Source organism: Talpa europaea (assembly GCF_964194135.1).
Source record: "Talpa europaea genome assembly, chromosome: 13".
Classification (NCBI taxonomy): Eukaryota; Metazoa; Chordata; class Mammalia; order Eulipotyphla; family Talpidae; genus Talpa; species Talpa europaea.
The window spans coordinates 34,351,805-34,473,966 of NC_140080.1; the positions used below are offsets into that span (position 1 = coordinate 34,351,805).

The 122,162-nt window shown below is 41.5% G+C and overlaps 4 protein-coding genes across 8 annotated transcripts; all 4 read left to right on the forward strand.

Moving 5' to 3' along the window:
- Positions 1-13,415: 13,415 nt before the first annotated feature.
- Positions 13,416-49,646, forward strand: LOC311182693 (protocadherin beta-5-like; the record flags this gene model as incomplete). Of its 5 annotated transcripts, none has more annotated exons than XM_084251712.1 (2): positions 13,416-13,542; positions 47,365-49,646. In XM_084251712.1, 2 exons carry the CDS (start codon positions 13,416-13,418, stop codon positions 49,644-49,646), a joined length of 2,409 nt encoding a protein of 802 aa, XP_084107838.1. The 5 variants fall into 5 exon arrangements, with proteins under 5 accessions (XP_084107838.1, XP_084107841.1, XP_084107842.1 ...); XM_084251715.1 differs by lacking the exon at positions 47,365-49,646 and adding an exon at positions 32,834-34,819 and having other exon boundaries at positions 13,416-13,814; XM_084251716.1 differs by lacking the exons at positions 13,416-13,542; positions 47,365-49,646 and adding exons at positions 21,811-21,855; positions 32,786-34,819.
- A 16,605-nt stretch (positions 49,647-66,251) lies between these two features.
- On the forward strand, positions 66,252-68,639 carry PCDHB7 (protocadherin beta 7; the record flags this gene model as incomplete). Its single annotated transcript, XM_084251717.1, has 1 exon — positions 66,252-68,639. The coding sequence occupies one exon, from the start codon at positions 66,252-66,254 to the stop codon at positions 68,637-68,639; it is 2,388 nt and encodes a 795-aa protein (XP_084107843.1).
- Positions 68,640-72,018: 3,379 nt separating this feature from the next.
- On the forward strand, positions 72,019-74,590 carry LOC311182692 (protocadherin beta-8-like; the record flags this gene model as incomplete). The annotated part of the gene is made up of 1 exon (XM_084251711.1): positions 72,019-74,590. One exon carries the CDS (start codon positions 72,019-72,021, stop codon positions 74,413-74,415), a length of 2,397 nt encoding a protein of 798 aa, XP_084107837.1. The 3' UTR covers positions 74,416-74,590.
- Positions 74,591-80,414: 5,824 nt separating this feature from the next.
- Positions 80,415-96,059, forward strand: LOC311183278 (protocadherin beta-13-like; the record flags this gene model as incomplete). Its single annotated transcript, XM_084252632.1, has 4 exons — positions 80,415-82,807; positions 85,047-85,056; positions 87,911-88,556; positions 94,354-96,059. 4 exons carry the CDS (start codon positions 80,415-80,417, stop codon positions 96,057-96,059), a joined length of 4,755 nt encoding a protein of 1,584 aa, XP_084108758.1.
- Positions 96,060-122,162: the final 26,103 nt, after the last annotated feature.

The following is a 122,162-nucleotide window of genomic DNA, read 5'->3' on the forward strand; positions in this document are numbered from 1 at the left end:
ATCTTTAGTTTATCTTTGGTGTTTGGAACTGGGCAGTGGCGGGTTTTAGTCATGTTGGTCAAAGGGTATAATCTGAGGATCTAATGAACAGTGTGGTGACCTGTACTGAATAATATTGTATCTTATACTTGAAAGTTACTAAGGAAGTAGATCTTACCTGTTCTCAACACATGTACACACCAGTAATTGCGTGAAATGTAAAAAGTCCTCTCAGTTATATTTATTTATTTATTTATTTTTGGTGGGACCCTCGCTGGCGGCCGGGGAACGAACCAGTGCTGCAGAGGCTACAGGCAGGCTGGCAGTCCAGTGCTCAACCGCTGTGCCATCAGGGGAGACCTTCCTCTCAGTTATTTCAATCAGACTTTAGGGGCATGGATGGGACATTGTTTGCTTCGGTTAAAATATCTTTTAAGTTCTTTTCAACTAAAAGTTCATTAGGAAACATTCATTTTATTTTATTTTTTTCATTAGATAATAAATTTTATTGTTATATTCCCCATACAATTGCAGCCCCCCCATTCTGACCTCAATCCCTCCCCTCCCGCCCCCCTAAAAGTGTCTCTGGTTCATAGTTTTTTGTTGATTTTGATTTTCACTTTCTTATAGTTATTCATTTTCCTGGTCCCTTATTTAAGTTTTCTAGATTCCTGCTATGAGTGGTCTCACTCATAGCAGGAAACATTAATTTTAAAGAATGATATAAATATATAACCCTAGGTAATGATTAAATAATAGATTACAGGGCCTCCCCGGTGGCGCAGCGGTTGAGCGCTGGGTTGCGAAGCTGCCCGCAGCCTCTGCAGTGCCGGTTCAATCCCCGGCTGCTCCCCGGCCACCAGAGGAGGGTCCCACATGGTGCGCAGACCTCTCCTGCCGCCCACTGCTCCCCTCAGCAGTGTACTTCGGTCCTTCTGCCTGCTCTGCTTCCTGCTCTGGCTCTGGTGAATTCTCTCACCCTCCTGCGCTTCTGACTGTACCCAGTGCTTGTATAAATAAATAAAAATAAATCTTTAAAAAAATAAATAATAGATTACAGAATAATGGCATTATTGGGTTAATAAATTATCTAGTTCTACATGATCCATTATACAAAGGAGAGATTCTAGACTTAGCAAAAGGGACTGGCTTGCCTTAGTTCACACAGTATGTTATTTTAGAGCTGAGGTGAAAACTGACTAGTGATTCTTTTTCTGAAAAAAATACACAAGAGGGCCTCCCCTGGTGGCACAGGGGTTGAGCGCTGGGCTATGAAGTTGCCCGCAGCCTCTGCAGCGCCGGTTCGATCCCCGGCCACCGGTGAGGGTCCCACATGGCGCGCAGACCTTTCCTGTTGCGCCCGCTGCTCCCCTCAGCAGCGTATTATTGTCACTCTGCCTGTTCTGTTTCCTGCTCTGGCTCTGGTGAATCCTCTCACCCTCCCACGCTTCTGACTGTACCCAGTGCTTGTATAAATAAATAAATAAATAAATAAATAAATAAATAAATAAATAAATAAATCTTTAAAAAAATACACAAGAAACAAGCAGGAGGAAAATTTTCTGGCAGATTTAACTCAAGGTTGACATCAATTCTGAACTTTAAATTTGGGGGGGCAGTTTCTTCTACATTTACACTGATCAGTAAATCGAGGTGTTAAAAGTCACAGAGGAGTTAGCTCTGTTCTTATAAGGAAAGACAAAACACACACACACACACACACACACACACACACACACACACACTTAGAAAAGAAAGGCGGCCAAGATTATCAGATAGAAGCAGGCTTTATTTGACAAATGCCTATGAGGGGTGATTCTCCACAGCTGCAGAATGAGAATCACCACTTGAATTTTGGAAAGCATGTCTTTATAGCGTCAGGCTACTTTTGGAATTTTTTGGTGCCCATTGAGTGGTGGGGTCTCTTCTGCTGGAAGGGGAGTGCTGGGATTTCCTGCCAAGGGCAGAGGTCTCTCTACTGCTGGAGGGGTCTGCTGGAGTTATTTACTGCTGTCAGCTTAGTCTTTAGTTTATCTCTGGTGCCTGGGAACTGGGCAGTGGTGGGTTTTAGGAGGGCATGGGTTGGTGAGTGGGAATGGGCTGGTGAGTGCTCTCATCATACATATACACACACACCTATATATACATACATATATGTATATCACATTTTCTTTATTAAGTCATCTATTTATGAATGATTTTTCCCATGTCATGGTTATTATGGATAATGGTGCAATGTACATGGAGTACAGTTATTTCTTCAAGATAATGGTTCCAGTCCTGCAGATATATGCCTAGAAGTGGGACTGCAGGGTCATATGGTAGTTCTATTTTAATTTTCTGAGGAATCTCCCTTTTGTTTTCCATAATGGCTTCACCATCTTTATTTATTTATTACATTCACACCCCAAAGCTTATAAAATTTCACTCTTAGGAGTCATTTAGACTTAACTTGTTTTGTAGGAGTAAATAAGACTGTACAGATAAATTCCCATTTTCATCATAGTACTAGCAACAGATCACAGCATTTATGAAACATTATGATATTCCAGGCACTGGCTGAACATTTCATAAGCATTGCTTCACTCAGTTTCCACAATTTCTTTTCTTTTTTTTTTTTTTAAGATTTATTTATTTATTTATTTATACAAGCACTGGGTACAGTCAGAAGTGCAGGAAGGTGAGAGAATTCATCAGGGCCAGAGTGGGGAGCAGAACAGGCAGAAGGACCGAAGTACACTGCTGAGGGGAGCAGTGGGCGCGGCAGGAGAGGTCTGCGCGCCATGTGGGACCCTTGCCGGTGGGCTGGGGATCGAACCGGCAGCTTCGCAGGCCAGCACTCAACTGCTGCGCCACCTGGGGAAGCCCCCACAATTTCTTTTTTAAAAAGATTTATATTTACTTTTATGTATTTATGTATTTATGCATACAAGAACTGGGGTGTAGGGCCTCCCTGGTGGCTGAGGCAGTAAGCGCAGCACTATGAAGGTGTCTGTAGCCTCTGCAGTGCTGGTTCGATCCCTGCTGGCCACGGAGCAACCCAGGGCACGGAGCAACCCACATGGCGCAGCAGACCTCTGCTGTCTCACCCGCTGCTCCCCTCAGCAGTGTGTTTCAGTCAGTCTGCCTGTTCTATTCCCTGCTCTGTCTCTGGTGAATCCTCTCACTATCCCACACATCTGGCCTATACCCCAGTTCTTGTATGCATGAATACATAAATCTTAAAATAAAAGAACTGGGGTGTAGGCCAGAGATGCGGAGGGCAGGGTGTGTGTGTGAGAGAGGATTCACAAGAGATAGAGTGGGGAGCAGAACAGACAGAGCTGCTGAAATACACTGTTGAGGGGAGCAGCAGGTGAGTCAGGAGAGGTCTGCTGCAACATGTGGGTTAGCTCCCTGCCAGGGATCAAACTCATGCTTCAGTGGCTGTGGATGAGAGCTTGATAGCACTCAGACTTTAACCCCTGTGCCACCAGGGAGGTCTCGATTCTCATAATTTCATGAAGTAGATGACATCATCTTATCCATTTGTTCAGATGAGGAAACTGAAGCTTGGAGAGATTGATTTCCCTTATCACTTGCATACAAATGAAATAGTGAGCCAAGACTTGAATGAGTCTTCCTGATTCAAGCACCTATACTTTCAATCACCACTTAAAAACATCTCTTAGTGGTACATTAACAGAACATACCGGTCACATGCACATATTCAAATAGCAGGACTCCCCTTTAAGTTAGGTATTAGATATATGAGCCAAATCCAAATTAAAAAAAGGACCCATCCGTACCCTTTTACTTGTCATCCTCACAATACTTCATACAGGGCTGTGCCTGACTGACTGCAAGACTGCATCCCACATAAGCCATGATATTTCCACTTTTTAAAGAAAATCTTACTTCTTGAAAAATCAGAAATACTATTTCTGTAATAGGAAATCATTTCAGTGTGTTTGTGTTTAAGTTGGTACCACAAAATTCAACTTAGCTTAAACCTCTCCTCTTCTGAGAGTCTCTCCTAGGAGCCCTCTTATGTTCTTACTTAAATATTCCCTTTGAGTATCTCAGAGCACTTGTGCACAACTCTGTCTTACCACTTACCTCTCACTACAGTAATTGTTGCCTCCTTTCACCCTTCTAGCTTGTAACCTCCTGGGGTGGCAGGTCCCAGGCCTTATCCAATTTTATATTCCTAATTCTGTATACAGTGCATGAGCATAATCCATGTGTGATAGACAACTAATAAACTGATAAAATCAATAAATGCATGGCCACATGACTGGACTGTCTGAAAGGAAGAAAAACCAGATCAAGTTACTCTCAATGGAAATTGTACAACTGATGATAATAAAACTGTATGCTTATTAACACTTACTTTTGTTCACATCTGCTAAATCGAAGAAATAACTCAAACAGGAGATAAGAACTGTTGCACTTGACGTTTACTCTGAAAAGATTTTCAGTTTCTGAGGAAAAGCGCTGTGCAGACGCCAGATTCTCAGTTCTGACGCCCGGTGGCGTTACAGGCTAAAAATCACGAAGAGGAGGAGGAGGAGGAGCCCGCACTGGCCGCAGACTCCATCTTGAAGACGACAAAATCTGAAAGGTGCTGGAAATAGATACGGTTTGGGAAACGTCAGCCCGGGGCTCAGATTTTAGATCTTTCTTCCAATGAACGGGGGCTAGACATAGTTGCTGCTACCCTTCTTATAAGACCCCCGAAGGCTTCTCTTGTTAAAGACGACGCGCTCAGGACATGAGAAAATTGGGTGAGAGAAAATCTGGCAGAAAAGGCAAGTGGCGAATTTCCCATTTCTTCCTGGGCGCAGCGCAGGCGGTCCAGGAAAAGGAAGGCTACTCTATGGCTAGAGTTTCTGGACATTTAGTGCTGGTGCCCGACACGGGGGCGCCCGCGTGGAAGGGAGGACAAACGCAACAGGGTGGTTTCCACAGAGATCAGAGAATATTTTCGATCCACACAGTGAAGAGCCTTCGCGCCCCAATAGGAAACCAGACCTATAGGAACTCTGCATTTGCAAGTATATCTTACCTGTGAGCTTTTTTGTTTTCTGAGGGGGAGGAAATGAGTCTGAGATGTTCTTCCTCTGAAAATTCCTTCTGAACGTTTTAGAATATTCAGGGGGAAATGCATGAGATTTAGGTGGCTTTCCATCGTTGGAACCACACAACCAGATCAATTTACATTTTCACAATAATATGCGATGCAATAGTGGGGTGAGTAATTTGCCTGTCTGTGGGGTCGCGAGGAGGCGGGTAATGTGGGATGAAGACACCCAAGGTAAGCTTCACTCTCTCAGGGAAAGGAATGGTATAGGTATCCACACTAGTCTGGGACCTCCTCACTTCAAATCTTGACAATCAATGACAAGGGTAGAGACGCTTACCCCTCAGTACCATGGGTGTGGAATTCTCTGCTGACGATTTAATAAACATTTAATCTCAATAAATAATTAAGAAACATCTCAGTAAACTGTGCAGACTCACTGAGTTCTCCAACCTCTGGAGAGTACTTACTAAATACTTAAAATATTGCTGATATCTGCATTATAAACATCTGCTGCAAGAAAACTACCAGGCAATTTCAGGGTTCCCTGACAAATATGCAGGCAAATTTACATTGGTGACAGTTTCAGAAATACTTTAATTCGTGTGAAGGATGTTGGATGACAATTCCATAAAACTGGTCATGTTCACACTTATCTACTCATCTGGAGAACTTCCAGAAAGACTTCACCTTTTTAAGGATCATACTACTCTAGGAGTAGTATCAGCAGTCGGGAATAAAAAGAGAAAGGCTTGATTCTTCTTTCCAGAATTATTTTTCCACTATTAGAAATATTTCACATTCTGCCAAACGAATGCAGGACAGAAAAGATACTTGCAATATCACTTTATCGCCAATGAAATGGAGTCCTAGAAAATCACAAGACAGTAGGTAGTGACAACTATTATCCTCTCTAGTCTTGCTTTTGGGCACTGCGAGAAACAGAGGAAAACATCCTCTTTCTGAATAACAATATTGCTGTCCTTTTGTGGCTCTACCTTCAGTAGTGTTTTCTTCTGAAGCAATGCTAATTGTTGATTTACAATCAAAAGAACTGATTTACAATAAAAAGAACTCCTCTTTACTTACCTCACCTCAGGTCTTTGTTTAGAAGTGTAGCCTCTGTTAAGTACAGAAAAGAAATGCATTTTTTTCTGCCTATGCTTAATTTCCTTTGACCTTCCTCAAAAGTAAGTTACTGCTAAAACTTTTAGACTATCTTCCCATATATCTTGATGCTCAGCAAGCAAAATCAGTGTCTGTATGTAACTTCCCAGAGGAAGTCAGGCTGTTTGTTTTATTTTATTATTTTATTTTGTTGAGGTAATCATTTACAACACTGTAAATGATTCAGAAGGTCGTCTTTTGCTTTTCCTGATATTTCACAGATGATGGCGGATAAATTGCGATAGTCTACTTTTCAGTAAGACTGGTCTCCATCTACTAAATTCAAGTAACTATTTATTTGAGTAATATTATGTAGTCTGTGTTTGAAATTAAATTATTTCAGTGAAATTAATGGCAAAAATTCAAATACAGATATAAAAATACAGGGGAGAAAAGGGAATTGTAGAAAAAAATAAATGTTTCTTTCATTACTTAAAGTCTAATTCACTGAGTTATTGTGTAGCTTATTTACTACAATGTTAAATTTGTGGTAGCTTTTACCAAGTTACCTTATTTATTAAACACTAAAAATAATTTGTTATTTTGCAATAATATTCCAGCATCTCCAGTACAAGTCCTATAATGGAAATGCCACGTAATGTGAACTGGCAAAAAAAACTCATCTCTTCTCTTTGTGTCAATGTTTAAAACCCTCCAATATGGTTCAGAATGATCAAAGGTAGAGGATACAAAAGCATGACAATTCTCAAATGAGACCTACTTGTTGCTTTTAATGTATAGTAGTTGCAGAAAAAAAAATAAAATCACATTATTTAACCCACTGGATAATAATAGATATATATCAAATATTTGATATTTTCATTTTTCATTCTGAAATATTTCTTTTTCTGGAGAATTTAAAAAACTAAGAGAGTCTACAGCATGGCACTGCAGGCTCAAATATTGATTAAACCACATTACAAATACAATACTCTGTGTGCCACATTACCTATCCCAACAATGAGAGTTGTACTGGAAACCTGAAACTTGATGTATAAGCAACAGAAAAAAGACTAGTGTGCTCAGACTTTGATTGTGCCTGCCATATTTGCTGGAAGGTATTAAAAGCGGGAATAATAGGATACTTAATAGTCTAATGTAAGGCAAAATCTGATATTTTCTCTATTACTTGGCATATGCCATTGAAGGTACTGAACTCCAGCAGAGTTCTGTTTCAGAGGCCCTGGAGAGTAGTTTCTTCCTTCCTAATTTAGCAGCGATTTGGACACTTAGGTTGGGGAAGATATGGGCAGTAGTGAGGGGAGTAAGAGGATAATTCATATTTCTGAAGATAAAGATAGCATTTTCAAATCAACAGACTTGGATCAAAGTTGGTATGCAGATCCACTGAGACATACATGTCGAGTTTTCCATTGCTAAATGAAAATCCTTTGTATTTTCCAAGTTGAGTTGGCTCTCGCAGATATATGATATACTTAAAGATATACTTTAAATCCTGCACAGCTTAAAGACAGAGGATACATTCTGAGAAGTGAATTGTTAGGTGATTTCATCCCTCTGCAAACGTCATAGATTGTACTTAGACAAATCTAGGTGGTATAGCCAATGATACACACATAAGCTATATCAGTAGCCTATAAGGACCACTGTCCTTTATGCTGCCTGTTGTTGACCAAATTGTCATTACACTGAGCACGACTGTAAATAACCATTCACTACTGTGTTCTTGGACTTGGTAATAGTAGGATACTTTTGACCACTACTAAAAAAAAATCCAATAGCGCATACCTGTAGGAACCAAGTCCATGAAGATGGCAGGCCTTGGATGTAGGCAGACTATTCATAAGTACACCTAGAATCCCAATTCCCATTTCTGTTCTTTACAACTACCAGTATAATGGTGGCAGGAAATATCCTGGACCAGAATGGGCAGATTTCTCAATGGAAAGAAACAGGTTGAGGTTAATGTGACCATGACATTAGATTACCATATAGATCCAGATGGCCTTTGCCAAAGTTATGGGTTACCAGTGACTTTTGCATAGCTGTATTAAAAAGAGCTAGTCCTACCAAAAAAAAAAAAAAAGTCTTCCCTCCCTGGATATTATCTTTTCTGTCAAATATTTGGATGTAAGATAAGATAGATAAATATCTTTAAGGTTTTTCTAGGCTACTAAAGGCTTAAAGAAAACTTTTATTATAACATATGCATTGGTTTAAAAAGAAACCCATTACTAAAACCCATTGATTCCAAGGCAATAGTTATGTATAGTATGGGTTCTCAGATCATCAATTATAATAGACTTTCTGAAAAACATACTATCCTGATGTAAAAGGCAGTCCAGCTATATTAACCATCTTACCATTTATGAACTACATCTCAGCAAACCAGTTTGAGACCATAAGTGCTGTTTTCTGTGTTTTTAACCCATTGTGGAGAAAAACAAAAAAAGATGTCTTGGTTCATAGTACCAGTATCCTTTCACCCTAAATTCTTCCATAGAGGCAGACAGAGAAAAGATAAGTAGAAAAGATAAGTACAATACTATAATCAGTACCAGAGATCTGGGGTTTCCCCAGAACTGAAAAAGAATGTAATCCTGGCTTCACTTTCACCAAACTGCTCCTACACTTACCTAACATAGAACACAACCTCAGACTCCATGCTCTTTAGCAGCACATTGCTGTAGACAAAGGATTTTAAAAATGCCTAGATAACCAATTGTTGCCCAGAATGTGCACCACTTCCTCAGAACACAAAGAACCTGTTAGCTCCAACACTCCTGAATTGAAGGCTTTAAATGTCCAGTCCTGCATAAGGAAAATAGATAGTAATGTGGATCTAGAGGTTGATGACAATGGCAATTCGCTGTTCACGTTATTTTCCTGATGCAGAAAGAGATGTGATGGTCAAGGTGGTGGCAGCAGACAGATGACCTCTGGAAGGCCTTCAAGTGAAGTCTGGAAGGGAGCCTGTGGTTGTCCAATTTTTTTACACAAAATTACAGAAAACAAATGAGAGCTTTAAAAAATGTTAGGTCACTATTATATTTAATGTATCATTCATTGAAAGGCTTTTGGAAATACAGGGCATAGACAAAATGATTAAATAACAACATGAGGGGGAACATAGGACAACCCACACGACAACTAGTCTGGATACCTGAAAATATGGTGTCATGAAAGATGGGAAACTGTTGTAGAATAGATGAATATAGCACCAAATACAATCATGAAACTTGGTTAAAAAGAGTTTCTAATATATTTCTTTTTTTTTTTATAGAGGCATGTTTTTATTTATTTATTTATTTATTTAATTTGTTTGTTTGTTTTTGTTTATACATGCACTGGGTACAGTCAGAAGCGTGGGAGGGTGAGAGAATTCACCAGAGCCAGAGCGGAGAGCAGAGCAGGTCTAATATATTTCTTATAGCAAGTAGTTAAGTGCATTTATAAAAGTAACTCAAGTGTGAATGCGTGTTTTACACAAAGTTGAAGAAAACTAGAGAAGGATAATCAATGTGATTTAATAAGGAATGGGTTTTACCAAATATTGTGGATATCTTTTTTTTTTTAAGATTTATTTATTTATGCATACAAGAACTGGGATACAGGCCAGAAATGTGGTGGATTCACCAGAGACAGATGGGGAACAGAACAGGCAGATCTATTGAAATACACTGCTGAGGGGAGCAGCAGGCTAGGTAGGGAGGTCTGCTGCACCATGTGGTCACCTTCCTGGCTGGGGATCGAACTCCTGCTGCAGTGGCTGTGGATTGCTTCATAGTGCTGTGGCTTAACCCCTTGCTCCACCAGGGAGGCCCCAGGAATTCTTAATTTTGTCAAGATGATAGTAGCATTGTGATTGTTTAGGAAAATGTCCTTATATTTAGGAGACATCTGCTGAAATATTTAGAGGTGAAGTGTGAAGAATCAACAAAAAAAGGAGTATGTATGCATAGAATAAAATAGGAAAAATGTGGCAAAACAAACAATTCTAAACTTTGGCTGGAGGACAGAGTTATGTTTATACAGTTATTTTAAACTTTTCTGTTTATCTGAAGCATTATAAATATTTTTAATTAATAGACTTAGAGCAATTTTTGGTTTTACAGAATATCGAGCAGATAGTACAGAGTTCCCATATACACACTTTCTCCTATTCACAGTCTCCCTTCATATTAACATCTTGCATTAGTCAGGTACATTTGTTATATGTGATGACCCATTGTTATGAAAATGTGCAGACTGATGAAAAAGTCTGTGGTTTATATTAGGGTTCACTCTTTGTGCTGTGTAGTTCTATGGGTTTTGACAAATACATAAATGGCATGTGTCCAGTATTACTGTCCCATAAATAAAATTTTCTGTGCCCCCCAAATTTTTTACCTCTCCTTCCCTCGCCAAAAAAAACCCCATTAATCTTTTTTTCTTTATAAAAAAAATTATTTATGCATACAAGAACTGGGGTACAGGCCAGAGGTGCAGGGCAGGGGGCATAAGAGTGTTCACTGGAGACAGAGCGGGGAACAGAACAGGCAGACTGACTGAAATGCACTGCTGAGGGGAGCAGCAGGCAAGACAGGAGAGGTCTCATGGGCCATGGGGTCAGCTCCCAGCCAGGATAAAACTCATGCCTCAGTGGCTGGCGATAGCTTGATATCATGCTGAGACTTTAACCCCTTCACACAAGGGAGGCCCCCACTGATCTTTTTTTTTTTTTAATTTATTTTAATTTATTTATTTATTTTTGGTGGGACCCTCGCCGGTGGCTGGGGATCAAACTGGTGCTGCAGAGGCTGCGGGCAGCCTCGCAACACAGCACTCAACCACTGCGCCACCAGGGGAGGCCCCCCCATTGATCTTTTAAATGTATTTTACCTTTTTTTTTTTTAAAGATTTATTTTTATTTATTTATACAAGCACTGGGTACAGTCAGAAGCGCAGGAGGGTGAGAGAATTCACCAGAGCCAGAGTAGGGAGCAGAACAGGCAGAAGGACCGAAGCACACTGCTGAGGGGAGCAGCGGGCGGCAGGAGAGGTCTGCGCGCCATGTGGGACCCTCCTCCAGTGGCCAGGGAGCAGCAGGGGATCGAACTGGCGCTGCAGAGGCTGCAGGCAGCTTCGCAACTCAGCGTTCAACCGCTGCGCCACCGGGGAGGCCAATGTATTTTACCTTTTCCAGAATATCAGGTAGTTGCAATTACAGAATGAATGTGTAGCTTTTCAGACTGCTGCTTTTGTTAAGTAACAAAAATTTACTTTTCCTGCATTTCTTTTGTAGCTTTACAGCACATTTCTTTTTTTTTTAAATTTATTTATGCACACAAGAGCTGGGGTATAGGCCAGAGGTACAGGGGGATGGGGGGGTGAAGGGTGGGGTAGGGTGAGGGTGTGTGAGAGGATTCACCAGAGACAGAGTGGGGGGCAGAACATATGGATGGACTGGAATACACTGCTGAGGGGAGCAGTGGGCTAGACAGGAGAGGTCTGCTGTGCCATGTGAGTCACCTCCCTGGCGTGGGATCAAACTCATGCAGCAGTAACTGCAGATTTCTATGCAGTGCTGAAGCTTAACCTCCTGCGCAAGCAGGGAAGCCTTACAACTCATTTCTTTTCAGCAAAAAATATTTTTAAAACACAAAAGGACAGAAAAATTTAAAACTTAACAACAAATTGTAATACAGATACTTTGACATCTGATTTAACAAATATTCTCTAAAATGACATTTTAAAAGATATTTTGAGAAATCTCATCACTTACTTGGTATTTAATATAAAAATTGCTAACGTTGCTAGGTGTGATCATTGAATTGAAGTTGTTTTTTTTTTTAAAAAGATATATTTATTTTTATACAAGAACTGGCGTACAGGCCAGATGCATGGGAGGGTGAGAGGATACACTGGAGACAGAGCAGGAACAGAACAGGCAGACTGACACAAATACACTACTGAGGGGAGCAGCGGACATGACAGGAGAGGTCTGCTGCCCCATGTGGGATTCTCTCCGGCCGTCCAGGATCAAACCCGTGCTGCAGAAGCTGTGGACAGCTTCACAGTGCGGCGCTCAACCGCCTGCGCCACCAAGGAGGCCCAGTTTTGTTTTTTAAAAGCTTACTTATTAGAAAGGAAAATAAAAGCCTCTCTGGTAGCACAAGGGGGTTAAGACACAACCTTTGAAGCTGTCTGCAGCCTCTGCAGCACAAATTCGATCTCCGGTCTGCAAGGGAGCTACCCACATGGCACAGCAGACCTCTCCTGTATCACCTGCTGCTCCCCTCAGCAGTACATTTCAGACAGTCTGCCTGTTCCCTACTCTGTCTCTTGTGAATCCCCTCACCCCCTACACCTCTGGCCTGTACCCCAGTTCTTGTATGCATAAATAAATACATCTTAAAAATTAAATTAAAGAGGATAGAAATAAAACTTAAAAAAGAAATTTAAATAAAAATAGCACTACATTCAAAAGAATGTACTACTTTTGGAGGTTTTCATGTTGCTCAAATGCATCAGATTTCAGGAAAATGTGAGGTGGGAGCAATGCAAGAGAGAAATATGAGTAAAGAGACCATTTCAGCGTCCATGGGAGTGTTCTCATTTGAATGCAGTGTTTTTCCTGGATCTCTATACTTTTCCATTGGACTTGAGTTTAAAGATGGTAACCTAACCACCACCAAACTGCCTACATGCCCAACATCTGAATAAAACTGAGAACCTTCTAGCCAAAGCCTTCTTTCTGCTCATCCTAGGACTGAAGATGCTCCCCACAGTTTCTGTGCTGATTTTTTCCAGTTTAAAAAAAGACATTTGATTTTGTGAGGAAACTGGAATGGAAATTTGTCTATGATTTCTATGTCATCATGGATGCAATGAAAAGGTCTTTCGAAACGCAGATGAGACTTCCATACATTGACAGGCACTACTTGAAAATATTCCATTTAGATTGCCAGCTGCCTAAAAGGATTGGGATTTTCTTAATGTTTGGGAGAAAATGTTCGCTGAGAAAGGACGCGGGGTGGCGCTGCAGCCTTAGAATTCGAAGGAAGAAAATACCATCAGCCCGCGCTCCTCCAGCCAGAAGCTTTCTTAACGCAGGGAGCTGGAAGGGAGGCTTCCTAAGATGGTCGCTCCGGGTGTCAGGGCCCTAGGCAGCTCCACTTCACCCACAATCTTTGAGATACCGGGGGGACGCAGTCAGCGAAAAGCGAGCCCGAGCTGAGCCAGGTTTGCTGGGAGACCAGGCGCGATGGAGACCGGAGAAGGAAAGGAACTCTTTCTGAAACAAAGGCAAGTCTTGATATTCTTTGTTTTGCTGGGCGTAGCTCCGGCTGGTTCGGAGCCTAGACACTACTCAGTGGCCGAGGAAATGGAGAGTGGCTCCTTTGTGGCCAATTTGTCAAAAGACCTAGGGTTAGAGGTAGAGGAGCTAGCTGCGCGGGGGGCCCGGGTCATTAACAAAGGGAAAAAAATGCATTTACAGCTTGATAGGCACACCGGAGATTTGTTATTAAATGAGAAACTGGACCGAGAGGAGCTGTGCGGCCCTACGGAGCCCTGCATACTACCTTTCCAGGTGTTACTGGAAAATCCCTTGCAGTTTTTTCAGGCTGAGCTACAGATTAGGGACATAAATGACCATTCCCCGGTTTTCCTAGATCAAGAAATAATTTTGAAAATTTCAGAAAGTATCACTCCCGGAACTACTTTCTTAATAGAACGTGCCCAGGACTTGGATGTAGGAAGTAACACTCTCCAAAGTTACATAATCAGCCCCAATTCCCACTTTCATCTTAAATTACAAGACAGTCCTGACGGCATAATACCACAGTTGGTGCTGGACAAACCACTAGATCGGGAGGAACAGTCAGAGATCAGGTTAACCCTCACGGCGCTGGATGGCGGGACTCCACCTAGGTCTGGTGCCGCCCTGGTCCGCATTGAAGTCTTGGACAGCAATGATAATGCCCCACAGTTTGCAAAACTACTCTACGAAGTGCAGGTCCTAGAAAACAGTCCCATTGGATCCCAGGTTGCCATTGTCTCTGCCAGGGATTTAGACATCGGTGTCAATGGGGAAATATCTTATGCCTTTTCCCAAGCCTCTGAAGACATTCGCAAAACTTTTCGAATAAATGCAAAATCGGGAGAACTCCTTCTAACAAAGAACCTGGATTTTGAATCCATCCAGACTTACACATTCAATATTCAGGCAACAGATGGCGGGGGCCTTTCTGGAAGTTGTGCAGTCTTTGTGCAAGTGTTGGATTTGAATGACAACCCCCCGGAATTGACCGTGTCAACACTTAACAATGAGATCTCAGAAAACTTGCAAGAGACCATAATTGCTGTATTCAGTGTTTCAGATCCTGACTCCGGGGACAATGGAAGGATGGTCTGTTCCATCCAAGATGATCTTCCTTTCGTCCTTAAACCCTCTGTAGAGAATTTTTACACCCTAGTGACAAATACAGCGCTGGACAGAGAGCTAACATCGGAGTACAACATCACGATCACCGTCACGGACTTGGGGACCCCCAGGCTGAGCACCCAGCACCACATCACCGTGCTGGTGTCCGACGTGAACGACAACGCCCCCGCCTTCAGCCAGAGCGCCTACACGCTGCTGGTGCGCGAGAACAACAGCCCCGCGCTGCACATCGGCAGCGTGCGCGCCACCGACGCCGACGCGGGCTCCAACGCGCAGCTCACCTACTCGCTGCTGCCCGCCGGCCGCGCGCACCCGCCGCCCGCCGCGCTCGTGGCCGTCAACGCCGACACCGGCCAGCTGTTCGCGCTGCGCTCGCTCGACTACGAGGCGCTGCGCGCCTTCGACTTCCTGGTGGGCGCCACGGACCGCGGCTCGCCCGCGCTCAGCGGCCAGGCGCGGGTGCGCGTCGTGGTGCAGGACGCCAACGACAACGCGCCCTCCGTGCTCTACCCGCCGCCCAACGCCTCGGCGCCCTGCCCCGAGCTGGTGCCGCGCGCGGCCGACGCGGGCTACCTGGTCACCAAGGTGGTGGCGGTGGACGGCGACGCGGGCCAGAACGCCTGGCTGTCGTTCCAGCTGCTCAGGGCCACGGAGCCCGGGCTGTTCGGCGTGTGGGCGCACAACGGCGAGGTGCGCACCGCCAGGCCGCTGGGCGAGCGCGACGCGCCCAAGCACCGGCTGGTCGTGCTGGTCAAGGACAACGGCGAGCCGCCGCTGTCGGCCAGCGTCACGCTGCACGTGCTGCTGGTCGACGGCTTCTCGCAGCCCTACCTGCCGCCGCCCGACGCGCCGCCGCCCGCCGCGCAGGCCGACCGCCTCACCGCGTCCCTGGTGGTGGCGCTGGCCGCCGTGTCGTCGCTCTTCCTCCTGTGCGCGCTCGCCTTCGCGGCCGCGCGCCTGTGCGGGAGGCGCGGGGCCGGCGCGCGCGCGGGCTCGCTGGGGCCCGACGGCCCCTTCCCGGGCCGCCTGGTGGACGTGGGCGGCGCCGGGACGCTGTCCCACAGCTACCAGTATGAGGTGTGCCTGACGGGGGGCTCAGGGACCAACGAGTTCAAGTTCCTCAAGCCCATTCTCCCCAACTTCCTTGCTCAGGGTGAGGAGAATGTTAATGAAGCAAACCCGTTTCAGGGGTAGGTTTGAAGTCAATCAATGATAAATATTAAAGGATCGATTGAATTTACACTAGATAAATTTATCTTTTAATGATGGTTTCAATTAAGTATATTTAAGGGAATGCTTATTAAAATCTATATCCAATTCAATATAGAGTATCAATCCACCAGTCTTAAAACTTTGTTGAAAGTAGTCAGGTACTTTTTAAAATAACACTCCTAATGTAGCTTTGTGTGGGGTTAGTAAAGTTGGTGGATAGATAAGAATGTGTATGATTTAAGATGTACCATGTTTTTAAGGGTATACTGCTCAAATGAAAGTAATACACCTAATTCAGAATGACATTCAAAATTATTTCAATATTGGGTCTCCCTGGTGGTACAGGGGTTAAAGTCTCAGAATTTTCAACCTCTGGCCAGCCACTATGGCAAAAGTTTGATCCCCATCCCTGGAGCTGACCCACTTGGCTCAGCAGTCCTCTCCTGTTTCACCAGCTGCTCCCCTCAGCAGTGTATTTCAGTAGATTCACCTGTTTTGCTCCCCACTCTGTGTCTGGTGAATCTGCTCCACCCCTTTCCTCCCCACCTCTGACCCCAGTTCTTGTGCACATAAAGAAATAAGAATAAGTCTAAAAAAACAACAACAACATTTCAGGGCCTCTGTGGTGGCGCAGGCGGTTGAACGCAGCTTTGTGAAGCTGTCTGCAGCCTCCGCAGCACTAGTTCCATCCCGGCCTGCCGTGGAGCAACCCACATGGCGCCGTGGAGCAACCCACATGGCCCAGCAGACCTCTCCTGTCTCACCCGCTGCTCCCCTCAGCAGTGTATTTCCGTCCTTCTGCCTGTTCTGTTCCCCGCTCTGTCTCTGGTGAATCCTCTCACCCTCCCACACATCTGGCCTGTACCTCAGCTCTTGTATAAATTAAAAAAAAAATAAACATTTCAGTTATTGTCTATTCTTACATTGCCCAAAAATGGACAAAAATACAAGATAGCTGGGCTATCTTGCCTCTACCTTACCAGGGAGGAATTATAAAACTGTCACTTACTTTCCAGAGTACTCCTTGGCCTAAAATGTATTGTGAGGATTGAGGGGGGAAAAAATCAAATCTAAGCATTTTAAACAACCCATTATGGTTTTCCATTTGGCAAAAAACAGTTTTGCAAGGCTTCTGGAAAAAGGCAATTTGGTTTGTAAATTGTGAGATGTAAATTTTCTCAAGCTGATGGGCATTTTTTGAAATGCATGTATATTTGATCTCATGAATATGCATGTATATATGATCTCTAAATGCTGTATGGTAAAAATAATGTCCCATTAAATCCCACTTTTTTTGCAAAATATTCTTGACATTTATATAGTGATGTCAGGGAAATGTTTTCTCTATTTCCTGTTTTGGTTCCTTCTTTAGATTTCAACCTGACATGAATCAGGATGATACATAGTCCTTCTGGGATAAGTACTGTCCATCCACATCAGCATTCGGCCTCCTGTAGGAGAGACCAATGTCATTTGTGAAAGAATAAACTAGCCAAAAGTAAAAAAGAAAAGTGGAATACAACCAAAACATCAACATTTATGACAAACGTAATAGTTCCCAATTAGCAAAGCTGATTAGGAAAAAATAAAATTTCTCCTTAAAGAAATTATCTCATACAGATATAACTTTCCAGAAAATGACTCCTTGTAAATTTGCATTTCAATGAGTGTGAAATATAGGTTTCATTTGGAAGGTTAGCTGATACTAAATTTTAGTGTGCTTTCACCATTGCTTGCTTTACAATTTTTTTCATTCAAACGGCCATTTGATGTACTAAAACTTATCTCTCTCTATGGAAAAAATACAAAAGTAACTCTTTTATAAGAATTTAAATAAAATCTACAAACCACCGATATTATTTAGCTATTGCTAATAGGTTAATATTTTGAAATAATATATCATTTGAACATTTAAGGAACTAAAAATGTTCATTAAAATCTAATACCTACTTTACCAATTTATCTCTTGCTCTCAACAATTAATGTTAATTCACCCTCTACTTACCACCTTCAATTTATGCCCAAACAGCTCTCTGGCCATCATAAGTTTTCAAAACATTTTCTCACTTAAAAAAAAATGAGACAGAGTTCAAAACTTTAAAGTATGTACTTAGATTTCGAACTTTAAGATTACTTCTATTCAAATTTCTTTAAAATAATGTTTATCTTTCTTTCAATGATATTTAAAGTTCTTGCCCATATTTTATCTGGGAGGAAACTGCTATTTAATTTCCAGAATACTCCTCTTAGCTATTCTAGCTCTCTTTGAATATTCAAATATCATGCTTTAGGTCTAGCAACCAATTTTTCAAATTATTGTATGACTCCTGAAGAATAAGGCATATTTTCTCCCTTACAAGTACTCACCAACCCCGACCCTGTTTAGCTTGCAATATCACAGGAGATCAGGCACATTCACAGTGGGATGGGAGGAGACATAGAATGCATCTTTTCTTACTGCCATGGAATGGTTTATCAGGTGATCATTCTATATATCAATAACTCCACTTCCATGCAGATATAACAGGCTTTTTTTCCAATAAACTTGGCATTGGGGGAGTATTTTATGATATAATGTTAAACTACCCTTTTAGTTCACCTATTTGATTTTAACTTTATACCCTAATAACATCTCTAAAGATCTAGACATGGGCCTCCCCTGGTGGTGCAGTGGTTGAGCACTGAGCTGCGAAGCTGCCCGCAGCCTCTGCAGCACCGGTTAGATCCCTGGCTGCTGGCGAGGGTCCCCATGGGGCGCAGACCTCTCCTGCTGCCCGCTGCTCCCCTCAGCAGTGTACTTTGGTCCTTCTGTCTGTTCTACTCCCCACTCTTGCTCTGGTGAATTCTCTTACCCTCTCATGCTTCTGACTGTACCCAGTGCTTGTATAAATAAATAAATAAATCTTTAAAAAAAATAAAGATCTAGACATAGATTTCTTTCTCCAATATTTAAAGCTTTAGAAACTTAATTATGTATGTCATTCTTACATTTTTATCTAATTACCTAATTAATTTTACTGAACCAACAAAACACAGTTTCCTTTCAATTGCTAAGTTTTGTAGCACCTCTCTTTGCTGGTAGCTATTTCTAATAGGAAACAAACCACTTTTAAGTTTCTTGTATTAATTGAAAACTTCAATACATTTTACCTATAATACTTATGTACCCAAGTCAAGGCTGAAAGTTGGATCTAAATTATTATAAAAAATCTGGGCCTCTCTGGTGACACAAGGGATTAAGCACCACACTATGAAACAATCCAAAGCCTCTGCAGCACCAGTTTGAGCCCCAGCTGGCCAGGGAGAAACCCACATGGCACAGCAGACCTCTCCTGACTCGCCCGCTGCTCCCCTCAGCAGCGTACTTCGGTCAATCTGCTTGAGCTGTTCCCCACTCTGTCTCTGGTGAATCCTCTCACCCCCCCCACACCTCTGGCCTGTACCCCAGCTCTTGTATGCATAAATAAATAAATCTCAAAAAAATTATTTAAAAAATCATTTACTTTCCCAATTCCAGTTATATAGATAAGAGAATGGATTCTGGCATAATACTTTAACAGTTTGAATAGTAAGCTCTGCTGTGATGTGTGACAATGGGCAGTTTTGCCTCATAAAATGCACTACTAAGAGTGCCTACCTCATTAGAATTGTTTGGGGGATGAGTTAATATATGTAAAATGGCATGTAGAAGCATGTATATGTTAATATTATATCTCATTAGCTTTAGGTTGACAAAAGAAACTGAAAATGAGTGGTTCACAATATTATTTCTATGTCAAAATACAGGATAAGTAGACAAAATATAGTTTTCATTCTATTTTGATCTCTACCTTGAAACAAAATAGAAGTTGGTAGCTATAGTATGACCAATTTGCTCTTCATTTTGTCCAAGATATTTGCTTTCTACTTGCATCCAAAATAATATGCTTTCATTTTAGTATGTTTTTATTATTTTTATTTCATTTAACATTGATGATATATATTGTACCTCATCTGATTTGCCTTAAATATGAAACAAGTTATAAAGTACATTAGTATTATTGCCATTGCTACAACTTTTATAGGAATTCATAGAACTGGAATAAAACTATCTTAATTGAACAGTGCTTAACATGCGTTATACCCTCACTTTTCTGAATTCTATATTCAGCTTCAGCTATTTGTACAACTAAATGTATGATCTGATAATTATCTTATGTAGGTAGAAATAATCATCAGGGAGGATTACTTATCCAATTGTTATTTGTTGTATGACTAGTATAACCAGGCTTGTTTCAAACACAATTTTTCCTAATACTTCCTATCACTATCTGAATCTAAGATTATCGATATGTTCTTAAAATAATTCATTCAATATGAATTATGGATCATAGTTTATTAAGTTAATTAAGTAATTAGGTTAAATTATGAGATATTTAAGGACAGGAATGCCCATATGTGCCAGGATTAGTAGTATTCCACTTAATATACTAATTGTAACTAATAATAAACTGGTTAGTTAACTGTCTCAATTGACTTATTGTAGCATGGCAATCACAATAACTGCTTATTACGCAGGAATCCATTTTATAAACAAGCCTCTCTTTTTTACCAATATGAGTAGACAAGGCCGGAGATACCCTCTGTACACAGACTTAAATGCTTTAAGTCAGGTTTTCTTGTTTTCCCCTTAACAGTTGGTCAAAGAATATAATGTCTGGGATACAAAGATAAATATAAGAAGCAAGCTCATCACAAAATATAAATATGTATCTAGCTAAACAAGCTTAAGCTTAAAACCTTTATCTTAGCAAATCTGTATGATTTTACTCACTTGATTTTGTCTTGATATTATCCTGTTAATTAGTCAAGTAGAATAATCAAGTCCTATCACCCTCTGACAGTCCCTTTCCTTATCTGCAAAACCTATTTCATTTTTTCTCCAGGTCTATTAATCTGATTCGATAATACTATGTGACTTCCTTCTAAATGTAATATAAGCTAGTATTTGTAAAGGACCCATAGCACAGCAATATGCCTCTTCATTCAACTATATTATTATTTTCACCCCCAACATAGGAAAATAGAACCTTTTTATTTGAAAAATAGTCTTCCTGAGACAGTGGTACAGAACACCTTAAAAAACCTTTGCATCATCATAAATTCCTCACACATTTGGAAATAAATATATATGATTATTAGGAATTGAAATTGTATGTGTTTCTCTCTCCTGGTTAGATTATGCAAGGGAGAAATAAAGTCCTTTAAAGTTCCATTGACTAGGATATAGGGAGACCAAGATATTTTCTTTGTGCTCATAATTATTCTAGCTTTTACAATGTAATGGAATAACCTTATGAATAACAGTTTTATTGCATAACAAAGTTTGTGAAAGTTCCATACACTTTCAAGTGGCTCATATTTTGACAATTTGCGAGGTACGATTTGACTTGAGAATATTAGCTTCTCAAGCAGGACGCAGGGTGGCGCTGCGGGTTAAGATTGGGAATAAAAGCCCTAAAAAGCTCACGTATTCCTTCGTCACAATACGGAATTAAAAATACACGGAAGAAGCCGTTGCCAGCTGTACTGGGTTACCAACGACTTTGTGCAGCGATATACTAAGCGAATTTACGATTAAAAGCAACTTTGAACGGATAGAAAACCAGAAATATCTCTAGCCTTTGTTGTGGTTGCTGAAGGGACTGGATGTAAGCACCTCGGCTCCAACATGGAGGCACCAGAGAAAATTCAACCAAACAGGCAAGTGATCTTCCTTTTTATGGTGGTGTTCTTGTCTCAAGCTGACCCAGAGCCTATTTGCTATTCTGTGCTGGAAGAAACAGAGACCGGCTCCTTTGTAGCTCATTTAACCAAGGAGCTGGGCTTGGGAGTTGGGGAGCTGGCTGCCAGGTCAGCCAGGCTGGTGTCTGACAATGACAAGCTTGGCTTGCAGCTGGATCGTCAGACTGGAGATTTACTTCTGAGGGAGAAACTAGACCGGGAAGAGCTATGTGGTCCCACTGAACCTTGTATAATGCATTTCCAAGTGTTCCTGGAAACACCCGTGCAATTTTTTGAAGGAGAATTATCAATCCAGGACATAAATGACCACTCCCCAGTATTCCCGACAAAGGAAATGCTCTTGAAAATACCAGAAAACAGCCCTCCTGGGAATCTGTTTCCACTGACATTAGCTCAGGATCTGGATGTGGGCAGCAATGGTCTTCAAAAATATACTATCAGTCCCAATTCTCATTTTCATGTTCTCACTCAAAATCAGAGCAAGGGCAAGAAATACCCAGCCTTGGTGCAGGACAAAGAGCTGGATAGAGAGGAGCAGGCTGAGTTTAGTTTAACTCTCATGGCTGTGGATGGCGGGTCTCCACCCAGGTCTGGCACCATCACTGTGCAAATTCAGGTCATGGATGTCAATGACAATTCCCCTGAATTTTTGCACACCCCATATGAGGTGCAGGTCTTGGAAAACAGCCCCCTAGGCTCTCCAATACTTACTGTTTTAGCTAGGGATATAGATACCGGAAACTTCGGAAGTGTTTCTTATGGTTTGTTTCAAGCATCAGATGAAATTAAACAAACTTTCTCCATAAATGAAGTTACAGGAGAAATCACACTGACAAAGAAATTGGATTTTGAACAAATTAAAACTTACCATGTGCAAATTGAGGCTACAGATGGAGGAGGCCTTTCTGGAAAAGGCACTGTAGTCATAGAGGTGGTGGATGTAAATGACAACACCCCTGAACTGATCATATCTTCACTCACTGACTCCATCCCAGAAAATGCTCCTGAGATGGTAGTCGCCATCTTCCGAATTAGAGACAGGGACTCTGGAGACAATGGAAAGATGACCTGCTCCATTCCAGATAACCTGCCATTCATTCTAAAACCAACTTTCAAGAATTTCTACACCCTGGAAACAGAGAGACCGCTGGACAGAGAAAGGCAGGCCGAGTACAACATCACGATCACCGTCACGGACTTGGGGACCCCCAGGCTGAGCACCCAGCACCACATCACCGTGCTGGTGTCCGACGTGAACGACAACGCCCCCGCCTTCAGCCAGAGCGCCTACACGCTGCTGGTGCGCGAGAACAACAGCCCCGCGCTGCACATCGGCAGCGTGCGCGCCACCGACGCCGACGCGGGCTCCAACGCGCAGCTCACCTACTCGCTGCTGCCCGCCGGCCGCGCGCACCCGCCGCCCGCCGCGCTCGTGGCCGTCAACGCCGACACCGGCCAGCTGTTCGCGCTGCGCTCGCTCGACTACGAGGCGCTGCGCGCCTTCGACTTCCTGGTGGGCGCCACGGACCGCGGCTCGCCCGCGCTCAGCGGCCAGGCGCGGGTGCGCGTCGTGGTGCAGGACGCCAACGACAACGCGCCCTCCGTGCTCTACCCGCCGCCCAACGCCTCGGCGCCCTGCCCCGAGCTGGTGCCGCGCGCGGCCGACGCGGGCTACCTGGTCACCAAGGTGGTGGCGGTGGACGGCGACGCGGGCCAGAACGCCTGGCTGTCGTTCCAGCTGCTCAGGGCCACGGAGCCCGGGCTGTTCGGCGTGTGGGCGCACAACGGCGAGGTGCGCACCGCCAGGCCGCTGGGCGAGCGCGACGCGCCCAAGCACCGGCTGGTCGTGCTGGTCAAGGACAACGGCGAGCCGCCGCTGTCGGCCAGCGTCACGCTGCACGTGCTGCTGGTCGACGGCTTCTCGCAGCCCTACCTGCCGCCGCCCGACGCGCCGCCGCCCGCCGCGCAGGCCGACCGCCTCACCGCGTCCCTGGTGGTGGCGCTGGCCGCCGTGTCGTCGCTCTTCCTCCTGTGCGCGCTCGCCTTCGCGGCCGCGCGCCTGTGCGGGAGGCGCGGGGCCGGCGCGCGCGCGGGCTCGCTGGGGCCCGACGGCCCCTTCCCGGGCCGCCTGGTGGACGTGGGCGGCGCCGGGACGCTGTCCCACAGCTACCAGTATGAGGTGTGCCTGACGGGGGAACCCAGGACTGGTGAGTTCAAATTCCTGAAGCCAATATTCCCCAACCTTTTGGATACTGAGAGTGAAAATAAGGAAAACCCCAACTGCAGGAATAGTTTTGTATTCACTTAAATTCTGTATTTTTGCCAAGTGACCTTCTTAATTTTGGTAAACTCCTTTGCATTGTCTTTCTTTTAAGAAATTGTACTGTTGTGAATGTATGTCTACTGTAAACCCATACATGTCTCTAATCACACTAACTTTCTTCCTTTTTAATATGTATTACACTTAGCATTTTTTTAGTTGTACAGGATATTGAGTATTTTCTTCTTATTTGACTTTTTCTTGGTTAGTAACCATTCCATAACTACAATTTACCCAAGTAGTATAAGAAGGAATTTTAAAACCAACTTCTTGATTAGTTATTGTATCTTTAGAAGTATTTTAAAGCTTTTATGTAATCTGCATTGCTGTATATTGTGGTGCTTGTCTTTACCAGATAGCTTCATCTCTGCAAGGCCAGAGTGATTCTTATAGCCATCTAGGATTTCTTGTTGACTTCCCGTCCAGGCTTTGCCCCTGAACATATTTGTTTCTCCCAAATTATACATAAACATGCTTATGTACATATTGATACAATATTGTGATCTCCCACGGTGAGTGTCATTTATGCTAGAGATTGTATTATTTACTTGGCTATTATATACCCAGAATAGAGTAAGTGCTTCATTAATAATAAAATTAAAATTTTACATTATTCTCATTTATAAATAATGATGAAAAAAGTCTTTATTTAATTTCATATTTAATAAAACCAGGTCATTGTTTGGTAATAATCCTTTTAAAAATCTCAGAACTTTAAACCTTTATGAAGGTTTAAAGACTCTGGAGAGTATCATATACTCCCTTGTCCTTCCTTCTTCCCTAGAAATATAAGTTCAAGTGTAGTTTAATGTACATATTTCTCTTGCTCTTCCTGTAGCCTCCCTCATCTTTCAAAGGCAATCAGAGAAAATCTTATGAATTTTGGTTATCCTATCAAGTTTGATTTTCATATCAAGTTTTCACTCAAAATTATTTTGTAAACATGGACAGCCATTATCAATAAATAACTTAGTTTTGATGTCAAAGTTATCTTTTGTTTTGTTCTTTGATGTAGCTTTCAGGTATTCTGTGTAAACTTAATTTTTCAACTATACTGGTTTCATTTATAAGAAATAAGCATTATTTTATCTTTTAGAACAGTAAGAATAGAAACTAAATAAGATAAGAAATGAACTTATCTAAACTATTATTGTTTTATGCTGTATTCAATAAGTCAATTACATTGATTTTGAGAGTTCAAACTAAATTTATATGGATATGTTATCAGTCCACTTAGTTGAACTTTTAGCACAAATGAGCAATTGAAAATATTGCTTTATAATCTAAATATTTTTATATTTTAAGTGTCATTCTACTGAAATTTAAATATTGGCCTCCCTGAAGTACTTTCTCCCCTATGAATACAATGAAATTTTAAAAAGCAACATTAGTGACTGTTTAAGTTATTTTGGAAACAAAGTTTTGGCCTTCATCCAATCCAAAAATTTAAATGAGAAAGTGATAACATTAGAACAATGAAGACTCATTCTTCAGCCAAAATAAAGGGAGCAGAATTAAAAACAAATATACAATGGGCCTCCCTGGTGGTGCAGCGGTTGAGCGCTGGGTTGCGAAGCTGCATGCAGCTTCTACAGCATCGGTTCGATCCCTGGCTGCCGGGCGAGGGTCCCACATGGCGCGCAGACCTCTCCTGCCGCCCGCTGCTCCCCTCAGCAGTGTATTTCGTCAGTCTGCCTGCTCTGGTCTCCCCTCTGGCTCTGGTGAATTCTCTCACCCTCCTGCACTTCTGACTCTACCCAGTGCTTGTATAAATAAATAAAAATAAATCTTTAAAAAAAAAACCAAATATACAAGACATAAATATGGTAGTTAACTTTAATGACTTCTCCATTTATTATTCATTACTTTGCTTTTCTGTGTAGGGGCAAGATATTTGACTAAATTTTTCACAAATTTATTTGAGCATTATGAAAATTCAACTATATTTTTTTGTTTATGCAAGGAAAGTCTAATTTGTATAACTACCCAAATGAGACCAGTTGAATAATTACCCACAACCCATTTTTGTTAATACGTGTGTATAAACTGAGGAATCCCTTTGTGCATTACTTTATGAATTGCTATATGTAGACATAAAGCATGCAGTGTTCCTTACCAGTTAGTCAGCACCAGACTTTTGTGTAAAATAGACCAACATCTTGAAATGCAATGAAATTAGAAATTATTAGTAAACATGATTCAAACAACTTTCACAAAATGTATCCTTCATGAAAAATAGTTCAATTCTATTGTTACAAACCAAAAATAGAGAACAGAGACCAAAATCTTAAAAATAAAGATGCAGTTCTATCATATATTTCCCAAATGCTTGTATTATATATGCATATTTTATAGTTTCTTTTTGGGCATTTTTAGGAACAGAATATAATGTGTTTAACACATGCTTTCTGGGGGACAGAAATTCTACTGAAGGCAGTGTAACCCACATGTGCACTTTAAGAACCCCTCCTTTTACTACCAAAAGTTACAAAATGGAGATTTTATAAAGTCTGAGGTTAAAAGTTACACACATATTTGATGAATTTTGCTTCTAGGTTACATAGATTATCTAACTATAAAAAATGATTAATATTTATCTATTTGAACCAACAGATAGCAGATGGTATAATAAGAACTGAAGGAACTAAGATGCCTAAAAAGGACTGACTGACTGACTCCTACAGTCAGTTTTCTCTGAGGAAATTTGCTAAGATGGAGAACAGACAAAATACTCCTGCCAGGAACAGTAACTTCAGAAGACATTGACAGATCAGAGTATTCAGGCTTAGGGTCAGTTCTCAGGATACTCATCAGTGCCTCCCTGGGGCATTCAGGGAAGGAGACTAAAAACATAAGTGGAAAATTTCTGGAAAACACAGTGAAGTTTTAATAGTCTGGCTGTACATAGATTAGTGTTTGGGACCCACTGCGGGAAGGGACTATGAAACATACAGTAAGTTGTTTTTTTTTTTTTTTAATAGATTTATTTATTTATTTATACAAGCACTGGGTACAGTCAGAGAAGTGAGGAAGGGTGAGAGAATTCACCCGAGCCAGAGGGGAGAGCAGAACAGGCAGACTGATGAAGTACACTGCTGAGGGAAGCAGCAGGTGGCAGGAGAGGTCTGCGCACCATGTGGGACCCTCACCCTGGTGGCCAGGGATCAAACCGGTGCTGCAGAGGCTGCGGGCAGCTTTGCAACCCAGCGCTCAACCGCTGCACCACCGGGGAGGCCCTATACAGTAAGTTTTTAATTGAAAATTCTGGAGGAAAAAGTGCCTATCAGGGCTGCAAAGAACCTTGACTAAGAACAGAACCTGTTTGAATTAAGGCAATTTGATTAGGCCTGACTCTCAGGCTACAAAAGAGGAAGGATAGTATCAGTTGAATCATGGACCGAGTTTTACATATTCAGCATTCAGTAAAAATTATTAGGCACACACACACACACACACACACACACAACTAGCTATGAATAAGACCTATAGAACAAACAGACAATACAAATGACCAATAGATGAAACAGATAATTAGAATCAACTGACAATGATGTTAAAATAAGTATGACTAATAAGCTTAAAATAAGGAGTAGAGAAACTAAACTTTAAAAATAGGGAATTTCATCAGATAATTGAACTTTACAAATGGATATCCTCAAACTGAAAAAGATAATTTCTGAAATTAAAAAGCATGTATATGATAATGACATAGTGGGCATGAAGGGATGTAGGAAAAGTGAATGCAAGATAAGTCCATATAAAATATCCATTAGACTCACAGAGAAACGAATAATGAAGAATATAGAAAGAATATTCATGCTCACTTCGGAAGCACAGAACAATACAGAGAATATTAACATGAAACTGAGAGAACCTAAATGAGAAACAGACAAATCCACAGTCATAACAGAGAACTTAAATCAATCCTGTAGAAACCTAATAAAAAAAAAGGACACGTACACTAAGAATATCAAAGATCTGAACAACACAGTAATTCTATTTTAATACATTTATATAACAAACAGGAGAATATACATCTCTTTATGTGCATATTATCAAATTATGGGTCCAAGGCAAGCCACAATTTTTTTTTAAAGAATTGAAATGACTTAGAGAGTATGGTCTTTATTCACAGCAGAATTAAGACAGAAATAAAATTGTAACAAGAAATCCCCAAAAGTTCTCAAACTAAATAATATAATCCTTGGCTCAAAGAGGAAATCAAAGCAGAAATATCCATATATATATATTTTAAAGATTTATTTTTATTTATTTATTTATTTATACAAGCACTGGGTGCAGTCAGAAGCATGGGTGGGTGAGAGATTTCTCCAGAGCCAGAGCAGGGAGCAGAGCAGGCAGAAGGACAGAAGTGTGCTGGGGAGCAGTGGGTAGCAGGAGAGGTCTGCTTGCCATGTGGGACCCTCCTCCGGTGGCCAGGGAGCAGCTGGGGATCGAACCGGCGCTGCAGAAGCTGGCAGCTTCGCAACCCAGCACTCAACCGCTGCGCCACCGGGGAGGCCCATGTGTATATATTTTTAAACTAGGTAAAATTAAGATTTTATATCTCAAAACAGGGCTTAGAGATTTTCAAGCTTAAAATGCACATGTTAGAAAAGAAAGACTGAAAATCAGTAATCTAAGTTTTCATCTAAAGAAACTAAAAAAGAACAAGTCAAATGAAAATAAGGAAGAAAGTAACAAACAGTATATATATACATATATAAAATAGAAGATGAAAGTATAACAGAGAAAATCCATAAAGCTGAAAATTAGCTCTTTGTAATGATTAATAAAACAAATCTCTGAGTCAGACCAATCAAGACTAAAAGACACTTCAATATTAGGAATGAAAAAGGGACATCGCTACCAACCTTACAGACATTAAAAATATAAAAGGGATATTATGAACAGCTTTATGACAAATTTCACAATTTATGTAAAATGAAGAACATTTAGAACATTTATTAAAACCATAATTTATCAAAAGGGAAATGAGAATAGAAAACCTGATTAGTCATTTCTAGTAAGTAAATTAGTTATTAAAAATCTAGCTACTCCAATTCACACTGGTTAACACTTTGAAATAATTTTGAAAAATTAGCACCAGTTTTTATGCACTCTTTGAGAGAACAGAACAAATAGGAACTATTTCTCAGTTTGTGTGCTCGCTATTTCTCATTTGTGTGCTAGCCTAATTTGAATGGGTTATGACATCCACCCTTGAATAAGACATTATGAGAAAGAAAAATGACAGGCCAATCTCTTTTATAAAAAGTTGGAAAATTTTCAAACAAAATAGCAACAAGTTCAGAAATATATAAGTATCTAGAGCTACACCACCCTGAACATGCCTGATCTTGGAAGCTAAGCAGGGTGGGGTCTGGTTTTCTTTGATAGGAGAAACATATAAAATAGGAATAATAAAATGGGGTTGTTTCAGGAACACAATTGCAACTTAATATTTAAAAACCAACCAAGGCCTCCCTGGTGGCGCAAGGGGCTAAGACGCAACCTATGACGCTATCCATAACCACTGCAGCATGAGTTTGATCACCGCTCAGGGAGCTACCCACATGGCACAGCATACCTTCTCCTGACTCGCCCACTGCTCCCCTCAGCAGTGCATTCAGTCAGTCTGCTTTTTATGTTCCTCCACTCTGTCTCTGGTGAAGCCTCTCACCCCCCACACCTCTGGCCTGTACCCCAGTTCTTGCATGCATAAATAAATAAATCTTCAAAAAATTAAAAAAAATAGGGCCTTCCCAGTGGCACAGTGGTTGAGCACTGGGTTGTGAAGCTGCTCGCAGTCTCTGCAGCACCAGTTCGATCCCCGACTGCTCCCCGGCCACCGGATGAGGGTCCCACATGGCGCGCAGACCTCTCCTGCCGTGCCCGCTACTCCCCTCAGCAGTGTACTTCAGTCCTTCTGCCTGCTCTGCTCCCCACTCTGGCTCTGGTGAATTCTCTCACCCTCCCGCGCTTCTGACTATACCCAGTGCCTGTATAAATAATAAATAAATAAATCTTTAAAAAAAACTTAAAAAATAAAAATCATGTAATTCATCACAATAACAACTAAAGGAGAAAAATGTAATTATCTCAAAAGATACAGATAAAGGTCAGTTGATAAAATTCAGCATGCATTATGGTAAAACAGCAAACTGAAAATAGAAGGGCAGTTCACATTGCATTTTAAAATCTATGGTAAACATCACCTTGATGTTAGATTACTGAAAACTCTCATGGATCAGGAATGAAATAAGAATGCCTGCTTGTACTATTTTACTATAGATGCTAAAGAGTGAAAGAAGGCAAAAAATAATAATAATAAAAGGCACAATGACTGGCTATGAAGAAATAAGAATGTCTTTTTTAAAGGATGAGATGATTTGTAAACAAACACATAATTAAGAATCTGTTAGAATGAGTAAATGAAGTTAGCAATGCCACTGAATATAATAAGGTCAACATACAATATAAATTGTATTTTTGTATAGCAAAAATGAACGTTAAAATGTTGAATCTCATTTGTAATAGTTTCAAAAATAACAGGTATCTAGAAACACCAGAATATGCTTAAGACTTCTACATTGAAAAGTATAAAGTATTATTGGGAAAAGTTGTATATATCTAAATAAATAGAGATTATATAATGTTCAATATTTTAGAGACTCAATGTTGGGGAAATGTCAGTTCTCACCAGTCAATAGATACAGTGAAATCATAAACAAAATTTCATCAGATTTCTTCGTGAAAATTGTCAAACTGAACCTAAAATTTATATGGAGATAAAAAAGGACAACAATCAACACAATCTTGAAGAAAAAGAACAAAACTGAAGGACTTACCTATCAGATAATAAAACCTATTATAAAGCTTTAGTAATAAAGTCAATATGGTTTTGCAGGATAAATAAAGAGAAAATGGAAAAATGTCTTGAACAGAACTTTGGTCAGTAGACTTATGCCAAAATGACACTTCAGAAGCAATGCAGAATGGGTCACCTTTTCATAGATGGTGTAGTCGTTTAGAGAGATTTATGTGAAAAAAATGTCATTTTTTGACCTGAACTTAATTCATATGAAAAAATTAATTCAGAAAGATTATATCACTAAGTGTGAAAAGTAAAATAAATTTTCAAAATATACCAACACAAGAATATTTTCATGACCATGGGGGTATGCAAAGATTTAAACAGGGCACAAATAGTCCTATCCATGAGTGAAAATATTGAAAAATTAGGCTAAATTAAGGTCAAGTTTTGTTCACCAAAGACACTACATGACATTTCAGGTGCAAGCCATAGAGTGGGAGAAGATATTTGCAATTGAAAAAGGAGACATATTTAGAACGTATAAGGAACTTCAAAAGGCCAATAAGAAAAGAGATAATGTCCTAAGTAGAGAAACAGACAAAAATACTTGATAGGCACTTCAAAAGAATGTATCCCAGTGACCAATAAACATGTGAAAATGTGCTCAATTTAATTAATCATGGAAATACCAATTAAAGTTATCTAATACAATATCACCATACACTCACCAAAGTAGTTTAAATTAAAAGATAGTATCAAATGTTGACAAAGCTATGGAGCAACTGGAACTCTCATTCTTGCTGGTTTTGATAAATCACACTTGAAAACTGTTTTAGCAATATCTACTAAAGCTAAAATTATGTGTACATCTTAATACACAACAATGTAACTCCTAGGAATATATTCAACATGAATGAATAGACAACATAAGACAAGTACAAGAATGTGGGTAGCAGCATCACTCAAAATATCCCCAGATGGAAAACCCCAATCAATGTCCATCAATTGGAGAATGGATAAACAAATTGTGGTATCATGTAACAGAATAATAAAAAGCAGTGAGAATAAGTTAGTAGGTTTTACAACTGCATGTAACAAATGTAATGTTAAGTGAAAGAAACATTACATTTTCTGATTGATATTTCAAAATGAAGTGATTTTTTTTATAGCTTGTAAACCACATACTTCTTGATATAATTAAGTAAATCCACAACAGAAAGTTTCTTCCTGTACTCAAAACATACTTTCATGAGGAAAACTAACACAGCATTTTAGTTTGTTCTAAAAGTATTTTTCAACTGAAAGTTAACTCAGCAAATATTTATTTAGAACTTCCAATAAATAAGAATTGGAATTATAGTTGGGATAATTTCTGTGACTTAAAAGGTTAACAGAATTCATGTTTGGAATTAAATGGTAAATATTATATGCAATAGTAAATGTGGACGCCTGGTGGCGCTGCAGGCTAAGCGTATGAATGAAGGCACAGTGGATACCCCGGTCGCCATTAAGCTGGGAATCAAAACTCTGAATGCTTCCCAAAAGAAGGAAGTGTTTTTAGGTAAGATCTAGGGGAAAAAAATCTTCAGAGGGCATCGTTCTAGGTGCAAATCAGTCAGAAAGATTTAATTCGAGGTTATTTAACGAGCAATCTGGATCAACTGTACACGGAATTGAAGAAACTGCACCTTTTTGGACCGGACCTGAACAATGGAGACTGCGCTAGCAAAAAAGCCACGGAAAAGGCAAGTTATCTTTCTTGCTATATTGTTGCTTTTGAGGGAGGCTGCCTCTGAAACAATTAGATATTCCATGCCAGAAGAAACAGAAAGTGGCTCCATTGTGGCCAACCTGGCAAAAGACCTGGGGCTCAGGGTGAGGGAACTAGCCACAAGGGGTGCGCGAATCCATTACAAAGGAAACAAACAGCTCTTTCAGCTCGATACAAAGACCGGTAATTTGCTTCTATTTGAAAAATTAGACCGGGAGATGCTGTGTGGGGCGACAGATCCCTGCATATTGCATTTCCAACTGTTACTGGAAAGCCCGGTGCAGTTTTTTCAAGGTGATCTGCAGCTCACAGACATAAATGACCATTCCCCAGAGTTCCGAGAGAGTGAAATGCTCCTAAAAATCCCAGAAAACGTCCTCCCAGGGACTGTGTTTCCTTTGAAATTAGCTCAGGACTTTGACATAGGTAACAACACTGTTCAGAACTATACAATCAGCCCCAACTCCCATTTTCATGTTGTCACTCATAACCGCGGAGATGGCAGAAGATACCCAGAGTTGGTGCTGGACAAAGTGCTGGATCGGGAGGAGCAGCCGCAGTTCAGTTTTATCCTCACGGCGCTGGATGGAGGAGCTCCACCCAGGTCCGGGACCACTGCAGTCCTCATTGAGGTCCTGGACAACAATGACAATGCCCCTGAGTTTTTACAGTCGCTCTATGAGGTACAGGTTCCCGAGAACAGCCCCCTAAACTCCCTGGTTGTCACTGTCTCTGCCCAAGATTTAGATGTAGGAGCCTATGGGAATGTAATCTATGCACTATTGCAAGGCGCTGAAGTTACACAGCCATTTGTAATTGACGAGATAACAGGAGAAATTCGTCTGAAAAGGACATTGGATTTCGAGACAACTCGCTATTACAATATGGAAATTGCAGCCACAGATGGCGGGGGTCTTGCAGGAAAATGCACTGTAGCAATAGAGGTGGTGGATGTAAATGACAATGCCCCTGAACTGACCATGTCCACGCTCTCCAGTTTCATCCCAGAAAACTCGCCAGAGACTGTAGTTGCTGTTTTCAGTGTTTCTGATCCAGATTCCGAGGACAACGGTAGGATGGTTTGTTCCATTCAGAACGATCTCCCCTTTCTCCTAAAACCCACATTCAAGAACTTCTACACACTGGTGACAGAGAGACCGCTGGACAGAGAAAGGCAGGCCGAGTACAACATCACGATCACCGTCACGGACTTGGGGACCCCCAGGCTGAGCACCCAGCACCACATCACCGTGCTGGTGTCCGACGTGAACGACAACGCCCCCGCCTTCAGCCAGAGCGCCTACACGCTGCTGGTGCGCGAGAACAACAGCCCCGCGCTGCACATCGGCAGCGTGCGCGCCACCGACGCCGACGCGGGCTCCAACGCGCAGCTCACCTACTCGCTGCTGCCCGCCGGCCGCGCGCACCCGCCGCCCGCCGCGCTCGTGGCCGTCAACGCCGACACCGGCCAGCTGTTCGCGCTGCGCTCGCTCGACTACGAGGCGCTGCGCGCCTTCGACTTCCTGGTGGGCGCCACGGACCGCGGCTCGCCCGCGCTCAGCGGCCAGGCGCGGGTGCGCGTCGTGGTGCAGGACGCCAACGACAACGCGCCCTCCGTGCTCTACCCGCCGCCCAACGCCTCGGCGCCCTGCCCCGAGCTGGTGCCGCGCGCGGCCGACGCGGGCTACCTGGTCACCAAGGTGGTGGCGGTGGACGGCGACGCGGGCCAGAACGCCTGGCTGTCGTTCCAGCTGCTCAGGGCCACGGAGCCCGGGCTGTTCGGCGTGTGGGCGCACAACGGCGAGGTGCGCACCGCCAGGCCGCTGGGCGAGCGCGACGCGCCCAAGCACCGGCTGGTCGTGCTGGTCAAGGACAACGGCGAGCCGCCGCTGTCGGCCAGCGTCACGCTGCACGTGCTGCTGGTCGACGGCTTCTCGCAGCCCTACCTGCCGCCGCCCGACGCGCCGCCGCCCGCCGCGCAGGCCGACCGCCTCACCGCGTCCCTGGTGGTGGCGCTGGCCGCCGTGTCGTCGCTCTTCCTCCTGTGCGCGCTCGCCTTCGCGGCCGCGCGCCTGTGCGGGAGGCGCGGGGCCGGCGCGCGCGCGGGCTCGTCGGGCCCCTTCCCGGGCCGCCTGGTGGACGTGGGCGGCGCCGGGACGCTGTCCCACAGCTACCAGTATGAGGTGTGCCTGACGGGGGGCTCAGGGACCAACGAGTTCAAGTTCTTGAAGCCCGTTTTACCTAACCTTCCGCCTTCGGGCGCTGGGGAGGAAATAGAGGGAAAAGCCACCTTTCGGAATAGCTTTGGGTTCAATTAGGAATCCAATCACGATGCTATGATTTAGTCATTTATTTCTAACTTCCCCAGATCCCAGGATTGGGAACATCATGGAGAAAAATCCCACCTTCAAGCATAGCATTGATTGCCCTTTTGTAATTAATTCTTTTGAACTTTATCTTGGCTACTTTTGGAAAACTCAATTCTACAACATTGCATTTATTCATACAATACCATTATCAATTCATGCATGCTGTTGAATTTCCCAAAATGTTTACTCCTCTTGTTATTTGTTGAGATTGATTCTTAATAAAAATCAACTGATTTTCTCGATATTCTGTTTATCTGTTTCATCACATTTGAAGTTTATTCAATGCTAACTATCTAAAGTAAATTGTTTTACATAATTTTCTTCATTTTTCTCCCTCCTTTTTTCATTTTGCTTTCAAAGGAATACATGCCTATGATAAAGAATGCTGTAGGAGAGAAAGCATGACGACAAGATTATCTTTTATCTACTCTTCTGTGGTTGTTCTCATCAGCACTGACAAACATCTTTTAAACAAACATTTTATTGAGTTATACATACAAACAGAAAAGTGAAGAATCCTTGATGTTCATTTCAATGTGTTTCAGAAACTGTACATACTTGGAATCAACATCTTGAGGAAAAATGAAACACAATTAGCATCCCAGGTGCCATTCACATTACCTCTTAAAATCACTACTATTCCAAGTATAACAAATGGCCTAGGTGCCAATACTATAGTTTAGCTTTGCCTTTTTAAAATTTATACAAATGGAATAGTAGAGTATAAAATATTTTGTGTCTGTCACTTAATGTTATGTTACAGGTGACATTTATGCATGATACTACTTTTAATTCTTCATTTTTGTTGCTCTACAGTATCCTACTATATGAGTATTTCACAATTTATTTACCATCCATTTGAATGAGTCAAAATTTGGTTGTTGGAATAATACTCTGAACATTTTTTAAAAATTTTTTTTAAAAGAGGCATGTATTATTTATTTGTTTGTTTGTTTGTTTATACATGCACTGGGTACAGTCAGAAGTGCGGGAGGGTGAGAGAATTCACCAGAGCCAGAGTGGGGAGCAGAGCAGGCAGAAGGACCGAAGTACACTGCTGAGGGTAGCAGCGGGCGGCAGGAGAGGTCTGCGCGCCATGTGGGACCCTCCTCTGGTGGCGGGGGAGCAGCCAGGGATTGAACCAGTGCAGCAGAGGCAGGGGGCAGCTTCACAACCCAGCGCTCAACCGCTGCGCCACCGGGGAGGCCCTGAACATTCTTGTACATGTCTTTTGGTGTGTATGCTTTTCTTTCTGTTGGGTATATAGTTAAGGGTGAAATGCTGCTCCATAAGTACACTTTTACTCTTAGTAGATAATTCCAAATAGTTTTACAAAGTGCTGTATTAATTTACACTGTTATCAGCAGTATCTAGATGTACTAGTTCCTCACCATGCTTGCCAACATCTAGTTGTCTGTTTTTCATTATATCTCTTTGAAAGCAGTTTTAAACCTTATATTTTCTAGTTCTTACTTAATATATACGATCCATTACTTAGGGATATGTTTGTAATTTTCTTCAAACTTTAAACAATTAATTTTCTGCTATTATCGTTTAGGACCTAGCACACTTGAAACCTTTCTCACCCATCCTGCACAAATAGCTACTGTACTATTTTCTGGTATGTCTCTGCTCAAAGTGAAACTTCCATTGATTGTTCCACTAATAGTATATTTCTTGATCTTTTGTGTGTAGTGGAAAAGAATTCTTATTTTTTCTGTTGTTTCTTTTGCATCTATAGACATCTCTAAAATGAACTCTGGTTTTTATATAGTCATAATTGATGGCACTTTTTACTCTAGAATTAATAGGGAATAATTAATTTCTTGTTTTGTCTAGAAATATATTTTAAGCCTGGAATTCAATATTAAAAGTGAACCTTAATAACCACATAGATTATGAATGTTCCACAGTCAATAGGTCACCAGGAACACACTATCTCGGAATGAAGTTGGATTAATTGTAACGAAACTGCTCTTATTGGTCACTGTTGGTCTTAGATTGTTATGTGATTTTGGGGGTGAGGTTCAAGGAATTAGGGGCTACTACGGAATGGATGCTTTTAGAGAGTGGGGGTAACTATCTATAATTGAGTATCTTAAAGGGTTTTACTACAGAGGTGGAAAGTACAAAGTGAGGTTAAGGCTGCTTGTTTTTGTTGTTGTGTGTGTGTGTTTTTAAAGCATTCACTGGTAATAGTCAGGACAGGAGACTTTGATTTGATTATTTTTTTGTACAATGTTCTTGGTTATATATTTGCTCAATCATGATCATGAAATCCTCTTATTCTGGTCTCTTTCCATCAGGGTCACAATGGTCTTTGGTGATGTTGTTGTTCTGTGGCATTGTTTATGTTCAACAGACATTCATGGCCTACTTGTGAGCACTATATCGGTTTCTAGTTGAAGGAAGCAATTTTTCTCTTTCTCAAAATATTGTCGGTTGTACTATAAAATCCCTGGAAGAAATTATCAGGGAAAAGCTTCATGATATTAATTTGGCAATGACTTCTTAGATGTGACAGCAAAAGCACAGGCAACAAAAGCAAAAACAGATAAATGAGACTACCTCAAACTTTACAAAATTTGGGGGCAACAAAGTATTAAAAAGCAACCTGTGCAACAGAAGAAAATATTTGCAAATGCTATATATCCAATTATCAGTTAATGTGCAGAAAATATAAAAACTCCAACAACTCCAAAAATGAAGAACTTGATTAAAAATGGACAAAGGAACTGAAGATACATTTCCCCAAAGATGGCATACAAATGACCAACAAACAGATGCAAACATACTCAACACTACTAATCATATGAGAAATGCAAATCAAAACTTCAATATCACCTCACATTGTGATGACTACTCTCAAAAAGCAGAAAATAACAACTGTTGGTGAGGGTATGAAGAAATGGGCACCTTTGTGGAATGTTGGTGAGACCGTAAAATAGTATAACTGCTATGGAAAACAGTATGGATTTTCTTTGAAAATTTTAAATTAGAACTTTTGCATAATCCAGTAATTCTGCTTCTGGGCACATATCCTATACAATTAAAAGCAAGGTCTCCAAGAAATATTTGCATACTTGTGTTTGCAGCAGCACTCTTCACAATAGCAAGTGGTGGAAGAAACCCAAATGCACATTTGTGGATGAATGGAGAAACTAACTGTGGTATATACATTTAATGGAGTATTATTCAACCCTAAGAAGGGAAGCTTATCACATGCTACAACATAAGTGAACCTTAAGGACATTGTTTTAAGTGACATAAGCCAGTCACAAAAAGGCAAATAAATATTGCCTGACTCCATTTATATGATGCTTCTAAAGTGGTCAGATGCACAGAAGCAGAAAGTAAGATGGTTGTTACAAGGCACTAGGGGAATGAGGACAGTGACAACTTTTGTTTAAAAAGGTATAGAGTTTCAGATATGCAAGATGAAAACGTGTGAATGTGAACAGACAACTCTACTGAACCGTATACCTGAAAATAATTAAGATGATAAATTTTATGTTTTTTTACCACAATAAAATATTGTTCATTGCAGACTCATATTAGTGATTAGGGCCATATTTTCTGCTCTTTTAATCTCCTGTTGTGTCTTCTATGCCACTGAATGTAGAATGTCTCCAGAATCAAGAGCAATAGATTTACTATTTTAGCCATCATTTAGACTTCACCGTATCTTTCAGTATGTTCAAATCAGTAATTCACCTTTGCATATTTCCTACCTGAATCCCTCTCTTTCTGCTTCTATCTGGACTAAATGACTTCTTAGTGCAAATAAAACTGTCATCTTCTTCATACCTCTCCTAGTTGAGTCTACTGTTTGATAGATCCTTACCTATTTCTTTTTAAAATTCCTTCTCCTTGGGACTTCCGGGTGGCACAGTGAGTTGAATGCAGCACTGTGAAGTTGTCCACAGTCTCTGCAATGCCGGTTCGATTCCCTGCCTGCCAGGGAGACTCCCACGTGGTGGGGCAGACCTCTCCTATCTCCCACTGCTCTCTCTCTGGTGAATTCTCTCACCCTCCCACACCTCTGGCTTGTACCCCAGTGTTTGTATAAATAAATAAATCTTTAAAAAAATAAATAAAAAAGCCATTATAAAAATTCCCTCTCTTTGTTACAGCATATCCTCAGGTGACTTTCTAAGAGAAGGTGCACAAAAAAAAAGCTGTCTATGTCTCTTCATATCTGACAATGGATTTAGTTTTCTTTTAAACTTCATCAATATCTTATACATTATATGCATCATTCAATATCTTGTATATCACAATTAATTCATTTTTATATCTGGGATTATTTCATATTCACTATTATTTCCATAAAATTACATTCCCAATTTTTCTTTTTCTGAGACTTGTGTTTGTTGGATATCAAATATACCCAATTGTTTCTACCTGTTTCTTTTTTTTTTTAAATAATTCCATGATCAGAATTGAAGGATTTTTTTTTAAAGTTTTATTTATTTATTTATTTATTTATTTATTTATTTATTTATTTATACAAGCACTAGGTACAGTCAGAAGCACGGGAGGGTGAGAGAATTCACCAGAGCCAGAGCGGGGAGCAGAGCAGGCAGAAGGACCGAAGTACACTCCTGAGGGGAGTAGCAGGCGGCAGTAGAGCGATCGAACCAGCGCTGCAGAGGCTTCGGGCAGCTTCGCAACCCAGCGCTCAATCGCTGCGCCACCGGGGAGGCCCTGTTTCTGTTTCTTATATTTCTCTTCTATTGCACAAAAATTCATCACCAGCTATTTGAGATTTCAAATGTATTTAGTGACAAATCATTTATATTTTGAAGATATTCTGCAGTAACTTTCATCAATTAGAAGATTTAAGTAGCCGCTTATACATCATCTCTATCTTTACCCTGAATTGTTGTTTTTATTTGCATATAGCTAAATTAAAGAAGACTTGTGAGAGATGCTACTCATCCTTGAAGATTAGTTTTATCTTTAATTTTTAATATATTTGAAAATGTTTAAATAGTATAATTGAAAGGAAAATAAAACATATAGAATAAAAATGGAAATAAGCTTGATCAGTTATGTAATTATTATAAGCTAACTAAATAAAATCAAGTTTACCATACTGCCCAATGTTTCATTAGCTAAAGTACTATTGCAACTCACAGGTAATAATTTGGCTAAATTAATCTTAAAACTATCTCTCCACATTAGCATATAATAGCATAAATAGCAGGGGAAAGCTATTAATAATTCCCAGTGAATGATGAAATGTTCTGTATCTTGAAAGAGGTGTGGGTTACGTGGGCAGATTCATGTGTTCAAATGGTATAGTTAAGATTTGTGCATTTCAGTTTTTGTAAACATTACTAGAAGAAATGTTTACAGACACCTGAGAATTGAAAGGAGAAACAGATCCACAATTAAAGTTGGAGACTTCAACACCCTCACTTAACAACTGATAGAACAACTAGAGAGAAAATCAGCAAGGATGCAAAAGAAAGTATGGACTAGCTTAAGCAGAATGTTGTGAACCTGAGTGATGTGTACATGGGAGTTTATGCTTTTTACTTTGGACTTTTCCCTTAACAAAATCATATGAGATGGATTATTCCCTGGAAACGTGTTTAGAAGAGTTCAACTCTACTCTAGCAAGTCTCAGTAAAGCAAAAGAGAATAAAACAGAAGCATTATCCTGAAGGAATCCATAATAGTCCATTTTCTATAAATAGGGAGCATCTCTACATACCCAGCTGATATCTTTTAGGATTAAATTAAGATGTTAACCTCTTTCTCTATATAACAACCAATGTTTTTGGAAACATCCCAGTGGTCTAAAATGAGTTTTAAACTTACTGTGCCACTAATAAAATTTGCTTTAAAATGAAAAACAATGCAGTAAACTTATATATATGAGGATAGCTGGTGGTGGTACGTGCAAAGAGAATGAATAAAGGACTCTGCAGATGTGAGAGATTAACACTAAACTGGTATCTGAATACCACTAAAAGGAAAAGGCATCTAGGATTGAACTGGAAATAGTTTTGTTTCAGAAAAAGAACAAAACCCATCCAAGAAATCTATGAGTGTTCATTTTACTTCATCAGTTTGTTTACTTGTTATTCTTATCCTCAAGGAAATCTGTCAATTTAAGCAGAAACTGGTGATATAGGGATGGATATAACCATAAATGTTCCATCACAGAATTCCACTCAAAAGTATTTCACCTGTTAAACTACCTTATACTCAGCCTATATTTATGACCTTGTGTCATCATCCTTGTTAGAGAATAGTAGAGGTGTTTCTTGAACATTTGCTTTCTGTATTGCATTATGTTCTTACAACAGGATAATATATTTGTATCTTGATGAATATGAAAGGGGAATTTGACCAAAAAAATACAATAAAAGGAATACTTCTATTAAAATAGTGACCCATTCTACACACACAAAAATGAACTGGAATCCTAAAATGCTCATTTATGAAAGATACTTAGTTGCTCCCAGCTTCTCTTCTAAATATTTTAATTTGGTTAGATAATTCTACCATAAGTATCTAGTGGTCTCAATTCTCCTTCGAACAACTTGCTGCGAGTTACTTGCGGATGTGATCAAATAGCAGGGGTTGCTTTTCATGCTATCTTATGAATCACATAATTCATAGAAATGATTGATTATTTTACTATTGGTGTTGCTAACCAACTTCCTGATTTTGTATTGTTGATTGGAAAAATTAAATGGTGGACTTCTCGGACTAAAATTTACAATGATCAGCAGAATATAAGTTGATTACAGAGAGTTTACATCACATGAAGGAATGACCCTTAAATGTTTGTATGCATGAGAAGCAAAGAGAAAGATTGAGATTTAAATTTTGATTCAAGATCTGGAAGGGGCAGAAGCCCAGGAATTGAATTTGAGAAAAGAAAACAAATTCTGAGGTGATTGTTTATGAATGTGGTTCACACACTATAGTTTGAGAAACACTGACTTGATCTATAAATGAAAGTCTACAATGCTTAGATTTGGGGATGTTTCTGAGTAAGCACTTCACGATTTGAACGCGTGGTGGCAGTGCAGGCTAAGAGAGTGAATAAAAAGATCTGCAGAATCAGTGGACTCCATTTCACCAGAAGCCCCAAGGAGGAAAAAAATACAGAACACATTTACAGTTAAAGCTAAGTTAGGAGTGTTCAGGAAGGCAGTCGTTGACAGACAAGTTGTCAGAAGGATTTGAAATTCTATAACAAGGACATTTTGGAGGGTTGACGGTGGAGTTGGTGACTGAGAGTGGAAAAGGATTTTTTCTTCTGGCACCAGACATGACAACAGAGATGGCACAAACAAAAGTACATCGCAAGAAAAGGCAAGTGGCTATTTTCATTATATTGATGTTTTGGTGGGAGGTGGGTTCGGAATCCATTCAGTATTCTGTCTGGGAAGAGGAAGAAAGTGGTACGTTTGTGGCCAGCTTGACAAAGGACCTGGGACTCAGGGTAGGAGAGCTGGCTGCACGCAGCGCCCAGGTTGTTTTCAAGGGGAACAGGCAGCATTTGCAGATTGACCCACAGACCTATGATTTGCGTCTAAATGAGAAACTGGATCGGGAGGAGCTGTGCGGCTCCACTGAACCATGTGTGCTACCCTTCCAAGTATTACTGGAAAATCCCTTGCAGTTTTTTCAGGCTACCTTACGAATCAAAGATATAAATGACCACGCCCCAGAGTTCCCAGCCAGAGAAATGCTACTAAAAATATCAGAAATTACTACACCAGGAAAGATATTTCCCTTGAAAATGGCACAGGATTTAGACACTGGTAGCAACAGTCTTCAGAGCTACACAATCAGCTCCGACCCTCACTTTCACGTACTCACTCGCGATCGCAGCGATGGCAGGAAGTTCCCAGAGCTGGTGCTGGATAAAGCGTTGGACCGGGAGGAGCAGGCTGAGCTCAGGCTAACCCTCACAGCGCTGGATGGCGGGTCTCCGCCACGGTCTGGAACTATCAAGATTCAGATCCTGGTCTTGGATATCAACGATAACGCCCCCGAGTTTGCTCAGGAGCTCTATGAGGTGCAGATCCCTGAAAACAAACCCCTTGGCTCTCTGGTTATCACCATCTCTGCAAGAGATTTAGATGCAGGATCCTTTGGGGAGGTATCTTATGCCCTATTTCAAGTTGATGACGTTAATCAGCCCTTCGAAATAAACTCAATTACAGGAGAAATTCGACTGAGAAGGATGTTGGATTTTGAGGAATTACAATTTTATCACGTGGATGTGGAGGCCATAGATGGTGGGGGACTATCTGGAAAATGCTCAATAGTCATCAAGGTCCTGGACATGAATGACAATGCTCCCCAATTGACCATGTCCTCATTCATCAGCCCCATCCCTGAAAACGTGCCAGAGATCATGGTGGCAGTCTTCAGTGTATCAGATGCAGACTCTGGACAAAACCAACAGGTCGTCTGTTCTATTGATGACAATCTCCCCTTTGTTCTAAAACCATCAGTCGAGAATTTCTACACTTTGGTAACAGAGGGAGCGCTGGACAGGGAAAGGCAGGCCGAGTACAACATCACGATCACCGTCACGGACTTGGGGACCCCCAGGCTGAGCACCCAGCACCACATCACCGTGCTGGTGTCCGACGTGAACGACAACGCCCCCGCCTTCAGCCAGAGCGCCTACACGCTGCTGGTGCGCGAGAACAACAGCCCCGCGCTGCACATCGGCAGCGTGCGCGCCACCGACGCCGACGCGGGCTCCAACGCGCAGCTCACCTACTCGCTGCTGCCCGCCGGCCGCGCGCACCCGCCGCCCGCCGCGCTCGTGGCCGTCAACGCCGACACCGGCCAGCTGTTCGCGCTGCGCTCGCTCGACTACGAGGCGCTGCGCGCCTTCGACTTCCTGGTGGGCGCCACGGACCGCGGCTCGCCCGCGCTCAGCGGCCAGGCGCGGGTGCGCGTCGTGGTGCAGGACGCCAACGACAACGCGCCCTCCGTGCTCTACCCGCCGCCCAACGCCTCGGCGCCCTGCCCCGAGCTGGTGCCGCGCGCGGCCGACGCGGGCTACCTGGTCACCAAGGTGGTGGCGGTGGACGGCGACGCGGGCCAGAACGCCTGGCTGTCGTTCCAGCTGCTCAGGGCCACGGAGCCCGGGCTGTTCGGCGTGTGGGCGCACAACGGCGAGGTGCGCACCGCCAGGCCGCTGGGCGAGCGCGACGCGCCCAAGCACCGGCTGGTCGTGCTGGTCAAGGACAACGGCGAGCCGCCGCTGTCGGCCAGCGTCACGCTGCACGTGCTGCTGGTCGACGGCTTCTCGCAGCCCTACCTGCCGCCGCCCGACGCGCCGCCGCCCGCCGCGCAGGCCGACCGCCTCACCGCGTCCCTGGTGGTGGCGCTGGCCGCCGTGTCGTCGCTCTTCCTCCTGTGCGCGCTCGCCTTCGCGGCCGCGCGCCTGTGCGGGAGGCGCGGGGCCGGCGCGCGCGCGGGCTCGCTGGGGCCCGACGGCCCCTTCCCGGGCCGCCTGGTGGACGTGGGCGGCGCCGGGACGCTGTCCCACAGCTACCAGTATGAGGTGTGCCTGACGGGGGGCTCAGGAACCAACGAGTTCAAGTTTCTCAAACCCATTCTCCCCAACTTCCCTCCCCAGGACCCTGGGAGGGAAATGGAGGAAATCCCAGACCTTGGGAATAGCTTCCCATTCAGCTAAGTATGTATTATTCTACCAAGACCTTCTTAGTAAGGTTAGAAATCTCCTTTAACTCAACATTACATATTATTGGTGCATGTTATTAATGGTCTGTTCATTGATTATTACTCCTCTTTAGGGTCAAACACTAGGCATACACATTATTTCCCGTTTAATAAGTCTAATTCTTTTTAAGTTGCTCTCAAGTTCATTCAACAATCTGAATAAAAATTAAATTTTATCTTTACTATTTCGATATTTTGAAATTCAACTATTTATCCTTTCAAAGTTCTTAAATAAATTTGTGTTTCAAACTTTCAATGACACCTGTCATCCCTATTGCTATATTGAGAGAGGAATTTTTCAAAGTGAGTCATGTTTAATCTACCAACATAAGTCTTATTTGGTGTTACTTCTACAGTGTGAAAAACTAATGATAAATTATTAGTAATGAAAAATTAATGATAAATGCAAGATGACTAAATGCTGAGATAAGCATTCACACATATGTGTATTTCAGCTACCACAATGGCCTGCAACATGTTTTTTTTTATGAATATACACATAAGAATGCAATGGTCTTTTTAAAAAACAACAAGCCCATTAGAAATGTTTGCTAGATTTTTTTTTAACATTCCAATAATGAATTTAGAATACATTTTTTTTAAAGAAATCCACTTCTTTTTTTTTAATTTTTTTAATAGAGGCATGCTTTATTTATTTGTTTGCTGGTTTGTTTGTTTGTTTTGTTTATACATGCACTGGGTACAGTCAGAAGTGCGGGAGGGAGGGTGAGAGAATTCACCAGAGCCAGAGCAGGGAGCAGAGCAGGCAGAAGGACAGAAGCACACTGCTGAGGGGAGCAGCGGGCGGCAGGAGAGGTCTGCGCGCCATGTGGGACCCTCCTCCGGTGGCCGGGGAGCAGCCGGGGATCGAACCGGCGCCGCAGAGGCCGCGCGCAGTTTCGCAACCCAGCACTCAACCGCTGCGCCACCGGGGAGGCCCTAGAATACATTTTTTAACATTCCAATAATTTATTCTAAATTCATTATTGGAATGTTAACAAAATGTAGCAAACATTTATCAACATTTCTAATGGTACAGAAATGGCGATAATATCTACAATATAATACCCTTGCAAACAAATATAAACTTTATTACTTTCTAAACAGAAAATACTCTCAATCACCCTAAACCCTACTACAGAATATATAATGGTGGATAATGTTTTATCACCTTGTCTTTAATAATTTAGAGTCCAAATGTATTTGGTAAATTCCAAGTTGAATTTTTCAAATTCCTCCTCCTACTTTCTCAAGCTTCGATACATACATTACCTGCCAAGACCTAAGTTATTTGAACAGGCCATTAGGTATTATCAGACCTAGACTTAGACCTTCCTTTCTAGTCTTGTGTGTATGAATCATTTAAATGTTTATTAACCATAAAATCATTTATTTTCATAATATAACCCACATTTGGTCTTACTTATGCTGGTTATATTTGCATTTTTTTAATGAAAAATCCCCCTTTTCAACATCTCACCAGAATCAGGCAATTAATAGTGATAATTTAGTGAATATTTTTATCCTTTTTTAAAATGGAACTGGACTTCACTACATTATATTTGGCTTAGTTTGTGTCCAGTAAGTGACCTGTCATGATCCTTGTCATAGATGATTCCCAACTGGTTCAATGAGTGCAAGGAACCCCAATGTTTACCCTCTGCTCCTTGGGCTAGTGTTTATCACTGTGGGAAATGCTTCTTGTGCTACTCTCACCCCAACCACATGACTTTAGTTGATGAACTAGTGTTTTTTAATAACCCACATCTCCATAATTCCAGAGGATGTACAAAAAGTATATCTTCAACTTCATTGACTTTATCGCCTTCTTCATGCTTATAGAAGAACATTGTCTGAATTGCGAACTTATATTGCTTTCTAGTAAAACAGGTGGTCATTTCCTCTAAATTTTCTGGGCTTTGCACAAAAATTTATGAAGGAAAAAAGTTGCAGTGCCTATGTAGCCCAGAGACTGACCCCCAAAATTCACAATTTTCATTGTAATTTGTTTGGTAGTAGAAACTGGATTTAAAAATTTGTAACTTCTAACACAATCGAATAAGTTAGTATTTAAAAATAGAATGTAAGGGCCCTAGGAGTAAAAAAATTTGTTTACCGTTTTATCTCCAGAGAGTAGGAAAAAATTCTACACAGAGAACTACTTGTTAAATGAGTAAATGAGTGAGTTTGTCTTAAAATGAATTTTGTGTACTGAACTAGTACCTTTATAAGGAAGATGAATATAGATAAATTGTGGTTTTTTCTTTCCCAACTTGTTAACTACCCTAACAAGACTGCATAATGGGTGGGGAGAGGGGCAGGAAGAATTTATAATGCTCTATTACCCAAAAGTGTTTTTCATTATTATGGATACATTGTCCTTTGAAATGAAAACTACCTGAAGTTGCACAACAGAACGCTTGGTGGCGCTGTAGACTAAGAGAATGAAAACCTGCAGACTCCAGGCGAGCAATTTTTTAGCAGCTCACAAAGCAAACATTTTACACCACTGGGGACAGATTTCAAAGAGGTGGCTACCGTTATGTCAGTGTTAAGGTGAATTCACTCAAGATTATTGAACCAAAATAGCAGCGTTAGCAGCAAAGCAATTACTTTCATTAATACTACATCTTTTGGAGCTGGTGGAAATATGGAGACTCTGCTACATAAAGCACGGCAGAAAAGGCAAGTGATCGCCATTATTATTCTATTACTACTGTGGGAGGTGGGCAGTGCGACCATTAAGTATTCGGTTCTAGAAGAGAGGGACGTTGGTTCTTTTGTGGCCAACCTAGCAGAAGATCTGGGGCTTGGTGTAGGGGAGCTGGCTGCGCGGGGCTCCAGGATCATTTCCAAAGGAAATAAACAGCATTTGCAGCTGGAGCAGAACAGTGGGCATTTGCTTCTAAAAGAAAAATTGGATCGGGAAGAGTTGTGCGGTGACACGGACCCCTGTATACTGCATTTCCAGGTGTTACTGAAAAACCCCGTACAGTTTATTCAAGGTGAATTACTACTCCAAGACATAAATGACCATGCCCCAGAATTCTTGGACAATGAAATCCTCCTGAAAATCTCAGAAAGCAGCCATATTGGGACTGCATTTCCTTTGAAAATAGCTCAAGATTTAGACATGGGCAGCAATACAGTTCAGAACTACACAATTAGCACCAACTCTCATTTCCATCTTTTCACTCGTAATCACAAAGATGGCAGGAAATACCCAGAGCTGGTGCTGGACAAAGCGCTGGACAGGGAGGAGCAGCCAGAGCTCAGGTTAACCCTCACTGCACTGGACGGTGGGTCTCCACCCAGGACTGGGACTTCCCAGGTTCTCATCTTAGTGCTAGACATAAATGACAACACCCCGGAATTTGCTCAGCTGCTCTATGAAGTGCAGGTTTCAGAAAACAGCCCTATTGGCTCCCTTGTCACTACAGTCTCTGCTAAAGACTTAGATACTGGGTCCTATGGACAGCTGTCATACTCATTTTTCCAATCTTCAAATCAAATCATCCAGGCTTTTGAAATAAACCCAGACACGGGAGAAATTCGATTTAAAAAAGTATTGGATTATGAGGACATTCAATCTTACCTTCTGGAAATTGAGGCCTCAGATGGTGGGGGCCTTTCAGGAAAATGCACGGTAGCCATAGAAGTAATGGATGTAAACGACAATGCCCCTGAACTAACCGTGTCATTACTCATCAGTGATATTCCAGAAAACTCCCCAGACACCGTGGTCGCTATTTTCGGAATTTCAGATCCTGATTCTGGGGACAATGGCAAAATGATGTGTTCCATCCAGGATCATCTCCCCTTCCGTCTGAAACTTACAGCAGAAAATTTCTACACCTTAGTAACAGAAGGAGCGCTGGACAGAGAAAGGCAGGCCGAGTACAACATCACGATCACCGTCACGGACTTGGGGACCCCCAGGCTGAGCACCCAGCACCACATCACCGTGCTGGTGTCCGACGTGAACGACAACGCCCCCGCCTTCAGCCAGAGCGCCTACACGCTGCTGGTGCGCGAGAACAACAGCCCCGCGCTGCACATCGGCAGCGTGCGCGCCACCGACGCCGACGCGGGCTCCAACGCGCAGCTCACCTACTCGCTGCTGCCCGCCGGCCGCGCGCACCCGCCGCCCGCCGCGCTCGTGGCCGTCAACGCCGACACCGGCCAGCTGTTCGCGCTGCGCTCGCTCGACTACGAGGCGCTGCGCGCCTTCGACTTCCTGGTGGGCGCCACGGACCGCGGCTCGCCCGCGCTCAGCGGCCAGGCGCGGGTGCGCGTCGTGGTGCAGGACGCCAACGACAACGCGCCCTCCGTGCTCTACCCGCCGCCCAACGCCTCGGCGCCCTGCCCCGAGCTGGTGCCGCGCGCGGCCGACGCGGGCTACCTGGTCACCAAGGTGGTGGCGGTGGACGGCGACGCGGGCCAGAACGCCTGGCTGTCGTTCCAGCTGCTCAGGGCCACGGAGCCCGGGCTGTTCGGCGTGTGGGCGCACAACGGCGAGGTGCGCACCGCCAGGCCGCTGGGCGAGCGCGACGCGCCCAAGCACCGGCTGGTCGTGCTGGTCAAGGACAACGGCGAGCCGCCGCTGTCGGCCAGCGTCACGCTGCACGTGCTGCTGGTCGACGGCTTCTCGCAGCCCTACCTGCCGCCGCCCGACGCGCCGCCGCCCGCCGCGCAGGCCGACCGCCTCACCGCGTCCCTGGTGGTGGCGCTGGCCGCCGTGTCGTCGCTCTTCCTCCTGTGCGCGCTCGCCTTCGCGGCCGCGCGCCTGTGCGGGAGGCGCGGGGCCGGCGCGCGCGCGGGCTCGCTGGGGCCCGACGGCCCCTTCCCGGGCCGCCTGGTGGACGTGGGCGGCGCCGGGACGCTGTCCCACAGCTACCAGTATGAGGTGTGCCTGACGGGGGGCTCAGGGACCAACGAGTTCAAGTTTCTCAAACCCATTCTCCCCAACTTCCTGGGTGAACCAGCTGTACAGGACATCGAGGTAAATGCTAACTTCAGAAATCATTTTGGGTCCAATTAGGAATCTCACTTTGACAAGATTTGGTAAATGATAATATTCACTAATGTATAATTCCTAACCTTTTCATTTACATAATGAGCTTACTGTTTCCCGTATTCATAATTATAGCCATATTTATAATTAGTTAAATCTGCTGATATATTTTGCATTCCGTAAATCTGGGCTGTTTGCTTGTTTTTAACATCATACATTTTGCATGTTCATACAATAGCAAAGAAATGGTGTTTCTCAGGTGCACGGGGAGTCAAATTCTCAAAATTTACATGTTTTCAGGGTTCTGATAGTTGACCTTGTTCAGTGATATCTTGTTATGATTAAGAGAATTATGTTTTATTATCAGGTGCATGAATCTAATTATTGTAAATGATTGCTTTCAGCTTATACATCATTTCCAGTTAATGTAATTCCATTAACTGTCAGATTTTTGTAGCGTTCCTTCCAAAACACTTGTTACCATCACAGAAAGCAGTATTTTATTGGCCATTTTCTGAGTATTTTTTCTCAAAATTGATATTATTTAAATGATCAACCCCAGTTAAACAGTAAAAATGGTAAAGATAATATTGGTAGACTTATGATTACTGTTTCATAATAAATGGTTTTGGTATGGAAGTATTGATTCTCATTTTTTAATAACATAGTCACAGTACTCAATAAGAAAATGAAAGTAAATTAACATTATTATTCCATCATAATAAATAATTATTAATATTATGAACATCATTCCAAAATATTTCTATGGTTGTTTATAAGTTAATAGATGGAAATAACTTTTAAAAATTAATTTATAGGGCCCTCTTGGTAGCACAGGGGTTAAGTATCAGCGCTATCAAGTTCTCGCCAGTCACTGTGGCATGAGTTCGAGCCTCAGAGCAGCAGACCTCTCCTGTCTCATCTGCTCCTCCGCTCCTCAGAGCAGCAGACCTCTCCTGTCTCATCTGCTCCTCCGCTCCTCCATAGATCCGTGTGTTCTGCTCCCCACTCTGTCCCTGATGAATCCTCTCACCCTTCCCCACCCTCTGGCCTACACCCCAGTTCTTGTATGCATAAATAAAAAATAAATCTTTAAAAATTAATCTATAATAAATTGCTAACTTTATAATTAATACAATCAGGTTTTACTTAAATATAATAAAACAAAATTGCAAACTATACAACTTGCTTAAGCTTATATAAATGATCCCTACATTATTAAAGAACAAGATTGTGATGCATCTTTAAGATACTAGTACCACTAAATGGCCTGCTTAAAAACATTCTTACACTTTCTCCCTCCTCACTTTACTTTATACATTTTTATGTAAGTACCTCATCCATGTTTATAGCATTTACAGTGCATTTAAGAAGATAATTCCCATGATTGCTTAGGCATTTTGTTTTTCATATTTAAAATTATAGAATGCTATAATTTTTCCACTTTAATTCAAAGGTAGCATTTTTTAAAACTCAACTTTTTCCATACCTACTTCCATATTTCTAAATAATATACTTGTAAAATGCTTTCTCTCAAATTTAGTTTTAGATATTATTCACTTCTTTCCTAAGTGGCATACACACACTTGCACAGTTCCTCTATCTCATGCTCTCTCATAGCAATATTACCATCCTGTTTAAATAGTGTTTACCTAATCATGACAATGTAAATATCACTTACTACACCTGAGCCTCCTGATGCACAGATCTTGTTTCTTTCCTTCCCCCAAATTACTGCCTCATTTTCTCTTTTTCTATGTACATATTTTTAAGTTATCACCATATTTTCTAAGTTCTTAATCTCTTTAATATATTGTTAAACTCATAAAGAAATCACTCGTTTACACAATTTTTAAAGCCATGTGGGAACTATGTAGGCTTCTGTCTCATTGAATAATTTGCTCTCTTGGTACCAAAGGCAGTTTAGGACTTGCCCCCATCACCCTGAGAATTTCTTTTATCTCTTTCCTGTGTTTGATTTCATTTTGTGGATTTTATGCCTTCCTCTTGGGTGTACTCAGCTATATTTTGAAGAATATTTGATGATTAATTTATAGAGAACTTGAACATCTGAAAATTTCAGGTGACATAAAATCAAATGTTCACTTGATGGTTTTGTTGAGTGTGGAATAATAGGTAAGGAGTTATCTACTGCTAGTATGTCTTCATTTACTTTGAGTCTCTAATATTGAGATGTTCAACACTTTGATTACCCATTCTTTCCTGACACCTGTGTTCCCCCCACCCATCCCTGATTATCAATCTAGAGCAATGAAAACATCTTTGTCGCATACAGAGAACATGGTGCTACTGGCATTTATGGATACAGACAAGGGATGCTGCTAAACTATGATGCACAGGACAGCACCCCATGAATGGGGGCCTGAACCCCAAATGCTCTAGAACCCCAAATGCCAATAATGTGGAGGATGACCCTACTTTAGTGAAATTGGGTTATTATATATTATCACCAGTGTTTCTAGAGTTTCTTGATTATGTGTCATAGTGTAAGAATTTTGTCATTCATTGTGCTGGATATTCAGTGAGATTTGTCTATCTTGAGACATATGTTTTTCATACGCAGCATGATTTGGGATATTTTTGTGTGTGTAAGTTAAGAAATTATTTCCTCCATTCAGTGTTCTTTGTTTTCTTATTCTGTAACTCCTATTAATTGTACAGTGAACTCCTAGGTTGACATTCAATTTTTCTTAAACTTTCTCTATTTACTATCTTTTGTATTATTTTCCTGGGTTCTGATAGGTTTTCTCAATCCTTCATATTTTCATTTTCCAAAACTCTTGCTCTCTGAATGTTTCTTTCTATAGTAATTCACACACCATAATACTCATCTTTTAAAGTATACAGTTCAGGACTTTGTAATATATTCAAAGATTGTATAATCATTACCACTATCTAATTCTGCAATATTTTCATATTTCTATCACCCTGTATGGAAACCTGTTATTCACTGGCAATCATTTCCTCTCCCTTCCTCCCTCCAGTCCTTGGCAACCACTAGTCAACTTTCTATCTTTATAGATCTGCCTGTTCTGGATATTTAATATAAACAGAATTAATTAATATATATCCTTTTGTGTCTATCTTCTTTCATTCAGTATAATTTTCAAGGTTCATCCATGTTGTGGATGAACACATTCCTTTTTATTGCTGAATACTACAAAACATAAATTTGTTTTGATTAACACACTGTATGGGTGAATAGACATTTGGGTCTGTTTCTACTTTTTGGTTATAATGAATAATGAATTAATGCTATAAACATTAATTTAAAAGTTATTATGTGGACATTTGCTTTCAGTTCTCTTTGATTTTTACCTAGAATTGATTTGCTGTGTCATACAGCGACTCTGGGCAACTTTTTGAGGAATTATCAAACTGTTCTCCAAAGTAACTGCACTATTTTACATTCCTAGCATGTATGAGAGTTCCATTCTCCATATTCTTGCCAACATTTTTTCCTTTTGATTACAGTCATCCTAAAATGCATAAAGTAGTATCTTATTGTGATTTGCATTTCCCAGTGACTAGTGATTCTGAGCTGAATCTATTTACTGACCATGTGAATATCTTTTCATTTACTGACCATGTGAATATCTTCTTTGGAGAAATAGCAACTCAAATTCTTTGCCATTTTAAAATTGAATTTTTTGTCTTTTTATTATTGAGTTGGAGTAGTTATTTATTCAGGATATTAGGACCTGATCACATAAAAGGTATACAAATATTTTCTCCCATTCTGTGGGTTGTCTTTTCACTTTATTGTTGGTGTCCTTTGAAGTACAAAAGGGTTTTTTCTTCATGAAGCCCAATTTACATATTTTGTTCCTTTGGTTGTTTGTGCTTATGTATCATATCTAAGAAATCATTGCCTAATCCAAAGTCACCTCTGTTTTCTCCTAAGAGTTTTACTCCTTATATTTAGGTCTTTATTCACCCAATGGCAGTTTTTTATTATATCACAAAAACTAGATTTTTTTCTTTTATCTCCAAGGATATTCATTGTAGGTTTTTAACTTTTCCCTTCTGAGTCTAGCATTTTGTTTTTCTTCTGAACTACTTTTATCCTTTGTTTGTCTTTAGTCTCTGCTTCGAGATTTTCCCTATAAATATCATGCTGCCTGGTTGTCTGTTTTTATTTTTTCATGGAACATTATAAGCTGGTTAGACATTGTATGTTTGTGTGGGGCTATTAGTTGTGGACAGCACTTGTGGGTAATGAACATTTTGTTTGGGGATGAATTATTAATATTTGTAAGTCTTTTTTCTTAGATCTGTGTTATTTTTCAGAGAGGAATTCAATAAGAATGGGGGAGTGATAGTGGAAAGTGTTATAAAAGCACAGTAATAGCTCCTTGGTTGGAGAGTAGATCCTAATCAGCGTGTAAAATTTCCTTATTCCTCTTCCCACTAATGTCTCAGTCCAGTCCTTAGTTGTGATTGTATCCGTCAGTCCAGAGTCCTTTTATATAACGCCTATAGATAGTACATCTCCCATTTTCTGCAACTATGAGTAAAGGGAAGGTACTTTGCTCCCCTGGCTGGGCCAGGAATTCTCATATACAAGTATTCTTTATATAGATTTTTCAGCCATGTGGTTTTCAGCCTCTCTCTCTGGACCTTCAATATGTATCATTACTTTGAATAGATTTGATTTTCCTCTTTTCTAACTCTTCCCCACTCTCTGTTCTCACTTGACAAAATAAAAAAGTGAAATCTGTCCATCACTAATTGTAGTGGCTTTACATTTTACAAAAATTTAGTGAATTGTCCCCCTGCTATTTATTCTTCTCCTTTTTTGGCCTTTATAAGGCTATTTGTTTTAAATTTTTGCTCTCTATTGTTTAAATGAAATAAATGGTTGTGCTCAAACTGGAATGAAATGCATTACTTACTGTCATTCATTTTACTCCTGCTTCTCCACAACTTAATTTATATTTTTCATTCTGTAAAGGAGAGTTTATATGTGCTGTATTTCTTGAACTATCACATCTGAGAAGTATAATATAGCTGGTATTAAATTCTTCAGTCAACTTCCTTGTCATCAGAGACTTGTTGACATCAAATATAACAGTAATCCTTTCATCATCATTTCTCAGTTAATCTATAAATTGGCTGAATTTCATCATTTAGCAATGTTTTATGAATTCTTTCCTGCTTGCTGCATTGTTGTCTTTGTAACTGAATAAGATCTTGGCTAAGTATAAAGTTATTGAGCCATAATTTCCTTCTCTCAGAACCTTGTAGATATCTATCTAGTATTAAACGTTCATGAGGAGAAGTCTCAAGTTTGTTTTCTTTACTGGCAGGTGACTTGTTTTCTATCCTTGAATTTCATTACCATTATCAGGTTATGTCTTTATTTTTTATAATTTTTATCACCTTTTTCCTGGAACTCAGTGTATGTACCTTTCAATGTGTTCCATACAGATAATTTCAGACAGGTCATTTGCTTGTTTATTTGTGGTAAGTGTAATTGGTTTTTATTTTTTTAAGATTTATTTACTTACGCATACAAGAACTGGGGTGCAGGTCAAAAGTGCGGGGAGTGAGAGGATTCACCAGAGTCAGACATGGGAGCAGAACAGGCAGATCTACTGAAATACCCTGCTGAGGGGAGCAGTGGGTGGAGGGGAGCAGTGGGCGGGCAAGACAGAAGAGGTCTGCTGAGCCATGTGGGTCACCTCCCTGGAGGGGGATCGAACTCATCTGCAGTAGTTGGCAATAGCTTGATAGTGTTGAGAGTTTAACCCCTGAACCACCAGGGAGGCCCTAATTGGTTTTTATTTTTTATTTATTTTTTATTTTTTAAGATTTATTTATTTATACAAGCACTGGGTACAGTCAGAAGCACGGGAGGGTGAGAGAGTTCACCAGAGCCAGAGGGGGTAGCAGAGCAGGTAGAAGGACCTAAGCACACTGCTGAGGGGAGCAGCGGGTGGCCGGGGAGGTCTGCACGCCTTGTGGGACCCTCCTCCCGTGGCAGGGGAGCAGCCGGGGATCGAACTGGCGCCGCAGAGGCTGCGGCCGGCCAGCTTTGCAACCCAGCGCTCAACCGCTGCGCCACCAGGGAGTCCCCCTAATTGGTTTTTAAATGTCTAATTTCTTAAGGTTGTATATAGGTCTATTTCTGCTGTATTATGTTTTTTGATTCTTCTCATTCATATTGTCTTTGTTTCTCCTCATGTGATTGATTGCTCTTCAAATTATTTGGAGGGTGTCCTCAAAGTCTCAGCCACATGTTCCATTCTTCAAAGTAGATTTTCATTTGTTTCAGTCAGGATCCTGGAAATACTATTAATAGAGAACCACCACAAATTAAGCTTATGACTTGAGTTTTTTTGCAACTCAACCTACGCATATTTAAAATACAAACACACAATAGGGTCAATCTGTAGCCTCAATTTCCCAGGCATGTTTTCTTTTCTTTTTCTTCTCCTCTACTTTATACTGAGGAAGCCTTCTATATAATTCCCTGTCATTGTGGGGAGGGAGCAGGTTTACATTAGTTGATGTCCACACTATATTTATATTATGGTTATAGCCCTATGGGGTTCCAGAAAATGGAGAGGCTCTCCATCTAATATTCCACACCTTCAGTTGGCCCTGAGCCTTAATTTATATTTCAGAGCCCAAATAGTTTTAACTCAAACCCCAAGGACAAATACTTTCAATGCCCTGAGGAAATAATAAATTTTGTTTTACTGATATACTACTTACCCCTCTATTACAGGCTTGCACTGAAAATTAGGCTTTTTCACTATTTTTCTATTATGTCTTCTATATTTATGTTCTACATTTATCTTTACTGTATATGTTTTTGTTTTTCACAATTGTTCTTCAACATTTTAAAAGTGATTTCTTAGGAAGTCTAGTCCATTTTTAAAATTATTTCCCATAGAAGAGTCATCTGAATTCTTCATACCATCAGTTTTAGAAATGAGCAGCTCTGCCTGATGCCTTTTTAATGAGATGATCCAATTTTGCCATCACCTCAGTGATATGTTAGCCTCCTTTTCTCCCTCTGATGCACTGAATCCAGTGTTTCATTCACTGGGTACTCTGCCCAGACCACTCAATGACCTAGCTCTATTTCCTGCTAAGCTAAAATCACATGGAGAAGTCTCTTTTTCTGCAGCACTTAGAAAAATATATATTGATGTAAATAAGGATGAATAAATGTTTAATAATAATAATAATTAATTTTAGTCTATTTTTATCATCTGGTTTTATAAACTTTACAAGTTATTGAAATTTTTATAAAATACTCATGTATTCTTTACCCTATTTTTGGTACTTGCTTTGTTCACATAACAACATATTACATAGAACAGGTGAGCCAGCTATTTCCTTATTTATTCACAACTAATGAAGTTGTCATTTATTGTGTTACATATCAGGAGAGAAAGTGTCTGTGATGCAGTTGTAGGCCATTTCTGTTTTTTTTTTTAAGAATATACATTAAATTTATCAAACATTTTCATCTTTAGCCTGTTAAGACACATTCCTAATTGTTTTATTTTTCCCTATTCTCAAGCAAGCCAAGTTGTGCTGGCTTAAGGAGAATGAATCTTAACTATTTGATGATTTCATATTTTACATTTTATCCTTTGAAAACTTTAATTGAAAGCTCAAATTCCTTATAATTCGGTGAAAGAATAAATTTTTGAGTTTGGGTGAATGACTTCTAGTCCAGGACAAAAGCCAGAAATCACTGTATGTGTAGTTAACAATAAAAGATTGATAGAGGGAATTAGAAGCTTACAAAACTGGGAGAACAATGAAATGGCTTTCAAGAAGTATTACCATACCTGCAGTACAAAAATCAGGAAGCTGCTGCTACTGCTACAACCAAACTGTTGCCTCCTCCCAGTGTTCTCTCCCACTTTCCAAACTGGGGACTGCACACGGGAATAGTGTCTGCCTGCCAAGGTAGCCTGAAGGTCCCCTTGAAACCGATGACTAGACACAGATGTGCTGGCTTGACTGTCAGCACCCTCACCTTTCTCACCATGTTGGTCAACAGCAACAACCTCTGGGTGACCTTTGCTGGTCTTACAAGGCTAAAGTCCAGGTATCTCACTGTTGAAACTTATTTACCTCTGGAATAATAACTCAGAGTTACTATTATATAAAACGGAGTTTTAAGCTTCCCAGACCCGGAATTTTGAAAAAGTTCATAAAGGGAAATAGAATGTATGACAGGTGTATGCCAATAGCACACATCATTGGTTCTAAAGGTCTAATCCTAGCAACTGAACTTTAATGCTTTGAGGGATAAGTTTTCAGAGGAACAAACATTTCTTCTGGATACAAAGACACCACTGAAAAGGACAAAAACAATTATGTGTTCCTCTAATGGCCAATCTGAATCAGGCAATTAATTTGATGCTATCTGCTCTTAAGGGGGGGTGGTGCAGGTGTGGTTACAGTAGATATAACAGATTCTTAATTTCACCCAAATATTTTTCTCCCTTTATTACTAATAGATTTCCCAATTTTTAACTGCCAATGTGGTTATGTGATTTAGAGATTACATTTATCAACTCTGTTGTGACTGGGAAAGGTCCTGTAAGTTATGGCGCATGAAATATAAGCACATAAAAAGCACTACTTCATTGTAGTCTTTCAAAAGGAAGGAATAGTTTTCCCTTCTTCTGTTCGCTAGTCTAAAGGTAGATGTAATGACTGGATATTTGGCAAGTCCAGTCTTGACTCTGAGGTAAAGACCATGCACTGAAGATGATATAGAAAGAATATGCACCAACACCAGAACTCGGCCCTAGATACCACAGTCACCCAGTCAGTGGCTAGGCTTCCTTTAAGAAAGAAAAGTAAAATTCTACTTTGCGGAAGCTATTGTTGCTATGGGTATTTCTATAATTTCAGGTCAAAATTATATAAGGTATACACATATATAATATAGAACAATAGTCTAGCTAACATAGTAAGCTTCTTTAATAATGTGATATTTAAGGGAAGAACCAAAGAATGGAGATAATTATGAGGCTTATTTGAAATCAAGGTTTACATGAAACCTTAGAAATCAAAGTTTATTGAGAATGAGCAAAGCAAATCAACTTAAGATTCAAGAAAAACAATTCTTTAAAATGAAGAAAATAAAAGGAATGGATTATAAATGTAAAAGCATAAATTAACTAGATAGACTAAAACTGCAGCTTTGACTGATTAAACACATTTATATCTTTGAAATTTTCAAGGGCATTTTTTTAAAAAGATTTATTTATTTATTTATACAAGCACTGGGTACAGTCAGAAGTGCGGGAGGGTGAGAGAATTCACCAGAGCCAGAGCGGGGAGCAGAACAGGCAGACTGATGAAGTACACTGCTGAGGGGAGCAGCAGGTGAGACAGGAGAGGTCTGTCGCACCATGTGGCACCCTCGCTGGTGGCTGGGGATCGAGCCGGCACTGCAGAGGCTGCGGGCAGCTTTGCAGCCCAGCACTCAACCGCTGCGCCACCAGGGGAGGCCCTCAAGGGTATTTTAAATTAAATTGGTGGGTAGAACAAGCACATTTAATTTGGCTCCCTCTAGAAATGTACTTACACAAAAGTGAGTGAGAGAGGGACAGAATAAAATAGAATACTACAGATAAAAAATTTAATAGCTGGCAAGCAGATAGATAACTTAATATACCTTACAAAACAACTGCCAGTCCTGAAGGGGAAAAGCTGAGAACCCAATTCAGTCTAGACATAGGATTTTCAGAAGCATCAGAATAGTCGGTTCTAGACACTCTGGAAATGATGGCAGGATGTCAAATAAGGATGGTATTAAAATTGCCTAAAAATCAGTAAATCTTTGGTAGTCAGATAAATTTTCCCTACTTCATTATTGAGTAACCTACTTCCCTGAACCTTGAATAAGTGTGGAGTTTTGTTTTCTGATGGCTACAGAGGTTCCCATGGCAAAATTGGGAGCAGGGGTAATATGGATAATGGAATGATGTGGCCATCTAAATATTGAAGCTGATTATTAAAATGCTATGATAGTCACTGGGACAAATTACAAATATTTCAGTTCTTGTGTCAGACACATGGAAGAATTTTAGTTCTATTTCCTCTTTAAATTAAACATGGCCATGGAATTCCTTTTGGCTGATAAAGTGTGAAAAAAAGTTACATATTACTTCTGGGTGGAAGTTTTTTTCAGACAGTGCATGATTTTTTGTCACATTTACTTTCCTTGCTGTAGTGATCCTGAAAGCATATGTGGAGATGCAACCTCTAGAAAACTGGATCCCTGAATGACTATGTGAGGAGGCCCCATGTTGAGTGGTAGCGAATATGTAGTATGATAAAGATCAACCTCCACTGTGTTAAACCATTGAAATTTGGGGGAGCAGTTTGGTACTGAAGCATAATCTAGCCTATTCTGAGTGATACAGACTCTTCTTCAACCCAATCCTTTATCTTTTCAATCCTTACCTTTTCCTTGTAGTTAGGAGATTTTAGAGAGTTGCAGAATCTGAGCAGTCCAAGTGGTAAGGCCTAACTACACTGATGCTGGGTTTTCCTCAACTGCAAGTGCTCCCACGTCAGCACAGAATAAAGATCAAAATATACAAACCTGGCCAACACACTCAGAGCTATTGTGCAGCTGAAGGGACAGCATTTTGGAGGAGATCATCAGCAAGTCACCTGCCATCTTTTCAATCACATGAAACCACTGAAGTGTGTGAGCTATTAAAGCCATAAAGTAAACAAGAAAAAAGATGAAGAAATAAAACAATCCTAGAAATAGAAATCAAATCAGAATAAGATGCAAAGGGAACTCCAAGAATAATAGCAAAGGTTAGTTCTGAGATGACTGATGTGCAGCAGATGGAGAGAGCAATCACCCAATTTGAGGGAAATTTGATATTAGAAGATACTGCAATACAGAGTAAACTCTAAAACACTGTTAAAAGAAATAGAAGAAGGGTTGGAAGAATTAACATTATCAAAATGGCCATCCTACCAAAAGCAATTTACAGATTCAATGCTATTCCAATAAAAAATTTGAATGACATTCTTCAAAGAAATAGAACATATTTGATGAAATTCTTATGGAGCCACCAAAACCCCCAAATAGCCAAAGCTTTCCTGAAAAAAAAAAAAAGAGAGAGGACCTCCCTGCTGGTACAAGGGGTTAAGCACCGCACTATGAAGCAATCTGCAGCCTCTGCAGTACAAGTTTGATCCCTGGCTGGCCAGAGAGAAACCCAGATGGTGAAGCAGACCTCTCCTGTCTTGCCCACTGCTCCCCTCACCAGTGTATTTCAGTCATTTTTCCTGTTCTGTTACCCAGTCTGTCTCTGGTGAATCCTCTCACCCTCTGCATCTCTGGCCTGTACCCCAGCTCTTGTATGCATACATAAATAAATCTTTTAAAAAAAGAAGGGGCCTCCCCGGTGGCGCAGTGGTTGAGCGCTGGGTTGCGAAGCTGCCCGTGGCCTTTGCCGCACCGGTTCGATCCCCGGCTGCTCCCCGGCCACCGGAGGAGGGTCCCACATGGCGCGCAGACCTCTCCTGCCGCCCGCTGCTCCCCTGAGCAGTGTACTTCGGTCCTTCTGCCTGCTCTGCTCCCTGCTCTGGCTCTGGTGAATTCTCTCACCCTCCCGTGCTTCTGACTGTACCCAGTGCATGTATAAACAAACAAATAAATAAACAAAACATGCCTCTATTAAAAAAAAACATTTTAAAAAAAATAAAAAAAGAAGGGAATGGAAGTATCACACTCCCAGACTTCAAACTATACTACAAAGCCATAATTATCAAAACTGCATGGTACTGTAACAAGAACAGACATACGGACCAATGGAACCAAATAGAAAATCCAGAAATAAACCCACAGATTTACGGTCAACTAATCTTTGACAAAGGAGCAAAGAATATGCAATGGAGCAAAGAAAGTCTGTTCAATAAATGGTGCTGGGAAAACTGGGTCACTACATGCTAAAGAATGAAGTTTGACTACTACCTCACACCATGCACAAAACCAACTCAAAATGGATTAAGGAACTAGACATAAGACTTGAAACCATAAAATATATAGAAGGAAATATAGGCGAAACACTACATGACATACACCTCAGTGACATCTTTAAAGACGCATAACCCAAAGCAGTGATAGTGAAGGCAAAGATAAACAGCTGGGACTACATCAAATTAAAGAGCTTCTGTACAGCAAAAGAGACAGTAACCAAAACAAAGAGACACCCCACCAACTGGGAGAAAATTTTTGCACACAACACTAATGATAAAGGACTGATCACAAAAAACTACAGAGCTGATGAGACTCAACAAAAACAAAGTAAATAATCCAGCCAAAAAGTGGGCAGAAGAGCTAAAAAGAAACTTCTCCAAAGAGGAAATGCAAATGGCCAACAGGCATATGAAAAAATGTTCAACTGTAATCAGGGAAATGCAAATCAAAACTACAATGAGGTACCATCTTACACCAGTGAGTGGCACATATTAAAAAAAAAAAACTAGCAACAACAAATGTTGGTGAGGATGTGGAGAAAAAGGAACTCTCCTGCACTGCTGGTGGGAATGCAAACTGGTCCAACCACTATGGAAAGATGTGTGGAGATTCCTCAACCTGCTAAAGATGGAGTGTCCATATGATCCAGCAATTCCACTCCTAGGTATTTACCCAAAAGACACAGAAACATTAATTCAAAAGGGCACCTGTACCCCTATGTTTATAGCAGCACTATTTACAATAGCTAAGCTATGGAAACAACCCAAATGCCCAAAAATAGATGACTGGATCAAGAAGATGTGGTACATATACGACAACAGAGGAAAGCACTTACAATGGAGGAAGGAAAGTCACAACAATAATTGCTAATGGTCAAACTAGACATTCACATGCAAAAGAATGAAACTAGACTATTATTTAATAATAAACCAAAGGGCCTCCCTGGGCACAAGGGGTTGGGATGCCACCTGTGAAGCTGTCTGCAGCCACTGTAGCACGAGTTCGATCCCCAGCCAGGGAACTTCCCACGTGGCGCAGCAGACCTCTTCTGGCTCACCCGCTGCTCCCCTCGGCAGTGTGTTTCAGTCGGTCTGCCTTTTTTTTAATATTTATTTATTTATTTATACAAGTACTGGGTACAGTCAGAAGCACGGGAGGGTGAGAGAATTCACCAAAGCCAGAGCAGACTGACGAAATACACTGAGGGGAGCAGCGAGCGGCAGGAGAGGTCTGCCCACGCCATGTGGGACCCTGGCCAGCCCGCAGCCAGGGATCTGGGATCGAGCAAGCGCTGCAGAGGCTGGGGCCAACCCAGCGCTTAACCTCTGCACCACCAGGGAGGCCCCGGTCTGCCTGTTCTGTTCCTGGCTCTGTCTCTGGTGAATCCTCTCACCTCCCCCACCCCACCTCAACACACACACCCCTCTGGCCTGTACCCTAGTTCTTGTATGCATAAATGGATAAATCTTTAAAAAAAATAACAAACCCAAGAATTAATTCAAACTATGGGCCTCCCTGGTGGCGCAGGCGGTTGAGCTCCGCACTGTAAAGGTATCTGCAGCCTCTGTAGCGCGGGTTTGATCCCGGCCGACTGGCTGGTGAGAAGCCCACATGGCACAGCAGACCTCTCCTGTCTCGCCCGCTGCTCCCCTCAGCAGTGTTTCTTCAGTTTGCCTGTTCTGTTCCCGGCTCTGTCTCTGGTGAATCCTCTCACCCTCCCGTACATCTGGCCTGTATCCCAGTTCTTGTATAAAAATAAATAAATCTTTTTTTAAAAATTTAATTCAAACTGGATTTAACACTTGGATGCAAGAACTGAAATCACAAAATAAATAGAAGAACACATAGGAGATATGCTCCTTGACATTAGCATTAGAGAAACGTTTGGTGACTTTTTCAATAGCAAGGGAACCAAAAACAAACCAATGGGACTACTTCACTAAAAAGCCTCTGCACAGTGAGAGAAACTTGCCTCATCAAAATGAAAAGGCACCCTACTGAATGGGACAAGTATTTGTACATCATACATTCAACAAGTTGTTAATATAGTATGTGTATATACACATAATTTATAAATTTCAATAAGAAAACAATGCAATTTAAAAGTGGCAGAGGATCTGAACAGATACTTCAAAAAAGGCATGCAAAAGGCCAATAGGCACATGAAAAAAAATGTTCATCATCTCATTATTAGGGAAACATGAATCAAAGAACAATTGAGACATTACCTCACACTTATAAGAATGGTTATTATCCAAAAGACAAGAAACAACAAGTGTTGGAGAGGATGTGGAGAGAAGAGAACCTTTATACACTATTGGTTTGAAGGAAAATTGATACAGTCATTATGGAGAGGCCTCAAAAAACTAAAAATGTAAATTCCATATAATCCAGTTATCCCGCTTCTTGGTATTTACTCAAAAATATAAAATATCCTAAATCAAAGTGATACATGCACACCTGTGGTTACTGCAGCAATATTTACAATAGCCAAGGACAGCAAACAACCTAAATGTCTATTGACTGAAAACCAGGACAAAGAAAGATGTGGTCTATATACACAATGGAATACTATTCAGCTATAAAAAAGATGCAATCCTGCCATTTGAAACAACATGGAAGGACCTAGAAGGTATATGCTTAGTGAAATAAGCAGATGGAGAAAGACAAACACTGTGTTATTTCACTCATATGTTGTACATAAAGAAAACAAGCAGATGAACTAATTAAAACAAAAATTGAAACAAAAAACAACCACTAATAGACCAATTAGTGGTTGCCGAGAAGGGATGGAAGATGGAGTGGGTAAATCAGGACAAATGAGATCATTACATGGTGAAGGATAGACTTGGAATTTTAGTGGTGAATTTAATGCAGAATATATACACATTGATTTTCAGTGATGCACACTTGACACTTAAATAATCTTATAATGCACTGTTACTTCCATTTTAAAAATTTAAAATAAGATAAAAAGGAAATTCAGATATGCAAGTAAGAACATTAAAGGAAAGCAAAAATCAGTTCTTAGAGCTGTATAGTCCTATAGAAACCAAATATTTAACATTTTCCATCTTACCAATGGCATTTTTCTAAACTAAGGCTTACTAAGAAAAGCAAAGATGATTTAAATTTCTGGAAAAATTACTGAGCACTACTGACAGGAATAAAGATATAACTAAAGATAAATTCAGTGAAAACATAACACAAAGAAATTCACAAATACAGACAAACTGGATGGTTTTAAAATAAAATACTGGTTACTTTAAAATGAAACAAAACCTGGATAGATTAATAACCAAAAGTAAAATGGGAACAACAGTCATGGATTTACCACCACCAAAGCCAACAAACCAACTCATGTAAGGAAAAAGGTGTAATTAGTCATTAGAAATAGATGATTATATCATTATAAAAACTCTTCTGCTACATGAAAATACATGGAAAACCTGCTAATCAATTCTATGAAGGCAGGATAATTTCATACAAAAACCATAGAAATTAACATATACAACACACACAGACAGAGCAATGTGGACTGGGAGAATCCTAAAAGCTTATTGCACATCAAATCCATATGTGCAATAAAATAATAATTCTGTGTCACAATTAAATGACATTCATATCAAGAGTTTGAGATAAAAAGTTAAAGGAAAAAGTACAGCTTTAACAGATGTCAAAATGACTTTTAAAATATGAAATAAAACCTTGATCCAAAAAGGAACATTTACCCCAAATCAAGTTCAACCATCATAGTTAAAGATGAAATACTAGGAGTACTTCCACAAAGGCAAGAATGACCTGCTTACTACTGTTAATTTTAAGAGTGTTTACTGCATGTTCTTGGAGATATTAGTCATAGAAATCATATATAAACATTTTATACATAATACCTAATGAGAATGAAGGGTGGACAATGAGGTATAAAAAGTGCTTCAAAAATATGGATAAAGACCTTGAAACTGGAGGGATTACTTAATTCATAAGTTAAAGAAAAATGGAAAAAGGCTACTCAGCAGTATGAAAGCATTTTTGTTAAAGCAGTTTACAAATAAATAAAAGCTCTTTCTCTAATATTTGTTGGCTTTTTGATGGACGCTTCATTTTCTTATATTCTCTTTACTATCGATTTTTAAAACAGGAGGTTTCCTTAAGATTTGCTCTTGAATTTCATGCTCTAAATTAAGATAAATAACAGATTTGATTCTCTATGAATTCAAAATATCAGAGTAAAGCGATAAAACACTTACTGGCATCACTGATGATATGAAGGGAAACATGAAATGAAATAGCAAAACACTGGGCGAAAAAAATCACTCCTGTTGCAGTACCATCAACCCGCCATGTTTTTCTGTTCTATCCTTAAAAACGGGAATAACATTCACATAACGCAAGGTGGCGCTGCTGTCTAAAAAGAGGGGGGAAATTCGCACAAAGGATGTTGCAGATTCCAGCATTAAAAGGAAAGCTGACCAGACAAGGAGAGTAAAGGAAACCGTGCTGACAGGAGTTGGGGGAAATTGGAGGATCCCTCCCCACAAGCACTGGTATTATAAGCTCATTTCTAAGGACTCAGTTGCCATTTCTGAGAGCTGCCTGAGGACCAGTGTTTTTAAAGGAGAATGGAGTCTAGAGCGGAGCGTGCTGGGCAGAAAAGGCAAGTCCTATTTCTTTGTGTATTTCTGGGAGTGTCTTGGGCTGTTGCGGAGCCGCTTCGGTATTTTGTGGCTGAGGAAACGGAGAGAGGCACCTTTCTGGCCAACCTAGCAAAAGATCTGGGGTTAGGGGCAGGGGAACTGTCAGCCCGGGGAGCTAGAATCGTTTCAGATCAGAACATACTATTTTTACTACTCAATCCACTTACTGGTGATTTACTGCTGAATGAGAAATTAGACCGAGAGGAGCTGTGCGGCTCCACAGAGCCCTGTGTGCTGCCTTTCCAGTTGTTACTGGAAAAGCCTTTTCAGATTTTCCGTGCTGAATTGTGGGTCAGCGACATCAATGATCATTCTCCAGTATTTCTGGACAGAGAGATTCCCTTGAAAATATTAGAAAGTACCATTCCAGGAGCAGCATTTCTCCTAGAGAGTGCACAAGATGCGGATGTTGGAATCAACAACCTGAGAAACTACACAATCAGCCCCAACACCTATTTCCATATCAATGTCCATGACGGTGGTGAGGGGAGTATCTACCCTGAGTTGGTACTGGATAGAGCTCTGGACCGAGAAGAGGTGCCTGAGCTCAGTTTAACCCTCACGGCTTTGGATGGCGGCTCTCCGCCTAGATCCGGGACCGCTCTCGTACGGATCGAGGTTGTGGACACAAATGACAACGTCCCTGAATTTGTTCAGTTGCTCTACAAAGTGCAGGTGGCTGAGAATAGCCTGGTTGGCTCACTAGTTGTCACCGTGTCAGCTAGAGATTTAGATGCCGGAAGTAATGGGGAAATAGTTTATGCATTTTTTTATGCAACTGACAAAATTCTCAAAACGTTTCAAATAGATCCAACATCTGGCACAATTCATCTTAAAGCTGAACTGAACTATGAGGCAATACAAAACTATACATTAACTGTTCAGGCCAAAGATGGTGGAGGACTTTCTGGAAAATGTACTGTGGTGGTTCAAGTAACAGATGTTAATGATAATCCACCGGAACTGCTCATGTCATCACTTACTAGCCCAATTTCAGAAAATTCTCCAAAGACTGTAGTAGCTGTTTTTAGGATTAGAGACAGAGATTCAGGGAATAATGCAAAGTTGGTGTGCTCCATCCAAGATGATCTCCCCTTTGTCCTGAAGCAATCTGTAGAGAATTTCTACACCCTGGAAACAGAGAGGCCGCTGGACAGAGAAAGGCAGGCCGAGTACAACATCACGATCACCGTCACGGACTTGGGGACCCCCAGGCTGAGCACCCAGCACCACATCACCGTGCTGGTGTCCGACGTGAACGACAACGCCCCCGCCTTCAGCCAGAGCGCCTACACGCTGCTGGTGCGCGAGAACAACAGCCCCGCGCTGCACATCGGCAGCGTGCGCGCCACCGACGCCGACGCGGGCTCCAACGCGCAGCTCACCTACTCGCTGCTGCCCGCCGGCCGCGCGCACCCGCCGCCCGCCGCGCTCGTGGCCGTCAACGCCGACACCGGCCAGCTGTTCGCGCTGCGCTCGCTCGACTACGAGGCGCTGCGCGCCTTCGACTTCCTGGTGGGCGCCACGGACCGCGGCTCGCCCGCGCTCAGCGGCCAGGCGCGGGTGCGCGTCGTGGTGCAGGACGCCAACGACAACGCGCCCTCCGTGCTCTACCCGCCGCCCAACGCCTCGGCGCCCTGCCCCGAGCTGGTGCCGCGCGCGGCCGACGCGGGCTACCTGGTCACCAAGGTGGTGGCGGTGGACGGCGACGCGGGCCAGAACGCCTGGCTGTCGTTCCAGCTGCTCAGGGCCACGGAGCCCGGGCTGTTCGGCGTGTGGGCGCACAACGGCGAGGTGCGCACCGCCAGGCCGCTGGGCGAGCGCGACGCGCCCAAGCACCGGCTGGTCGTGCTGGTCAAGGACAACGGCGAGCCGCCGCTGTCGGCCAGCGTCACGCTGCACGTGCTGCTGGTCGACGGCTTCTCGCAGCCCTACCTGCCGCCGCCCGACGCGCCGCCGCCCGCCGCGCAGGCCGACCGCCTCACCGCGTCCCTGGTGGTGGCGCTGGCCGCCGTGTCGTCGCTCTTCCTCCTGTGCGCGCTCGCCTTCGCGGCCGCGCGCCTGTGCGGGAGGCGCGGGGCCGGCGCGCGCGCGGGCTCGCTGGGGCCCGACGGCCCCTTCCCGGGCCGCCTGGTGGACGTGGGCGGCGCCGGGACGCTGTCCCACAGCTACCAGTATGAGGTGTGCCTGACGGGAGGCACTGGAACCAGCGACTTCAAATTCTTAAAACAAGTTATTCCTAACCTGCAGTACCAGTGCACAGGAAGAGGTACAGAAGAAAATCCCTCAATCCGAAATGACTTGAGTTTCTGATAAAGAATGAAATATATAAATGCTGTCATCTATCTGTGAGTATATTCCTATTAAGAAATTTATCCTGAATTACCGCTAGAGGAGTGCTTTCACTTTTTTTTCCCCAAATATTCTTAAAGTCATAGAACAAATACCTTTGCTTTAGAAAAGGATCCAACTTTAGCCCTAAGGACCCTCTACACAGGAAGCCATGCATGTGTCATGTCTTTTTTCATGCATGATGTGTAGGCTGTTACATGATAGATCCTGATCAAGATGTTTACATTGTTTTTCATTGCCATCAAACTTTTTTTTTCTACTTTCCCCCTGATTTATTAGAGTGCTGTATAAGTGATTCCACTCTACATTTTAGGAGCACAGATTGTAGAGTCTCTTTTATTAAAGTTTAAAAAAATGTGCTTACTATTCTCCATTCACTATTTTAACACTGAATCTTAAAAGTGGAGAAATTTCAGAAATGAGCAAGTAGATGTTGGGCAGGTTCACAAAGTCACCACTAATAAATGGCAGAGCTGCATCTCTCCACCTTCTGTCCGACTCTGGAATCTTGCTATGACACTATGCACCATCATGTATCACCTGACAAGTTCCACCCTAATTAGGTAGGAACTTTTTTCTCATATTCATCTTCCTGCTCAGTCTTTTCTATGTTTGAATTAACAGTGTATGTATAGTGTATCTATGTAATACACTACACAGCTTTATTTCCTTGTAAACCAATAATCCAGCTTTTCTGAATCAACTGTTCAACTATTATTATTAAATTTCTGATCTAAAGCTCAAGTAAAAATGTTGAAAGATGAATCCATGCCTTTTCCTTGTTATCTGAACACATGACCTTCATTTCACAGGCAAGATAATGGCTCTGCATAGAAATATTACATAATTTTGTTTGGTTCAGTTTAGTATTCTCTTCACATTAGTTTTGTGCAGTTGTCCCTATATGCCTTTACAATGCCTTTTCCTCTTTAATTTGAAAGTTTACTTTTTTTAAGATTTATTTTTATTTATTTATACAAGCACTGGGTACAGTCAGAAGTGCAGGAGGGTGAGAGAATTCACCAGATCCAGAGCAGGGAGCAGAATAGGCAGAAGGATCGAAGTACACTACTGAGGGGGAGAAGCGGGAGGCATGAAAGGTCTGCGCGCCATGTGGGACCCTCACCCAGCGGCCAGGGATTGAACTGGAGCTGCCATGTGGGACCCTCGCCAGGCGCCCGGGGATCCAACCGGCTCAGCAGAGGCTGCTGGCAGCTTTGCAACCCAGCGCTCAACTGCTTGTCCATCGGGGAGGCCCTGAAAGTTTATTTTTTAAAAGCTTCTTGTTCAATATAATGCAGTAATGAACGGGGAAGATATAAGAATAGTTTTACATGTAAAATTAATGAGAAACAAATTATCATTAAATTAATTAGAGATTCTGGGGAAATTAAGGTTCGTTACATTAATTCATAGCTGCTCTTTCTTTTTATTTATTTATTTATTTGTTTGTTTTTATACAAGCACTGGGTACAGTCAGAAGCGCGGGAAGGTGGGAGAATTCACCATAGCCAGAGTGGGGAGCAGAGCAGGCAGAAGGACTGAAGTACACTGCTGAGGGGAGCAGCGGGCGGCAGGAGGGGTCTGCCCGCGCCATGTGGGACCCTCCTCAGGTGACTGGGGAGCAGCCAGGGATCGAACCGGCGCCAGAGAGGCCGCGGGCAGCATCGCAACCCAGCGCTCAACCACTGTGCCACCGGGGAGGCCCCATAGCTGCTCTTTCTTTAGTTAGCAAATATCCAGATAATTTTTTGCACAGCTCTATTCTTAATATGTGAGATTGGTAAGTCTTAAAGTAGTGCTAGTATTATGCATTACTAATGGCATATAGTCCAAGGACAAAAAAAAACAATAAACACCTCACAACCCAAAATACATAAGGTGAAGACAATATTATAGTTTTTCCAACACAGCAATGGCACAGAAAAAAAGGAGGAAGGAACTTTACACAATCAAAGAAATTAAAAACATACCAACCAAATGCAAGCATGGTGGATCTTGTTTGAAACAACCGCAATGACTTTGAAAGAATGGAGAATCTGATAATAGATTGATATTAAATAATATTAACTAAAATTTCTAGGTGTGGAATTGGCATGGTATTTTTAAGTCATTTAAAGTTCAAAATGTATAATGAAGTATTCGTGGGTAAAAATTTATTTTGTCTGGGATATAAAAATACTGGGGAAATAAGGTGATTATGCAAAATATTGGTAATTATGAAACTAGTTGTGAGTACTCAGAGGCTTATTTCCTGCTTTGGATTTGAATTTTTTCAAATAATGTAACTTAAAATTCACTCATAAAAAGTGGAGTTAACTAAAATAGCATATCAGAATTACCACTGTTATCAGACATTATATTAGAAAAAATTCTCTAAGCCTTCTCATTCACAATTTTGACTTGATAACTTCTGAGATAATCTGGCTCTTGAATTCATATGCATTCTACTGCTGACTGAATCTTGGGTGTTTTCTAATCATGGCAATGGACTTATGTAAACGGAGCTACCTGGTGCCATCAAATGATATGACTCTCTCCTCTCCTCTCTCTCTCTCTCTCTCTTTCTCTCTGTCTCTCTGTGTGTATGTATAAGATTAATTTCTCTCTGCCTCAATTTCCTTATATCTAAGGTGGGCAGTTCACAGCAACCCTATCTGATAGGTACACCTATCTAGTAGGTATTACTATCTCCATTTTACAGAGCAGGAAACTAAGGGAGAGGTTAAATAATTTGTCCAAGGTATATAGTTACTGATTATTCCCATATATCGAGGCAATAAAAGTATATAATTCTAAACATTGTCAGTGATAACTAATTGTATGTTTTTAATTTCTTGTATATATCCTTCCCAGCAAGCTGGTCCATATTTTCTTTTTGCCACAAATTCAATTTGCATTATTGAAAGCAAAAAAGGCCCTACTCATGTTATTTCTCTTGTATGGTTCTCATACGTTCCTCTTGTTTTGCCTTGGCCCAAAGGTCCTGTGATAGTGAAAGCAGTATTGTAACTTTACTTATCTATAGAAAGAATTAGGAATAGTGCATCCATCTTAATCCCAGAAAACGTAAAACCCTATGAAGACACATGGTGGCGCTGCAGGATAAGAAGGTAAAAAACCAGAACTGAGGCTGCTGCTCCAACAACAGGCAAAATTTACCAACAAAGCCAGGGAGCCCACAGGAACCTTGGATGTCACAGAGCGAGTGGATCCTCTAAAAAGGACTACTCACCGGAATATACCCAAGATCTTTTGTATATTAAGCATCGTCTCAGATTTGGAGGTCTTTACGGTTCAGGGGAACCACCCTTGCTGGAGTCTATAGAAAGGAAGAACAATGGAGGCCAGCGGGAAGCTCATTTGCAGCCAAAGGCAAGTTGTTTTCTTCTTTCTCCTATTGGGCTTAGCTCTGGCGGGCACGGAATTTAGGCGCTATTCTGTAGTGGAGGAAACCGAGGGGAGTTCCTTTATAACCAATTTAGCAAAGGACCTGGGTCTCGGGCAGAGAGAACTCTCCAGGAGAGGGGCTAGGGTGATTTCCAAAGGCAACAAATTGCATTTGCAGCTCAATCTGGAGACAGGGGCTCTGAGGCTAAATGAGAAACTGGACCGTGAGGAATTGTGTGGTCACACAGAGCCCTGTGTGCTGCGTTTCCAGGTATTGCTAGAAAATCCCTTGGCATTTTTTCAAGCTGAGTTACAAGTAATAGACATAAATGACCATGCTCCCGTGTTCCTAGACAAAGATATGCTGCTAAAAATATCAGAGAGCAGCCCTCCCGGGACTACATTCCCTCTGAAGAACGCTCAGGATGTGGATGTAGGCCAAAATAATATAGAGAACTATATAATAAGTCCCAACTCCTATTTTCGGGTCCTCACCCGCAAACGCAGCGATGGCAAGAAGTATCCTGAGCTGGTGCTGGACAAAGCACTGGATCGTGAGGAGGAACCTGAAGTCAGGTTAACCCTCATAGCTCAGGATGGCGGCTCTCCACCCCAATCTGGTACTGCTCAGGTCTACATCGAAGTCATGGATATCAATGATAATGCCCCTGAATTTGACCAACCTTTCTATAGGGTGCAGATCCCTGAGGACAGTCCCCTAGGATTCTTGATCACCACGGTCTCTGCTACAGATAAAGATATAGGAATCAATGGAGAGATTTCCTATTCCCTTTTCCAGGCTTCAAAGGAGATTAGCAAAACCTTTGAGATCGATGCTATGACAGGAGAAATTCAACTGAAAAAACAACTTGACTTCGAAACAACTCAATCCTATGAGATCAATGTTGAGGCCAGAGATGCTGGAAGCTTGTCAGGAAAATGCACTGTTCTGACTCAAGTCGTCGATGTGAATGACAATGCCCCAGAAATCATCATGTCCTCATTTACCAGACAGATCCCTGAGAACTCTCCTGAGACTGTGGTTGCAGTGTTCAGTGTTTCAGATCTTGATTCGGAAGAAAATGGGAAAATAAGTTGCTTCATTCAGGAAGATCTACCGTTTATCCTAAAATCTTCCTTGGAAAACTTTTACACCCTGGTAACAGAGAGGCCGCTGGACAGAGAGCTAACATCGGAGTACAACATCACGATCACCGTCACGGACTTGGGGACCCCCAGGCTGAGCACCCAGCACCACATCACCGTGCTGGTGTCCGACGTGAACGACAACGCCCCCGCCTTCAGCCAGAGCGCCTACACGCTGCTGGTGCGCGAGAACAACAGCCCCGCGCTGCACATCGGCAGCGTGCGCGCCACCGACGCCGACGCGGGCTCCAACGCGCAGCTCACCTACTCGCTGCTGCCCGCCGGCCGCGCGCACCCGCCGCCCGCCGCGCTCGTGGCCGTCAACGCCGACACCGGCCAGCTGTTCGCGCTGCGCTCGCTCGACTACGAGGCGCTGCGCGCCTTCGACTTCCTGGTGGGCGCCACGGACCGCGGCTCGCCCGCGCTCAGCGGCCAGGCGCGGGTGCGCGTCGTGGTGCAGGACGCCAACGACAACGCGCCCTCCGTGCTCTACCCGCCGCCCAACGCCTCGGCGCCCTGCCCCGAGCTGGTGCCGCGCGCGGCCGACGCGGGCTACCTGGTCACCAAGGTGGTGGCGGTGGACGGCGACGCGGGCCAGAACGCCTGGCTGTCGTTCCAGCTGCTCAGGGCCACGGAGCCCGGGCTGTTCGGCGTGTGGGCGCACAACGGCGAGGTGCGCACCGCCAGGCCGCTGGGCGAGCGCGACGCGCCCAAGCACCGGCTGGTCGTGCTGGTCAAGGACAACGGCGAGCCGCCGCTGTCGGCCAGCGTCACGCTGCACGTGCTGCTGGTCGACGGCTTCTCGCAGCCCTACCTGCCGCCGCCCGACGCGCCGCCGCCCGCCGCGCAGGCCGACCGCCTCACCGCGTCCCTGGTGGTGGCGCTGGCCGCCGTGTCGTCGCTCTTCCTCCTGTGCGCGCTCGCCTTCGCGGCCGCGCGCCTGTGCGGGAGGCGCGGGGCCGGCGCGCGCGCGGGCTCGCTGGGGCCCGACGGCCCCTTCCCGGGCCGCCTGGTGGACGTGGGCGGCGCCGGGACGCTGTCCCACAGCTACCAGTATGAGGTGTGCCTGACGGGGGGCTCAGGGACCAACGAGTTCAAGTTTCTCAAACCTATTTTGCCCAATTTTCAAGGCCATTCTCCTGGGCTAGAAATAGAAGAAAACCCTAACTATAGGAGCGACTTTAGTTTCAGCGTTCAGTGACAACATAGGTATGCCTAGTTTCTGTTAATTCCTCATTATGCTAATTAACTTTTAGGAAAGATTTTTAATACCTCTTTTCAGTGAGGGAAGAAATCAAGAGTATTTTTGCTTTTACTACAAAGTAGAAAGGGGGAAACATCATTTGGTGTTGGTTTCTGCAGCAGTGGGCAGTGAGACAGCGTAAACCTGCAGTATCCAGAGTGGTCCCGCCAAACTCCTGCTTCTGTAAACTACTTTATAGGGGCTCTGTCTCACATTATTCCTGCATTTACTATATGTTAGTGTTATTTTCAATGTTGTGTGTTGTTTTGGGGGTCTGAGGACATTAAGAACATTTCCATATAAGTTATTAGTAATTGCTTCTTTCATGCTATTTTTGACTTAAAAATACTCTACTTTCAGAAGGGGTGGGAAGCATATATAATTGGTGTTAATATTCCAAATATTTAAAATCAATGAAATTCAAGCTGATGTTTTTGGCAACTATTCTGATTGTTCAAGTTATACTATACAAAGTTGCTTGTAAAACTTACTGTCCCCCCTTTGTTTTAAAAGAATTTTATCTTTCCTTCCTTACTATAACAAGATGAACAGCCCAAAATCTTGACTCCTAAATGCTAACAAAGACAACAGTACAAATCTTTATTTTGAATGCCTTATGTATGTATGGGAGGGGGGAACTAAGGAAAATAATTATATAAAATTGGTGCATTGCCTTAAAGTTTTTCCTACTAGCTTTTAAACCATTACTTACATAACAGCAGCAACGTATTAACATTTACAATGATGGTCACCTACACAGAAAGGAAAGAGCACAGTGTGATGTCTGGCTATTGCTTTATTGTCTTTCATAGCACCTAACTTTTTTTTTTTTTTTAAGATTTATTTAGGGCCTCCCCTGGTGGCGCAGCGGTTGAGCGCTGGGCTGTGAGGCTGCCCGTGGCCTCTGCAGCGCCGGTTTGTTCCCTGGCCGCTGGCGAGGGTAAAAAAGATTTTTTTATTTATACAAGAACTAGGGTACAGGCCAGATGTGCGGGAGGGTGAGAGGATTCACCAGAGACAGAGTGGGGAACAGAACAGGCAGACTGAAATACACTGCTGAGGAGAGCAGCAGGTGAGACAGGAGAGATCTGCTCACCATGTGGGTATCTCCATGTCTAGCAGGGATTGAACAGGGATTGAACGCACACTGCAGAGGCTGTGGACAGCTTCACAGTGCTGTGTTCAACCGCCTGAGCCACCTATCTTTTATATTGTTTTTTTAGTATATGGCCGTACCACCCTGAACATGCCCCATTTTGTCTGATATTGTTTTCTCTTAAAAGTCTTATACTGATTATGATTCCTTTTTATTAATATACCAATGTTAGTTTTAATATAATTGTTTTAATTGCTCTCTTTTTAGTGTCACTGGTGTTAAGAGAGTAAAATATCTGTGTCATGTTTATTCAGTGATATGATATAATAGTGAAACTGACTTTCCCATTTGAGAAACACTGAGCATCTGTGACAGAAAATGCAGTGACCAACCAATGTCCATCCATCTTTTCTTCCTTAGTAGCCAACCATAAACTTCACTTAAGGCATTATTAGTATGCTTACTCAAACCAAAATTTAAAAAAAATTTTTTCCCAGCCTCCCTGGAATAAGCCATAGGCTGTGTTATATTCAATGCGCTGTATATATAAATTTTTACTGTAGGAAACTTCCAAGAAGGCTGTATAAAGGAATATGTGCTATCTAAGAAAAGGTCTATTTTCCCCCCTTTTCTAATTGCCCCCTTCTGCTTGGACTGTATGTCTTGGTTGGAAAACAATTAGGCATGCTCAGCGAAAAGCAACACAAGGAAGGACATAAAGGTAGAAGACAGTCAGCATAGAATGACTTGAGAGATGAGGGCCCCTAAAGATCACAAAGTCACTATGCCATCCCTGGATTGCCTGTTTCTGACCTTTTTTGATTTGAGACTAAAGGGGCTTTATCTCATTTAAGCTGCCCTCAATTTAGTTTTGGTGCTACCTCCAAGAGAATACAATACAATGCTTTAATAATGTAATATTTTAAATCAAAATGTTACATAATACAGAAAAACACACATCTTAAATGTTAACTGGATGTAACGGATCTTTTTAAAGCTTATTTCTTGATTTCAAATTTAGTTGAAAGTAGTGTACAGAGTGCTAATTAATTATTCCCTCATTCTTTTTAGCCCTCTGTTCAAGTCTAAGGAATTTGACATGTTATCCCCTCTTTGACATGAGGAAACTGAAGCATAGAACACTTAAGTAATTTGCTCACAATTCTGATAAAATGAAAAGTTTGAAATATAAGACTATTTGAATTGAAAACCCAGCTCTTAACCTACACGCTATTAACGGTAGACATTATCTGGTGCCAATGTCTTCCTAATCAAGGATATAAATTCCATATAATCTATGAGCTGACCTCCTATGTTGAAATGTAACTTTTAGTCTATCATTTGTATTTGTTTTCACACCAATGGCCACACCACTCTGGATTAATAAATCAAAAGTACTTATAGAAGTACTGACCTAAGTAAACTGGGATAGACACTATAATTGAGCTTCATTATGAGGTCAGCCTGTTTATCTTCTTGTACATTCATTATTGCAGCAATGAATGCCCTGAATAGGGAGTAAAATTGCCCTGTGGTAAAATTTCTTGTACTATTCCTTCAGCTTTTTTCTGTCATCCCTAATATACACATTAACTTAAAACTTGTTTATGTATATATCTATCTATCTATATATATATCTTTGTGAGTCCCCCTTTAAAATTAAACATATTGTATTCATTTGAGCATACCATTTCTGGAAAGCAGTTACTATTATATTTTTAATTCTGACAGAAATAACTAATTTCAAAAATGTATAGGCTATTGTGAAGGGATTTCTTTCACTAACTTAGAGATTCTGGTAATTTAGTAGGAAAAAAACAGGCTCCAGTTAAAATTAACTGCATGTCTTTGGCAACTGCTCTTAAAAATTCTGTGGAAAAAAGAAGTGGGGAGTCATAAATTACTTTTCTCCAGATTGTTCAACAGAACTGAATCACATTCTTCAGTATTTGCTATGATAATACTATTCTTGCAGAGTGATAAATTCTTGTTGAGTCATATACTGGATGCATGAGAAGCTATGCTTGCATTATGTGTTAGTTTCCTATTGCTGCTATAAAAATACACCACAGATGTGTTGCTTAAAACAATAAAAATATATTACTTATGGTTCTAAAGGCCCGATATCTTATATGGTTCATACAGGGTTAAAATCATGGTGTCAGGAGGGATGTATTTCTTTCTAAGGCCCTAGAGGAGACTCCATCTTTGTCTTTCTCCGGTTTGTAGATGCTGTCCACACAATTAATGGTCCCCCCTTTTCCATCTTCAAAGCCAAACAACATTACATCTCTTTGACCATTATTCTGTAGTCACATCTTCCTCTGGCCAAAATCAGGAAAGATTCTCTCCCACCCAGATAATCCTGGATATAATCTTTCATTCATATGGTTCTAATTTTAATTACATGCCTGAAATCTATTTTGCCATCTAAAAGAACATAGTAACATATTTTGGGAATTAGACATGGACATTTCTGGCTAGGTGGTCATTATTCTGCCCATCACAGATTGGCTGCCTGGAGGAAAATAATACAGTTTAGTAATACCAAGTGTGGCCAACAGAAGTCACATAAATATTTGTTATAGCATGAGTTTAAGCCTCACTTGTGCCATTATGGGAATGAATAAGTTCCCCCAAATTGAGAAGGTAACTTGTATCCAAAGAATGAAGCTGGTATGTCCATTAATCACACTTAAAAGTTTATTAGTCACCTTGTATACAGTGGGCCTTGGCACTGAAGCCACTGGACAGAACTAAAGTTCTGATGGAGGGAGGATTCACACCTCACTCCTAGACAGGGGTCTTTTTATACCTCTCTGAAACTTAATATTTAACTAGAGAGTAGCAGTTTCATAAAACTACTGATGTCAGACACCCAGGGGATGTATTATATGTATCTTTGTGCTATTAAGGTTAATAGGTTTGTATATGGTTCATGATACAGGTTACTGAATATGTAGAAAACAGTGTGAATTTTGGCTCTCTTCCCAGAGTAGGGTATCTCTCATTCACAGGCCTAAAATGGCCTGGATTCAAGATGGAGTCACTTTGGTTTTCCTACAAACATTGATTAGATGTTCTAACTTGAGACAAGGTAATTAACAAACTTCTAACCATCATTAATCAAAACACTGAATTGAAAAAGATAACATGAAATCTCACTGCAATTCAATTCAAAATTTAGAAATAGAAAACCTTAACAAATGAATACAAATATGATGAAGGACTTGTATCTGGAATATATAAAGAACACTTACAGCTCAATTATAAAAAGACAAATAACCCAGTCTTTAAATGGGCAAAGATGTAAACAGATATTTCTCCAAGGATGATATGAAAATGACCAACAAGCATGTGAAGAGATATTCAACATCATATTCATCAGAGAATTGCAAATCAAACTCATGATGTATGAGATACCACTTCATACCCCATAGGGTGGCTAAAATCAAACAGTCAGATAACAAGTGTTGGGAGGATGTGGAAAATTTAAATACTGATACATATTACATGGTGTGAATGTAAAAGAATACACTTACTTTGGAAGAGTCTAGCAGTTCCTCAATTAAACATAGAGATATCATATGACCTAGCAATTCTAGTCATAGAAAATGAAAACATAAGTCCACACAAATATCTATATATGAATGTTTACAGCAGCATTATTCACAATAGGCAAAAGTTGGAAACAACCCAAAAGTCCATCAACAAACAAAGGGATCTTCAAAATATGTGTCTCACAGTGAACCTCAAAGTGGAATGAATTACTAGAACATGAATGAACTTAAATGAAAGAAACCAGTCACAAAAGTCTACATAAATTATTCCACTCAGAATAGAGAAGTATATAGAGATAGAAAGTAAGTTAGAGGTTAATTAGGACTCAAAGCAGAAGGGATGGAGGAACAGGGAATGATGTGAAGACTTTTGAGGTGATAAAAGTGTTCTAAAATTGACAGTGGTAAGAGATGCACCATTCTTCCTTAAAACCACATAACTCTACACGTCAAATGGGTGGGTTATATTTCATTAAAATTGTTTTTTTAAATAAAAGAATAAACCATATTGTGTCATGATTAAGCGTGGGGGGAAAGAGCCCAAAACCTTGAGACCGACCTATTCAGGAAAACACTTCTGATAATTTAAAAATAGTGGAAACTCAGTCTTCAAGCTTAGGTGTTGGAAAGAAGAGGAAGTAATATACTTTTAAACAGAGCTCTCTTCAGAACCACCACTGATGGCAATTTTGCAGCATACACTCATTTCTAACTCAATAGTACATAGCTTGAAAAATATGTACTTGTGGAATTGTTCCCAAGTTACTTCAGAAACTTGGAACTTGGAAAATTTTGCTCCTTAATGTACTTTCTTTTCAGATTAAATGTTTATTTAATCAATAACACTCACCCACTTTAAACAGTCAATAACATAAATGACAATTTTCTCTATGTACTCCTCCTGTGAAACAACACACAGCTCTACCTAAACGCACGAAACCACATGAAAACAGAACTCAGCCTTTTAGATTACAGAACACAGTTTACACAATCAATATGATACATTTAGGAGAATTTTGCATCCAATGTTAAACCAGAACATGTAAGATGCAGTTCGAACACGTGGTGGCGCTGCAGGTTAAGGTGAAGGAAAACAGAATTGCTTATGCAGCCCCAGTATCCACCCAGTATCAGACCGCCTGGAAGCTAAGCCATAGCTTTCTCAGCCAGAGCAAAAGTGAGTGTGAAACCTCTTAATAAAACTCTATTTAGCGGCACAGTCCTGACCTTCTGGACAGAGCTACTAAGGCCCTGGGAATATATGAAGAAGTTCCCGTGAACCTAGTTACAAAAAAAGAGCAATGGAAATTGGATGGAAGCACAATCTGAGACAAAGGCAAGTCCTAATTTTCTTTGTTTTGCTCAGCATGTCTGGGGTGGGCGCCGAACTGGGACCTTATTCAGTAGTGGAAGAAATGGAAAGGGGCTCCTTTGTGGCAAATCTGCAGAAAGATCTGGGGCTAGGGTTAACGGAGATGTCCACCCGCAGGGCACGGATCATTTCCAAGGAGAACAAAGAATATTTGCAGTTTCATGTTCAGACTGGGGATTTGCTCATAAATGAGAACCTAGATCGAGAGGAGCTATGCGGCCCCACTGAACCTTGCCTACTACATTTTCAAGTGCTAATGGAAAAACCTTTAGAGATATTTCAGGCTGAACTGCGGGTGAAAGACATAAATGACCACTCTCCCGTGTTCACTGAAAAAAATATGACTCTAAAAATACCAGAAAACAGTCCTCTAGGAATTATATTCCCTCTGAGTAATGCGGTGGACTTGGATGTAGGAAGTAACAACGTTCAGACCTATAAAATCAGCCCCAACTCCCATTTTCGGGTTTTAACTCGCAATCGCAGCGATGGCAGAAAATACCCTGAACTGGTGTTGGATAAAGAACTAGATCGGGAGGAGGAGCCTGAAATCGCATTAACCCTGACCGCGCTGGATGGAGGCTCTCCGCCTCGGCACGGGACCGCGCAGGTGCGCGTTGAAGTGGTGGACAGCAATGATAACGCCCCTCAATTTGGACAGCCGCTCTACACAGTGCATATTCCCGAGAACAGCCCCTTGGGCTCTCTGGTTGTCACCGTCTCCGCCACGGATTTGGACAGTGGCGTCAATGGGAAAATAACATACACGCTCTTCCAGCCTTCAGAAGATATTAGTAAGATTTTGGAGGTAAATCCTATAACAGGCGAAATTCGACTGAAAAAACAAGTAGATTTTGAAACAACTCTGTCTTACGAAGTGGACATCAAGGCCACTGATGGGGGAGGTCTTTCAGGAAAATGCACTCTTCTTCTGCAGGTGCTGGATGTGAATGATAACCCCCCAGAAGTGACGATGTCTGCATTCACCAGCCCCATCCCAGAAAACTCGCCTGAGATTGTAGTTGCTGTTTTCAGTGTATCAGATCCGGATTCCGGAGACAATGGGAAAACTATTTCGTCCATCCAGGATGACCTTCCCTTTCTTCTAAAGCCTTCAGTCAAGAACTTCTACACAGTGGTGACAGAAGGAGCCCTGGACAGAGAAAGGCAGGCCGAGTACAACATCACGATCACCGTCACGGACTTGGGGACCCCCAGGCTGAGCACCCAGCACCACATCACCGTGCTGGTGTCCGACGTGAACGACAACGCCCCCGCCTTCAGCCAGAGCGCCTACACGCTGCTGGTGCGCGAGAACAACAGCCCCGCGCTGCACATCGGCAGCGTGCGCGCCACCGACGCCGACGCGGGCTCCAACGCGCAGCTCACCTACTCGCTGCTGCCCGCCGGCCGCGCGCACCCGCCGCCCGCCGCGCTCGTGGCCGTCAACGCCGACACCGGCCAGCTGTTCGCGCTGCGCTCGCTCGACTACGAGGCGCTGCGCGCCTTCGACTTCCTGGTGGGCGCCACGGACCGCGGCTCGCCCGCGCTCAGCGGCCAGGCGCGGGTGCGCGTCGTGGTGCAGGACGCCAACGACAACGCGCCCTCCGTGCTCTACCCGCCGCCCAACGCCTCGGCGCCCTGCCCCGAGCTGGTGCCGCGCGCGGCCGACGCGGGCTACCTGGTCACCAAGGTGGTGGCGGTGGACGGCGACGCGGGCCAGAACGCCTGGCTGTCGTTCCAGCTGCTCAGGGCCACGGAGCCCGGGCTGTTCGGCGTGTGGGCGCACAACGGCGAGGTGCGCACCGCCAGGCCGCTGGGCGAGCGCGACGCGCCCAAGCACCGGCTGGTCGTGCTGGTCAAGGACAACGGCGAGCCGCCGCTGTCGGCCAGCGTCACGCTGCACGTGCTGCTGGTCGACGGCTTCTCGCAGCCCTACCTGCCGCCGCCCGACGCGCCGCCGCCCGCCGCGCAGGCCGACCGCCTCACCGCGTCCCTGGTGGTGGCGCTGGCCGCCGTGTCGTCGCTCTTCCTCCTGTGCGCGCTCGCCTTCGCGGCCGCGCGCCTGTGCGGGAGGCGCGGGGCCGGCGCGCGCGCGGGCTCGCTGGGGCCCGACGGCCCCTTGCCGGGCCGCCTGGTGGACGTGGGCGGCGCCGGGACGCTGTCCCACAGCTACCAGTATGAGGTGTGCCTGACGGGGGGCTCAGGGACCAACGAGTTCAAGTTCTTGAAGCCAATTCTCTCCAACATCCAAGCACAGCCCGCTGGGAGTAATACTGAAGAGAACCCCAACTTTTCAAATAACTTTGGATTTACTTTTCAGTAAGAAATTCTATTCATGTTTTCTTTTTTAACCACCGCATTAATAGTAGTTTTAAAACTCCAGGTTAAATGATTATGCAGCATCAAGCTAAATTAAAGTAGCATAAAATCTATGTTTTTGCTATATTATTTCATATTCTTTGCCTTAATCTACAGTTAGCTTTAATAGCACCCATTTCTAAATAATAAGGTTTAATTCTTTCAAAATGTATAAGGAATTGGTTATTTCTCAATAACTGGGGTTTTGAGTTTCTCCCAGTGTATTTCATAGACTGCCTGTCATCATACTAATTATGTAATACTTCCTTCATGTAATACACACATTAATTCTGACCTTATTCAGTGTTCTCTTTAATCATATTAAAAAACCATGTCATCTAGTATCTTAAAAGAAATATTTCTATTATTCTGTTTATGATAAAATGAAGCAGGTTATTTTTTGAAGGATATTGGACTCCAATAATATCTTGTGCCCATATTATTGTTTCACTTTCTTTCTATACATTACTCTGACTCAGTTAATATTTTCCATTGTTCACTTCTTTTGCTGATATATAAAACAGGTCATGCCCAAAATTCAAACAAAAATAATGAACTGCATGAAAATGAATATAGATAAGAACATTTTGAAAAACGTGTGTGTGTGAATATTGACCAACTCAAAAAGATACTCACTTTTCATTTTATTTTGTAAATATGCAATTTAAGTCAAATTGAACTAAAAATAAAATTTTAGTGACCCACCCCTTCTACAATGTGATTCCTCTAGAAGTGATGTATTTTTTAGTAAATGTTTATACTGCAATATTTTGGCATTTGGCTTTATACTTTAATCACTTCTTCCTATTATGTAAAAAGATTTGAAATTCTTACTTTCCAACTAAAACACATAAAAATTGAACATTTCCTTTCCTATTCTCCTAATAATGTTGTCAGGTTTAAAATAGGAGTTTTTGTCTATAAGTGCTAAAATTATTTTTAAAATACATATTAGAATGTAGCATTAGTTACATTTTCTCTGTTGAAGAAATCTTTTAGAGATGACAATTCCTTTTACTTTTTTTTAAGATTTATTTATTCATTCATTCATTTATTTATTTATTTATCTATCTATCTATTTATTTATTTATTTATTTATGCAAGCACTGGGTACAATCAGAGGCACACGGGAGGGTGAGAGAATTCACCAGAGCCAGAATGGAGAGCACAACAGGCAGAGTGACGAAGTACACTGCTAAGGGGGGTAGCGGGCAGCAGGCGAGGCCTGTGCACCATGAGGGACCCTCACCCAGCGGCCGGGAATCAAACTGGCACTGTAGAGGCTGCGGGCAGCCTTGCAACCTAGCGCTCAACCGGCTGTGCCACCGGGGAGGCCCCATTGTTTTCTTTTTACTGGTGTTGATTTTCCAAATTTATTATTTGAATACCATTATTTCTCCTTAAATATTAAAAAATTCAGATATCTATCAATAATATTTATTATCTAGATTCTTTCATCCAAATCTCTATGTATCTTTGTTTTATTTCTTTAGGTTCTCACCTTAGGACAAGTAGTTGTGTGTTTGTTTTTTACAAGATACTGTATATTCTTGTTAATTTATTAACTGATACACATCTCTCAAAACCAGAATAAAAATGGATGCAGAGGTAAACATTTTTGAGGCCTTGCCTTTTGATAATATTGTATTTGTCATTGCTTTTTTATTGGTAATTTAACTGCGTATGAAATTCTTAAGTTGCAAACAATTTTCCCTTAAATTCTGAAAGCAGTGTTCTTTTTACTGATTTCATATAGAGTGTTCAAAAGGCTGACTCCATTATGATTCCTATTTTATTTAATGTTACCCCTTTTTTTTTCATTCTGGAAGCATTTGGAAACTTTTCTGTCATGCTGAAAATATATTAGTCTCAGTATTTGTTTATTTGGTCAGAGGGATTTATGCTATTAACTATTTAGACTCTTGCTTTTAGTTCTGTGAAATTTTCTTAGGTTTTTACCAAAATTTCTTCCTTGAATCTTCTACATTCTACATTTAACCATAATCTCATTAGCTATTGGATCTTCTGGATTGAGAGCCTCTAAGACTGTAGGATTTTTTTTTCTTTCTTATTTTCTCTTTGTCTTTTGTTCTACTTTTTGGACAATTTATTTTATTCCAATTCTTATTTTTACATTTTTGTTAGACAAATATTTATTTTTAAGAGGTCTCTGAGTGTTTTTCATCTCATCCTGTTATAGACTTGTAAAGGTAATATTATTTCATCAATAATTAATAAATAATATTTATTTAAAATAAATAATAATATTATTTCATCAATAATTAACCTATTTATTCTTTTAAAATGTATTATGCAAAAATGCATTATGCAGTAAAAACTTGTATATATTCATTTTAAAATGAGAATGAGTCACAGAGAAGATAATTTTGTCAAATAGTAGCACAGTAAATAATAAGTATTATTAGCTCTTACTAGATCTTACTACTCTGGGAAAATTAATCAGTTTATAAAGCTTTCTTCTGTTTTCTCCTGCTCCTTTTTATTTGTTTGCTTTGGATTTTGATGGTGGTTGGCTTGTTCTTTTTTATGTCACATTTAGGTATTTTCTCAAATATCTATGGTCGTTGGCTACCTTCTCATATTTAAGAGTAATTAGATGTCATAGTGCTAACAGCTGGCTCTTTGTGCACACATGAGTCCTGCTGATGGCAGGGCTTCACTCCAATGTAAAATGCTAGGATAGGGTTATCACCTTGGGAAACACACAAATAACAGGATGTGTATGACTTCACCTGAGCTTTTCACATTACCTAGGTTAGAATTCTACAATATTTCTGTGTGAGGGAAAATTAGGGAGGGGGCCAGGCATATATTTTGTGCCCTGTAATCAAGACTATTGCATGAGAAGGACCAGGAATCTCACCATTCAGGATGCAAAGTTTTTCTTAATCTCCATACTTTTAGTTTCATACCCTGTACTTATACTTAGTGCTGCATAAAACTAGAGATAGTGCATAGTTTCTATGGGATAAACTTTACATTCTTTGGCCTTGATTGAATTACTTTCCTGAATATGAAGATGATCAGAGAATTCAACTCTCTTAAATAAATACTTTCAGCTAATACCTTCTTTATAAATTCCTAACTGACTTCAGTCTTTATATGTACTTGGTTCCTCCTAATTTTGTATTTATTTATTTTTTTAAGATTTATTTGTTTATGCATACAAGAGCTGGGGTGCAGGCCAGAGATATGGTGGGGGTGAGAGGATTCACCAGAGACAATGGGAAGAGAACAGTCAGACTGACTGAAATACACTGCTGAAGGGAGCAGCAGATGAGACAGGAGATGTCTGCCTCACCCCATGGGTTGCTCCCTGGCTGGGGATCAAACTCATGCTGCTGAGGCTGCAGATTGCTTCATAGTATGGTGCTCTAACCTCTTGCACCATCAGGGAGGCCCTAATTTTATATTTAAATGGAATTATATAAAGCAAGACCACCAGTTTCTTATAAACATGTCTAATGCAGGAACTTTAGCCATTCCAAGAAATGGAACTGTTAACCACTCTTCCATCTGTTTTCTGTCATTAAATATGTGTGTTAACTTTTACATCCTAACTTTTTATTAATCCATATCATGTTTATTACTTTTTTCTATCATTTTTGTGACTAACTTAAAAGGAGGAGGGATAATGTGTAGTCAATATGCCTACTTTTTTATTTCTACTCCTTTAAAATGATTGTCTTGTCAACCACATATCTAGCTTACATTTTAAGGAATGTATTTTGAACTTAATATTAAAAAATGCAAACTTATTAGATCTCCCCTCCACCCAATTCTTGAGAGCACTTTTGAGAACTTTTTGCAGAGGACATCATTGATGAGCTCCTAGTATTGATTTCCAATAATATTGTAGCAACTACACTTTGGCTTAGATTGAAACTAGCCAAAATTTAAGAGATGGTCTTGGATAGGATTATAACAAAGCAAAGGCCAAAGAAAGGCCTTCAGATTCTGAGACTAAAATCTCTACCTATAATTCCATACCTCTTGGGAAAATGATGGTTCTACCAGTTGATATATGATCTTAGTTGGTCTTATAATAGTAAACTAAATTTTAGTTCTCAGATTTGAAAAAGAGATTCTCATTCATTCTCTCTTCCTGTGCTCAAAAAGAAATCATTGACCATAGTTGTAGCTGAAATAAGTCATGGGAACCTGAGGGAACTCAGACTTAGAAGTAAACAAACTTTAAAACTTACCTGCTGTGCTTGTATACTTATTAAATATTTTGTAAATTATGAGAGACTAAACTAGGTTATGGATTTACAAAATGTGTCTCACCCATTCTTCATTTTCACCCAGTGGACAGTTCATTGCTAACCAGGAAATCTATAGAAATGCCTAGTGCTATATAACACCATCTACATGTGTTCCGTTTCCTGGTTAATGCAGTTTCATATCCTCTGAGAGGCCTTCTGGAGTGAATCATGTACACTTACCCTTTCATTACCACTTCAAGATGGCCAATAATGATAGAATTTTTTTCAGTTAAAAGTCATATGCTTTCTTTCAAGTTTTCAATCTTCTCAGAAAGATTACCAGCTTTGGGGGCTGGAGTCACATGTTGTATTTCTATTTTCAAACAATTGAGTACTTAGGGTTGTACTTAAGAGTGGGGAGGGATACTTAAATGATTTAAAGCAAATTTTAACAGCATCACAAACTATAAATTATACAGAAGATAGAAAAGATTCCTCATCAAGTAGACACCATACATAAAACACTTAATTGTTTCTGAGAGACATTTATGTGAATGGAACTTAAGTAGCTTTCTCCAAACGCTGAGAATTTGCGGAGACACATGGTGGCGCTGCAGGATAATATTTCCGGGGGGGGGGGAACCTACCCTTGGATGACGTCCTGGACACTGTTAGCCAGTGCACACAGAGTATTGGGAAAACAGAAAGAACAAGCCTTTAAGGGGTGAACTAGAAGCTGTTCAACAGGGTTTAAAATCCTTGGGCCTCTGAAGATTTGGTGGACATACTAGGAGCACATTTCTCAGAATTGTGAAGTGGCGCTGGAACAATTCTGCAGGAAGCTTTTGGGAGCACAGCTATGGCGGACAGAGGAGCATGTACTCTAACGCTAAGGCAAGTCCTACTTCTCTTTGTTTTGCTGGGATTGTCTCAGTCAGGTTCAGAGTTTAGACGCTTTTCAGTGGCAGAGGAAATGCAGAGTGGGACCTTTGTGGGCAATTTGGCAAAGGAACTAGGACTGGAAGTGGGTGAGCTATTCTCAAGGGAAGCTCGGGTGGTCTCCAATGATAACAAGCAGCTTTTGCAGCTGGACGTAAACACAGGGGATTTGCTCTTAAGTGAAGCTCTGGATCGGGAGGAACTCTGCAGCTCCACGGAGCCCTGTGTACTGAATTTCCAGGTATTAATGAAAAACCCCTTGCAGTTTTTACGGATTGAGCTCCAGGTCAGGGACATAAATGACCACTCTCCCATTTTCTTAGAAAAAGAAATGCTCCTAGAAATCCCAGAAAATAGTCCTGCGGGTGCTGTGTTCTTACTGGAAAGTGCCACGGATTTAGATGTAGGAATCAATGCTTTAAAAAGCTACACTATAAGCCCCAACTCTCATTTCCACATTAAAATGAGAGTAAATCCAGACAATAGGAAATACCCAGAATTAGTTCTAGACAAGGCACTGGATTATGAAGAGCAGTCAGAGCTCAGTTTCATCCTCACTGCTCTGGATGGCGGATCTCCACCCAGGTCTGGGACTGCCTCAGTCAGGGTAGTGGTGGTGGACATTAACGACAACTCTCCTGAGTTTGAGCAGCCATTTTATGAGGTGACAATTCCAGAGAATAGCGCACTAGGCTCACTGGTGGTCACCGTGTCAGCTTGGGATTCAGACTCGGGGAAAAACGGGGAAATAGTATATACATTTTCCCATGCCTCCGAATTTATTCGTAAGACATTTGAAATTAATAAAAAATCCGGAGAAGTTGGTTTAAAAGCATCCTTGGATTTTGAAAAAACTGAATCATATTCAATAATCATTCAAGCCACAGATGGGGGAGGACTTTTTGGAAAATCAACAGCTAGAATTCAGGTAATGGATGTGAATGACAATGCTCCAGAAGTCGCAGTGTCATCGATTACCAGTCCAATCCCAGAAAATATACCTGAGATTGTGGTTATGGTTTTCAGTATCCGAGACAGAGACTCTGGTGACAATGGAAGGATGATTTGTTCTATCCCAGAAGACCTCCCGTTCCTGCTAAAATCTTCTGTTGAGAACTACTATACTTTGGAAACAGAAAGTCCACTGGACAGAGAAAGGCAGGCCGAGTACAACATCACGATCACCGTCACGGACTTGGGGACCCCCAGGCTGAGCACCCAGCACCACATCACCGTGCTGGTGTCCGACGTGAACGACAACGCCCCCGCCTTCAGCCAGAGCGCCTACACGCTGCTGGTGCGCGAGAACAACAGCCCCGCGCTGCACATCGGCAGCGTGCGCGCCACCGACGCCGACGCGGGCTCCAACGCGCAGCTCACCTACTCGCTGCTGCCCGCCGGCCGCGCGCACCCGCCGCCCGCCGCGCTCGTGGCCGTCAACGCCGACACCGGCCAGCTGTTCGCGCTGCGCTCGCTCGACTACGAGGCGCTGCGCGCCTTCGACTTCCTGGTGGGCGCCACGGACCGCGGCTCGCCCGCGCTCAGCGGCCAGGCGCGGGTGCGCGTCGTGGTGCAGGACGCCAACGACAACGCGCCCTCCGTGCTCTACCCGCCGCCCAACGCCTCGGCGCCCTGCCCCGAGCTGGTGCCGCGCGCGGCCGACGCGGGCTACCTGGTCACCAAGGTGGTGGCGGTGGACGGCGACGCGGGCCAGAACGCCTGGCTGTCGTTCCAGCTGCTCAGGGCCACGGAGCCCGGGCTGTTCGGCGTGTGGGCGCACAACGGCGAGGTGCGCACCGCCAGGCCGCTGGGCGAGCGCGACGCGCCCAAGCACCGGCTGGTCGTGCTGGTCAAGGACAACGGCGAGCCGCCGCTGTCGGCCAGCGTCACGCTGCACGTGCTGCTGGTCGACGGCTTCTCGCAGCCCTACCTGCCGCCGCCCGACGCGCCGCCGCCCGCCGCGCAGGCCGACCGCCTCACCGCGTCCCTGGTGGTGGCGCTGGCCGCCGTGTCGTCGCTCTTCCTCCTGTGCGCGCTCGCCTTCGCGGCCGCGCGCCTGTGCGGGAGGCGCGGGGCCGGCGCGCGCGCGGGCTCGCTGGGGCCCGACGGCCCCTTGCCGGGCCGCCTGGTGGACGTGGGCGGCGCCGGGACGCTGTCCCACAGCTACCAGTATGAGGTGTGCCTGACGGGGGGCTCAGGAACCAACGAGTTCAAGTTTCTGAAGTCCGTTGACCCTGCACACCAGAGTTCTGTCAATGATGTGGAGGACAACTCAAACTTTGTAAGTGGTTTTGGGTTCTATTAGGAATTTGTTGATTTTAGAACATGCAGGATGAAGTGTCAATATTACCTAATACTCTAAGTTCTCATTACCTTTTCTGGCTCAAATGTAATTTCTTGGGTGTTTGTTTTTTTCCCCTCCTGATTTCATTTTCTAGTGGGGAGATTAGAAATTGTCCTTGTTTATACACTTACATACTCTGTATTTTTATCATTTCCATTTTGATATAGACAATATAACCTTCAACTTGACTTTATTATTGAAAAAATCATGAATATTTGTTCAATTTATCAATTTTTCAAAGTCAAAAGCCATTGATTTGAAAATTACTCCAGTCCCATTGTTTTCCAAAACTCTTCTTAAAGTTTTGATGCTTGTGGTTACTTCAGAGAAAAGCATGATGCAAATACTATGAATTATGAGCATATCTTATGTTCAATTGGACATTATGCTTGCCATTCTTAACCTTTTTAATGGATAGTCTACAAAATTTGCATGGTTTTTGTTTCATTGTAGTGTTAAACTTTTATTAAACCGTGTATTTTACCCCATACTTAGTGGCTTTTTCTCTCTTAATATAGACTTTCAGTATTTATGAATATCATTGAAATATTATCAGGTTATTCATGATATTTAAGTAATAGATACGTGATCTCTATCCCGCACCCCATCTTTTCCTAGAAACTCCTCTTTTCATCAGTTGGAGGGTACTGTTGCAGTCATTTAAAATAAATGTGTTTAGGGCCTCCCCGGTGGTGCAGCGGTTGAGCGCTGGGTTGCAAAGCTGCCCGCGGCCTCTGCGGCGCCGGTTCGATCCCCGGCTGCTCCCTGGCCACCGGAGGAGGATCCCACATGGTGCGCAGACCTCTCCTGGCCACCCGCTGCTCCCCTCAGCAGTGTGCTTCAGTCCTTCTGCCTGCTCTGCTCCCCACTCTGGCTCTGGTGAAATCTCTCACCCTCCCGCGCCTCTGACTGTACCCAGTGCATGTATAAACAAAACAAACAAACAAACAAACATAATAAATAAATAAATAAAAACATGCCTCTATTTAAAAAAATAAAATAAAATAAATGTGTTTAAAATACATTTTAGGGCCTCCCCGGTGGCGCAGCGGTTGAGTGCTGGGTTGCGAAGCTGCCCGCGGCCTCTGCGGCACTGGTTCGATCCCCAGCTGCTCTCCAGCCACTGGAGGAGGGTCCCACATGGCGCGCAGACCTCCCCTGCCGCCCGCTGCCCGCTGCTCCCCTCAGCAGTGTACTTCAGTTCTTCTGCCTGCTCTGCTCCCCGCTCTGGCTCTGGTGAATTCTCTCACCCTCCCGCACTTCTGACTACCCAGTGCATGTATACATAAACAAACAAACAAATAAATAAAAATACATACCTCTTTAAAAAAAATAAAATAAAATCACATTCTTTAAAAAAATAAAATAAAATAAAATACATTTTAAATGTATAATATATACATTATATATAATGTATATATGGTGTGTATAATATAATGGTGTACATAATGGTGTGTATAATATATATATTAGGTTGTCAGAAGAGTCATGATGCATTTTTCCTTGAGAAATATAGGAAAAAAATATGTCAACCCAATATAACCTTTCTCCCTCTGTGATTTCAGTCAGGCAAAGTGTTAGATATACTGATCTGTCTTAAAATATACTTTATAAACCAGATATAAAATAGTACCTCTATAAGAAACTAACCAGAAAGTGATATCATGTTAGCTAAATACATGGAAAGCAGCACAGAAAGTAAATCCACTTAGAGACAAGAAGTACCGAGATGCCTTAAAGAGCAGCCTTGTTGTAGATTTTCCAGTTGCTCCTAAATCTGCATTCTCCCTTGGGTTTTTGGAAACAAAATGTACTCTCTAAATAAATTTCCCTCAGGTTAAAATAAACAAATGGATTTTCCCCCTTGTTGTCAAAAACATGTATAGATATTCTTGCATGGATAGCCCTTACTATCAATTTGAGGTTTTTAAAATTATGGCTTGTATTAATAATATCTGGAATAAAAAGTCTGTGGACTATTAGTACCATATAGTGACAAGCACAAGCTTTTGTTAGACTATATAATTTTCAGAAGAATTTATAGATATTCCCAAATTATATAGTCTTGAGAGTATTTAAGAGAAATTGTTAGAAAACTCTACAAGAGTTTTGGAAATGTTCATTACTATCACAATAGCATTAATGTGAAATAACACTGGCAATGTAGAATGTGTTCTTATTTGTAGGATCATTATAGTCTTGTCATGTGCTTTCTTTTTAAAACTCTGTAGTTAATGAAGAAACATTTTAGTTCATTCTGAATTATTAAAAATACTATTTTAAAAGACATAGGCTATAGCTATATGGGAACATGCTATCTTGTTTATCCAGCTCATATAATGAACTAGGATACCAACAAAAATGGGAGCTCCTATATTAAGAGGAAAATCTATCATAATTTTAAGATTGTGATTTATAAATTGATCTAGCCAACAAACATTTGCTCAGCATCTGATGTGTGTGAGGGACTAGAAGTTCTAGAGGGATGTAAAACAAAATATAGTTCTGGAACTCCAGGATGACACAGACAAGAAACTATTAAATATGCACCTATAAGCGATAGCAGGTTGTGATCAGTGCTAAGGAGAATAAGCAGGGTAAAAGACATAGGTAGTGCCCTCATATGCACTTTCCCATTTCATAAAACCTAACTCTAATCTTACATAGAAATGGTATCCTACACTGAAATTAATGGTAACTTTTTCTTTGATATAATTCCAATAATTGGAACCACAATTCTGGAATATAGACTGCCTAGAATTTGAAAGGCAATCTAGAAGAATTCATTCGTTTTTGCTGAGAAACATTTAAGAAATAACACAATTGTGTTATTTATGTGTTATGTATTATTTTTATAAGATTACATTACTGATCATTATTAATTCTTCTTTCACTTCTCAATTTTCACAGCACCCACCCAGACACAAGCTTTAGATGGTAGGGATTATGTCTGAGTTGTTAACTGATGTATTGCAGAACTAAGTAACAGATATTAATATTTCTTTGAATGAAGGAATGAGAAATTGTAGTTGCATGGTTTTCTGAATACATCATCTCTCCCCAAACCAATTCCAAACTCCGAATAACTGGCCTCATTATAGAGAATACATTTGCTGTGATTCTCTAAAATATCGCATGGTGGCGCTGCAGGCTAAGGCGTCAAAAACCAAAAAAGTCAGCTCTGAGGAGCTCTATCTCAGATCTCTAGCCTGAGGAAAGTCTGTGAGCTGAGCTCAAGACCAGTAAGTCTCTAGCAAATGCTGCCCATCGACATTTCCGGAGAGGTTACCGACTGAGAGATCCTTCACTGTCTCAGTCCCCTGGCGCACTAAGACAGAACTAGCCACTGTTCCTGGAAAGTTGCTTGCAGAAAGTAAAGATGGATACCAAAGGGGAGAGCTTTCCTAAACAAAGGCAAGTCTTTATTCTTTGTTTCTTGCTGGGAGAGGCTCTGGCAGGTTGGGAATCCCGCCGCTATTCCGTGATGGAGGAAACAGAGAGCAGCTCCTTAGTGGCCAACCTGGCCAAGGACCTGAGGCTGGGAGTGGAGGAGCTAGCTGCACGGGGCGCCCGGGTGGTCTCTGAGGATAACCAGCTCGCCTTGCAGCTTGATCTGCAGACTGGGGAGTTGATATTAAATGAGAAACTGGACCGGGAGAAAATGTGCGGCCCCACCGATCCTTGCATAATGCATTTCCAAGTGTTACTGAAAAAACCAATGGGAGTATTTCAAGCTGAGCTACTAGTAAGAGATATAAACGATCATTCTCCTGAGTTTCCTGAAAGAGATATGACGGTGAAAATTCCAGAGAACAGCGCTCCTGGCACTGTGTTTTCTTTGAAAAAAGCCCAAGACCTGGACGTGGGCAACAACAACATCCAAAACTACAATATCAGCCCCAACTCTCATTTCCATGTTTTCACCCGCAATCGGGGGGATGGTAGGAAATACCCAGAGCTGGTCCTGGACAAAGAGCTGGATAGAGAGGAACAGGCAGAATTCAAATTAACCCTCACAGCGCTGGATGGCGGCTCTCCACCTAGATCTGGAACCGCCCAGGTCCACATCTCAGTCTTGGATGTCAATGACAATGCCCCTGAGTGTGCACAGGGGCTCTACCAGGTGCGAGTCCCAGAGAACAGCTCTGTGGGGGCGCTGGTTGTCAAGGTGTCTGCTAATGATTTAGACACTGGGACAAATGGAGAGATAGCATACTCCCTTTTTTATAGTTCACAGGAGTTAAGCACAACTTTTGAGCTGAACAGTCTTTCAGGAGAAGTTCGACTTATTAAACAACTAGATTTTGAGACAAAATCCTCCTATGAGCTGGATATAGAGGCAACTGATGGTGGGGGGCTTTCTGGAAAATGCTCTGTCTCCATTGAGGTAACAGATATTAATGACAACTTCCCAGAAATAACTGTTTCATCACTTACCAGTCCTATTCCTGAAAATTCCCCTGAGACCGAAGTGGCTTTGTTTAGGATTCGGGACCGAGATTCAGGGGACAACGGGAGGATGATTTGCGTCATACAGGATGATCTCCCCTTCTTCCTGAAACCATCTCAAGAGAATTTCTATACCCTAGTAACAAATGCGGCGCTGGACAGAGAAAGGCAGGCCGAGTACAACATCACAATCACCGTCACGGACTTGGGGACCCCCAGGCTGAGCACCCAGCACCACATCACCGTGCTGGTGTCCGACGTGAACGACAACGCCCCCGCCTTCAGCCAGAGCGCCTACACGCTGCTGGTGCGCGAGAACAACAGCCCCGCGCTGCACATCGGCAGCGTGCGCGCCACCGACGCCGACGCGGGCTCCAACGCGCAGCTCACCTACTCGCTGCTGCCCGCCGGCCGCGCGCACCCGCCGCCCGCCGCGCTCGTGGCCGTCAACGCCGACACCGGCCAGCTGTTCGCGCTGCGCTCGCTCGACTACGAGGCGCTGCGCGCCTTCGACTTCCTGGTGGGCGCCACGGACCGCGGCTCGCCCGCGCTCAGCGGCCAGGCGCGGGTGCGCGTCGTGGTGCAGGACGCCAACGACAACGCGCCCTCCGTGCTCTACCCGCCGCCCAACGCCTCGGCGCCCTGCCCCGAGCTGGTGCCGCGCGCGGCCGACGCGGGCTACCTGGTCACCAAGGTGGTGGCGGTGGACGGCGACGCGGGCCAGAACGCCTGGCTGTCGTTCCAGCTGCTCAGGGCCACGGAGCCCGGGCTGTTCGGCGTGTGGGCGCACAACGGCGAGGTGCGCACCGCCAGGCCGCTGGGCGAGCGCGACGCGCCCAAGCACCGGCTGGTCGTGCTGGTCAAGGACAACGGCGAGCCGCCGCTGTCGGCCAGCGTCACGCTGCACGTGCTGCTGGTCGACGGCTTCTCGCAGCCCTACCTGCCGCCGCCCGACGCGCCGCCGCCCGCCGCGCAGGCCGACCGCCTCACCGCGTCCCTGGTGGTGGCGCTGGCCGCCGTGTCGTCGCTCTTCCTCCTGTGCGCGCTCGCCTTCGCGGCCGCGCGCCTGTGCGGGAGGCGCGGGGCCGGCGCGCGCGCGGGCTCGCTGGGGCCCGACGGCCCCTTCCCGGGCCGCCTGGTGGACGTGGGCGGCGCCGGGACGCTGTCCCACAGCTACCAGTATGAGGTGTGCCTGACGGGGGGCTCAGGGACCAACGAGTTCAAGTTCTTGAAGCCTGTCTTCCCTAATATCTAGGTCAAGACTTTGGGAGAAAATCTGTAAAATCCAATATTCCAGAATAGTTTAGCTATCTGGAACTTTCCCACTGCCTACATTATTTGTTTCCTTCACCTTTACGTTTCTTCTTTCAATCCTATACTAATCTTTAATTCTAATTGCTTTTCTTTTAACTCTACTATTTTCTTTAATAATCTTACTCTTTGTTTTATATTCTGGTTGCCTTGTAATTATTTTACTAAATAAGGTATTGTTAGTAAAAATTTCTATCAGGAAATGTCATAATTGTGATTAAATTTTTAGCACTCATTTCTAAAGGACAATATGTAAGTTAACTTCTCAAATTACATCACTCTAATTTTAAAATTTAAAATTCTAAATTAAATTTTTTTTTTTTGTGGGACCCTCCCCGGCTTCCTGGGAACGAACTGGCGCTGCAGAGGCTGTGGGCAGCCCTGCAGCCCAGCGCTCAACCTTTGCACCACCAGGGGAGGCCCCCTCTAAATTTAAAATTTGTCACATATGACAAAAGATGCCTGATTTCTTATCACACTTTATTTTGAAATTAAAAGACTTTCAGTTTTTATTATTTACACAGCTATGACTTTTCTACAACGCTTTTCTGTCTAGGATGGAATAATTAGTACTTATCATGTTCAGTTTCTTCCAAACTTTGAAATTTCATCTCACTACTAGGCAGCAATGTGTATCATTTCATGATATTTATTTTAAAGTCACACCGTTAATCATTAGACTTACTCTAATATTTATCATCTACTCTTCTAGTTCAAAAATACTGAAAGACTTATGAGTCTTCCTTATATCTAACTGAAGTTAGGATTCTGCTTGGAGTCCTGAACAGACTACTAATACTGAGATTGACAGTTTTTACAGTGTGCCTATATACTCAAGGTCAGTAGACTCTAGGACCAAGTAATACATTACTTGCAATTACCCTGTGCTATTGGTGAAAAATGCTCAAGTGAGCTCCAATTTATGGGCCTAGCAGAGTTTTTGATGGCACAGCATGCCACAAATCTACTTGCCTTTGTATGACCTTGTTCTAGTTGACTTTGAAAGACAATAAATAGTTGGAGTTATAGTTAACCAAGGAAGACTTATTCTTTAAAGGGTATGGTAGTGAGACGGTTGTATGATTTGAAGAAATAATCAGGTCTGTTGTCAGAATCCTCTACCACCAGGGGTTTTTTAATTTTGCAGATGCTATAGAATGGTGTGGTGGGCAGAATTCTGTCCCCTAAAATGTCCACATTCTAATCCCTGGAACCTGTAATGTTATGTATTGCAATGGGACTCACACAAGGAGCTCAGAACGTTCTGTGAAATGCCATACCAGCAGAAATATTAGCTTGAACTGAAAGGAACAGAGAATTAAATAAGAGAATGCTATTATACCCCAAATCCTATAAGTAAGAAACAGACTGATTAAAAACTACTTAGGTCCAAATATCTCCTGGCCTATTTTGAAACAATTTAATTTATGAGACTGTGGTCCTCCAAATGCAATGTCTACAACCTTTGGATTTAGGCCTTGAGTGGGAAAAAATATGAAGAAAGAAAATTTTGTTAGAACAACCATAATATCCTCACAAAGTTACTCATCTCTTTTGCTAAGTTGTTAGCAACTCTGCTAGTGAAGACATACTTAAAGGATTGCTGTGAGACTTAAAAGCAGGGAATGGAAAAGAAATAGGAAAAAACAAATGGTCCTGACCAATTCTTAGCCATGACAAAGGAGATATGACTCACCCCATAGTATCATATGATAGACTTGGATGGTAACTTTTTTTTTTTTGATAACTTTTTTTTTTTTACTAAAAACTAACACAGGATTAAAAAGAAAACAGAACTACTTAGCTGAAAACACATACAACTTCTCATTAAAAATGGAGGATGACTTAGAGGACAAAACTTGTAACACTGAGGAGGAAGCTTCAAACCCAGGCCTTGAAAGCAAATAGTTTTCCTGGCAGTATATCTATATTTCTGGAGCAAGTAACACCATTTCACTTTCCATTTTCTCTTTTTGAACTGGATTGTCTGTAACTATTACCCTGACCATCATTGTACAGTATGGAGAGTAGTTTCTTCAGTGTCACTGATCCACAGATGCAGAGGAATTATGTGAGGATTAATAGCCACATCTCACCCATACCTAATTTAGAAAATTTGATGATGAAAGTTGGAATTTCTGAGTTGATGAGATTTAGATGAAATTATGAACTTAGTTGATACTGTAATGATGTGAGATCTCTGGGGACTTGGGATATATGTATTTTTATGTAGGGTGGATGTGAATCACTGGAGACCTGAAGGTGGAGGGTGGGCTGTGGTAGGGAGAATAACGTGTCCACAAAGTATCCATGTTCTAATTTCTGAAACCAGTGAATATCTTTAGTCTATTTTCCTTTTTCTAACATGGGTATTGAATTGAAGCAGCAAAATTGTAACCATGAGATGAATACCATCAAACAAAGGTCTATATACAAAGTGTGGTAAAATGAAAAGTCCTTTGATTTCTTATAAGGATGTTAAATTGATGCAACAATTCCACATTATTATCTTCCAGGCTTTATGTTGCATGATATAAATAAACCCTTATGTGATTAAGCAACTGTAATTGGGTTTTCTGTTCATTAAAGACAATGCATTCCAAACTGATATATCTTTCCACCTCACAAGTAAGGTTAATTTAAAGTTGTCTAAGTAGGTCACAGGATGCAGGATGTGCTTGTAGGAAGAATCATTTTGATTTCCCTTAAAGGTTATCAAGAGAGTCCTCTGAGCAACTGTGGCTGACTTTATATCTTTATTCAGTCACTCCTCAACTTGTTAATACAAACATACACAGATAATTGAGTTTTCAAAGGAAATTTTCTAGCTAACAGCAACTCAAAAGTTGAGTTTTAGAGAACAGAATGAGAAGGTGAGCTGATAAGTGCCTATGCTTTTAAACCTGCCCTATTGGTGTCCTGACAAGACGACTAGGATGTTTATGCAGCAATCTGGAACACTGGTTTCCCTATCAGGCAGGGGCATAGTAGGATCAAAATTCTTACTTAGTAAAATAAACGGACTAGTTATGAGTCCTGAAAATCTTCATAAACAAGTCAGCAATCTACATGTTTTGCTAGAATATGCCTGGGGGAAGGATCAGAAATTCCTTATGCCCTTTCAGTACATGGAGATGCGTGATTTGCAACAGGCCCAGAGATCCCATGTGCCAGTATCTACTATTTGTTTCCTATATTACTTTATCAGTACTTTAGTGGGAAAGCATTGAATTTAAAGGCATCGCCAAAGGATTGATATTTATGTCTTTTCTTTAAAAGTGCATTATTAGGGTCCTCACTGGTGGTGCAAGGGGTTAAGACGCAATCCATGAAGTTATCCGTGGCCACTGCAGCATGAGTTCAATCACAGGCCAGGGAGCTTCCCACATGGCACAGTAGGCCTCTCCTGGCTTGCCCTCTGCTCCTCTCAGCAGTGTATTTCAGTCAATCTGCCTGTTCTGTTCCCCACTCGGTCTCTTGTGAATCCTCTCACCCCCCACGCCTCTGGTCTGTACCCCTGTTCTTGTATGCATAAATAAATAAATCTTTTTTTAAAATTACATTATTAATGTTCAACATCACTTGTAATCAGGGAAGTGCAAATCAAAACTACAATGAGATACCATCTTACACCAGTGAAAATGGCACATATTAAAAAAAACTAGCAACAACAAATGTTGGTGAGGATGTGGAGAAAAAGGAACTCTCCTGCACTGCTGGTGGGAGTGCAAACTGGTCCAACCACTATGGAGAGCTATGTGGAGGTTCCTCAATCTGCTAAAATGGAGCTTCCATGTGATCCAGCAATTCCACTCCTAGGTATTTACCCAAAAGACACAAAATCATTAATTCAAATGGGCACCTGCACACTTATGTTTATTGCAGCACTAATTTACAATAGGTAAGCTATGGAAACAACCCAAATGCCCAAAAATAAATGACTGGATCAAGAAGATGTGGTACAGGGCTTCCCTGGTGGCGCAAGGGGTTAAGACGCAACCTATGAAGCTATCCGCAGCCACTGCAGCACGAGTTTGATTCCTGGCCAGGGAGTTACCCACATGGTGCAGCAGAAGATGTGGTACATATACACAATGGAATATTATTCAGCAATCAAAATAGATAAACTCATGCCGCTTGCAGCAACATGGGTGAAGCTGGAGGGGATCATTCTCAGTGAAATAAGTCAGAAAGAAAAAGAAAAATACCGGATGCTCTCACTAATAGCAGGAATTTAGAAAACCTAAATAAAGGATCAGGAAAAAGACTAATTATAATAAAGTAAAAATCAAAATGAACAGGCAACTATTAATCAGAGACACACTACGGGGGGTGGGGATAAGGAAGTAGGATCAAAACAAGGGTGGTGGTAATTTTATGGGGACTAAAACCAAGATGAAAATGCTTACATTTTACAAAAATGAAAAATGATATAAAAATATATAAAATAAAAATTTTAAAGTGCATTATTACCAATTTATTATCATAGTCATGGAAAATCAATTAAAACCTATCATGACACATGAAAGGTAATGTCTCAAACAATTTTAGTACTCTACAGCTGTACTGAGTGTTTGTATATTTGTGTACATTTGTATATGTGTGCATTTGTATGTATGTGTGTGCGTGCATGCTTTAGTATATGCTGGGGTACACTGCATGCAGATATGTACCAGAGTAACATTACATTTCCATGTTTTCCACACTGAAAATATATTTTTCATTAATGCATAAATCTAGTTAATAAGCTTGGTTGGCATCAGTAAGATATGCCAGAAAAGATCATATTTGAAAATGAAAGGAGTATTCTCTTTGTAAATTTAACAATATTGGAAGTTTGGCTGCCCTCTTCACCTTGAAGGATGAGCCCAGGAAGAGGGAACTATAAAGTAAATATGCTCTACTTTTTTTTCCCCCAATGAAATCAGTAAACAATAAATTTGACATCAGGATGTTACAGTTGGAATCAGTGTTTGATCCTGTTTATTTAAACTTTTTATAAAGATTTATTTATTTATGCATACAAGATCTGGGGTATAGGCCAGAGGTGTGGGGGGTGAAAGGAGTCACCAGAGACAGAGTGGGGAACAGAACAGGCAGACTGATTGAAATACACTGCTGAGGGGAGCAGCAGGCAAAGACAGGAGAGGTCTGCTGGGTCATGTGGGTAGCTCCCTGGCAAGCCGGAGATCGAACTAGTGCTGCAGAGGCTGCAGATAACTTTACAGTGCAGTACTTAACTCCTTGTGCCACCAGGGAGGCCCTATTTAAACTTTTTTTTTTTAAGATTTATTTATTTATACAAGCACTGGCTACAGTCAGAAGTGCGGGAGGGTAAGAGAATTCACCAGAGCCAGAGCGGGGAACAGAATAGGCAGACTGACGAAATACACTGCTGAGGGGAGCAGCGGGCACAGCAGGAGAGGTCCGTGCACCATGTGGGACCCTCGCTGGTGGCCGGGGATTGAACCGGCTCGCTGCAGAGGCTGTGGGCAGCTTCACAGCCCAGCACTCAACTGCTGCGCCACCAGGGGAGGCCCCTATTTAAACTTTTGATATGTTGTTCATCATGGTTTTTTAGAATATTGAATACTACTTGTATTTTGAGTGCACCATTAAGTTTGCTTCTGAAACATTTGACTTACCTTAGATGACTGTTGGCTGTTTCCAACTTTCAAGATCCAGAGGTTATTGCAGCAGTAACAGTGGTCACAGCTGGAATCTGAATTTATTCTCTTCTCCATTTTGAATAGGGGATAGCAGCAGCAACAATAAAATACAAAGATATCCAAAGTGATTTGATAAACTGGAGTACTGCAGACGAACAAAAGAGCACCAGTATGACTATAAATTGAAAAGGCAAAATGCTTTATGTTTTTCTAGCAAGTTGCATGCAACCATGGGAAAAATATTAACAATTAGGTAAATTCAAGTTGCTGACACATTGCTGAGAAATTTTTTTGCATTTATGTACATGACGGACATTGGAATAAATGTGTATATATATATTCATATTGTACACTTGTTAGGTTTAGCTTCAGGGTTATAATTATCTCATAATGAATTGGATATTTTTTCTTTCTCACCTCTATTATAAAGAGTTTGTATATGACATTTTATGTTTTCATTTTTATGCATTTGATAAAATTTCCATAGAAAAATCTGTAGTTAACATTTTGCTGAAGATTTTGAATTACATTCTCAATTTGTTAAGTAGATTTGCTGAAATTCCAATTTATTTCTTATGTCCATTGGGAACTTATGTTCTAAACAATTTGTACTTATTTTCTAATATGTTAAATTTATTGGCATGAAGTTACTGATAATATCCTATACCATCTTTTCCATCTATTTAAGATCTGTAGTAACATCCTTCTTTCATTCTGATTATTGGTAAAATACTTTCATTTTGTCTTTATCAGTATTGCTGTGTCAGTTTCATTAATTTTTTAAATAAAATCCAACCCTTATGTTTGTTATTTCCTATTACTTTCTATTTTGTTTCACTGATTTCCACTCCTATGTTTCTGATTCTCTTCTATACCTACTTTCAGTTTAGTTTTTCTCCTTTTTCCAGTTCCTCTCAAAGTTCAAATAATTGATTATGAGGCTTCCTTCTCTAAGATATAAAAATATTAAAGCTATAAATATATTACAATGTACTACTTAGCTGCATTTCATGAAATCTGATACACTGTGGTTTTATTATCATTTCCATGTGAATTTATATATAATTTCTCTGTTGGTTTCTCTTGACACACTAGTTAACAAAAAGTGTGTTGCTCAGTTTCTAACAATGTATGAATATAATTTTTGATATCCCAAATAATTCTGTTTTTGTCTGAGAACATACTGTGTGTAATATCCTTGAAATTTATTGAGTTTTTAAATTGCTGTTCTTCAACATGAGTTGCTCTAGTGAGTTCCACACATGTACTTAAATGTTTATTGTGTAATTGTGTGCAGTGTTCTACAAATATCAACTAAATCAAGTTGTTTGATGATGTTCCAATTGATTTTATTCTCACCATTTTCCTACATGTACTAGCAATTACTAAGAAAAAATATTGAATTCTTTTAATTCTTCAACTAGGAGTGTGAACTTGTTCATTTCTCCTTTCAATTATGGCATTATTTGAAACCATATGTTTTTAAGTTCTGTGATTAGGTAGGTTTGTTTTATCTTCTTGGTAAATTGATACTAATCATTGTGAAAAATCCCTTTTAGTCTCTTGTAATACTTTTAATCTGATATTAATAGAGTCATTTCAGATTTCTTATGTTTAGGGCTTCTATAGCTCTTTTCATCCTTTTTCTTCCATTCTGTCTTTATATTTTAATTGTATCCTTTGTAAACTACAGGATTAAATCTTTCCCTTTTTAGCCAGTTTATAATTTTTGCTTTTAAATTTTATATTGCATATAATTATTTATGATTATATATATTGCATTTTTTAAATTCACACCCCCTTTTTTTTTAGAGATTTATTTATTTATTTATACAAGCACTGGGTACAGTCAGAAGCGTGGGAGGGTGAGAGAATTCACCAGAGCCAGAGCAGGGAGCAGAGCAGGCAGAAGGACCAAAGTACACTGCTGAGGGGAGCAGCAGGCGGCAGGAGAGGTCTGTGTGCCATGTGGAACCCTCCTCCGGTGGCCGGGGAGCAGCCGGGGATTGAACCGGTGCTGTAGAGGCTGCGGACAGCCCCGCAACCCAGCACTCAACCGCTGCACCACCGGGGAGGCCCCACATCCTCTTTTTTTTGTTCTTTTATTTCTTGTTTTCTTTTTCCTTTTGGCTTAATTGCGTTTTTTGATATTCCATTTTAAATACTAAATGGTCTTTTTAGCGACAATATTTTCAGAAGCATTTGCTCTAAGGATAAATACTCTTTTCTTATCACAACCTACCTGAAATTAGTAGTATACCACTTCATATATAATGAAAAAATACTATGTAATTCTCATACTTGCCAAGGCACAGATCAGTGAAATATTCACTAGAGATCCTTAAGTTTTCATATGTTGGGGAACTCCTAAGAATATAATAAAATTGAGGGCCTCCCTGGTAGTGCAAGGGGTTAAGACACAACCTAAGAAGTTATCCACAACCACTGCAGCATGAGTTCGATCATCAGTGAGGGAGCTACCCAATGGCACAGCAGACCTCTCCTGACTTGCTCACTGCTCCCCTCAGCAGTGTATTTCAGTCCATCTGCCTGTTCTGTTCCCCACTCTGTCTCTGGTGAATCCTCTCACCCCTCACATCTCTGGCCTGTACCCCAGCTCTTGTATGCATAAATAAATAAATCTTTTTAAAAATGATCTAAAAAATTGAGAAATATTTCCAAAAGGCCTGTGTTGAAGATATAATATACTGGAGAGAAATATACTCAAGGTAATCAGGATTAAGAAGACTGCCTGATTCCAAATTCAAATGTGCACAGGAGAACTCATATGAAAGAGAAATTCTATTCTGTGGCTATAAGAAAATCTCCATTGACCATTGTCAAAAAAAAGCATGGGATCACACACTTGATACAAACCCTATCAATGAATACAGAGAATCAACAGGTATAATTTGATCTTAGGACCCATGTGAAAATTCATGTTGGAGAAGAATATTATGCATATATAAAAAATGTGGGAAAGCCTTTATTTATTCTTAAATGCTGTACATGTAAGAATGGTCATAAGAACTAACCATTGTCTTTCATCTCTTAGAATATGTATAAAAACTCTCACTAGAGAGAACTTCTATGAATGTAAAAAGATGTAGGAAACCTTCAGTTATTCATCACCCTTTAGGGCACATGTGAGAACTCATATTGAAAATATACATTATCCATGCAAAAGAATGTGAGAAAGCCTTTATTTCTTCTACATTCCTTACTGTACACAGAAGAACTTACATTGCAAAGAAGTCTTATGAATATAAAGATGTGGGAATATTTTCACTTATTCCTCAAAACTACTTGCTCTGCAAGTGTAAGTTGCATACCAGAAAGGTAGATATCTCTCTCTCTCTTTTCTCTTTCTCTCTCCACACACACACACACACACACACACACACACACACACACACACACATTATATACATATAATGAATATAAAAAAGTCTAGTTTCCCCTTCTCCTTTAATTACTACATGAGTATAAATACTGGAGATAGGCTCTGTAATAGCAAACATTGAAAAATACTTCTATTCACATTTTACTGTGTATGTGATAATACGCACTTGAGTGAAATTTTGTAAATGTATGAAAAACAGGGATCCCTTCATTTGTTCCTCAACCCTTAGGAAACCTATGAGAACTCATACTGGAGAACAATTCTACTAGTATTTGGCATATATGAAATTCTAATTATATCTAATTCTTTAAAAGCTATATGAAATTCACATCAGAGAGACATCATATAAGTGTAATAAATGTAAGAAAGTGTAATTCTTAATACTTTAGTACATGTGTGAGAACACATACTGAAGAGAAAATGATAGAAACCATGTGGGGGAAGTCCAAGTTATTACCATTTCTCAGGCAGCAAGTGAAAGCTCATACTGGGAGACAGGAATGTACATAATGTGGAAAATCCTTTAGTTTTCCCTCATACTTCAAAGACATACTTGAAAGATCACACTGGAGAGAAACCCAATGAATGTAACCAATGTGGGAAAACCTTCAGGTTCATCTCTTATAACGGATAAGGAAATTTTGTACTGGAAAAGAGATCTTTAAAATGTTGTAAATAAATGTTATCAATGCCCCATCTTCAAAGTGATCCCCAGTTGATATATATTTACAGTTTTCATATTGTAATACAAATCTCTTTGGTATTTCCAGTATCCATTCAGTTAGATCACACTTTTGTTATATACAATTATATACATAATTACCATTGTGAGGGCTCCTTGAATAGAAGTGTGTGTGTGTGTATCTTCTTGTCTCCTTGGACTAAAGCATGTTATTTAATATGCAAGTAAGTATATTTAACATTAATTTTATTATTGTTTCTAATTATTTTCCACAATATGCTATGTGGGTCGTCTTTAGGATATTGACTTGGGTACTTGTTGGGATTTTGTTTCTGGTCTACTATTTGCAGACCCTGGGATTTAGATATCTGATATCTAGTCTGCCCCTCTTCCTTTCTAAGAGAACTTAGACAGTTTCAGGTCTACTAATGAAATATATATATCTTTAGCATTTTTTTAAAGATTTATTTATTTATTTATACAAGCACTGTGTACAGTCAGAAGCGCAGGAGGGTGAGAGAATTCACCAGAGCCAGAGCAGGGAGCAGAGCAGGCAGACTGAAGTACACTGCTGAGGGGAGCAGCAGGCGGCAGGAGAGGTCTGCGCGCCATGTGGGACCCTCTCTCGGTGGCCAGGGAGCAGCGGGGATTGAACCGGCGCTGCAGAGGCTGCGGGCAGCCTCGCAACCCAGAGCTCAACCGCTGCGCCACTGGGGAGGCCCATCTTTAGCATTTTTGTAGCTAGTGTATTCTACAAATAGTTATCTTGGTCAATAAGTAGGTTATATATAAATATGTAAATTAAGGGCCTCCCTGGTGGTACAGGCAGTTGAGCGCAGCATTATGAAGCTGCCCGCAGCCTCTGCAGTGCAGGTTTGATCCCTGCTGGCCAGGAAGATACCCACGTGGTGCAGCAGACCTCTCCTGACTCACCCACTGCTCCCCTCAGCAGTGTATTTTAGTCAGTCTGCCTGGTCTATTCCCCGCTCTGTCTCTTCTGAATCCTCTCACCCTCCCACACATCTGCCTGTACCCCAGTTCTTGTATACATGAATAAATAAATCTTATATATATATATATATATATATATATTAAAAAGTGCAGGGCCTCCCCTGGTGGCCCAGTGGTTGAGCGCTGGGTTGTGAGGCTGCCCGCAGCCTCTGCAGCACCAGTTCGATCCCCACCCACTGGCTAGGGTCCCACAAAAAAAATAAATAAAAATAAAAAAATAAAAAGTGCAAAATTATCAAAAAGGGGTGGTTTCATCAGACATGGTAGTTTCACCTTTTCTACTTCCTCCTTCAAATTGGATACAGAATTTCAAGTTGAAAAATATTTTAAATGGGGCCTCCTTGGTGGTGCAAGGGTTGAGTCTCAGCGCTATCTCACTATTGCCTCTGAAAACTTGAGTTCAATCCTGCCCAGGGAGCTAACCCACATGGCGCAGCAGACCTCTCCTGTCTCACCCACTGCTTCCCTTATCAGTGTATTTCAGTAGATCTGCCTGTTCTGCTCCCCACTCTGTCTCTGGTGAATCCTCTTACCTCCCCCTACACCTACGCCAGTTCTTCTATGCATAAATAAATCTTTTAAAAATATGAAGTTAAAAAACAAAGAAAAATATTTCAACCATGAGGATGAAAGTGAATGGTGGTTGTGCTGGAGTGTGTTAAATGAAGCTTATAACTACATCTTCCATAATCCTCTTTGCTGTAGGTTTAAGAACTGTACAGAATAGGAATCTGCATGAGATCTGGAGTGCAGAGAAGAGTAAGGCAGTCCCAGGGGATGTATAAGTAGGAGATTAATAAAGAGATCCAGAACTGTTCAGAAGTTCCAAACTTCAAGATTGTCTTCCTGACTTCCTGACTACTGGCTTAGTTGAACAATAATCACTAAACACTTAACCTCAGTTTCCTCAGAGGTAGCAGCTTTCACAAACATCTCTATGCACCCTTCATGTTCCCACTTTGGTGACTAAATATACCTTGCAAGTTCAAACCTGCTCATTCATATCAGTGTTCCAGGATATTGTGATTAGCTGCTTTCTCAAATCCTCTCAATCCCTCTTCTCCACTTTGTGAAATATCTGATTTCTATATTGAGCACATAATTATCATAATACTTTTAGGGCTCTATTTACCTGAGTCATACACTGTTGCTGCAAAAACAATCAAACCTGTAAGTTGTTACCTTAGGATATTGTTGATGACCACACTATCCCTATGCTGATTTGTGGGGCATGTTGTAGGAATTTCATGTTATTCAAAACTGCATAAAATCCCTAAATGACAAGCACATGTTGAATTAAAACTCAATTTAATTCATAATACTAACAAAAGAGAAATTTTATATGATCATCTCAATTTTAAATGCAGAAAGTCCTTGAAAATTTCAAAATGCATTTGATCAAAACTTTTTTTTTAAGATTTATTTATTTTATTTATACAAGCACTGGGTACAGTCAGAAGCACGGGAGGGTGAGAGAATTCACCAGAGCCAGAGCAGGGAGCAGAACAGGCAGAAGGACCGAAGTACACTGCTGAGGGGAGCAGCGGGTGGCAGGAGAGGTCTGCGCGCCATGTGGGACCCTCACCTGGCAGCCGGGGATCGAAGCGGCGCTAGAGAGGCTGTGGGCAGCTTTGCAACCCAGCGCTCAACCGCTGCACCACTGGGGAGGCCCTGATCAAAACTTTCAACACACTAAAGGATAGGAACATCCTCATTGTGGTAAAGAACATTTATGAAAATCCTACAGCTAATGCCACACTTAATGGTAGAATACTTAATGCTTCCCTATCACACTCAAGGTCAGAAAGGTCTCAGTACTTCTTTACAACATTACAATGGAGAATCTAGTCAGAAGGCAGGAAATAATATGCACATTAAAAAGAAATTTATCTTTATAGATTGCATAATTGTGTATATCGAATATCCTAAAGAACCCATGAGACAACTGCTGGGACCAATGAGTAGATTTAGCAAGGTTACAGAATGTAAGGTCAATATATAAAAATCAATTATATTTCTATATGGCAAATAAATGGAAAATAAGAATGAAAAACTGGACCCTCCCTGATGGCGCAAGGGATTAAGCACCACACTATGAAGCAATCTGCAGCCACTGCAGCACGAATTTGAGTCCCGGCCTGCCAGGGAGCTACCCTCATGGCGCAGCAGACCTATCCTGCCTTGCCTGCTGCTATCCTGCCTCCCCGCAGCAGTGTTTTTCAGTCAGTCTGCCTGTTCTGTTCCCCACTCTGTCTCCAGTGATCTTCTCACCCCCTGCACCTCTGACCTGTACCCCAGTTCTTGTATGCATAAATAAATAAATTAAAAAAAAAAAGAATGAAAAACTACCACTTTCAATAGCATGAAAAAAATAAATTGACAATATGTTAAGACTTCTATGCTAAAATAAAACACTACACTGAAAATCCAAGGAGACTTTACAACGGAAATTATATATATATATATATATATATATATATATATATACACACACTATTTCACTATATATAAAAGTTGTGTGATATAGCTGAGTGGGGAAACTAGAAACAATAACTATCACCAAAGAGATCTATATTAGAATGCGAAATCTATAAATTTATGAGCTAGGGTTTACTTTTTTTTTTTTTTTTTTTTTTAAAGATTTATTTATTTATTTATTGATTTATACATACATACATACAAGCACTGGGTACAGTCAGAAGCGCAGGAGGGTGAGAGAATTCACCAGAAACAGAGCGGGGAGCAGAGCAGGCAGAAGGACCGAAGTACACTGCTGAGGGGAGCAGCGGACGGCAGGAGAGGTCTGCGCGCCATGTGGGACCCTCCTCCGGTGGCCGGGGAGCAGCCGGGGATCGAACTGGCCTAGCAGAGGCTGCGGGCAGCTTCGCAACCCAGTGCTCAACCTCTGCGCCACCGGGGAGGCCCTAGGGTTTACTTTAATGAGACACTTCAGAGAGAAACTGAGGTTTAAATAATGGAGATATATACCATGTTCAGGAATTGGAAGACTCAAATTGTTAAGATGTCCATTATTACCAAATTAATTTTTATAGAGAAATAACAAAAATCCAAGTAGGCTGCTTTATAGATTGATAAGGAACAAATACATAAATTTGCAAGACATCTTCTATAGTTGGCAATAATCAAGACAGTGAAGTGTTATGGCAGAAGAATTAACAAACTAAATATTGAACTGAATAAAATACTTACTTGATGTGAAAATAATCAACTTTTCCCCCTGTTATTGTCATAATATACTCAAGGCATTTATGTGCTTGTTTTAATGAAGTCTACATTTTGGTTCAATTTTTGCTTATTAAATTATCTCAACTTGACCAGCAGGAGACTCCTTAAATTGGTCCAGTAGGCTCTTGATTCCAATTGTAATTTTCTTTTTTTAAAGATTTATTTATTTTATGCATACAAGAACTGGGGTACAGGCCAGAGGTGTGGGGGGCAGTGAGAGGATTCACCAGAGACAGAGTGGGGAACAGAACAGGCAGATGTACTGAAATACACTGCTGAGGGGAGCAGTGGGAGAGGCAGGAGAGGTCTGCTGTGCCATGTGGGTAGCTCCCTGGCCAGCTGGGGATCAAACTCATGCTGCAGTGGCTTCGGGTATCTTCACAGTGCTGTGTCTTAACCCTTTGCACCACCAGGGAGACCCCCCCCAATGTGTAATTTTCAAAGCATCCTTGCTATCTGGCAATAGCAAGAGGTCACAAAATTACACTATATTTTGGTGATCCACACAAGTATTCAACTATTCTTACAAAGAGCCCTGGTGTTTCTTTTCATTGAATGAAGAGAACAAATTCCCGGGGTTCTGAAACACTGAAAGACTGAGAATCAGGAATTCTGAGTTCCAGTGAAGAAAGTGGTTCAGAGAGAGAGAACAGAGAAAGTTTGAAGGAATGATCTATGGACTGCAAGATGGATTGGATGTACAAAATAAGGGATAGTACAGGTAAGAAGATATCCACAGGTGTTTGGGTTGAAACAAGTGGACCCGGGGCTCCCCACAAATAGCAGTCTGGAGGTAAAGAGTGATGAAAGCAAGTCTGTAGTTCTCTAAAAATGGCAAGTGTCCTTGGGACAATATTTGTTCATGGTAGATAGAGCTATATGAGTGGAAAATCGGGAACAGCATAACTGCAAAAGTTATACATCAGTTGTGCCTCACAGACATCCCCTTCTCCCCCCGCCCACCTCAGTCCTCTGGAATGCTAATTGTACAAACATCCTCCTTCATCCAGACCAGGTTTTGCGTTCCTACCTTAATCTGGGTTATATCATGGCCATAAATGACCCTGCCCCCTTCTACTTTGCCACTCTGTTCCTACAATCATCTGAAGACAGTTGCTATTCCACTTCTGGCCCTAGCATGGACATCAACAGAGAGAGTGTGGGATCTCAGTTTCCCTACGATATGATAAATTAAAACCAGCTTTGTGACAAGATCTACAAATGATTCATATGCTCCTTAAATTCTGAAAAGCAATATAGGTAATCCCTAATCATCCTTTGGTATTCATTTCAGGGGCCACCTCCACCCAAGAACCCTTGCGGACTTCCCACCCAACACAGCTTGCTGCTGGATAGTTGAGCGTGGGTATGGTAACAGCTATGCAGGTGTATGCCTGGCTTGCGGGCACTACTGGTGGCGCACCTGCTGAAGTAAACTTATTAATCATCTTGGCATCCCATGAGTAGCACCATATCAGCTTAACTCAGGGCATCACACTTGGGAACCCTCACCCTGTACTCAAATCACTCCCATACCCAACCTTGGAATTTATGTTATGGGAGCACCTGAGAGGTGAGATCACCTGATCATGAGTGTCTTCAGTTAAGGTTGAAATCACATGTAAATCCAAACGAACATACTTACTCCATACTCTGTTCTTTAGAATAGCACGTTTTTTTCACTGGGTGCATTACATCTCCACATTGCAGAATTTTATTCAGGGTTCCCCTGCAGATATTTTACTAAAGTTTACTGAAAGTCCTGCCAACAATAACTAGGGTTATTAGAAATGCTCTAAGAGTGGTTCTCCATTTGTCTTCTTTGATTCCCAATGCCCCAATCACAGCCCTGATCTGTCATCCTTCACCTCTGTGACCACCACCTCAATGCCAGTCCCCAATGCTCTTATGCAGACCCATGTGAACCCCTCACAATATCCTGTCCCTTTCTCCCTCACCCCACTCCCTCCACAGACGCAAAGGTATATGTAGAATACACATCACAGCATGTCCCTAGCTACCAACCCTATCCCTCCAGGCCCATACCCTCCCCTGGTGTCTCCATACTGCATTGACGAGAGGTCCTCCTCACTTCCCCTTTGTCATCCCTGCCCATTTCCCCTGCCCCAGAGGCCTAATTCTCAGGCCTCAAACTTTTCCCTGCCTTGAACATACTGCCCTATGACCTTCCCGGTTAACCCTTCTTACTCTTTCATCCTATTACCCGTTACCCATCACCCTATGGAAATTGTTTGCAATTATTATAACCACAGTTCCTTTGTCACCTGAAGTCCACGGGCCTCATGGGTTGGTTCCATTGCTGCACTCCAGACACCCAGAGTAGCACTGTAGACACCCTCAAAACACCACATTTACCAAATAAAATACATATACTTCAGGTCAAATAGACTCAGTATGGGGTTATTCTCCAATTCTCCTGGGCCTTTTTTTCCCCTACTTCATTTCAAAGACTGACTTGCCTAGTCTACACTATCCAGGCCACCTGTGTGGTGCCCATGGTTTCAGCAATAAGTGGGAGGGCAGTGGACAGGGAATGAGGACAGTTTTTCCAATTCCTGTAACAGGTCCTCATTGAGTTCATATGACATCTCTTCCCCTTCCTCCCTCCAGGACCAAGGGGGACAGCTCCCCTATTGTTAGAACTGGGAGCCCCCTCTGAGGTCAGATTAGAAAACTGCCCATGGCTCAGTTCTTCATGTGCATTTGGATAATGCTTCTTGCTGATATGTCAGGCAACTCTCCATCTCTGTATAACAGAGGAATCTTTTCTCTAGATACAAATTACATGCACATAGTATTTTATTTTCATTTACTTATTTTAAAATGCTTTTAAAACTTGCACCTCTATTTTTACATTTCCATCTCAAAAAACCTATAAAAGGGGTTCCCTGGCGGTGTAGGGGTTAAGTCTCAGTGCTCTCACTCTATCAGCCATCACCACTAATAGCTGATATCACCGCTGATAGTTGGTATCACCCTAGACAGGGAGCTAACCCACATATGGCAGCAGCAGACCTCTCCTGTCTCGCCCACTGCTCCACTCAGCAGTGTATTTCAGTGGATCCACCTGTTATACTCCCCACTCTCTCTGGTGAATCCTCTCACCCCCTGCACCTCTGCCTAAACCCCAGTTCTTCTATACATAAATAAATCTTAAAAAAGGAGGCCTTATATTCACAATTTGGGGTGTATGTTGTGCTGCCATGGTTGTGGGTACTCAAGGCCTGGTTGTCAGGAAACTGAGTCAAACCTGCAGGTAACCCCAGACTGGGCCCTTACAGAATGACCCTCCTCCCTCTTGGAGGAGCTAACGTCCCATGGGATCCCCTGACATTCCATAGCCTATGTGAGCTGTGGGAAGAGCAAAGGGAGCAAAAGAACTCCTTGGGAAAGGCTGGCACTAGGACTGGAAGTTGGCCAAAATTTACCTGTTGTGATTATTGTTTCTCAGTTCCTCAAGTTCAGCTCTCAGTGGACACAGCTGTTATATCTCTTGGGATCCTTTCTCTTGGAAGAGGATCTCCTTTTGTTGGTAACAAGTGGTTCTCTCCTATTGTTTAACCTTACCTAAGGCTATCTTCTTGTAGAGACTGCAAAACTGACCTGTGGAGTTCATTATTTTCACATGATTCATAAAATGTATTCTCCATTTCTAAGCAATGCTTTTCCTCCTTAAATAATTTTCTCTTAAGTTGCAAGACATGTTGTCATATATATCAGGCAGACTATGAAGTGAGTTGCTGAATCTCACTTTCAAGATGTAAATTTTCATGCTGCAAAGATGCTTCCTCAATTTGGAGACTTGTTATAGGTCCTGTAAGCTCTTCAGCTATTTGTTTTTCTTCTCACAACTATTTTTTTTACTTTCCTTTTCAGAACTTTGAATAGACACACTGAATCCTGCATCATCCATACCCTTCAGATCAACCTTTGACCAAGATAAGAAATAACTGCCCTTGTAGGCTTCCCTTTCTTGCTTGACTTCCAAGGTCCCATCATCCATAAGATTTCCACAGAGGACAAAGGGATGGTCACAGCATGTTTCAGACTTGACATTAATGGGCTGAATTTATCTTTCAGGACCTGCTCCATCCATGTGTGTGAGAGCTCCAACCTCTCTCCCCCTTTTCCAGTACTCTCTGCTTCCCTCTAGAAATTTCTTGGTTGAGCAGTAGTGGCCTTTATGGAAAATGCATTTTCATTCAAAGCTGTTTCATTCAAAGCTGTTTCTTTCTTCTGAAGTTGTTCTCCACTCTCCTCTGATGATTTTGAACCAAATTTTCAACACTGACTTCAGAAAGGTTAGGAGGCTGGCTCGTCTATGCTTTTTCCAGAAAGTAGACATTGTTCTGAAATGATGACCTGCCTAGGTTTTTTCACTGCTGACAAACACAAAGTTTGTAATGTGGGTAGAGTGCCTGGAGGGCATCAATGATTTCCACAGAGGATGCAGGGATGGTCACAGCATGTTTCAGACTTGACATTAATGGGCTGAATTTCTCAATTCACTGCCCATAGAATTCATCAGAGGCAGAACACATTTTGCTTAGTGCCTTCAACTTCTTAAAATATGTTGTCTTGTTATTATCATCACCATCATCACAGCAAAACCCCCATATATCAAGCTCTCAGAAACCAGCAGAGTGCCCCGCTCCAAGTACTCGAGGATCAGGTAGCAAGTGGACACCAGGACAGAGAGAAGGGCCTCCATGGCTGTGCTGAGCTCTACAGCTATGTGTCCAAGTGGTAGTGCTATGTGGGTCAGAACTGACCACTAAGAACCATGTGAGTGTTCCATCGCTAAGGTAAACAGGTGCTCAGCAACCAGGCAATCAGTTGGAGCTGGGGTAGGGGGGGGAGGTGTGCAGCCAGGTTCTATAAAATAGATCCCACTGTGAAAAGATGTTTGTATCAATTGAACTGATCTCATGTTGCATCTAAGACTCTGTGTTACTGAACTTTTAAGCAAGCTATTTACTGACAGGCAAGAAACAGTTTCCAGATAGATACAGCCTTCTTCAAGAACAGTATAAATAAAATGTTTTCCTCTTTCTTCTCTCTACTGTAACCAAGACCATGTTGAATAAAAGTCAGTGAACTTTAAAAATTCAATTTATAACCAATGCTAGTTTTTGCGATCCTCTCCTTCCCTTGGACAATATCTTGAGTTTGTGCTACCTAATTTGCAAATTTAAGATGAAAAACAAGAACATTTTTAGTTTCATTGTGTTCCTCAGTTGACACCACTTTTTTATAGAGAGAAAACAAAACAAAAATGCCAGAACAAAATGCACACCATCATCCACCATACACACTTCACCATCTTACCATCCCCTAGAATCTTCACCTAGGTAAAATCTGTTTGATCAAAGTCCACTAATTTATTTTATTTTGCTCATCTACTTTGTTTTTCTTCTATTACCCATACATGTGAAATCATCTGATATTTGTCTTTATCTTTTCAGCTAACTTTGTTCCCCACAAGTTCCTTCCATTTTGCTGCAAATGGCAAAATTTCATCTTTCCCTATAACTGAATAGCATTCCATTGTGTGTATATACCACATCTTCTTCATTGAATTCACTCAGTAGACACTTAGGTTGCTCCCACACCTTAGCTATTGTAAATAATGCCACAATAAACATTGTGGAGCATATAATTTTTCAGAATTGATGGCTTAAAATTCTTTGGATAAATACCCAGAACTGGGATTTTGCTGGATCATATACCTGTTTTTAGATTTTAGAAAAAGGTTCAGAGCACCCAACGTGGCTATACCAATTTACATTTCCGCCAACAGTGTATGAGTTCCTTTTTCTCCACATGAGAATGTATGCTACTCTCACTGGTGTGAATTATATCTTGTTATGGTTTTGTTGCTTCTTCCTTATCATTAGTGATGAACAAGTTTTTATAATACATGTCTCAGTCATCTGTATCTCCTCATTGGAAAAGTATCTTTTCAGAGTTTCTGCCAATTTTAAAATTGAGCTTATTTTTCTTTTTAAGATTTATTTCTTTATTTATACAAGCACTGGGTACAGTCAGAAGCGCAGGAGGGTGAGAGGATTCACCAGAGCAGGGAAGAGAACAGGCTGACTGAAGAAGTACACTGCTGAGGGGAACAGTGGGCAGCAGGAGAGGTCTGCGCGCCATGTGGGACCCTAGCCTATGGCCAGGGATCGAACCGGCACTGCAGAGGCTGCGGGCAGCTTTGCGGCCCAGCACTCAACCACTGTGCCACCAGGGGAGGTCCTGAGCTTATTTTTTAAATTAAGTTAGTTAAGTTCTCGGATAACATATTTACTCATATCAGTTGTGTTACATGTAAAATATTTGTTATTCAGTAGGCTGTGTTTTTAATCTGCTAGTATTTTCTTTTTTGTGTGTAAAACTTTTCAATTTAATGTAGTTCAATTATTTATCATTGATGTCATGGAACACAGCACCTATGCTTTCTTCTATATGTTTTATGACTTCAGGTCTTACAGGTAAGTCTAATCCATTTTGAACTTATTTTTGCATGTGAAGTTAGAGTGATATAGTCTCATTCTTTTGTGTTCAACCACTTTTCCAAACACCGTTTGTTGAATGGACTCACGGTTCTTCATTAAAGATCACAGTTCCTTTATTACAAATTAGGTGCAACATATCTATGGGTTTTTGGGCTTTTTATTCTGTGACATTAATTTATGTGTCTTTTTTTATTTCCAGTTCCACTGTTGTGATTATTGTTGATTTATAACTTAGAAGCAGGTAAAAATAATGCTTCCATTTTTCTTCTTCAAGATTGCTTCAGTTATACAGGATCTTTTATGATAATACACACATTTAAGTATTTTTTGTTTCACTTCCTTGAATAGTACAATTGGAATTTAAATGGGGATTATATTAAATGTATAATCACTTTTGGTTAAATTGTCATTATGGCTATATTAATGCTCCTCCTCTCCATGAATACAGGTTGTTTCCACCTCTACACTGCTCTATAATATTTAATATTTTAATTTTTGTTACATAACTCCTTCACCTCTTAAATTTATTCCTAGGTATTCACTTGGTTTTGATGATTGTAAATGGGACTGCTTTCTTCATTTTTTTCACTCATTTTCATGCAAGAATGCAACAGATTTTTGTTTAATAATGTTGCAGCCTGCTAATTCACCTTATTTATTTATTGTTTCAAGTAGTTTAGTAGACTCTTTCCAAACTGTATTCTTTATATTTCTTCTTCTTGGCTGTTTTAGCTATTACCTCTAATAAATGAAACAAGTGGGCATCCTTACCTTGTTCCTGATTTTTTTTTAAAGATTTATTTATTTATACAAGAACCAGGGTATAGGCCAGATGTGCGGGAGTGTGAGAGGATTCACCAGAGATAGAGCGGGAAACAAAACAGGCAGGTCAACTGAAATACACTGCTGAGGGGAGCAGTGGGCGAGACAGGAGGGGTCTGCCTCACCATGTAGGAACCTCGCCAGCCGGGATGGAACTGGGACTGCAGGCTGCTGACAGCTTCACAGCGGGACACTTAACTGCCTGTGCCACCAGGGGAGGCCCATCTTGCTCCTGATCTTAAAGGAAAAGTTTTCAGTTTTTCACCACTAAGTATACTGTCCTTAATGGTGTATATTTGATTTGGCCTTTATGTTGATATGCTTCTTCTACACCCATTTTGTTAAGAGTTGTTTGTTTTGTCATAAAATGGGTGCCTTCCATTCATGATAAAAGCCCTTGAAATTCTTGGGATACAAGGAACATACCTCAACATCATAAAGGCCATATATGACAAGCCAACAGCCAGTATCATTCTCAATGGTGAAAAGCTGAAAGCATTTCTATTAAGATCTGGAACAAGACAAGGATGTCCACTCTCGCCACTGCTTTTCAATATAATACTGGAAGTCCTAGCCAGAGCAATAAGACAAGAGAAAGACATACAAGGAATCCAAATAGGAAAAGAAGTCAAAACTACCACTATTTGCAGATGATATGATAATATACATAGAGAACCCCAAAAACTCCACAGAAAAACTAATTCAACTCATCAATCAGTTCAGTAAAGTGGCAGGATACAAAATCAACACACAAAAGTCAGTAGCCTTCCTATACACAAACAATAAATCTGAAGAAGAAGAAATCAAAAAAACCATCCCTTTTATTATCGAAACAAAAAAATCAAATACTTGGGAATAAATCTAACAAAAGAGGTAAAGGACCTATACAAAGAAAAATATAAAGCACTGTTAAAAGAAATAGAAGAAGACACAATGAAATGGAAAGACATCCCCTGCTCATGGATTGGAAGAATAAACATTATTAAAATGGCCATCCTACCAAAAGCAATATACAGATTCAATGCTATTCCAATCAAAATTTCAATGTCGGGCCACCCTGGTGGCGCAGCGATTGAGCACTGGGTTGTGAAGCTGCCCGCAGCCTCTGCAGCGCCGGTTAGATCCCCGGCTGCTCCCCGGCCACCGGAGGAGGGTCCCGCATGGCTTGCAGACCACTCCTGCCACCCACTGCTCCCCTCAGCAGTGTACTTCGGTCCTTCTGCCTGCTCTGCTCCCCGCTCTGGCTCTGGTGATACTATCACCCTCCCGCTCTTCTGACTGTACCCAGTGTTTGTATGTATCAATCAATCAATCAATAAATCTTTAAAAAGAAAGAAAAAGAAAACCCAATGGGCCCAGAATAGCTAAAACAACCTTGAGACAGAAAAAAAAAATTTCAATGTCATTCTTCAAAGAAATAGAACAATTATTGATGAAATTCATATGGAATCACAAAAAACACCAAATAGCCAAAGCTCCCCTGAAAAAAAAAAAAAAGAAGGGAATGGAGGCATCACACTCCCAGACTTGAAACTATACTACAAAGCCATAATCATCAAAACTGCATGGTATTGGAACAAGAACAGACACACAGACCAATGGAATCAAATAGAAAATCCAGAAATAAACCCACAGATTTATGGTCAACTAATCTTTGACAAAGGAGCAAAGACTATGCATTGGAGCAAAGAAAGTTTGTTCAATAAATGGTGCTGGGAAAACTGGGTAGCTACATGCAAAAGAATGAAGCTTGACCACTACCTCATACCATACACAAAAATCAACTCAAAATGGATTAAAGAACTAGACATAAGACCTGAAACCATAAAATACATAGAAGGAAATATAGGCGAAACACTATGTGATATGCACATCAAAGACATCTTCACAGACACATCACCCAAAGCAGTGATAGTGAAGGCAAAGATAAACAGCTGGGACTACATCAAATTAAAGAGCTTCTGCACAGCAAAAGAGACAGTAACAAAAACAAAGAGAAACCCCACCAACTGAGAGAACATTTTTGCACACAACACTAATGATAAAGGACTAAATCACAAAAATCTGCAAAGAGCTGATGAGACTCAACAACAACAAAGAAAATAATCCAGTGAAAAAATGGGCAGAAGAGCTAAAAAGAAACTTCTCTGAAGAGGAAAAGTAAATGGCCAACAGGCATATTAAAAAATGTTCAACATCACTTGTAATCAGGGAAATGCAAATCAAAACTACCATGAGATACCATCTTACTCCAGTGAGAATGGCACATATTAAAAAAAAAAATAGCAACAACAAATGTTGGCAAGGATGTGGAGAAAAAGGAACTCTCCTGCACTGTTGGTGGAAGTGTAAACTGGTCCAACCACTATGGAGAGCTGTGTGGAGATTTCTGGACCTACTAAACATAGAGCTTCCCTATGATCCAGCAATTCCACTCTTAGGTATTTACCCAAAGGACACAGAAACATCAATTCCAAAGAGCACCTGCACCCCGATGTTTATAGCAGCACTGTTTATAACAGCTAAGCTTTGGAAACAACCCAAATGCCCAAAAATAGATGACTGGATCAAGAAGATGTGGTACATATACACCATGGAATATTACTCAGCATTCAAAAAAGATAAACACATGCAATTTGCAGCAACATGGATGGCGCTGGAAGGGATCATGCTCAGCAAAATAAGCCAGAAAGAAAAAGAAAAATACCGGATGGTCTCACTCATAGCAGGAATTTAGAAAATCTAAATAAGGGACCAGGAAAAAGACTAATAATAATAAAGTGAAAATAAAAATCAACAAGCAACTTTTAAACAGAGACACACTATGGGGCGGGAAGAAGGGAATCGGATCAAAACAAGGGGGTGGGAATTGTATGGGGACTATAACCAAGATGAAAATGCATACATTGTGCAAAAATGAAAAATGATGTAAAAATATATAAAATAAACAAATAAAAATTAAAAAAAGGAATAAACAACATTGTCATTTCTCAGCATTCAGGTGTGCATAGTCCTCATATATATTACTATTACCTATCCCAAGTGAAAATAAATTGCTCACTGTAACTGACTTATGGGTATGTATTTTAACATTCCAGTTGGCCAAGTTAGTCAATAATTATTTGTCTTAACCTGTGAAGCAAGATAATTTACCTGGAGAGTAAGCCTCAGGGTTTTATAGAAATTCATAGTTATTGCTTCTTTGGTCTCCCTCCATAGCCTCTTGGCAGGAAGATGGCATCCACTTGCTAAAGGATTTAGCCTTTAAGGGACACAAGGGACCAAACAGAAGTTGTAGTTTGTTCAAACCCAGGTTCAATATTTAAGTCCTCTAATATTAGCACAGGATTACATTTAGACCCAAACAGACATCAAGGTATTTTAAGTTTCCAAACCCAAGACTACCTAACTGATAAGAGGTTTTTAAGACTGGCTGATTAAGGCCTAAAATTGATTCCAAATTTGGTCTTATGTCAAAACCTCCATATGCCTTATTAAAAAACAATAACCCTGATCAAATTCTGTGAGAACAACATGAGAAGGACATGACTTTAAAGAAGAGTATAATAAAGTTATCTGCCCTTGGACACCCTAATTATAAGATTCTCCTTTCCATTTTCCATGTGAAAAAGAAGGAAATGCTATTGGGATAATCACTCAGAAGCACAAGGATCACCATTAAATCATATGGTATTATAGTCAACAAATGGGCTCTGTGGCATGAGGATACCATTCTTGCCTCACAGTGGTTCAGGCCACTGAGAAGATAGTTGTGAATTCCCTCTTAACCATTGTTTGTACTTCATGAAACAGAAGTCCTCCTGAATTAGCACTCAACATTTCAGTTTCCTTACCACCTACGAAAACATTTTGCTGTTGCCCATGTAACTATTTCTTGCTATAATTATCTTAACCAGCAATTCTTTTCTCTGATGTTAAATGACTAAGTTCTTTATGACTAATGGAACTGATGGATCACCTCCTGAGCCTTCATGATGATCTGTAAGAATATCCTTTAGGTAATACTAACATCCATAATTGAAAGGTAAATGGCAAATATTGTAAATATTGATATGCAATATCAACACCCTTTGATGTAACTGAAGCTGCTCCTTTGCCTTTGGCTACTACAGCCCAACAAGGTGAATTGTACACACTCACATGGGCCTGTACTCTAGCCAAAGACAAGACTGCCAACATTTACACTAATAGTAGACATGCTTTTGGAGTAGCACATAACTTTATAATGTTATGGAAGCAATGTAGCTTCTTCCAGTGGAAACAAAATCAAAAATAGGCCTTTGTGTTCAGAAATTTCTGGATACTATACATTTACCTGCTACTTTAGCTATGATTACAATTCCAGAACATACTAAAGTTGACTGTCTGGAAGTTAAGGGAAATCACCTTGATATTTCTGCAAAGAACACTGCTCTTAAAGGAACCAGTACAGCCAAACCTCTGTGAAGCGCCAAAAGGGTATTTCCCCAATTTATAATTTAGAAAAAGAACTGGCCAGAGAAGCCCAAAAATAGGCTCCAGTAAAACAGAAATGGAAATTCAATAGCTGTTGGTGTGACCAAAAGAAAAAGCTCCAAAACTTGGAGCTTTTTTTTTTTCTAAAGATTTATTTTAGGGTCTCCCCAGTGGTGCAGCGGTTGAGCGCTGGGTTGCAAAG